The 144179-nt window shown below is 45.6% G+C and overlaps 3 protein-coding genes across 6 annotated transcripts in view; all 3 read left to right on the plus strand.

Annotated features, from left to right (window-relative positions):
* Window positions 1-1448: 1448 nt before the first annotated feature.
* On the plus strand, window positions 1449-11483 carry LOC137434990 (spermatogenesis-associated protein 2). The gene is made up of 3 exons (XM_068128295.2): window positions 1449-1578; window positions 2598-2955; window positions 8036-11483. The coding sequence occupies exons 1-3, from the start codon at window positions 1553-1555 to the stop codon at window positions 9356-9358; spliced, it is 1707 nt and encodes a 568-aa protein (XP_067984396.2). The 5' UTR covers window positions 1449-1552; the 3' UTR covers window positions 9359-11483.
* Window positions 11484-30152: 18669 nt separating this feature from the next.
* On the plus strand, window positions 30153-90355 carry TRAPPC8 (trafficking protein particle complex subunit 8). Of its 3 annotated transcripts, none has more exons than XM_068128291.2 (29): window positions 30153-30548; window positions 31396-31590; window positions 31707-31796; window positions 32778-32952; window positions 33349-33505; window positions 33725-33815; window positions 38265-38488; window positions 38720-38835; window positions 38927-39077; window positions 39572-39672; window positions 42632-42737; window positions 42839-42970; window positions 43242-43466; window positions 43889-44000; window positions 64547-64735; window positions 64816-64961; window positions 65224-65298; window positions 65381-65516; window positions 65735-65892; window positions 65997-66388; window positions 67869-68058; window positions 72030-72123; window positions 72869-72934; window positions 83551-83603; window positions 83708-83863; window positions 84419-84517; window positions 85024-85169; window positions 88265-88351; window positions 88555-90355. In XM_068128291.2, exons 1-29 carry the CDS (start codon window positions 30392-30394, stop codon window positions 88805-88807), a joined length of 4272 nt encoding a protein of 1423 aa, XP_067984392.2. In that variant the 5' UTR covers window positions 30153-30391; the 3' UTR covers window positions 88808-90355. The 3 variants fall into 3 exon arrangements, with proteins under 3 accessions (XP_067984392.2, XP_067984393.2, XP_078640984.1); XM_068128292.2 differs by having other exon boundaries at window positions 43892-44000; XM_078784858.1 differs by having other exon boundaries at window positions 30220-30548; window positions 33349-33499; window positions 33719-33815.
* Window positions 90356-122848: 32493 nt separating this feature from the next.
* Window positions 122849-144179, plus strand: part of SLC6A19 (solute carrier family 6 member 19) — an 89435-nt gene continuing 68104 nt past the window's right edge. The window contains exons 1-2 of one of the 2 annotated variants that reach the window (XM_068128289.2): window positions 122849-123178; window positions 135487-135627. In XM_068128289.2, the coding sequence (XP_067984390.1) occupies window positions 123010-123178; window positions 135487-135627 (310 nt within the window). In that variant the 5' untranslated portion in view covers window positions 122849-123009. The remainder of the gene's footprint in view (window positions 123179-135486; window positions 135628-144179) is intronic. The other variant, XM_068128290.2, reaches the window with a different exon arrangement.

Raw genomic sequence — 144179 nt, forward strand, 5'->3', positions numbered from 1 at the left:
CCAGTAGGTGTTCACATTGCCAGTAGGTGTTCACATTGGCAGTCGGTGTTCACATTGGCAGTAGGTGTTGTTCACATTGCCAGTAGGTGTTCACACTGCCAGTAGGTGTTCACATTGGCAGTCAGTGTTCACATTGCCAGTAGGTGTTCACATTGCCAGTCGGTGTTCACATTGCCAGTAGGTGTTCACATTGCCAGTAGGTGTTCACATTGCCAGTAGGTGTTCACATTGGCAGTCGGTATTGCTACGGCTTGTTGTGTTCGGTGTTCGGTAGGTGTTAACCTTGACATTGTCAGTAGATGTTGACCTTTGCACTATTGTACTTATGTCCGGTTGTATTTACCGTCGCCATTGTTTACAATTAACTTGCTGGATTAATATACTGTATATATATTTGGTCAAAGTAAAATAGAATCCCAGAAACTTAAATGATCTTTGGAAGGTCTTGGTTGAAGCATGGAACATCATTCCACAAAAGTTACGAACAAAATTATTTTAAAATGTCCCAAAAACAATTTCAATGGTTTTGAAGGACAAGGGCGGACATATTGCACTCACTCCCGTGTTGGTTTTTATATCAATGTTAATCCAATTAAACCTATCGGGGTATTCATTTATTATATGCTCTCGTAATGCACACAAGGGGACCATTTTCATTATACTACCGTACTATAATTACTGTATCGTCCCCAACTATTCCCAGCTCTTGGCTCGACTGGGGAAAGCTTTTGAGCCTCGTCTTTCACGAACCGGACGGCCAGGCATGACGTTTGACTGAAAGTGATTTGGCCAGGAATTGAGAATGAGAGATGCTTTCTTTGATAAAAGGTGCATTTAGATAATTATCTCAAATTAGGAATTTAACTTTTCTTCGTCGTAATTAAATCCGCTCTATTGAATGATTAATTAGTAAAGTTTGATAACGCATTGTAAATCAATCCTGCTCTCGATGATTTCATTCATGTTACATCGCTGCCCCAGTGCTATCGATCAAACGTTGTATTTAATATATTCAGGGATTTAAAGTTGCGTTTATTTTCGTCTGTGGTGCTTTTGTTAAACGTTACACAGTATGCGATCCTTGTCGGAGTAGTTGGGGCGGACTATTTTTTTTTTTTCCTTCAACTGCAATTTGTTAAAGTTTTCCTCCTGACTAATTTTCTCTGAATCTGCAGGTAATCTACTCATAACCTTTAAAAGTTGGTTAATTAAAAAGAAAAAAAAATTCACCTCACACTTGTTGGGAGGACAAATGACGTCATGTCGTGTCGTGTGATGGGTGAGGAGAAGGAGGGGGGAGGGGAGGGATTACATTTATTATTTTGTTCATGATGCCAGATCAAAGTCTTTCCCACTTTGGGAATCTGAAAACAATCGCAAAATATGTGGAGTCAAGCAAGAAAAAGAATGAATGACAAATATGACGTAATTGAAAAAGGAAAAAGGGGAAATACCAAATGAATGAGGAAGTTGTGTTCTGCTCCTTGACTCCCTCTGTTGGTGCGGAGGACCGACGAGACAGTCGTATTTATAAATACGAATGTCGTTATAAATGACAAACAAAAGCGCCGAATCGAAGTAAGGATCCTGGTTTAACTTGCTCGATTACCTGTTTTACCGAATTGTTGGACAAATCTTATCCTTGTACAATCCATGCCATGTTATGTGTTTATCACATGATGTACGAGGTACGCAGACTATTCATATTGGCCGGTGGGATTTATTTATTATACTGTGGTGCTCAGTAGCACGTGGTACCTGGGGGTCAGCGGGTGCACGGTGTGGTAAGGTTGTGCCCATTGACGTGGTGGAATGCTCGTACGGTGGATGGTATGTGGTCTTTTTGTGGTGTGAAGATGTAGACTGATGTGATGGCGCAAAGTACGTGGTAAGCTACCCTCCAGGCACTCCATTGCCCTCCAGGCACTCCACTGCCCTCCAGGCACTCCATTGCCCTCCAGGCACTCCACTGCCCTCCAGGCACTCCACTGCCTACATGTACTTTTAAACACCACACTTTGTGGGAATATTTTGCATTATTTTTTATGTATCTTTAATCTCAGGGAGCTGCCTTTATGGTCATGTCTACCCAAAGATGACAGAATTGTCTACGTGCTATTTCCCTCTATATGAATGATCGTTTTAAGGCCATTTTCCCCGCTGGAGCGGGGGTTGGCCTTGCGGGCCCCATGACAATCATGGTTCCCTGTTTGAGGCAATGTTTTTATGGCCGGATGCCCTTCCTGACGCCAACCCTTGGTCGCCTCTTACGATGCGCAGGGATACGGTGTACCTATTCTAAACCGGGGTACACACCGGGTTCTATATGAGCCTATGACTATGAGAGGCTCATATGAGCCTATATGAGCCTCTATATGACTATGAGCCATAAATAACTGTTCTTTCCCCTCTCCTGACTGCCATGGTGTCCCAGTCTCCTATGTAAAACAAGAGGCAGTTGGGCTCATCTCTCTCATGTTGCTTCCACGTCCCATTTGTCTGATCCATATACTGTATATGGTATTCACTTTTTCGTTTCTTGTTTGCCCCTAATATAGTTGAACCAGTGTTTGTGTTTCTTGCTGCTTTCCGGACAGACCCATGGATGGCAACCGGACACAGGATGATCAACGAAAACAGCTCTACAATGATTACATTCGCCTTCAGGAGTCACGCGTTTGGCACGGTGACCCACAGCCACCCGATAAGTCACAGAAAGTCACCGAAAGCGACCTTGACAAAGCGGCGCACGTGTTCCTCTGCAGTGATGGCTGCTCCGGTGGTGGTGGCCGGTTTCAGCCAAAGTTCGTTGCCGTCGACTTCTACAGCTTGCTGGAAAGTGTAGCTCGGAGGAATGTGGACGCGGCGCTGCTGGGTAAATGCTGGCAGTGGTTTGAGATGCTCTGCCTTAATGGTCTCCTCTACCCTTGGAGGAAGGAGTTTCGGAGCATCAAGGCAAGACTGGGGATGGGCTTGGGGACGTAGGTCATGCTCTCGTACTTGTTACCATAGCTTTATATCAATCCTCGCCAACATTCCCCATTAACCCTTGCAGGCCCACTAAGCAAAAAGTGAGGTTAAGCAATTGCTTCACTTTGTCTGTGTGTCTACACATGAGTTTATGATCGAGCAAGAACTTATTTTCAATTTAATGTTATATTTTGAACACAAATCGGAACATGAATCGGAAAACGAGCCTGTAGTTTAGCAGTACTTTGGCTCTCAAATCTTCCCGATCGCACATGCATAGAGAAGAGTGAGGAAATACTTTTACTCTGTTCGCTTGTCTGGAAGTCAAACAAAATTTCAACTCATTCCAAACAGGAAACTTATTGTTTTATCAACATCATAAAGGACACAAACAACAGGCACGAATAACTAATGTAACATGTTAGATAAGGTGGTGTATAAGACTCAGCATCAACAGCAGTAAACTTCAAATTTTATTTTCTACAACCATTAAAATCCTTATTTTATTTCAATTTAGTTGTATACTTGAACACTGGAAAACACAAATCGCCTTTTTGGCAATTCCAAAACTTCCAATTATCAGGACTTGGATATAAAATATTACGGCATTTTACATCATCTCGACCAATCAAATTTGCCGCTCGCTGGCCCCGCCCATGTCCTTTTTTTGTCATGACTGCATGGGGGTAAGGTATTCTATGAACTCTTTAGTTTCAAAAGGATTTGTCCACTGATTTTGTATTTTTGCAGAAAAGTAGAGCAAAGGGTCGGTCATGATATAGTCATAAAGGAGTTTTGAACAGAGTAGCCTATAGGGGTCGGTATGGTATGTATGGAGAAAAACACTGGATGGGATCATCTGGTCATACGTGAGCATTATGTCCTTGTTTTCAATGATTGATTAAGGTTCATGTTTCCATGAGTTTTGTGGAACTGGGATATTGAAATTTCTGCAGATGTGCCAATGGATTACTCGACATAACTTGTTGTGTCTTTGGGTGTACAGCTGCTCTGACGTGAGTTTTTTTTTTACATCCTGATAGGCGGTGACTCGTACTTTCTGTTTCTACCTTGCAGAACCTACACTTGTCCGATTGACTCAGTCCTGCCATCTTTTAAAATCCATTGGTGTCGTGTCCCTGGGCTTGGGCATTAATAATGATTCGTTATCCGTCCCAGTTGAGCTGACCGTGTGTGCGTGTGCGTGTGCGTGCGCGTGTATGCGTTTGTGCACACATTTAAATAAAACAGCTAAATTTGCCCTAACACAAATACATCTGATATATAAAGCTCAATTTGTTTTATTACTTGCAAATATCGAATATTTTTCAAGTATATTGGTTGGTCTTGTGCGTTATTCTGTCTGTCTGTTTGTTTGTCAATCGCCTAAACGTCACAATTTTAAACCGATCTTTACGAAACTTCACCAAAATAGTAGAGTTGGACATAAGGAAGAAGCCTATTGATTTTGAGGTCAAAAGTTCAACAACTTTGTCAAACTTCTAAAATCTTCAATTATCATGTGATTGACTTGAAATTTGAAGAGGATTTACATATCAGGTCACTGAATTGAATCAACATTTATTTTTGAGGTCAACATAGGCCAAAAGGTCAACATAGATCAAAAGTCAACAACTTCAGCTGGAATTTCTAAAATCCTCAATTTTTTTCCGATTGACTTGAAATTTGAAGAGGATTTGCATATCAGGTCACTGAATTCAACCACCAATAATATTTGAGGCCAACAAATGCCAAAAGGTCAACAACTAAGGTGAGGTTTCTAAAATTGTCAATTTTCATCTGATTGACTTGAAATTTGAACAATATTTGCATACCTGGTCACTTGATTCAACCACTAATTACTTTTGAGGTCAACATAGACCAAAAGGTCAACACAAGGCAAAAGTGAACAACTTATTTTACGGATTTCGCAAGTATCGTGCTTTGCTCGACATATTTCTTGTGTATTTGTTTGTATATTTATTGATGCTTCAAGAACTAAAAAGCTACTGAACCAAATCCAACTAAATTTTGCATGTTGCCCCAGGGTATTCCAAGGATTGGTTTCTAGATTGGTAGCATATCTGTGAGAGGGGGTTCACGTTGGGAAGACCCCATTTCTCTATGTAAATGTGTATCCTATCGCACCACATGGTGGTATCTGTATTACAAATCATCTTGATATGAAGAAGCAAGTTTCAACAACCTGATAATATGCTTTAAGTTAATGTTAAAATCTGATTGAAAATAATTCGAAATTTTCAAAATGCTTCATTTCACTCATTTTAAGCGGAGGTTCAAACAAAATAATCCAACACAGACGTTCATCGTGAAGAGGAAGTGATTTTTGCTTGTGCCATATATAAGCAGATAGGATGGTTGATGAAGGTGATGTTAGCTGATTTCACAGCCGATAGAAGATGACCATGGGAAATTTATAGAGTGAACGGAGCAGAATGTTTGAAGTATAACATGCCGTATTTTGATTAAATCTTTTAGCAAAACAAAGGGTACTTTTGTTAGTCAAATATAATACAAACATACAGATGCAAAAAAAAAATTTGGGAAGGGGAGCAGGAAAGTGTTTTGAGTCTAGAGTCCTTATATATAGAGAGTCTTGACAACTTGCGATTAGAAGCCATTTTGTTTCCATCAAGTGCAGCACACGAAACCTGTTTCCATAGTGTGTGAAGTCGAATATGTCCGTTTTCTAATCAAATTGTCTTTCTCTGCACCCAAGAGGGAAATTATATTACGTAATGATTTCTTCTTATTTCTTTTCTTTCATTCTTTCAACATGTCTGAATAAGCATACATTCAGACAGGGTTTATTTAACCCTCAAACACATCACAGAATCCACAGCAAAATGAAGTGTAATGAGCGAGTAAAGGTTCACACTGATGAGTGTCTGAGTCGAGATGTACAGAGCGAGTGAGTGGAAGAAACACATTGGTAGTGACAGAATGTAGAAATTTGAAAGAGGTGGAAGAAGGCAAGTGAGAGACATAAATGGAGGCACATCATTGAAGCCGGATGCGCACACCATCAAGAGAGCAGGCAATTAGAAAATATAACAAGTGTGAATGAAAAAAAAAGACAGCTTGAGAAGATTGATTGAATGATTGAGTGCTCTGCTTGAAGGCAAGTCTTTGGCTGATTGGCAAAGGTGACAGGTGGTTTGCCATTGCCTTCCCAGCAATTAGGGCAGGAATTTGTAATTCCTGATAGGAGGTGACTCCGCTGGATCTTTAACATCCACTGACTATTGATTGTAGACGGGACACCCGGCTTAACGTCCATCTGAGGGTGGGCCAATACACTGATGAATGAACCTGCTTGTGAGACACCGGCATGTCACTATCTATGTCGATCTATCCTCACCAAGAGCTGCGTGTCTGTCATGCCCCGCACAGGGTGCATATCATTGGTACTGTGGCTCTTGCACTTTATCAAACTTTCCCTGAATTCAAGATGACGATTAGATGATTTATTTAGTTCATTACTTTGTTAATGCAACATAATCTATGTCCACAAATTAAATTTAGCGGTACGGAGAGACCTGTACGGTACAGTACCTGTCATCCTTCCGAGGTTGACAAATTGAGTACCAGTTCACTGGTAATTCCCTGTGTCGCAAGAGGCGACTAACAGGGTTGGCGGCAGGAAGGGCATCCGGCCGTAAAACATTGCTTCAAAAAGGGGACCACGGTGCCCGAAAAAGGCCAACCCCTGCTCTGCAGGGAAAAATGGCCTCTAAAGGTGGTTGTTGGTACGGAGAGAAAAGGAAAAGGAAATGAAGATGGGCAAAGAAATGCAACAAGGAGATAAAATGACAAATAATGAACTGATAGGCCGGATCTGGATTCGGATCTGAACCAAAATTTAATCAGCTTGTTGTCACCTGTCCAACTCATCCACCAAGTTTTGTCATAACCCATCCACAACTTTTTGAGATAAATATTTAAAAAAAATTTGAATCCAGATTTAGATCTTTAACAAAATCTAATTATTTCGTCCTTGTCACACACCCAACTTGTTCACCAAGTTTCGTCCAAATTTGTCCACAACCTTTTGAGATATCCTCCACACAGACAGGGGTGAAAACATAACATCTGTCCAGCTTTGGTGGGCAGATGTAAAAAGACAGACAATGCATAAACATGAGGAACGAGTGAAGAAAATAAATAATTATTATGAGAAAAAGAATAACAATGAAATAGAGTTGAATGAATGAATGATCGTTTTAAGGCCATTTTCCCCGCTAGAGCGGGGGTTAGCCTTGCGGGCCCCATGACAATCATGGTTCTCTGTTTGAGGCAATGTTTTTATGGCCGGATGCCCTTCCTGACACCAACCCTTGGTCACACTCTTAGGATGTGCAGGGATACGGTGTACCTATTCTAAATCGGGGTACACACCGTGATCATTCATCCCAGCAAGCTGGTACTCAATTTGCCGACCTCAGAAGGATGACAGGCTGAGTCAACCCCCCTGGCGTTAATTCAGCGATCGATCGGGATTCGAACCCAGGATCCTAGGATCCCAAGCCGGCACCCTAACCGCTAAGCCAACACCAGGCAACAATGAAATAGAGTTGCTGCATTTAAATTGTATTTGGTCATCAAAAAAGGTCTTTCTCCCATGTTGATGTTTTTATCATATTTTGCCACCAAAACACCAGATTAGAGGCATGCTTTTCAGTCTTTAAGTTTAATTAGTTATTTCTCTTATGAACTGCAAGTGAAATATTTTACTAACCTGGTGGTAAATATAAACCTTTTTTTAAGTATAAATAACATTTGATATCAGTTTTTGATTATTTCCATGGTGCAGTCGTTATCATCATCGGATCGGCTTGTGTGTATCAAACTATGAAGAACTCCTCCTCCACCCATCATCCACTTGTCTTGTTCATTGTCTCCGTTAAAACCACAACCCTCCTGAACATTTCCATTACTGATATTTATGATTTGAGACTCAAGTTAATTTATGCTCAATTATTATTTTTTTGTCAATATCTCTTTTAAAACATGACTTTTATTTGTCCTTCCTGTCCACATGCAGACCTTTTGCGGACCCTTCGTGTACTATGTTCGCGGATGCTTGGGCAGCGATGCTGGCAGTCTCCTTTCCAAAATGGGCTACTCTTTGAGGCCTGATCGGCAGCAATATGAACGTGCTGGGCGATTGCGAGCAGAGGAGGTGCGCCATTTGGCCTTCGAGTTTTTCCTGGCACGTGCTGAGAGTGACATCGTTGTTGAGATATGGAAACGAACGGCCGACCGTGGCGTTTCCCTCCTGGATGTGCTGCGGGAGCGTCGTGGGTGTAGGCAATCCGTGCAGGCCTGCATTCTACAACTTGGCGGCCGGCGGACATCAAGCCGTGGTACAAGGACCGAGGACGTTGTGGCACAAGATGGCGACCAGAGAGACGGCAGGCCGGCTGCACGTGTGGAGAGAGCCATGTCACGAGGTGCTCTGTCTCCGATCTCGGTTGACGGCGAGGATTTTGCAAGTGAAATCAGCCGGCCAACTCCTTCACTGCTGCGTATGTCAAGCTCTCCACGAGAGCATACGGCTATCTCTGTTGGTTCTAGGACAGCGCCGTCTGACGAATGCTGCACACATGGGACCAGCGATGATGACTTGGACATATATACAGCTTCGGATATATCTGATGGGCGTTCACAGTCTTTGATGAATTACAGAAGTCGTGATATAGCACAAGTAGGTCTCAGCCTAATGGAACGTCCTGTCTTCAGAGACCGGCGGCCATCTGCCGATTCGGTCTCACACCGGGGGATTGCGTCTGAACCAGAACGACGTCCTGTTACTGCTCCTATACCATCGATGTCCATCAGCAGGATAGGAAATGAGGATGCTGACTGCATTCGGGCCTTGACAACCGCAGCATCAGGGCGTTATGAGTGGTACCCACTTTGCAACCAGTGTCACAAGCTGGAGTCCACCTGTGTGTGCACCCAATGCAGTAGTGTCATCTGTTCGTATTGCTATGGAATTGCTGGCCCTTGCTCCAAGGGAAATAGCGGACATGACTATGTGTCATATAGCCGGCCAGCACGTTCTGTAGCAGCTTCACGCACCCCCGAACCTCCGCACCTTCCAAGATCAGTGGCCGCTCCTTCTTCCACTGCTGCAAAGACCAGTGTTGGTAGCACTCGTGTGATGGGGGGAAGCGCAAAGTGCGGCTTTTGTGGGCAGTCTGGCGCACGCCTGGCTTGCCGTGACTGCCAGAAGGTGGCTTGCGAGCGTTGCAGGCGTTCTTACGGGGAGCAATGCCTTCGTCATCCTGCACCGCATGCATTCGTAATGCAAAGCAACCTCACGTACCCACTTGGAGGTGGCATATCGAAGAAGCAGTTGTGATGTCAAAAGGGTCGGCGGTCCTTTCAGACTCGATGTACACATCTCTGAAAACAATGTTGCGACTCTTGCTTGATCGGTTTTGCTTGTGCAATTGCAAGGCAGCTCAAGATGCTTCTCTTACCTCCAGTCGTGATGAGGCCACTTCGATCTCATGTGCAGAATTTATTTGCAAGAAGGTACAATCAACGGTGTCATTCTAGTCTGTTTTGGCTTGTGTAAAGTAACTGGTGTGACGAGCATATGAACGATCCACAAAATTCTGATTTGATGTGCCAAATTGAGTGATTCAAATGGTCTGTACATAATTTTGTTGTCGGAGGATTTGAGAAATCTGATGCTTTCGATGGTTGGGAAGCCATCAATTGCCTATCCACCTAGCTGTGCACCAAATCATTCCTCTCTCTCTCTCTCTCTCTCTCTCTCTCTCTCTCTCTCTCTCTCTCTCTCTCTCTCTCTCGTGTACCGTCTGCCCCTCCAGTCCATTATACACGTTTATTAGCAATGCTGTCTTTCTGGTATTCATTTTATCCAAGCATGACACGCAAGTGTTTGTCATGAAGCATGCTCATTGCAACCATTCAAGAGATTTATGCATGTGCGTTCAACTTGGCTTTTGTTTAGTTTTCTGACTATCTCGCCCCTTTTGACCTCTGTAGCAACGTGCAGATTACTATCTTTTGCCAATGCATTAATTGTGGTCTGCATCATATGTGTAAACCACCATCAAGGACCATCTACATATTATGTATGCAAAAAGGAGGGGAGGGGCGTGGTTGAGAAAAAAGGAGTTAGAGCGAGAGAGAAAGAGAAAAACTGAAAAAAGGTTGGGAGCATATATGGTGATGATGATGGAATGAGCCGTCAATTTGACAGATTTCGAGTGCACACATGATACGCGAACATACCTTGTTGCAATACGCAAGTATTGTTTATAGTTTGGGAGTTTTTGTCCACATAGTATCCATGATCTTGGATAGAATTGTATCCGGGTGTTAGGGAATATCTGAGATCACTTACTTGGTTTAGGCAGGAATTTGGAATTTGTTTAGAGTTCCGGCAGTACCTCGATTAAAATATACCGTGGGATGCACCAACTAATGCTAGCAGATGGATCTGAGGGATGACTAACTTTGTGATGAAACACTTTGTCTGCGCAGCATCAATCCAACAGTTTATAGTCTGTTCGAGACTCGAATGTCCCTCGGATAAGTGTCATCACTGCACAATCTCATCGGATTGAGAGGATATTGGAAAGAGGGAATATTATCTGACTTTTTGAAGAGTGGCTTTAAGAAAAATATGCAAACAACTTTTGCATATGTAATATGTAGACATTTCTCCGAAAAAGCTGTAACCAAGTGAAGCTGGTTTCAAATACCAAATGCTCAATCAATTTTCATTTTTTAAATCAGGGTGGATTATGAACTCAAAGTCAATGTTGGACATGTTTTGTTCGGTTCTTAAATTCCTCATTGGATCTCCCTGTTTGTGAGTGTCATTCTCTTCATACAGTGTACATAGTATAAAACCCATGTTAATCGCTGCATGATTGTTCATGCCTCACTGCAGGTCGAAGTACCATCTCCCATGTAGGACAGTTCTGCTAATTATGCACTCTGTGGCTTACCATTGTCTACCCAATTGGGTCGGGATTTGAACCTGCGTTTACCAGATTACACAATACTGAAGCCCAGCCAGTCGAGCAAATCTAGAACCCAATCCCGAATGTTGTAAGACCTTCCATTTGGGGTCCTGCTTGAGAGCGACCACATACCTGCTTTTTAAGAGGTCGTAATCATGACCCTCAATGCAAGGTTGGTTGGTGGTGAGTTTGGTTTGACAGCAAAGGACTGCATAAACTGATTTTTCTTGCAATATTTATTTGATTTTGGTAAAGCACTTCATTTTTATTGTCATTTACAAAACAAACTTGTTTATATACAGTATCTGCATCTGCTAAAGGTTGTTCGTATGTGTAACTCGGAATATGAACTTGAATCATTTCCAGCTGAATGCCAACCTTTGTTTGTTCATTCTCTGTGTGGCTGGCTACTTACTTGGGAAATCGATTTCTCACGCTGTGGTTGTACTTCATCGTTTTTGAGATTACATCATTCTCAAGGCACAGGTGATTTTTTTTTGTCTCTCTTTTTCATACCTCTGCCAATGAGGCCAGACAAACAATGCCAGTTGCCAGAGGCATTGTTTTTGGGTTGGCGATCCGTGCGTCCGTAATGGGTTTTCGTTACCGCAGTAGGTTAAGTACGGCTGAGGGGATCTTAAGTCAAACCTGGTACAAGTATGTACTGTCGGACCCCGCTATTCGTGGTTCCGCTATTCGTGGGTTCCGCGTATTTGCGAGTGATAAAATCCGACCTACTTCTCTATTCGCGGAAAAGTGTCCCGCGAATCTGCGGGTTTTTTTTTCCAATTCGCAGCCGTGTTCCGCTAATTCGCTGTTTTTCAGGGGCGCAAATTTTTTTTTCCCCAAGCCCTAAGCTTCACATACAGTATTTATAAAACCTTCGTGGATCATCGTCGACATTCACGGAATTTTGCCTCGCCATTCATGGATTTTGCCTCACCATTTGCGGATCTTTCGCGGGTTTGGTCCTCTCTTTTCACGGATTTTCGTGACTCGGGAACCTATCCCCCCTTTTTCCATTGAAACAATGCCCCACTAGTCGTGGGTTTCGCTATTCACGGATTTTCCAGGAATGTACCCCGCGAATAGTGGGGTCCGAGGGTATAATTATGCAAAGATTAACTGATTAGATTATGTGGTCAAGAAGCCAAAGATCAGAGGTCCTGTTAGGTAAAAATTGTTACCATGCTAACTCATGAACCAGTGAAAGGATTTTAACCAAACATGGTACAAGTATATATTCTGATGCAAAGATGAACAAAGAACAAAGATGAACTGATTTCGGTGTCAAAGGTCATGTCAGGTAAATATGTGATACTTGAGAACAACTGAAGTGATTTAAATCAAACTTGGTGCATGTATGTAATAATGTCGTCGGAGGCATATCGGTGAATGTCGCGATGTCGAAGAGTGCTGTTGTAGTTATTATTGAAGTTATTTTGTTAAATTGCAACACGAATACTTTCTTAAAATTTTGGCATATAGTACAAGATCTATGCTCTTGGAAGAGTCTTGTGATAGAGAGCATAAAGGAAACATACGACAATTTGATAAGGTTGTTTGCCATTGCACCCTGAGCCAAGATCTGCATTTGACGAGCAGGCCTGGTTATGCATGGAGGTTCTAGGAAAGTTTTGGAATATTTAAGGAAGCACTCAGATTGGAACTGAGACCTACTGGTTATCATGAATGATTAAGACGTGCCAGTAATCGTGAATGTTCAAGAGATGCCGGTAATCGTGAATGTTCAAGAGATGCCGGTAATCGTGAATGTTCAAGAGATGCCGGTAATCGTGAATGTTCAAGAGATGCCGGTAATCGTGAATGTTCAAGAGATGCCGATAATCGTGAATGCTCAAGGGATGCCGGTAATCGTGAATGTTCAAGAGATGCCGGTAATCGTGAATGTTCAAGAGATGCCGGTAATCGTGAATGTTCAAGAGATGCCGGTAATCGTGAATGTTCAAGAGATGCCGGTAATCGTGAATGTTCAAGCGATTCCGGTAATCGTGAATGTTCAAGAGATGCCGGTAATCGTGAATGTTCAAGAGATGCCGGTAATCGTGAATGTTCAAGAGATGCCGGTAATCGTGAATGCTCAAGAGGAATTTCACCACATACAAGGCTTTCATCCGCAGCTCAATGGAATACTGCTCTCCCCTCTGGGCTGGTGCTCCTGCCTCACACCTAGCTCGTCTTCACGCTGTTGAAACCAAAGCGTTCAGAATCATTGGAATCTCCCGTGATGAAGCTACCTCCGAGGGCCTTTCACTTACTCACCGCAGGCAGGTTGGTGGTCTTTCTGTCTTCTACTGACTCCTCTCCGGCCTTGCTCCTCCAGCTCTCTCTGGGCTCTGTCCCCCAAATATTCCTAAAGGTCGCACAAGATCTGCCTGCAACCCTCTTATGGTTAAACTGCCAAATTCAAGACTCTCTGCTCACCTTCACTCTTTCATTCCTCTTTTCTCCCTCCTCTGGAACAAACTCCCCTACTCCCTTCAATCCCACTCCTCCCTCCAGGTCTTTAAAACAGCTGTTCACCACCATCTCTTATCTTCCCCCATCCAAAAGCTTGATCTTTTCTACGCCCGCTAATTTCACCCCAAATCCTCTTTTTTGAAATACCAACTTCTTTCCTGGAAGCTCTTGGTGTCCTTGTGTTTATACTTCTCCCCCCCCCCCCCCTTCCCACGCCGCCTCCCCCCAAGCCCTCTCCCTCCCACACATTCCCGATGTCCCTCACAATTGTTGTGTTTACGTGCTTCCCCTTCTCTCCCCATCTTGTCTACCGCTCCCCTTTTTATATACTTTGTTTGTTTGTCTGTTTGATTTGTTTGCGTGATAAATGTTAGCTCTTTCACGAGCCTCGATTATGTATACAAAAAAGAAAAGAAAAAAAGATGCCGGTAATCGTGAATGTTCAAGAGATGCCGGTAATCTTGAATGTTCAAGAGGTGCCGGTAATCGTGAATGTTCAAGAGATGCCGGTAATCGTGAATGTTCAAGAGATGCTGGTAATCGTGAATGTTCAAGAGGTTCCGGTAATCGTGGATGTTCAAGACGTGCCGGTAATCTTGAATGTTCAAGAGGTGCCGGTAATCGTGAATGTTCAAGAGATGCCGGTAATCGTGAATGTTCAAGAGATGCCGGTAATCGTGGATGTTCAAGAGGTGCCGGTAATCGTGAATGTTCAAGAGGTGTCGGTAATCTTGAATGTTCAAGAGATGCCGGTAATCGTGAATGTTCAAGAGGTGCCGGTAATCGTGAATGTTCAAGAGGTGCCAGTAATCGTGAATGTTCAAGAGGTGCCGGTAATCGTGAATGTTCAAGAGGTGCCGGTAATCGTGAATGTTCAAGAGATGCCGGTAATCGTGAATGTTCAAGAGGTGCCGGTAATCTTGAATGTTCAAGAGGTGCCGGTAATCGTGAATGTTCAAGAGATGCCGGTAATCGTGAATGTTCAAGAGGTGCCGGTAATCGTGAATGCTCAAGAGGTGCCGGTAATCGTGAATGCTCAAGAGGTGCCGGTAATCGTGAATGTTCAAGAGGTGCCGGTAATCGTGAATGCTCAAGAGGTGCCGGTAATCATGAATGTTCAAGAAGTGCCGGTAATCGTGAATGCTCAAGAGGTGCCGGTAATCGTGAATGCTCAAGAGGTGCCGGTAATCGTGAATGTTCAAGAGATGCCGGTAATCGTGAATGTTCAAGAGGTGCCGGTAATCGTGAATGCTCAAGAGGTGCCGGTAATCGTGAATGCTCAAGAGGTGCCGGTAATCGTGAATGTTCAAGAGGTGCCGGTAATCGTGAATGCTCAAGAGGTGCCGGTAATCGTGAATGCTCAAGAGGTGCCGGTAATCTTGAATGTTCAAGAGGTGCCGGTAATCTTGAATGTTCAAGAGGTGCCGGTAATCGTGAATGTTCAAGAGATGCCGGTAATCTTGAATGTTCAAGAGATGCCGGTAGTCGTGAATGTTCAAGAGGTGCCGGTAATCGTGAATGTTCAAGAGGTGCCGGTAATCGTGAATGTTCAAGAGGTGCCGGTAATCTTGAATGTTCAAGAGGTGCCGGTAATCGTGAATGTTCAAGAGATGTCGGTCATCGTGAATGTTCAAGAGATGCCGGTAATCGTGAATGTTTAAGAGGTGCCGGTAATCTTGAATGTTAAAGAGATGCCGGTAATCGTTAATTTTCAAGAGATGCCGGTCATCGTGAATGTTCAAGAGATACCGGTAATCGTGAATGTTCAAGAGGTGCCGGTAATCGTGAATGCTCAAGAGGTGCCGGTAATCGTGAATGTTCAAGGGATGCCGGTAATCGTGAATGCTCAAGAGATGCCGGTAATCGTGAATGCTCAAGAGATGCCGGTAATCTTGAATGTTCAAGAGGTGCCGGTAATCGTGAATGCTCAAGAGGTGCCGGTAATCGTGAATGTTCAAGGGATGCCGGTAATCGTGAATGCTCAAGAGATGCCGGTAATCATGAATGCTCAAGAGATGCCGGTAATCGTGAATGTTCAAGAGATGCCGGTAATCGTTAATGTTCAAGAGATACCGGTAATCGTGAATGTTCAAGAGGTGCCGGTAATCGTGAATGTTCAAGAGATGCCGGTAATTGTGAATTCTCAAGAGATGCCGGTAATCGTGAATGTTCAAGAGATGTCGGTAATCGTGAATGTTCAAGAGATGCCGGTAATCGTTAATGTTCAAGAGATACCGGTAATCGTGAATGTTCAAGAGGTGCCGGTAATCTTGAATGTTCAAGAGGTGCCGGTAATCGTGAATGCTCAAGAGGTGCCGGTAATCGTGAATGTTCAAGAGATTCCGGTAATCGTGAATGCTCAAGAGATGCCGGTAATCGTGAATGCTCAAGAGATGCCGGTAATCGTGAATGCTCAAGAGGTGCCGGTAATCGTGAATGTTCAAGAGGTGCCGGTAATCGTGAATGTTCAAGAGACGCCGTTAATTGTGAATGTTCAAGAGGTAATATATTATTGGATGGATGGATGGTGATGCAAAGCTTTCATAAAGTGATGGATGGATGGATGGTGATGCAAAGCTTTCATAAAGCGATGGATGGATGGATGGATGGCGATGCAAAGCTTTCATGAAGCGATGGATGGATGGATGGATGGCGATGCAAAGATTTTAGAGAGCGATGGATGATTGGATGGTGATGCAAAGCTTTCAGAGAGTGATGGTTGGATGGAGATGCAGAGCTTTAAAAGAACGATGGATGGTTGGATGGTGATGCAAAGGTTTTTGAGAGCGATGGATGGATGGATGGCGATGCAAAGCTTTTAAAGATCGATGGATGGAGATGTGGCGATGCAAAGCTTTTATAGAGTGATGGATGGTAATGCAAAGCTTTTGGAGAGCAATGGATGGTGATGCAAATCTTTTAGAGAGCCATGGATGGATGGCGATGCAACGCTCTTAAAGAATGATGGATCGATGGCGATGCAAAGTCTTAAATAATGTTGGATGGATGGATGGGGATGCAAAGCTTTTAGAGATCGATGGATGATTGGATGGTGATGCAAAGCTTTTAGAGAGTGATGGATAGGGAGGTGGCGATGCAAAGCTTTTAGAGAGTGATGGATGGATGGATGGTGATACAAATCTTTTGGAGATTGATGGATGAAGAGGGTTGCGATGCAAAGGTTTTGGAGAGTGATGAATGGATGACGATGCAAAGCTTTTAGAGAGTGATGGATGGATAGCAATGCAAAGCTTTTTGAGATTGATGGATGGAGAGGTGGCGATGCAACACTTGTAGAGAGAGATGGATGGATGACAATGCAACGCTCTTAAAGAATGATGGATGGATGGCGATGCAAAGTCTTAAAGAATGTTGGATGGATGGATGGGGATGCAAAGCTTTTAGAGATCGATGGATGATTGGATGGTGATGCAAAGCTTTTCGAGATAGATGGATAGGGAGGTGGCGATGCAAAGCTTTTAGAGAGTGATGGATGGATGGATGGTGATACAAATCTGTTGGAGATTGATGGATGAAGAGGGTTGCGATGCAAAGCTTTTGGAGAGTGATGGATGGATGACGATGCAAAGCTTTTAGAGAGTGATGGATGGATAGCGATGCAAAGCTTTTCGAGATTGATGGATGGAGAGGTGGCGATGCAACACTTGTAGAGAGAGATGGATGGATGGATGGCAATGCAACGCTTTTAGAGAGCCATGGATGGAGAGGTGGTGAGGCAAAGCTTTTAGAGAGTGATGGATGGATGGATGGATGGTGATGCAAAGCTTTTAAAGAGTGATGGATGCATGGATGGCAATGCAAAGCTTTTAAAGAGTGATGGATGCATGGATGGCAATGCAAAGCTTTTAAAGAGTGATGGATGGATGGCAATGCAAAGTTTTTAAAGAGTGATGGATGGATGGATGGATGGCTATGCAAATCTATTAGTATTAGAGAGCGATGGATGGATGGGTGGCGATGCAAAGCTTTTAAAAAGTGATGGATGGATGGATGGCTATGCAAATCTATTCGTATTAGAGAGCGATGGATGGATAGGTGGCGTTGCAAAGGCTTTTAGAGATCGATGGATGTAGAGGTGGCGATGCAAAGCTTTTATAGAGTGATGGATGGATGGCGATGCAAAGCTTTTAAAGAGCGATGATGGATGGATGGCGATGCAAAGCTTTTAGAGAGTAATGGATGGATGGCGATGCAAAGCTTTTAGATAGTGATGGATGGATGGCAATGCAAAGTTTTTAAAGAGCGATGATGGATGGATGGCGATGCAAAGCTTGTGGAGAGTGATGGATGGATGGATGGATAGCGATGCAAAGCTTTTCGAGATCGGTGGATGGATGTATGGCGATGCAAAGTTTTTAAAGAGCGATGATGGATGGATGGTGATGCAAAGCTTTTAGAGAGTAATGGATGGATGGTGATGCAAAGTTTTTAAAGAGCAATGTATGGATGGCGATGCAAAGCTTTTCGAGAGCGATGGATGGATGGCGATGCAAAGTTTTTAAAGAGCGATGTATGGATGGCGAAGCAAAGTTTTTAAAGAGCGATGATGGATGGATGGCGATGCAAAGCTTTTAGAGAGCGATGGATGGATGGCGATGCAAAGTTTTTAAAGAGCGATGTATGGATGGCGATGCAAAGCTTTTCGAGAGCGATGGATGGATGGCGATGCAAAGTTTTTAAAGAGCGATGTATGGATGGCGATGCAAAGTTTTTAAAGAGCGATGGATGGATGGCGATGCAAAGCTTTTAGAGAGCGATGGATGGATGTCGATGCAAAGCTTTTAAAGAGCGATGTATGGATGGCGATGCAAAGCTTTTCGAGAGCGATGGATGGCGATGCAAAGCTTTTAGAGAGTGATGGATGGATGGCAACGCAATGCTTTTAAAGAGCGATTGATTGATGGATGGCAATGCAAAGCTTTTAAAGAGTGATGGATGGATGGATGGCGATGCAAAGCTTTTAAAGAGCGATGGATTGATGGTGATGCAAAGCTTTTAAAGAGTGATGGATGGATGGCTATGCAAAGCTTTTAAAGAGCGATGGATGGATGGATGGCGATGCAAAGCTTTTAAAGAGGTGTTCAAAGTTGTGCGGGCTTATGAAAACCTTGCCCAAAATCAGTTTTCATTTTTCGTCAAGACAACGTCCAGCGTGGAGAGCTCCTGAAAATCTTCAACCAACGAACGCGAAGGAACTTCCACTCCTCAACCTTATTAGTAAGGGCATTTTATGAGATATTTCACAAATCTGTTAACTAAATTGTTACCAAAAAATTTCTTCACCAATATGTTTGTAAAGGTGTGTAATAACATGTGTTAAAATGTTGAAGTTCAACTCCCGTGGGAAACCCAGAAAAAAAGCTGTTGAATTCGGGTACCGAAAAATTATTTTCGAGAATTTTTTTTTTTTTAAATCGGCCCTTAAGTAACTTATGAGGGGTCAAATAAGAGTTTTTCATGATTCTGAGTTGATTGTTAACATTTATATTTTCACTTTTACATTTACACACAAAGTAGCTTTTATTTCACATACATATATAATACTCAAGAGTTATTTCTCATTCACAATGTCAGAAGTTTCAACAGTCATTGTCTATGTCTTCTTCAGACTCAACAACATCATGACTGCAGTTTCTGCATGTAATGCCATTACAGACTCCACAGGCCGAGATGCACGTGACCCCATTCTTCTTGCAGCTGCATCGCCGGTTGCTGCAATCTCCATGACAATTACAGCTCGTGAACTGCAATAGCTCCTCAGGAGCCGTGGGGTCCAGTGTTGGAACTGGCTCATACCCATGCACACCTATTGTCCATCCATAGTCACTGGGGTTCAGAGACATGCTCTGTAGAAGGATCCAGTCCCGGGTCTGCAGGTAGGCACGGAGTGAATGTTGTGCAGCTGCACCCTCTGTTGGAGGTAGAGTCTCTGGTTTGATCACTCCTGCCGCTGCCTTCCTTGAGAACATGTTGTACCGAATTTCACCCAATGTAGTATCTCGTCCATGGTAAATGTACTTGAAGTGGAGTGAGGAGTGGCTGATCATGAGCCAGGGAGGAGGAAAGCTCAGCGAGGGGGAGAAACATGATCGCGTTCGTTCCTATCTGTTTCCTGTTCGTAAATGGAATAATCTTTACTTCAGTTCCTCTCAGGATCTTAGCTTTGTCGAGTGCTTTCAACTTCACCCGGGGGAAAGCTGCTGTTGTCTGTGGATCTGGCAAAGGTGGTGCCGGAGAGGTGACTTCGATCCAACCCATTGAGTGAAAGGGAGTGTTTCCGTGAATAGAGACAATGTTTAAATCTATATTGTCTCCAACAAACTGAGTGACTGCATTGTTTGTTTCCCCAACCTCCATAAAGACCACCTGATCATTACTTGACAATTCACTTTCACTGGCTGGCACTTTGGCTGTCATCACTGATTGATCCTCAAGCGCAGCATCAACCGCAACCTCATCATTGATCTGTTCATCGGTTTCCTCCACAATGGTGTCAAGAGTGCCAGAAGTATCTGGAACATCATCTCCACTCCTACTATTAAGGAAGCAGTATTTGTAGTTTTGTGTCTCCGTGTAAGACTCAGTGTATCCCAGCCGGTGGAACTTGTTGAGCATCCATTTTGACCCAAATCTATGATCAAGTTGTATGGCAAGCCCCATTTGGTGTGGCAATACTCCAGACCGAGGTCGACAGGCCTTAATAAAATTCTTCCCCCAAACGGCAACTTTCGTCTGTCTTGACAATCGGTCTCAAGAACATCTGAAGGCTTGCAGGAACAAGTGTCAGCTGACTATCAATGTCAGTCATACTGTGTGTGGTGGGGTATGACTTTGGACCTAAATCAATCAAGGCAATATCATTGGATATGAACTTGAGTGCCGTCTTTATGATCTGAGTCTTCTCATCTCCATGGTCAAGATTAGCATGATGCGCTCGCAGAATATTGTCGGTGCCATCTTTGAGACAGAGTACATCTGCCCTTCTTTCCTGTGTTGTGAAATACAAGGTGTCTTCGTATTTCTCTAGAAGTTTTATCTTTAGCCAATGCTTTGAATAAGAAAGGCTCTTCTCTGGTGACTGATCAAACTCCTGCAGCTTTTCATGGACTTGGTCCATGTTCATTACCCCATGCTCTAATTCTGAGTCTAACCATTCGCAGAATTCAATAAAAACTGCCTCTCGCTCCTCATCAATACTCCTCTGTCCTCTCTTCCTTTTTCCTTCCTCATCAGTCTTGGACAAACTGTCACCTCTCACAAACATAAGTTTGCATCGCAAATGGTACAGTGTTTCTTCTGCTACCAAGTCGTTGATCCCTTCCAGGCGTCCAGTGACTTCAGTGCCCCAGTCATCCTCGCGACTCCGTGCTGTCTTCAGCAAGCTTGCCTTCAGTGTATCTGCAGTCAAATTATCTGGCACTCTGTATTTCTTTCTAGCTTGTGCTGGATTATTTTTGTAGAGCTGGGCTGGTTGGTTGCAAAGAATGCATACATCCTTATACAGGAGGTCAACTGACTGTGATCTTCTAGAACTGCAGCCAGTTGATGAACTGAACTCACAAGTAGTGCGTCTTCTCTTCAACTTTGATGACTCTTTCTCTGCCTTTGATGCTTGAGCTGACTTCTTGGTGGTTGCAACAAAGTTGTTGTACAGATCATTTTTACACTTCTGGTGGTACCTCAGTTTTCCTTCCTTTTGAGCCTCCTTCATACGTTCCACAACAGTAACATTTTCGACAGTTTCTGCTTGTTTCAATAAAGTTGAGTATCCCTTTGGAGTTGCCTGTATGAGCCTTTCAGCTGGTGTATCCGAGCGTGCACAGATGAAGCAATTGAGCACAGGTGGAGTAACGTCTTTATCCATATTGCTAGACTCCATGTCCTGCAAAGTAGAAAATGAGATATATTTAGAAATTATTTTTCCACAAAGGAGTGTCTGTGGTGAAATATAAATGTTAACAATCAACTCAGAATCATGAAAAACCCTTATTTGACCCCTCATAAGTTACTTAAGGGCCGATTAAAAAAAATAAAAATTCTCGAAAATAATTTTTCGGTACCCGAATTCAACAGCTTTTTTTCTGGGTTTCCCACGGGAGTTGACCTTCAACATTTTAACACATGTTATTACACACCTTTACAAACATATTGGTGAAGAAATTTTTTGGTAACAATTTAGTTAACAGATTTTCATATGTTTCCCTTACTATTTACCATGAAATTGAGACCCTGTAGTGTGGAATGGCATCTACCCTGATGTGGTTCCCGGACCATCAATTGCTGTGTTTAAAGCTAGACTGAGTGCCGTATGAGGCCATTATTTAGCATTAGCAAATATGCGCTTTTTACGTTTTTCTCTTTTCTTTTACGTATTACCTGCACCACCGAAGGTGGACGGAGGTTACGTATTCACCCCTGTTTGTCTGTCTGTAAGCATGATATCTCAAAAGGTTTTGCACAGATTTCGACGGAATTTGGCAAACAGGTTGGGTGTGTAACCACCGTTTAGAGGCCATTTTTCCCCGCTAAGCGGGGGTTGGCCTTTTCGGGGACCGTGGTAGTTGTTGTTTTTTGGTCCCCTTTTTGAAGCAATGTTTTACGGCCGGATGCCCTTCCTGACGCCAACCCTTTTTGCCGCCTTCAACGACAAACAGGGAATTACCAGTGAACTGGTACTCAATTAGCCGACCTCGGAAGGATGACAGGCTGAGTCAACCCCCCTGGCGTTAATTCAGCGATCGACCGGGATTCGAACCCAGGATCCTAGGATCCTAAGCCGGCACCCTAGCCGCTAGCCCAACACCAGGGTGTGTAACCACCGTTTAGAGGCCATTTTTCCCCGCAAAGCGGGGGTTGGCCTTTTCGGCCTTTTCGGCTTTCGGGGACAGTGGGTGTGTGAAACGGACAAATTAATTTGATTTCGTTGAAGATCCGGATACTACAATTTGTTAGTGATTCTTCATCATTGAGAGTTAGGGCCAAAACTAAATTGCGAGTTAGTTGTGGACGAGTTATAACAAAGCTTGGTGGATGAGTTGGGTCGGTGACAAAAACAAGAAGATTAGCTTTTGGTTTTGAAGGTCCGGATGCAGATCCTGCCTATCAGTGGGATGCAAAACATAAATGGTTAAGCCTGGCAGAGGTATAGTCGTGCCCAAAAATATTGGCACCCTTGCTCTTTTTTTCAAATAATGCACCATTTCTTCCAGAAAATTGTTGAGATTAAATAATATTTTGGTATCCACAATGTATTTCTTTGGTTTGCAGTGGAACAAAACCAAAAAAGCTGAAAAAATTACCAAATCTTAGCTTATTGCACACAGAAATCCTAAAATGGCCCGGACAATATTATTGGCACCTTTTAGAAGTTGTTAGAAATAATTGGATTTCAAGCAGGTGATTCTCCTTTTCTTTGGAGTTTAACTTTGAATTTAACCTGAGCTCCTCACCACATACAAGGCTTTCATCCGCAGCTCAATGGAATACTGCTCTCCCCTCTGGGCTGGTGCTCCTGCCTCACACCTAGCTCGTCTTCACGCTGTTGAAACCAAAGCATTCAGAATCATTGGAATCTCCCGCGATGAAGCTAACTCCAAGGGCCTCTCACTCACTCACCGCAGGCAGGTTGGTGGTCTTTCCGTCTTCTACCGACTCCTCTCTGGCCTTGCCCCCCCAGCTCTCTCTGGGCTCTGTCCCACAAATATTCCTACAGGTCACACAAGATCTGCCTGCAACCCTCTTATGGTTAAACTGCCAAAATCAAGACTCTCTGCTCACCTTCACTCCTTCATTCCTCTTTTCTCCCGCCTCTGGAACAAACTCCCTCACTCCCTTCAATCCCACTCCTCCTTCCAGGTCTTTAAAACAGCTGTTCACCACCATCTCTTATCTTCCCCCATCCAAAACCTTGATCTTTTCTATCCCCGCTAATTTCACCCCAAATCCACTTTTTTGAAATACCAACTTCTGTCCTCGAAGTCCTTGTGTTTTATACTTCTCCCACCCCCCCCAACCCCCCCTTCCCACGCCTCCTCCCCCCAAGCCCTCTCCCTTCCACACATCTCCCTGCTCTCAAATGTTGTGTTTGTGTGCTTCCCCTTCTCTCCCCATCTTGTCTACCGCTCCCTCTTTTTATATATTTTGTTTGTCTGTTTGATTTGTTTGTGAAGTAAATGTCAGCTCTTTCACGAGCCTCGATTCAGTATACAAAAAAAAACAAAAAAAAAAACTTACCTGTGGTGAGTTTGCATATAAAAATCACTCAATCAACCAGTTTGAACAGAGAAAAGGAGCCATTCTGCTGTTTTGTGTCACTGTTTGTACCACAATGAGCATGGAGAAAAGAAAGTAAACCAGATAATTGTCTGAGGAGGTCAGACACAAGATTGTAGCAAAGAATGGAGAATCTCAAGGCTACAGGTCCATCTCTAGAGACCTTGATGTACGCATTGTTATGAGGAAGTGTTAGGCCCATGGCACTGTAGCCAACCTCCCTGGACGTGGCCACAAGAGAAAACTTGATCGAAGATTGCAGCGAAGGATTGTTCGAATGGTGGAGAAAGCACCTCGATCAACTCCCAAACAGATTCAGGCTGACCTTCAGCACAAGGTACGACAGTTTCAACTCGCACCATCCTTCGCCATCTCGATAAAAGGGGGTTCTATGGTAGGAGACCCAGGAAGACCCCACTGCTAAGAAAGCCCGACTGGAGTTTGCCAAAACACACCTTAACAAGCCAAAATCCTTCGGTGGACAGATGAGACCAAATTAGAGCTTTTTGGTAAAGCAAATTATCTCCATGTTTACAGAAAAGAAAATGAAGCCTTCAAAGAAAATAACACCTTCCCTACAGTCAAACATGGAGGAGGTGCAGTGATGTTTTGGGGTTGCTGCGCTGCCTCTGGTACTGGGTACCTTGAATGTGTGCATGGTATCATGAAATCAGGAGATTACCAAGGCATTTGGAGCTCAATGTTGAACCGTGTCAGAAAGCTGGGTCTCCGTCGAAGGTCATGGGTCTTGTAGCAGGACAATGACTCCAAACACACTTCAAAATGCACCCAGGAATGGTTCAAGAAGCTGGGTCTCCGTCGAAGGTCATGGGTCTTGTAGCAGGACAATGACTCCAAACACACTTCAAAATGCACCCAGGAATGGTTCAAGATGCTGGACTGTGCTGAAGTGGCCAGGAATGAGTCCAGATCTAAATCCCATTGAACATCTGTGGGGAGATCTGAAAACAGCAGTTGGGAGAAGGCACCCTTCAAATCTGGGAGATCTGGAGCAGTTTGCACAAGAAGAGTGCGCCAAGCTGCCAGTAGAGAGGTGTAGGAAGCTCATTCATGGCTATATAGGAAGCGCTTGACTGCAGTTATTTTGTCCAAATGTTGTGCTACCAAATATTTGGTCTTTGTCCATGTCAATAATTTTGTCAATGCCATTCCTTTTTATTTTCTGACTTAAAAGGACATATTAAGTTCTGAATAAAAAAACAAAGGTTCTGTAATATTAACAGTGAAATAAAAAATTGTGAAGACCAAATACTTTCGTCAATTTAAACTTACTTTTACAGGAAATTGTGAATTATTTGAAAAGAGTGCAAGGGTGCCAATATTTTTGGCCACGACTGTATGTATACCTGTACTGAGTGCTGATATAGTTATCCTGTATACACTAAGCGAAAAGCGGGGTATAGCAATTGCTTCACGTCTGTCTGTCTATCTGTCTACAGAAACAGTTTGTACTTCAGAATCCACTTAATTTCAATTGAATGTTATATTTTGACCACGAATCTTTCAATCAGAACATGGATCTGAAAGCAAAACCAATAGTGGTGAGGATAAAATGAGTGCAGGAAGTGGTGAAGGTGCAATGAGTGCAGGCAGGCTGTTGTGAGTGCAGGAAGTGATGAAGGTGCAATGAGTGCAGGCAGGCTGTAGCGAGTGCAGGAAGTGATGAAAGTGCAATGAGTGCATGCAGGCTGTAGCGAGTGCAGGAAGTGATGAAAGTGCAGTGATTGCAGGCAGGCTGTAGCGAGTGCAGGAAGTGATGAAGGTGCAATGAGTGCAGGCAGGCTGTAACGAGTGCAGGAAGTGATGAAGGTGCAATGAGTGCAGGCAGGCTGTAGCGAGTGCAGGAAGTGATGAAAGTGCAGTGATTGCAGGCAGGCTGTAGCGAGTGCAGAAAGTGATGAGGATATAGCAATGGAGATATGTATGAATGAGGTATGTGAGACAGGCGATGCAACTGTTAAATATGTGGATTCTGCAGTAAGGATCGTATAGACATAGAGTTCTGCGCAGTTTTGAAGGTGCAGGAGTTAGGGACATTGAAGGAATTTTAAATGACATCGTACCGGGTTACGGCAGAGGAAGACGTTGGTTCTGGTACACCAAAGAGCAAACGATGGAGGGAAAGTTTATTCGGAAGTTTTGAAAAATATATACAGGATGTTGGATAAGCGGCTGAAAGCAAAGGGTTGTGAGGTAATGCATTCTGGTATTCTTCCAAATTTGGATATGGATTAGAAATGATGAGCAGAGCGATAGATTGCAACCACTGGCTGGAAGCATGGTGTTGGGAGGAAGGTTTTGCATTTAAGAGGCAGTGGGAATCATTTTGGGGGCACAACGACTGCTACAAAGGGGGCAGCAAGGTTTGCAGTGGAAATTGAGGAAGGAATTGTGACTTTTTTTTTTCGGTCAATGGAGGGTGGGGAAGCTATTAAGGAAGGAACGGATGATGTAATTGTGATTGGTAAGGCCAGGCAAGTAAATATAATTTCAGGAAGGGGAAAAGTTGATCGTATACCAATGCCAGGAGTTTAAATAATAAGATGGAAGAGCTTGAGGCCAAATTAGACAGTGAGGAGTAAGCGAGACTTGGTTTAATAAGGGGAGTAACTGGAGGACAGAATTGGAAAGCTACAATGTGTATCATGTGATGAGAAGGATCAGAAGGAGAAATTGTGAGAAGTTGTAACAATCTGGGTAAAAGAGAGTATTGCATTGAGAGAAAGGGATGACATTTAGGAGGAAATTAATGTAGAGGATTCTGTGTGGGTAGAGATCAGAGATTGTAAAAACAAGAAGATACTGGAGGGAAGAGCAGCAAGGAGGAGTACATGAAGAATTCAGAAGGGCATGTGGTCAGGGAAGAGTATTGATTATGGGGGATTTTAACTTGCCAGGATAGTTTGGGTCCAGAAACAGGGTATATATGCCGGGAAAGAGAGAGAGAGGGCCTCAAGGGCAGAGCAGATGAGGATTTCCTATATCTAATCCAGGATTTATTTTTTTTAACCCAGTTTGTAGATAGACCCACTGGGAAGTTTAGTGTTAGACCTTACATCACATGAGTGAATTATCACATCACATCAGAAAAGTATTTTCATGTGTAAATGAATTCATAGAGTAATTATTTGTGAATTTTGTGATCTTTTTGAATTTAACTATGACATTTACAAGTGGTGATCGATTCGTCACTGACATTCATTTTCCGAAACACAGAACCCTTGCTTTTCATCTTAATATTAGTTTCTCTGGTCCCAAACTAAGGAATGAATTGGAATGAATACAAATATATGCTGTAGTTAAACTCTTCACATCAAAATCCACTCGAGTGTTGATACGGATATTTCCGTTGATGTGAAAGAGGGGGAAGTTGGGTGGGAGAGGGGAAAGGAGGCGGGTTTGTCATACTCCGCACGACAATCGGGGTGAGTCATGAGCCCCAGGAGTAAAACCATATTACAGTAATAACAGTAACCTATACATAAAGGGAGCTCGGTCTCGACATGCCGGAATGTGTGTGTGTGTGTGTGTGTGTGTGTGTGTGTGTGTGTGTGTGTGTGTGTGTGTGTGTGTGTGTGTGTGTGTGTGTGTGTGTGTGTGTGTGTGTGTGTGTGTGTGTGTGTGTGTGTGTGTGTGTGTGTGTGTGCATGCGTGCGTCTGCCAACAATTGTCCTATAGGGGTTTATGTTTTGTATCCCACAGATCTGGATTCCGACCTGAACCAAAATCTTATCGGCTTGTTATTGTCACCAAACCAACTCGTCCACCTAATTTTGTCACAATTTTGAGATATCCTGCTATGTCTCATTTTTGGCCCTATCTCCCAATGGTGAAGAATCACTTAAATAATTAAATAATTATCATATCCGAATCCAGATTCAGATCTTCACCAAAATCGAATCGAATCGTCCTTGTCAGACACCCAACATATCCACCAAGTTTTGTCCAGATCCGTCCACAACTTTTTGAGATATCCTGCTATATATCGTTTTTGGCCCTATCCCCCAATGGTGAAAAATCACTTTAAAAAAAATAATTGTAGCCGAATCCGGATCTTCACCAAAATCTAATCATTTCGTCCTTCACATATCTCTGCCAAATTCCGTCCAAATCCGTCCACAACTTTTTGAGATATTTTGTTCACAAACGGGCAGACAGACAGGGGTGAAAACATAACAGATCGGGGTGAAAATGTTTCATCGTCTTGTTTGTGTTTCTCCTCCCGTGGTACCACACTACTGCTACCAGCCTCACTTCCACTGTAAATGTAATGGTGTCTGCCATATTGGTTTAATGTATCTATATAATAATAGCGTAAGGACTCGACTTTGTTATCCCTTTTACGCCGCACCCAGTGACCCGATGCCCACGGCACTAATGGATTTACGATCTACGAACCGCGCTCTTTGTTTATCACGTACAGCCATACTCGAAAAATCTGAATTAGTCGACGTTGGGGCCCAAAAGCATCCGATTAACTGCCGATACGATGCCATCTTACGACGCCATCCTATTGGCGTCTGCTGGGCGAAGGCGAAGCAAGCCGTCCGCTGATTGGACAGGCGAAGGCGAAAGCAAGCCGTCCACTGAGTGGACAATCCAGAGCATGCATTTGTGCCGGTGTCGGCGATCGTTGTTCATATACGCACTCTTCATTCTCATCTTTCTTCCTAACTCTTACTCGGACAAGCAAATCCCCTATGCCATCCATAATGGTACACTCTATCCATACACCACATCCTCCCTTCCGTGGATGTTCCACGGGTTTCGGCTAGTTATTAGTATTATCTGAAGAAGAATAAATAAAACATAACTGTTTAGAAGTTGCAGAAGGCGAGAAGACGAGGCCATTTCGTAGGGTTCAAAGCTTGTTTATTCAAACAGGAATCTCCAGCACACTCTAACGCGAACGGAAGTCGTCACGCTTTTATAAAGCCAAAACCCTCTTCGGAGGGCGTGGCTCCGACAACCGCGCGTGCGTCACGTCCACACAACAAAAAGCTCCACAGGCCCGTGCACGTGTATTATGTCCAAATAAGGTAATCGCTACATGCACATAAGGTAACCGCTACATGCGCCCCCCCAGAATGCACTCCACGGGCATGTACGTAGTTCGCAGGCGCGCTCGGCAGTGCCGAGAAGGCTCGAGCAGTGCTCGGCCTCGGTACGCGCGAAAAAAACGCTGTCGTGGGGTTGAGCCGACTGAGGGGCTGGTCAAGTCCTCGGGGGAGGCTGCCGAGGTTCCTCGCGGGCCTCCCGAGGTTGCAGGTCGCGGGCAGTGCCGAGAAGGCTCGAGCAGTGCTCGGCCTCGGTGCACGCGAAAAGCGGTTGAGCCAACCGAGGGGCTGGTCAAGTCCTCGGGGGAGGCTGCCGAGGTTCCTCGTGGGCCTCCCGAGGTGGCAGAGTCGGAGAAGTAGTTGCGCGAGTTGCAGCTGTAGTTGTAGAGTGAAGTTGCGCGAAGGTGACGAGTAGCAGTGCGCGCGAAGGTAACTAAGCAGCCGTGCCGCCAACGTCAGTGCGCGCGCAAGAGATGAGCAGCAGTGCCACCCACATCCCGTAACTGCGTCCCTTCGGAGGGTCCTGGAGCAGGCTCGCCCCTCCGGTCGTAGAGGAGGAGCAGAGCGCGGTGCACGAACCACATGGCCGCTCGTCGTCGCCAAAACTCCGGCAGTTCGATCGAAACTGCCATGTTCGTTTGCAGCCCCCGAATCCGTTCGGGGGCAGCCGGGGTCACCAATTTAGAAGTTGCGGAAGGCGAGAAGACGAGGCCATTTCGTCGGGTTCAAAGCTTGTTTATTCAAACAGGAATCTCCAGCACACTCTAACGCGAACGGAAGTCGTCACGCTTTTATAAAGCCAAAACCCTCTTCGGAGGGCGTGGCTCCGACAACCGCGCGTACGTCACGTCCACACAACAAAAATCTCCACAGGCCCGTGCACGTGTATTATGTCCAAATAAGGTAATCGCTACATGCACATAAGGTAACCGCTACAACTGCCCATATTGATAAAAAGTGTTGTTAGAAGTGATCATCGTTAGGTGGTTAGTAATTTACCAAAAAGTTATTTATTTTTAACCACCTTATTCCGACATACCTAATCATTTCATTAAAAAGTTGTAAATATTGCATCACAACAATGCAGTGAACGATAATTTTAAGAGCGGTGTATAACGTGGGCGTTGTTGATAGTCATTTCCACAACAATTACGAGAACCCTTTCCTTAATATTTGAAATTTGACTTTGTTATCGGTCTTAGGCAGGATAAAAAAATCGATGAAACTGGAACAATCAGCGTAACCCTCCATGATGGTCCGTTTTGACAAACCAACACGAGCTATTAGGCGGTGTATGTGTGAGAATAAGGTCTCAAAAATAAGTTTTCTTCAGGTTTGCGTAATTTATGGCTGACGTGTGGGCGTGAGTATTCGAAAGTAGGAGACCTTGGTGAAGAGAAGTATCGGATACCCCATAACTACTACGGAAAAAAACCAAATCAACACTTGTGTCAGTTTTCCGGAAGCAGGGAATGGAAAATCTCGGCTGGTCTGGCAGGCTGGCGTGACAGTCCTGGCCCCACTCCGGGTGCCGGGACGATGGCGCGGTGCGCGCAGGGCGCGCATGAGTTCCTGGAGAGCGTGTTTGCTCCCACCGTGGCGGCGCTCTGCAGCGTGGACGCTGAGGCGGTCTGCAGTCGCGGAGGTCTCAGCTTCGTGCAGTTGTTAAAACCCTTCTGCCGTCTTCCCGTGGAAGGTGCGTCAACTGTCAGCTGTTGTGTATGAATGCACGACTATTTCCTCCTCACGGTCTCGTCCCCACCACCTCCTCATGGTCTCTCGTCCCTTGTCGAGACCCCACCACCTCCTCACGGTCTCTCGTCGATACCCCACCACCTCCTCACAGTCTCTCGTCGCCTGTCGAGACCCCCACCGCATCGTCCCGTTCGCTCCTCCCGTGCTGAGAACCCCACCACCGCCTCATGGTCTCTCGTCCCTTGTCGAGACCCCACCACCTCCTCACGGTCTCTCGTCGCCTGTCAAGACCCCACCACCTCCTCATGGTCTCTCGTCCCTTGTCGAGACCCCACCACCTCCTCACGGTCTATCGTCCCTTGTCGAGACCCCACCACCTCCTCACGGTCTCTCGTCGAGACCCCACCACCTCCTCAGTCTCTCGTCGCCTGTCGAGACCCCCACCGCATCGTCCCGTTCGCTCCTCCCGTGCTGAGAACCCCACCACCGCCTCACGTCGCCTATCGAGACCCCCACCACCTCCTCACGGTCGCTCTTCCCGTGCTGAGATCCCCACCACCTCCTCACGATCGCTCTTCCCGTGCTGAGATCCCCACCACCTCCTCACGATCGCTCTTCCCGTGCTGAGATCCCCACCACCTCCTCACGGTCGCTCTTCCCGTGCTGAGATTGCCCTCGCCCCCTATTTTAATTCTATTTTTTCAATCGATGTTTATAAAGCTTTTTTGCTCTTTAATTTGCTCATTAAGATTGTGATGCAGCTGAAGTTGCTGTATTATATGGTATGGTGCATCTTCTATAGTTCATTATCTTGATGTACATCCTCGTACCTTCTTCCTGTGTTGCAGTGCACGTTCGAGATCCGAGCAACCAGTTACAACCGGTAAAGAATCTGCGATTGTGCATCTCTGCGTTGAACACGCAGTCCTATCCTCCGGGTGTGGCTCGTAAGCTGCTCAGCGACACCGTCTCCAACAGCTTCTCGGGAGATGGAGCTATTACGGACGTGGTCTCAGTTGGAAGTTACGACCTGAACATCAACAGTGAGTCGCGTATTCGTGTTTAAAGCGCAATATCAGATGTGATGTCGTGTTCAGTGGATAAATGTTAATATGTTGCAAGTAAATAATTTTAATATGTCACTTGTACCTCTGTGCAGCCACTACACCCTGGTTTGAGGCCTACAGGGAGGCTTTCTTCCAGGTCTTCCCTGTCGGAGACCATGAGTGTCATCGGCACTACCTGGCCTGTATCCTTCACCGATTGTTCTTTGTACTTTATTGCTCGTCTCTCTTGGGCAGTTTAATTAATAATTGGTGGTGTCGTGATGAAGTCGTGACGGCAATGGATGTGGCCGATATCACGTTTGCTTCCTTGTGAACCACTGCAACACTAATGCCTGTAAAGGAGCAGAAGACTGCGTAATTGGAAGTACGTATGAACTATGAGTGTGAACACCTCGTACCTCGCTTGGGTTCTATGTTCGCTTGAATAACCTAGTTGGCGTGAACGCGCTGAACAAATTGACGAATTGCCAATCCTGGCCCAAAGCACCTTCACTCTCTTGTTAAGCCTGGCCGAGACTTGGGGCAAAAAAATTTCCTTGGCCCACCCCACAAGAAGGTAGGAATAATTTGGGCTGTTGAAGAAGAAGAAGAAGAAGAAGAAGAAGAAGACGAAGTACTAGTGTATCTGCCAGGAGGAATTTTAAACATGGTTTTAGCTTGAATACTACTATTTCTCGCTGATGGCATTTCAGGCACTCGCTTGTTGAGCTTCACCCGTTAGTTTGACTTTTTTTTTGTACAAGTTTGTTCTTCTTCCTCCTACACCTGCTCCCAACTTAGGTTCTGTTTTTACTGACATTATCTCCCAAAATTATTCCATTTTCTGTACTTCCAAAGCCCCGAGGGTAAGACGTTCACATCCGGTTTTCAAGTGTACATGTCTGCAAACTTCCGGACAACTTGCCTCTTCTTTTTGAAATCTGATCAAGCAACAGGCGTGAGCCGTGGGTTCAGATGGGAACAGTAAAAACTGTCCAATCAAGTTCCATCGGTTGTTTGGAAGGTGAAAGTGAAAGCCGTGGTGGAAGCTGGGTACCGGTATTTGTCTGGTTTTAAATATGTACGTAGAACTCTTAACTGGTTGATTAATGGCTGCTTCTTTGCCGGTCTCTTTTGGAGTCTCAAGTTTCCCAAGCTGTGGCTTCCTTGATGCCATGCCGCAGGCCTCCTTGTGGTCTCGTCAAACCACCAAGACCCGATGGAGCAATTCCATCAGCTGTCGCAGGAACAGCACCGGGTGCAGCACGGTGGAGAATGCCCTCACCCCAAGTGGTTCAGCCCCAACACTCTGAAGCACTATGTGCTGCTGCATGATATTGGCACAGGAGATTTGCAAAGGTCGGCCATGCGTGGAGAATATCCCCTGCTCACCCTCCGACGCCACAGTTACCGTTACAAAATGTGTACACGGTCCAGGAACATTAATGTTAATGGCTTTGAGTGAAACGTATTGTCAATCCTGATCTTTTTGATTGGCATTTTTGACACTCTGATTCCAGCATTTTACTTGTGTTGGAATCCCAGGTTCAAATCCCATATGATGCATAGATTTGCCCACTCTCAGCCATATCCTTGTGATGAATATAAAAGTACAATGACGTAGCCTAATGACCTTGTCCTATGTGTGATAATATTCAAGCTCTTACACGAGTTTCAGATGCTTTAAAATCAACTGAATGTTTTACGTGTGAATAAAACGTGCGCGACGAGTGATATCTATGTTGTGCTTTGTAGGGCTGAAGAGATTTATGATGGCATAAAACAACTATATGGCTCTAGTGCCTGTTCCCTTCTGCGCATCAACTCACTTCTGCCTGGCAGCCAGCGTGATGACCAGATTCCAGAACCATGGAGTCAGTACATGGCACGCTGCCCAAAGTTGCAGCTGCAGGTACAATCATTGCTTTGGGATGGGTCTGGTACTAGTGGGGAGGGGGGGGGGGGTGGGTTGCAGGAGGCGAAGGGAGAGGGTGCGGTAGGTGGTGCTCGTTTGTTTTTTGATGTGACAAAATCTGCAGCACTTAGGACTGTTGGCAGGTTTGGGGCATTGGAAGTGATTGAGGTGTCAGCTTGTATGTACCTGTGTAAACCAGTAGTATGCCACCTGCAGAGGCTGTGTGATGGCTGGAGCGTTGCAAGCAATGGACAAGACGCATGGAATGCAGAACCAGCGTCTGTGCCACCTAACGAACACGATGGTGGTAATGTTTTCAGATTCATTTTGAGAAAATCTCTTTAAAATGTAGGGGGAGAGGGGCTGGTTGAGAGAGAGAGAGGGAGCTGGTTGAGAGGGGGAGAGAGGGGTTGGTTGAGAGAAAGAGAAATAAAGAGAAGCGGGTTGAGAGAGAGGGGAGCGGGTTGAGAGAGAGGGGAGCGGGTTGAGAGGGTTGAGAGAGTGGGGAGCGGGTTGTGAGAGAGGGGAGCGGGTTGTGAGAGCGGGGAGCGGGTTGTGAGAGAGGGGAGCGGGTTGTGAGAGGGGGGAGCGGGTTGTGAGAGGGGGGAGCGGGTTGTGAGAGGGGGGAGCGGGTTGTGAGAGGGGGGAGCGGGTTGTGAGAGGGGGGAGCGGGTTGTGAGAGGGGGGAGCGGGTTGTGAGAGGGGGGAGCGGGTTGTGAGAGGGGGGAGCGGGTTGTGAGAGGGGGGAGCGGGTTGTGAGAGGGGGGAGCGGGTTGTGAGAGGGGGGAGCGGGTTGTGAGAGGGGGGAGCGGGTTGTGAGAGGGGGGAGCGGGTTGTGAGAGGGGGGAGCGGGTTGTGAGAGGGGGGAGCGGGTTGTGAGAGGGGGGAGCGGGTTGTGAGAGGGGGGAGCGGGTTGTGAGAGGGGGGAGCGGGTTGTGAGAGGGGGGAGCGGGTTGTGAGAGCGGGGAGCGGGTTGTGAGAGGGGGGAGCGGGTTGTGAGAGGGGGGAGCGGGTTGTGAGAGGGGGGAGCGGGTTGTGAGAGGGGGGAGCGGGTTGTGAGAGGGGGGAGCGGGTTGTGAGAGGGGGGAGCGGGTTGTGAGAGGGGGGAGCGGGTTGTGAGAGGGGAGAGCGAAGAGAGAGATAAGAGAGCCCCATGTATCTTACGAGAATTCACCAAATGTCTGTCCGTTCGAAGGTACCACAAAAACGGCTGAAGCGATCGCAACGATATTTTGGGTGGGTATTCCTGGGACCCCTGGGAGTAAGATAGGCTATATTGATTTTCCAGTTTTTCCAATCACGATGGAATAATATTTACCGACATGAACAGTGATGTGGCTTTTGTTGAAATTCTATGTACCAGGAGAGAGTAGATAGACTCCTGACGAACTCTTCCTATAGAAATGTGCAGCTCCGAAGTAACACAGCAGCATGTGCAAAGTGACTGAGAAACAGATGCAGCAGCTGCTTCCGTGTTGCAGATTCGGCGCACACTCTTCACACATAAACGTGCGACTGAGAAAGACGTGTAGCGGCCGCTTCCATGTTACAGATTCGGCACGCATTCTTCACACATAAACGTGTGACTGAGAAAGACGTGTAGCGGCCACTTCCGTTTTGCAGAATTCAATCTTTTTTTCAAAATGGGCGCCATGCACTGTTTTGATTTTTATGATTTGCGTATGATATGATTCAACGGATGTTCATATGATTCGTTTAAATTTAAAAAATCCTTCTGATATTTTGCCTTTTCATTTGGGCTTACCAATTGAAGCCCCGCCCATAGGGCGGGTGCCGTTGCTAGTATATATAATATGCATTCCAGCGGAGCGGTTTTATCACATTAACATAGTCTTGAATGTCAATTATTATTATTATTATTTTTTAATCGACAACTACTGTGATAAACAAACGTCAGTTACACTGCGTCAGTTTTCAGATTCATTTTGAGAAAATCTCTTTAAAATGTAGGGGGAGAGGGGCTGGTTGAGAGAGAGAGAGGGGGCTGGTTGAGAGGGGGAGAGAGGGGTTGGTTGAGAGAGAGAGAATGAGAAAGAGAAAGAGAAATAAAGAGAAGCGGGTTGAGAGAGTGGGGAGCGGGTTGAAAGAGTGGGGAGCGGGTTGAGAGAGTGGGGAGCGGGTTGAGAGAGTGGGGAGCGGGTTGAGAGAGTGGGGAGCGGGTTGAGAGAGTGGGGAGCGGGTTGAGAGAGTGGGGCCATCACAATTACACTGCTGTCGTCAGTTACACATCGAAGCTAGAAGAGTGTTTGCCAAGTGACTTAAGCACTCGAGCAAGCACTCCAATAAATTGTTAAGGAATGGCTGGCCAAGCAAGCGATGTTAAAATTTTAATATGCCTGATGTTAAAATTTAACAAGCCAGTTAATTACCTTCAAAAGGGATGTTTAGATTTATCGAAACACCCCGTTTTCATCCATGCACTCCTTAGGAGTTCCCTTAGTATGCATGCAAAGTTTGAGGTCGCGAGGTTTCATGGTTTTGGAGTTATGGAGGAGACGCACTGACAAACGGACACGCATTGCCTTTTTATTATTGTACAGTAGATGCCATAATGTTCGGAGAACGCTTGGATTCGGAAGAGGGTCAGAGAGCGGTATTCAGGATTGCAAAGCAGATAGCGAAAGAGAGGTGCGATGTGATGGGGGTGAGTTGCTTTAAGGATGAAGTGGGACAAATCGTTGTGGACCCAGATGGAATTGAAGGAAGATGGAAGAGATACATGGAAATGCTGTTGAATGCAGAGAATGAATGGGATGGCAACATCGAGAGTAACCCAGTTTTAGGACCGGCAGAGAAGATAACAGAAGGAAGTTGAGGAAGCGATAAAAGCAATGAAGAGTAGAAAAGCAGGAGGGCCGACGGGAGTTGTGGGAGATATGTTGAAGGCAGCGGTAAGTTGGGGTTTGAAGAGAATGACAGAGATCTGTAATCTGGTGGTGAAAGAAGACCGCACTGAGTACCCTCGTCCCTCTATACAAGAGGAAAAGTGATCCTCTGGACTGTGGCTCGTATCGAGCGATAAAGTTATTGGAGCATGGAATGAAGGTATTGGAAAGGGTGTTGGAAAGGAGGATAAGGAGGAAAGTGAAGATCGACGAAATGCAGTTTGGATTTATGCTCGGAAGAGGAACGACGGACGCGCTTTTTATTGTAAGGCAGTTGCAGGAGAAGTACATGGAGAAGAGGAAGAAGTTATTCGTCCTTACAGCTGTGCACGCTCTTTTGTACATTGCCATCACTACTCTGATCAACCATTCCTCCACTCCTGACTTCCTCAATGCCCATGTCAATACTTCGCGTGGAACCCTATCAAATGCTTTCTCCAGATCAACAAACTCAAAAGGATAGATGGACGGAGAGTGTGATTGGAATGGATGGGGGGCTGTTGCAGAAGGTGATGGTTGGGATGGTGGAGTTGGAGTTGTGATGACTGTTTGTGTGTAGTTTGCAGTTTGGATTGGACTTGATGTGTTTATTTTCCGTGCATGGAAAATTGTTCACAAATGCCTTGGTCTGTACATTTGGTGTAATACAGGTGTAATAATACAATGGTCTGTACAATGTAACATGGTAAGGTGTATTATATTTTAAAATACTAGGGCATGCCCGTACTATATATATATGTAAAATTATATCCCCCCCCTCTATTTACATGAAATGGTTTGGTCCATTCGCAAAGCCAAAGTGAACGGCTTGCGAGTACGGTGACAATCCCCCCCCTCTATTTACATGAAATGGTTTGGTCCAAAGCGAACGGCTTGCGAGTACGGTGACAATCCCCCCCCTCTATTTACATGAAATGGTTTGGTCCAAAGCGAACGGCTTGCGGAGTTTGGTAAAGAAATCGCCATAGCGTGCACAAACGCGCAGGAAAGCGAAAGAATCGCAAATTAGTTTTAATTAGTTTTAAAACATAGTTTAACGCCAACATAGCGGCAACATAGTTTGCCAACGTGAAATAAATGAATACGCTCTCAAATGTGCCGTCCGAGGCAGAGTCTGTTCGGCACGTTCGGCACACGTGATAGCTCGCTGCTCTCTGATTGGTTGAATCGTTTTTTGGACATAGCTCGGTAACTACTTCTCCGATTAATATGAAACCTTGAAAAGGCACATCCTCAGGTCCCCAGCAATATACCTGGCAAGTTTAAAGTATATCGGACCCGTGGTTGTCGAGAAACAGCGGTCACAGACACACAGACATACACACAGAGATTACTGGAATTATAGATAGATGTTAAGACCCCACTCCCCACCCCATTCGCTCGACCCCATACCCCACTCTTGACCTCTGCCCTTCCTATTAGTGTGTAAAGTGAATAATGAGGATATGAGGAGAGCTAAGCGTACCTTGAATGAAATAAAAGGACAGTGGTTGACAACGGATAAATGGACACGCTAGTTGCTGTATATTGATTTTAAGCCAAGATCCCAGCAATTGTTCATATGTGAACGCCAATTGGGCCAACCGTTCGTTAAATCTGGACTCCAGAATTACACGCTGTAACTGGAACTTTTGTTGTTGTAATTTCCCCGATCGATATCGATCAGCATCTCAATGATTGCTCGTGTAGCGACAACCTCGCCAACATGCCTAACAACTATTGTGGAGTTGCTGCTGTGATGGCCTTTTTTTGCGAATTCATTGTGTGTTTGTTTCCCTGCCTGTATTTGGTGGGATGCTTAACACGCTGCGACCTTCCAAACATCTACCTGCCATCGGTGACGTCATAAGAATTGAAAACAGAGTCTGATTGTGCGAAGAAAACCCATCTGCTGGAGGTTGAAGTTGCCGGTGAGGAAAACGAGGGGCGGGCCATAGGTACGGCTGCCATGGTAACACATGGTGCCTGCCTTTCCTTGGAGGATCAGGAACGGCTGCGCCAGTTTGTGCAAGACTTTACCATACATGGGTTGCTGCCTCACATTGAGCGCACAATTCGGCAGCTTAATGATCAGGTAAGACAATGGGGGCGGCAAACTTCTTAATGATGGGTGCACGTTGAACAAGTTAACATGGAGACCCTTACCCGTCAATGAAAGATCGATGTAAACACAAGCTCTCGTTAGATCTGGGCTGAGATATTTTCACCAGCTTGCAAAGTACTTTCATTGATGTGAATGAGGTCACCGGAGTGCTCACTAAGCTTTCCTTCCCACCCTCTTGAACCCCTGGGTCTTTGCCCCAAGCTGGTGTCCAGGAGAGGTTTGAGTCGCTCTCTTATGACCGTCACGCGTAAGTGGTTTGGTGGTTCCAAGACGCCGGAGAGGCTGGGATCTGAGCCCCGGGGTCCATCTGGCATCACGTGAGTTGGAGACACATTTTGGGTGTCGATGTTCCAGTGGAAGGAACGCAAGCGGCCTCATACGTTTCCTCCATCCATCCCCTATCTGCAGATACAGTTCCGAAGCTCCAGAGCTGCAGCTCCGAAAAATGGGAGACCTTTGCTTCCTGATGCACCTGTACGAGCTAGCATACACGTGTTACCACTCTGCTAAGAAGGAATTCCAGAATGATCAGGCCTCTATACATGCTGCTGGTGCCATGGTATGTTGATGATTTTTGCACAAGCTCTGCTACCCATCAAAATGACCTCCTCCCCTCTCTTCCCCCCCCCCCCCCTCTCTGGATACTCTTCTTCTTTCATTCATTTACATTGTCTATTTCCCCCACCCATTAGTTTTGCAGATTTATTTTTGGGTAACACCATCTTTCTTTGGGTATCATTTAGAGTCATCCACATTGTGGATAAGCTTCTCGAGTAGAATGTGCAGGCAGATTGCCCCTCCCTCCCTGAAAATAGCTGGATTTTTGCCAACAATCAGATTGCGATGTGGCAATTCTCCTTTTGGGACAGCACGGTTTCCAAAAGCTTAGAATGCAAATCCTTAATCCTACTATCTTCAGTCAGATTTAAACCTCTGACTTCTGAGAATGCAGTGTCTTCAGCACTTTTTCACCATCATATATCTTAAAACATTCTCCATGGGTTTTCTCTCACTTGTAACGACTGTGACCCTTCAACCCATGCTCCCTTGCAGGAAATGGCTGCTGTGTCAGCGTTCCTACAGCCAGGGAACCAGAGGCAATATCCAGCTCACTATATGGAGAATGCTGCGCTCATCTATCGGGACAGTTGTCGGTTGGTGAAACCTCATTATTGCAAAATAGCATTGTGTTGGGGGAAGGGAGGCTTGTGACAGTGCATAATATATTGGGAAAGATGGCAGGAACTCTTGTATAAATATTGGGGCATTTATGTAAAATGTCTACAAACGAGATTATCACAATGGTCCAACCATGCCAAAGAGGAGTGAGGAGGGAGGAGGAGGAGGAGGAGGAGGAGGAGGGGTGAGTGAGAAGGAGGGGGTGTAGGGAAGTAGAAGAAGACTAAGAAGAGGAGGATTAGGGAAGAAGAAGAAGAGGGGTGAGGCAGGAGGGGGGTTGAGTGGGGATCGGGATGAGGGTTGAGCGGGAATCGGGATGAGGGTTGAGCGGGGATCAGAAGGAGGGTTGAGCGGGGATCAGAAGGAGGGTTGAGCGGGGAGCAGAGAAGGGGTGAGGGGGAATCGGGGTCCATGAGTCGGGGTGATCAGGGATCAGGAGGAGGGTTGAGCGGGGATCGGGATGAGGGTTGAGCGGGGATCAGGAGGAGGGTTGAGCGTGGATCAGGAGGAGGGTTGAGCAGGGAGCAGAGCAGGAGAAGGGGTGCAGGGTAATCGGGGTCCATGAGTTGGGGTGATCGGGGATCAGGAGGAGGGTTGAGCAGCAATCAGGAGGGGGGTTGAGCGGGATCAGAGCAGGAAAAGGAAGCAGGAGTTGGTGTTGCTGGTGTTGGTGTTGCTGGTGGAGCTGGTGTTGGCTTAGCGGTTAGGGTGCCGGCTTGGGATCCTAGGATCCTGGGTTCGAATCCCGGTCGATCGCTGAATTAACGCCAGGGGGGTTGACTCAGCCTGTCATCCTTCCGAGGTGGGCAAATTGAGTACCAGCTTGCTGTGATGAATGATCCCGGTGTGTACCCCGGTTTAGAATAGGTACACCGTATCCCTGCGCATCGTAAGAGTGTGACCAAGGGTTGGCGTCGGGAATGGCATCCGGCCATAAAACATTGCCTCAAACAGGGAACCATGATTGTCATGGGGCCCGCAAGGCTAACCCCCGCTCTCGTGGGGAAAATGGCCTTAAAACGATCATTCATATATATACATGTCCCACACTTTCGAACTGGCGAAGAAATAGCACCCCATGACCACCACCTTGTCCGAGAGGGAGGACGCCACATGGAGCGACGCACCCACTGGGACGATCAGCACACCCCAATGGGCCTTCAGAAAACAATCCAAAAAGGGTATCATGCCACCTCCAAAGCATGGTCAAGTTGAGATAGCGGGGTGGGGGAGGGAGGGCAGGGTACTGACTGCAGAAAATGTTTGAATAAAGTACCCCCCAGGGAATGCCAAAGGAGACTCCTCCCTTTCTCCAACGTCCACAACCATTAATCCCGCGTTCCCGTCAGGTTGGCCGGATGGAAGTCCCCAGCCGAAGTCTCACACGAACCGCCAAGTCCTTCAGGAACACACATCAATATAATACATGAGTTTCCTCTTATTTTTTTATTATTTTATTTTTTTAAGTTTAAATATGGTAAGCCGTACTTTCGCGGGCCTCTGGGGCAAGTCTTTCACGAGTCCACATTGGTGTTGCATCAGAGCCATTGGTTGCAGATGGGAGCTTTGTCAAATGGATGAAAAGCTCTGGACAGGGAAACAGGAAATGGCAGAATAGGGGGTGAGTTGAAGAGGGTTTGAAGGTTTAAGTCCCATGGGAATAAAGCAGGGCAAGGAGCTAACCTCAGAGGGGAGGGATCTCGACAGGACAGCACGGTTCTCATGAAAGTGTCGTGGTTTCAGGCTCAGAGGTGCGTCGTGGAGAGGATGGTGGACTCTTTTTTGCCAATGGGAGGGTCTGGAATGGGTGACGTTTGGGCCACACCAACAGAACTGCACAATATTATTTCATCATTATTAATGGTCATTTTAAAAAGCCCATAAGTAGTCTACGTTCAACAAGAGGTCCAATTTGGTCTGTGTCAAGTTTGGTGGCAATTGATCTAGTAGTTTGGGTGTGATTGGTCACACACACACACACACACACACACACACACACACACACACACACACACACACACACACACACACACTAGTGCTTCTAGTATACATAATTTAAGACAAGTTAACGTAGTAGTTTTGTGATTGGGAGATGGTGGGATATGAAATTGAGCATGATTGATGGGTTGCTTTAGGCAATGTACTATTCGAGTACCGCTTTATGCCTGAGAAAGGAGGGCCACAGACACAGAAAATCATGTTTGGTTTAATTAATAGATATTGCTTCACTTAACACTTAATCGTCCTTTTTTTTGAATAAATATCACTCGATTGGCCCCCGCCACCCAAAAAACGGCGATTTGATTGCTCATGTGACTGGCTACATCATCGAGGGAATTTTTGTTGCTGCTGGTAGTTTTTATCTGTTAGTGGAGTCCCGCCCCTAAAATCGTGATGTTCATTCATGATGTCACCTGTGTGATGTAATCGAGGGAAAGGTTTCTCAGCACGCAATGATAACTGCCTGACCAAGAATCTTCTGATAGTCAAAATCATTATTAAAAACTACCAGCAGCAACAAAAATTCCCTCGATGATGTAGCCAGTCACATGAGCAATCAAATCGCCGTTTTTTGGTGGCGGGGGCCAATCGAGTGATATTTATTCAAAAAAAAGTACGATTAAGTGTTAAGTGAAACAATATCTATTAATTAAACCAAACATGATTTTCTGTGTCTGTGGCCTTGGTTGAACATTGTTCAAATGTATTTGGACGGCATTAGGCTCTCTTCTAAAGTACTGCTATGTGAACTTCGGAAGTTTCCATTTGCAGCGCAGGTGCTCTGCGTAGTGCGTTGTGCACTTTGTCTGCAGCAAACTCCGTCCTGTCGGAAAAAGTACCACTAGCACATTGAAACGTTCCCAAATGACTGGAAACTACCCTCGCCCGGCGTGACCCCTCTGAATGCCCACTCTATCATCTGTCCTGACTCAGAAACGCTCCACTGGCCGAGAGATGTACCCTGCTCAGCCTCGATGTGCTGAAGAGCCATGGCCAGTTCTCAGACGCCGCTGCGGCTCTCATCCGCTTCACTAGCGAGGTATTGGTGTATCCCTTGCGTTATGCTCTTGTTTCTACGTTGTTATCTATCTTTAGCTTTGTTAATTGTTTGAGGTTTTTAATTAAGTTTCTTGTTTTTAGGATTCTGACCTGCAAGCAGCACTTTTCTTGGAGCAAGCAGCACACTGTTTTGTGTGCATGCGTAATCCACTTGCACGCAAATTTGCGTTCCACATGATATTGGCTGGGCATCGCTACCTGAAGGCTAGCCAGGTATGTGGAGGAGTGGTATGACTGGAAGAGTTGTGGGAATGGGAATGGTTGTGGTGGAGACCTCCTGGTACCAGGTATGTGGTTGTGGTGGGGGAGGCTGAAATGTGAGGTACAGACTTTGAGGACGTGATCTGAAATCGCACTCGAGTTGAAGGTGTTTGCTGTGAACCTGGTTATGCCCGATGTGGAATCCTAATTCGGCAACTGTCTTCGCGCCACGTTACAAGCCAACTCAAGATCGGCCATCTTGTTTCCTTCCTTCTTTCACTAGAGGAAGCACTCCCTGCGTTGCTACATGCAGGCTTTGCAGGTCTACCGGGGACGTGGGTGGTGCCTCGCCGAGGACCACATCAACCTCACCATTGCCCGGCAGTCCTTCTCGCTCCACCAGTTGGATGCCTCGGTGTCTGCATTCCGACATGTCCTCTTGCATGAGAGCAGGCAGACTCCCGCGCAGCAGGCTGCGCTTCTTCGTGAATACCTCTTTATCTACAAGGTACACCAGGACATTCGGGTGCAATACGCCAGAGAACATCGTAAATGGGATTTTAATCTGGAGTCACGGTTTTATGAGGCAGGTACTCAAATAAGAGCCGCAATCAGGTAATAACCCTCTCGTGAAGTTTTTGTTTCCTTATAATTTGGTGTGAAGAACTTTGTAATTAAGATCTTTCAACTTGCTGTACATTAATATATTTTGAGAAGCTTCAAGTGACATTTTACTTTTAGCAATTTCCCAAGTTTTCTATTTTATTTATATGTTTTTTTGTTTTGTTCCATTTCAGTAAAATGTGACTGAAGATGTGTCATAAGCCGTGCATGAAGTTGTGTTGGTTTTTTGAGGTATCTGTCGTGTGGGTTTTTAGCGACGACGACACGCAAACTTCTCTTCTTTCATCATCTTGCCCTTCAATGTAGCAGCAGGTTGGAGAGATGCCACCGGAAGGGCCATTGCCTCAGCTTCCCCTCCCGTTCTTGGACTGCTCCTTAACCCGTCTGTTCCTGGGCCATGATTGGAAACCTGCCCAGGGTAAGTCGGCCATTTTGATTTTCCAGAAACTCGATTTTTGTCTCCTTGATTATGATTGTGAAGTTGTCTTGCTGGTGTTCACCATTTTGAACCTTTATTATTATTTTATTTTTTTGCTCTCCACCTTGTGGAACAGGAATCAAATAAGCTGAAATACCTTAAAACCTTGCGTGTGTCTGAGTTCCACCCATTGGTTGGGCAGTTCGCCTGACCACCCACCATTTTAATACTACGGCCGCCATGTTGGAGCTTGTTCCTCAAGGACCTTTTTGAAGCTGTCGTATTCACAATCGCCATGCCCCTCCCTCCAAGTTTTTCCTTCAGTGTAAAACGACCAAAGCAGCAATAAAAAGGATTTTGAGGTGACCGGCATCATATCCTTGACATATCCTTGTGAAGATAGGTCTCAGCGATCGAGGCAGTGGTCTGTACTTTATACACCACTCAAATAACTGGCATTCTCTCAAGTAGGGCTTTTTACCACGGATGGTGTGCAGGTCCTTCCTATTATTTCCGATTATTTTGTCGTAAACGACTCGACCAGGGACCATAAAACCCATGTCAGTATAAAGGTCTTTTTTTTATTTTTAGCATTTCCAGGAATCTGACGACATTGTGAAAGAAGCACATCTGATATTATTTACTTTTAACTTTGTATATACAGGGATACCGCCATTTACATTGATTCGAAGTTGCGTCGTCAATCAATAGGTGCCCAGGCTTTGAATTACGTCTCTTTACATCGAAGTTGCGTTGTTCAGGTCACGTGCTTTGGCTTTTTCCCCTGAGCTGCCCAGTCTCACGCCGAGACGTTGAGATTGTTAACGTTGTGAAGCTTGCAGGCATGCACACAGCCAAACATGGTTTGCCATTTCAATACATGTTGGCATTGAAGTGCGATGGAGGTTTTGTACAGTGCTACGTCGCACTTCAATGACGACACAGCAAACCGTGCTGCGGAGTGCAGGCCGGCAACCTTCATACAGTGAGTGTTTCCAGATCTTAAAGTGGAAATTTAGCACTTAAAGCTCAAAATTATTATATTTTCAGGAAAATTATCTTACATTGTCAAATATTTGCATAAAGATAACATTTTCCTCACCAATTCTATTTAATCTCCATTGCACGTCAATGCCGATGTGTCAATGGACGAACAGTGCGTGGCTGTGCCGTGCCTGTGTGTGTGCCGGCAAGGGCAAGCTTCGTGGCTGGAAGAACGTTTCTGCAATATGTGCACCTTGTCCTTGTCAGGCTGTACCTGTAGTCCCCTACGTAGTATTCTAGTACGGCATGTAAATGTAGACTGATTTGCTGGCAGTTGGATACTACGCCGCCATGGACGCTATTCATATCAAATTCTTTATTATATTGAACTCGTAAAACATGGAAATTCTTGTTCCACTGGAAATTCAATTCAATTGACGAGGCAGCTCTGGAAAATTGGTGACGGAAAAGCCGAAGCACATGACTTGAATGGCATAACTTTGATGTGAAGTGTACTGTACCTTATTCTTCTGACATCACTATGATAAGTGGATGCCTAAAGAAGAAGAAAAAGAAGACTTTATTCTGCTTTTGCACTGTTCAGACGTACTATACTTCCAAAATCTTTGCATACAGTGGTGTGATCTGTATCGATATCGTCGGTGATTTTATTCGCCATGAGTTTTAAGAGTTAGCTTGTGACCAAGAAAGTGTGTAAAACTGAAAATTTGGAGGGAAATTGGATGTTGTATGCAGAATAACGAGTGGTGATCGTGCTGTAGATGTTGTAGGTCGGCACTTAGGTTTGCCTCCAACAACCAAATGTACAATTTATAAAAATGCAGGACAAATGTGTGAAAGTGCTAAACGTGCTCCACCATTAACATCCAAGTTGTTTACAAAGCAAAGGATCTCTTGCATGGAAAAGATGGAACGTATGCTGGCCTTGTGGATGTTGAGAATGCCGTTTAATCTACTTCCCTTCTGTCTTACATCCTCCTCCAACTGATCACATTTCTCTGTCCCTATCAATCCTGTCTCTCTCTCTATCCCCCCTCTCTTTCCCTTTTTTTACCACCACAACTGCATAATAAGCTGGCCCTTTAACTTTTCTAGAACATTACTTGGTTCCTCCAAAGAACACAAGGGTAGTCCAGCATGCACACGAGATTTTTTGAATGTCCCTTATTTTCTATTGTTTGGCATTTTCTACAAGGTATATAATGTCCCTTCTTTTCTAAACTTTGCCACATGGCACATACCGTTAAAGGGGGCCTTTTCTATGCCAGGCCTGCGGATTTCACGGAAATGATCGTGACCGGTAGCGTGTCGGTAACGTGATAGCAAAAATACGGAACCGAAAGTACGTTTTCCATCGCAGAAAGGCAGTGTAAGGCAAAAAGATGTAGTATTTACCTTCACGTGTGATTTTCAGCTAACTATTTTCGAAGTTGAGTTTTATTTCCAACAAAATTAGGCTGGCAAAGCTCAAATCTCAAAGTACATGTATATGTTACCTGAAAGTAGAGGGGCCAACCGTTTTCAATGATTTCGGCAAGACGAACATGCAATTCGGTCAAGAAAATCTGTATTGAAATTTATATTTGAAGTCCTACTTTGATATTAAACGTTTGATATTACTTAAAGTTTATAGGACACGATTTTAAATACGAACTTTTTCACGTTGTTCCGATGTGTTATATGGACGTGGGACTTGCGGAACATCGCACAGTTTGCAATACAATCCATTTATTGTCCTATGACCTTCACGTTGTTACACTAAAACTTATGGAAGTTGAACTATGTTAATAAACTGTTCAGTTTGACTTGAAATAAGTGTTTTGTTTTGATTTATTTCTCTCTAATTCTGTGGTGGAGAAATTCTGAAAAGCTGTATCATAAACCTAATAATAAGGGAGAATCAACGACTATGTACAATACAACAACAACATATGCATTTTAAGGCCATTTTCCCTGCTAGAGCGGGGGTTAGCCTTGCGGTCCCCATGACGATCTTCTCCATTTTACCCTATTTCCTGCATCTCTCTTTGTTAACCCCCTTGCCCGCATTTCTTCTTCCACCATCTTTAGCCGTCTTTCTCGGTCTTCCCCGTCCTCTACTTCCTTCTACATTCATTTCCATCACTCTTCTCAACCAGTCACTTTCATCCTTCCTCAACACATGACCAAACCATCTCAACCTGTTCCTCTTCACAGCATCAATCACAGGCTCTATTCCCATCATCTTTCGCAATTCATCATTTGTCTTCCTCTCTCTCAACGACACTCTGCACATCCACCGAACCATTCGCATTTCCACCCTTTCCAGCCTTTGTTGCTGCTCTACGTTCATTACCCATGTCTCGCTCCCATAAATCATAACACTTCTCACACATGCAGCATACACCTTTCCCTTCAGCTTCAACGACACTCCCCTCCTCATCAGCACGCCACTCAGTTCCCGAAACTTCTTCCATGCACATCTCACTCTTGCAACCGTTGCCGAGTCTGATCCACCTTCTCCATTCAGCATGTCTCCGAGGTAGCAAAATGTTTTCACACCTTCCAGCTTCATGCCGTCTTCAAGATCCAACTCAACATTTCCTCCATCTGCAGCTCCCTCTGTACCCACCTTACATTTGAATGTAGCTGCCACACTGGTTAATGACACTCTCAGACCACTACATTTTTGATGAACCCACTCAGCGCACATTGTACATTGAATGGAGTTCACTCCGACACCCTTCCTGCACACAGCACATGGCCACTTCCCAGTTCTTTCTACCTCACCACATGCTTTAGCACTTGCCATCACCTTCGTCTTTCCGATATTCACCTTCAGACCTTTTGTCTCCATACATTCCTTCCTCTTGTTCATCTTTTACTTCAGTCCATCCATACTTTCCGCAATCAACACCAGATCATCTGCATACAACAACTCCCACGGTAAACCCTCCTTTACGTTCTGAGCCAGCACCTCCATCACAGCTACAAATAGTAGTGGACTTAGTACCGACCCCTGGTGCACTCCCACCTTCACCTCAAACTCACCACTGTTCCCGTCCTTCGTCCTTACAGCTGTGCGTGCTCTTTTGTACATTGCATGACTACTCTGATCAACCATTCCTCCACTCCTAACTTCCTCAATGCCCATGTCATTACTTCGCGTGGAACCCCATCGAATGCTTTCTCCAGATCAACAAACCCAAGAAACAACTTCTTCCTCTTCTCCAGGTACTTCTCCTGCAACTGCCTCACAATAAAGAGCGTGTCGGTCGTTCCTCTTCCTGGCATAAATCCAAACTGCATTTCGTCGATCTTCACCTTCTTCCTTATCCTCCTCTCCAACACCCTTTCCAATACCTTCATTCCATGCTCCAATAACTTTATCGCTCGATACGAGCCACACTCCAGAGGGTCACCTTTCCCCTTGTATAGAGGGACGAGGGTACTCACGTAGGCTGGGCCAAATCAGGGGTGATTCTCAATTTTTCATACTACAAGGTTGTAATTTACCTAAAAGTTGTGGCTGGGTAACAGAAACAAAACCATGAAATGTTTTTTCAAAAATATTGACGTCTTACGGTAAAACAGCCTGTTACCATAGCAACCGTTACAGACGACTCAAAAAATTCTTAAAATCGATGATTTCTCAGGCTGTGTGTGACCCCCAGAGTTGATTCTGGTACCAAAAGATTCAGAATTGAAAGCCAAGGATGATTGGATAGTTTAACAATGTCTGTGACACAATTTAATACAACTTTTATCCCAAAAACTCATTTTCATCTCAAATTTAAGGCATTTGTTTGAAAAAAAAAATGAAAATTTTGCTTTTTAATCATAGGATAATCATTAATCAGAGCTATAGTCAAATTAAATGTACTTTAAATTAACTTTTGTCTTTGATTAAGCTTTTTTGTCTCAAATTTAAGGTCTGACATTGAACATTGATAACAAAATAAAAAACCTAGTCCCAATTGTAATCAATGGAGGCCAATGACTTCTTAGTCACAACCTCAGTGGATGTTGCCAGTCCATGCAGCTTCTCCCTGACGCCCTTCACAACCCTGTATAGAGCCTGGAGCTGCGCCTCAGATGTGGGGGCCTTGTTAGTGTTCAAATCTGTGGCGAGTCCAAGTGTCCGCTCTGCTGCGTCATTGACAACTGGGAGTTTGGCCACAACTTCCTTGCCATGACGATAGCTGTCTGCGGTGGGCCACTGTGCAACGGGGAGCTTGACAAAACTGGAGTCAATACCCAAGAGTTCAAACATGCTCCAAGAGTCGTAACCAACAAAGTCTTTGAGGGCTTTACTCCCCAATTGCTGTGAGGCTGGCATCTCCTGTATCATGTTATGTGCAGTCCCATGGTACCTGAGCATAGCCCTTCTCATAGTCTGCTTGTCAGATGACGTTCTGTCCGAGAAGAGTGCCAAAGAGACCAATCTCTCTGAGAGGTACCACAAATGGTTTTGTAGCTTCTCTCGGGCCACAGTCACAAAGGACAGAAATTTGGCAGGCCACTTTGTTGGATTCTTTGCGATACTGGCCTCAGCCTTGAGGAGGTTCTTCATCAGGTACAGGTCGTTAGATGGTGCATCTGCAGCACTGGTACATGTCAACCACGCTTTAGTGTAGAAGACTGACATGAATGCAGCGAGACTGGTTATGTCATCCAGCTCTTCGGGTGTGTAGATATCTCCCAGCTGCCGACGGTCCTGCAAGTCCTTCACTACAAGCTTGACTGCATCCTTTTTGCTAGACTGAAGGTGGCTGGTTTCCTGCAGATGTCTGTGATACCCATGGTACTGGAGAACAACCAGTTCCCCTGTTGGTGGATAAGGGCCAGTGAATCCCTGGTTTCCTGGTAGATTGAAGATGGGGGGACACTTTTCGAAGAGCCACAACACGGTCTTGGCTTTTGTATCCATGCCTAATTGCCTATGTGATGCACTGCAATAAAAAAAACAATTATTAATATTATGTTTGAATGAGAAAAGTAAACAAAAACAGCATACTTGCCTGATGAATGGTTACAGTAACAACCGAAAGCAGGCATTAAAATTAATGATTGTAAGCTGCTTTTGTTAACTTTTTTAAATTGAAATTAAGATGGCCAAATTTAAACAACGTTATAACAGTTATAAAAACTGGACAATACAAGGTTGCAAAAGACAATTTAAAGTAAATTTAATTTGATTAATGGTTATCCTATGATTAAAAAGCAAAATTTTCAAATATTTTCCATAAATATGCTTGAAATTTCAGACAAAAATCAGTTTTTTGGATAAAAGTGGTATTGAATTGTGTCACAGACATTGTTAAGCTATCCAATCATCCTTGGCTTTCAATTCTGCATCTTTTGGTACCAGAATCAACTCTGGGGGTCAAACACAGCTTGAGAAATCGTCGATTTAGGCATTTTTTGAGTCATCTGTAACTGTTGCTATGGTAACGGGCTGTCTGACCGTAAAACGTCAATATTTTTGAATTTTTTTTTCATGATTTTGTTCCTGATACTCACTCACAACTTTTAGGTAAATTACATTGAATTAGGAAAATCACCTCCGATTTGGCCCAGCCTAGACTACTCAGTTCCCAATCCACTGGAATGCGGCCTTCTTTCACCACCAGATTACAGATCTCTGTCATTCTCTTCACACCCCAACTTCCTGCTGCCTTCAACATATCTCCCACAACTCCCGTCGGCCCTCCCGCTTTTCTACTCTTCATTGCTTTTATCGTTTCCTCAACTTCCTTCTCAGTTATCTTCTCTGCCGGTCCTAAAACTGGGTTACTCTCTATGTTGCCATCCCATTCATTCTCTGTATTCAACAGCATTTCCATATATCTTTTCCATCTTCCTTTAATTCCATCTGGGTCCACATCGATTTGTCCCACTTCATCCTTCAAGCAACTCACCCCCATCACATCACACCTCTCTTTCGCGATCTGCTTTGCAATCCTGAATACCGCTCTCTGACCCTCTTCCGAATCCAAGCTTTCTCCGAACATTTTCCTGCATGCCTCCTGTGCCTTTGCCACCTCTTTCTTCGCAGCCTTCTTGGCTGCCTTATAATTTTCATGCTCTGCTTTTTCTGCTCCCGTACCCTTCGCCTTCTGCCACCCCTTGAACTTCTTCCTCTTCTCGTCAATCCTCTTTCCAACTTCCTCATCCCACCACCATGTTTCCGATTGCCTCGGTGGTCCTTTTGTCCATCCACATACCTCACCAACGGCTCCCAACAGACTATCTTTCATTGACATCCAACCACGTTCAAGCTCAACCACATTATCCTCTACCCTACTCAGCCTCTCTTTTAATGCCTCCCTTACTGTCACCTCTTTCAACCTCCACACCTTCATTCTCGGTTGGTACTTCACCCACCGTGCTCTCCTCGCACCTTTCACCCTTATGTCGCAGACAAGCAAGTGGTGCTGTGAAACAGCCTCCTCCCCCGGGATCACCTTTGTGTCCCGGAGGTGCCCCCTATCTCGCCTACGCACCATCAGGTCGTCAACGGTTGTCGTCGACCCACCTGACGTGTATGTAACAAGCTTATTATCCTCTTTCTGGAACTGAGTATTACAAATCAACAAATCAGCTCCACCAGCAAACTCCAAAATCCTTTCACCTTCTCCATTTCTCACACCATATCCGTAACCCCCATGAACTCCCTCAAAACCGTCCAAACTCCTTCCCACATGTCCATTTTGGTCTCCTACCACAACAACTTCCTCATCTTTCACGTTTTCCATCATCTTCTCTATCGCACACCAGAACTTGTCCTTCTCTTCATCGCTCCGACCAACCTGCGGAGCATATCCCGAGATGACGTTCACCAAGAGCTTTCCAATCATCATTTTCACCGTCATCAACCTATCACTCACTCTAGTCACACTCACCACAATGTCTACAAACTCCTAAGAAAACAGGACACCAACACCATTCACGCCCTCCAGGCACTCTTTCCACACAAACTTGTATTTCTGTCCCTGCCTTCCCTTCACCATTCTCACACCACTTCCCTTCCATCTCGTCTCTTGCACACAACATATGTCCACTCTTCTTCTGATCAATACTTCCACCACTTCTCCTGATCTCCCAGTCATTGTCCCTACATTCCATGTACCAAACCTCAGAAACCGATCTCCACTTCGGGCTATACCCTGCCCATATGTAGTTGTAATTGCCATGGTTCTCTTTTTGAGGCAATGTTTTTCTGGCAGGATGCCCTTCCTGACGCCAACCCTCTTTGTCGCCTCTTATGACACGCAGGGATACGGTGTACCTATTCTAACCAGGGTACACACCGGGAAATCAACTTCTATGTACAATAGTAGTAAGTACAGTGCTATGCTAGACGCGGAGGGGTTCTCAAATTGTGCAGACCGAACAGAGGAGGGGGGGGGGGGGGGGGGGTCGATTCGTTGTTGGTTTACATAATAGTTGAAGCATTAACGGTGTCCTTTGTCGTCTTGCGTTACAACTCATGAGACAGAAAATATTGTGAAAGTCAGTTCGAAAAAAATGGAGAATCATCATATAACTTAAAATAATAATAAAACTTTATTTCATAAGGGTATACACAATCAAATTGACAGAATTTGCTCTTCTCTGATAATAAACATCAACCTCGATAATGAACATGCGTTAATTACATTGCATACATGTGGTCCGAGAGCTAGGTGGATTTTCTTTGACATGGAAACTGCAAAAGCTTTGTCATGCTGGTGTGGTACAGGTAGCTTACCTGACCCCAGAAAGCCAATTCTTAAGTGCAGCTAGCGGTGGGTGGGGTAGGGGGCGCCACTCAAAGTACCCCCCAGATTGGTTTTATTTGACATAGAGACTACAAGACCAACTCATATGCCAAGTGGTAGGGTGATCTCCACTGACTACAAATCTGCAACTTAAGAAGAAAATTTCTGGTGGGGAGGTCACTTAAGAACAACATTAATTAGTGCTAATTAGGCCTTTATTTGACATATAAGCTACAAAACCGAAATCACATACAACATGTAGAGAATGGTCCCCTCATCAATAAACAACAAGTTAAGAAAAAAAATTGTGGTGCGGAGGTCACTTAAGAACAGGGCATTTAACCCTCTCAATCTGATTGGAAAGTTAAATGGCAACTACTGTACACTGTACATCGATAACACCTGGATAATTAAGTAGGCCTAAAACTCGAGCACAAAACACTCCTGCACAAGAACCAAACACTGAATGCATCCTTCGACGAATTCCTAGTGTTTAGAATGTTAGAAAACGTATTGGAAACTGTTTGCAGTGCTTTGTCCTCCTGTAAGTGTAACATACATTGTATCTGAGATTTGAAATTAAGAGTTACTGTTCGTCATCTTCATCGGATTGCAAAATGTCCTCATCAGAAGAGCAGGGTTCAAAGTTGTCATTATCCTCGGCATCAGTTTCAGTTTCTCCTTCATCAGGAACAAGAGATCCAGGTATCTGTGGTCCATCAAACCATATGACGTCGTAGGCTTGCCCTTGAACCTCCCAGCCATTTTCTGCAGTTGGCTGTTGACATATCATCTTTTTGTTGGCATCCGCCCACATTTTGGCAACAAATGATGCACGCTTGATTTGCTGGGAGACCTCGGCTTCACACGGTGGTATCATGGTTGCATCGATGCCCCGAAGGTTCTCAAGAGGATTCTTCGCTGTGGCCTTTGGTGCATATGTCTTCTGAAACACTTTATAGCGGTGTGCATTGAGTGAAAGTGCTTGAATTGGCTTGGCTCCATACATTATTGCAGTGAAAGACATGATTACTTCCACTGAATCCAATCCCAAGTTGTCCGTTGCCATCTCTGCAAATGCGTCTTGAGCATCCTTATAACCCTCAAGAATTTTGAAGGGACGTTTCTTTCCTTTTTTGAAGGGACGTTTCTTTCCTTTTTTGAAGGGACGTTTCTTTCCTTTTTTGAAGAAGGCAGATGTGTAATCTGATCCCGTAAATGCATGGAAGCCAGCTAGTGCTTGACAGAGTGGGGTTTCCAAGACTTTGCTAATTGCAGTGATGTCTATGAATCGCCTGTCATTCCTTCCCGATGTCCCAACATCCATCCAAATATGTGCTTTGAACTGCCTGCAGTGATACAGCAGAATGACGGCGACATCTGTATCTGATGCCCTGACTGCTATGTTCTTCGCATTTTCCTTGTCAATGTGACTAACATGAGTGCAGATCAAGGTGTCAGCTTCTTCATGATTGGTTTTCAAGGTCTCTACTTCTTCCTTCATGACTTTCCCATCTTTCACGTAGAAAAGGTAGCATGCTCCAAGATACGAGAGATACACAAGTCGTCCTTGAATTATGTCTGCATATTGCTGGGCCTCCCATTCCATTGCCAGGAATTTTGGTAGCTGCTCTTTGAATGATCTTGACTTTAGACAATCCAAGATATTTCTCGGGCAGTGCTGTTCAGGTCCAGATATGGCGTATTCTTTCTTGTCTGTGTCATCCAGACCTCTTCTTGCTCTTTCACAGTCTTTTATTGATAGGACTGGATATGCGTCAAAGATGAGATGCACTCTTCCACGGGAGAGAGCGGTGACTTGTCTTAAAATGCCGGCTGCCAAGGCTCCATACGTTCCTGGAATGTGGGGTGGAAGAACATGTAGCAGGAACATACCATCAACCACATAGGCATCAACTGAGCTTGGTGTGACAGAGGGAACTTTGCTCTCTAACAGCTCCAGAAGGCCACTCTTTTCCGTCTTGACCATACAACCGTCTGTGCTGCACATGGACAGTGGAACCGGTGTCAGTGGATATGAAAAGATATGTTTCAAATCAAGTTTTCTCTGACAAGCAATGACAACCAGGCGTCCCATAAGGTCACGAGTGCACACAAGTGATGCAACACGTTTGTCTCTGTTACGCTTATTTACTGTGCCATTTTCCGTGAAGGTTCTGAGCTTCTCCCTTTTGATTGGCCGTTCAAACCGATTTGGATCTTAAATGCAGGCATCAACAAATTCGTTGTATCTGGCTTGTCCTTTCTCCCGGATGGCCAGCAAACATGTCTTGATGGAATCTGTCGCTGCCTTACCAGTGCTGATGTTGTACAGCCTATCCGATATTTCAGTGTACTTAAATGGATTGCATGAGTCTTTTATCTGGTTTACAACCTTATGCAAATCGCTTGTGTCCCTTCTGATGCGGGCTGGGCGGAGTTCAGCTGTGATGTCTTCCGTTTGAGATAGTCCGGTCATTGCTAATGCCCTTGATGTAATTGCTGCTCTGGTGGACTTGGTTAACATCCAGCGAAGACATGCACTGAAGTTGTTTGTCATGGATGATATACCAGTCCGTCTGGATGCAGAATCGGCATTTACTGTCTGTTCCAGTGTAAGATCTACTGGGCATCTACTGAATGCCTTGTCAGTCCTTTTAACCGTAAAGACACCGTTTTCCAAGATAGAACGAAGTCCTGGGTGAGTACTGTCCATGTTTACCAAGTCCAACTGAAACTTCGTGAGCCACCATGAGTAATTGACATGGTTTGTGGCGAAGAACAAGTGTATGATTGGTGTTAGTGCATGAGTGAACAGGTCCACGTCGTTTGTTCGAATTGCTCACTCCAGAAGGTGGAAGTCGTGGATAAAGTCGATGTAAATCATCCAGAATTGGGCAGTTGGTCCATGTGTCCCTGATCGGGTTTGGACAGCATACTCCTTGTATGACGTGACACATCTTGTGAACGCAGAAGATGATTCTATTTGTGTCCATGTCTCTTCATCCTGTTTTGTTTGTAACCTTGAAAGTAAATCTTCAACTTCATCATTGCCTTCAAATGTCTCAAGGAATGCTTGGAAGTGTATCAGTTCAAATGCCAAGGCCAGTATCGGGTGCAACCGTTTGCATCTGTTGAAGTGCTTGCCACTCAGAAAACCATTCAGGGATCCAGCAGCTAGGACATCTGTGTCTCGCAGCATTTCTGGGCCACCAGATGCATCGATCAGTTTCCCTAGGGCTTTAAAGAAAGCCATTTCTATGTGGAATGGACCAAGCATGATAAAGACCTTGTCGAACCTGGGCGACTCGGTAACCTGAATCTGCATGGCAGGTTTGGCAGCATTGAGGTCATAGGTTACAACACCATACTGCTGACCGCACTCTTGCGCACAATTCTGTGGTGATTAGGGTATCCTGTATAACATCAAGCGACGTTATCGGCTTGTTCAAGTTTTTCATATACAAGACATTTTGTTCTGGAGTTGTGTCTGGGCATATCAAAGCATTGAATCCTACCCACATGGGAATGTTAGCCATCTGCAAGGCATGACATATCATCCATGCAAGGTCCTTGTCTAGAGCTAGCTTCCGATTAGCAGGCCGGTTGTCAACATCGGTGGTTTCATAATCAAATGTACCCATTCGGGGTTTTTTTACGGTATGGCTCAAGGGGCTGTTCCCGAACATGCAGTTTTCTCTTTCTTGATACTTTTTCTGGCTGTGATGTTGTTGGCGCAACTTGATTAACGGGTTTGCTTGTCCCTACCACATCTTTATTTTGATACAAGATACCCATTGTATCGTGAAGAGTGTCGGCTCCTGACAATGTCTCAGACAGTTCATCAAAATTGTCGAACGCCAAACCAAACACCTGATCAAGAAGGGTTCCCTCCGGACAGGTCTGCTCCGTACTCTGAATGGCATCTCCTAAGGATGTCTCCAGTGTCTCAATGGTGTGGTAATTGACAACATGGCCAAATCTGTTCAACATTTCAATCAGCTTCCTGCTACCAGTCATAGACTTGATTGCCATTCCGAGAATTATCTGTTTGGCTGGTTTTACTTTCCCCCTTTGAGTAACGAATAAGGCATCCTGGCTTGAGGACAAGGCACGACGTTTGAGTTTTGGAGTGTACAAGTTTTGATTGGGGCCCCCGTACAAGACCTGAAAGAAATCTATCAACATATCTGGGACAGTAACTTCACCCTCATTCAGGTTTTGCAGAGTGGGAGGTTCAGGTAGAGGTGTGATTTGTGCATGTTTGATTGCTTTACGCAAGAGTAAGGCAGCCTTATGAATGACAGCTTCAGGCGATGCTGCATAATCATAGGCTGTATGGATAAGGTGCTCACCTAAACCTGTGGGATAAACAATGGCCCCTGCCTTTCTAGCCCTATCTTTACACTCTACCCTAATTATGTCACCAAATTTATTCTGTAAGTTTGTTGCCAAATTTCTGGCTGTAGAACTTGGAGTCTCACCGGCGTCTTCACAAAGCTCTTGGTACCGAGTGAAGATGGATGTAAGAAGTTCAGGCCTTTTGCCAAATATAACTGATTTCTCGATGTAAGCATATAAACCTAACAAAGAAATGCTACCTGCAATAGCAGTAGGCCTATGGAGAGACTGTGCATTGGAAAGGTAAGTACTTCTGCAACTGTGATGGTACCGAACCTCTTTACATCGAAAGTCTACACCAGAGATCAGTCCAAGAAGGCTGTTGTCCTTTTTATCAGCTGCAGCAGTTTTTATTTTTATCTCGGCTTCGAGAGTTTCACATTCACCAAGATGTTCTTCTCTATCACCCTTCTTCTTCCTAGCTTTCTTGCAAAACAGGCAAATGCGTGGGAAAATACTCGAGGTAGACGTTGACGGGGCAAAATCACATGATGAACGCAGGGTCTTCTCACTTGATGCATGTGTCTGGGTTTTTTCTGTTGTATCATCACGTGGCACGGCAGTAAAGTTTTTGTAACAGTTCACGTGATAGCCATGGCTACTGTCGGATTCATCTGGCAGCGACTGAATTATCGTATAGTACTTGGATGTGACAAAATTTCGTTTTTGTCTCCTCCTTGCTGCTACATTGATGATGGATGACCAATGGTCTTCAGTGATGGGTGCGATGTTGCCAGTGGTCTCATCTGCTTTTCCCACATGGAGGATACACTTCCTGCCAGGGTCAGGAGCTACCCCGCTAGCATGCTCCATAATCAAGCATAGGCCTCACCTGAAATAAAAAAATGACATATGTTAGTGGGTTCGAAAATCAACAAAAGTTGGGGGCATGTTATTTCTTATGGAGAAAATGAAACATGGATCTCTGAAGGTTTTTGCATGTGTCGATTATAATGCTCCTATTAATCAGATTGTGTGGAAATCAGAAACGCAAAACCTCTCTTTAAGGGCATTATAATGTAAATTAGATTAGGTATGTCGTTAATCGTTGACATGTGTGACAGGTCTAATAGTCCAAGATCTGGGTGGATTTTATTTGGCATGGAAACTACAAAAGCTTAGTCATGCTGGTGTAGTACAGCAGCTTACCTGACCCCAGAAAGCCAATTCTTAAGTGCAGCTAGCGGTGGGTGGGGTCCTTCAAATATTATTTCTCGGAATTTGGTGAATTATTTTCGAGTATGTTAGATGAGGAATCCTTGGAGTTTATAATTTACAGGAAATTGCTGGACAGGGAATTCCTCAAATATAATTTCTCGGAAATTGTTGAAGTATAGTTTGTACAGGCAATTCTAAGAAATTACTTGTAGTAATTTAGAAGAAATTTTACCTGTACTAATTTAGCAGAAATTGTTATAATAAATGTTACAGCTTTTACATTGTCTTCACAGTTTACAAGTTTCTCATGTAATTAAGTGCAGAAAACCCCTATTCTGTGACCTTTGACCTCTTCTTAAGTAACCTTACCACCACATATTCTGTTCTTAAGTTGTGGTTTATTGATGAGGGGACCATTCTCTACATTTTGTATGTGATTTCAGTTTTGTAGCTTACATGTCAAATAACAGTGTTATTAGCCATGGGGGTCAAATAGGTGCATTTTAAAATGTTTTCGCTGATTGAAATCAAAGGAAATGGTATTGGAAAATTTCTGCTTCTCATGTATCTCACTTCAGGCTCCACTGATATAGGTTTCAATGACAACGCCATGTGTGTATCATGTGGCATGTTGTAATCAAACAGTAATTAAGAGCTGGAAACCCCTATTCCGTTACCTTTGACCTCTTCTTAAGTGACCTTACCACCACATATTCTGTTCTTAAGTTGTTGTTTATTGATGAGGGGACCATTCTCTACATGTATGTAATTTCAGTTTTGTAGCTTATATGTCAAATAAAGGCCTAATTAGCACTAATTAATGTTGTTCTTAAGTGACCTCCCCACCAGAAATTTTCTTCTTAAGTTGCAGATTTGTAGTCGGTGGAGATCACCCTACCACTTGGCATATGAGTTGGTCTTGTAGTCTCTATGTCAAATAAAACCAATCTGGGGGGTACTTTGAGTGGCGCCCCCTACCCCACCCACCGCTAGCTGCACTTAAGAATTGGCTTTCTGGGGTCAGGTAAGCTACCTGTACCACACCAGCATGACAAAGCTTTTGTAGTTTCCATGTCAAATAAAATCCACCTAGCTCTCGGACCAATGTAAATGGACCTCGGACCAATCCAATGTAAATGACAGGATTTATTATTGGAGACTACATTTTAAATTTAGTATTACAAATGTTTTGCTTTACAAATTCTAAAGGAAAAAAAATCGTTTCCCATTAGGTTTCGGCACGGAACCGGAATTTTGTTTCCCATCGGTTCCCATAAACTTAAATCACGGAACCGAAAAACAGTTACCGATGAGATCTGAAATCCCCAGGCCTGCTATGCTCCTGGTATTTCTCCCAAGATATGTCATGTTTTCTGCTCCCCTACTTGCTATCACCGATTTAACAGAAACCTGCTGACAGTTGCCTGCTCAACTCACAGTTTGAGAAAATAGTCGGAAATAATAGCAAACTTGCACAACCTCCACAGTAAAAGCACTGTTTGAGAGAAAAGGTAATTACCCTGCGCTCGTGCAGTGAAAAGTGGGGTTAAGCGATCGGGTGCTTGAGTACTTGTGCTGTATGTACGTGTGTCTGTCTGCATTTTAAAAATTGATTTTCTCCGTCTGATTGACACAAAATTTTAGCATAGGAGCGCCTTCGCCTGTATAATTTTTTTATTATTCATAATTATGATGTCATAGGTCATGTGGTACGGACACCATCTTGGAAAAACCAAAAAACGTTGCGCCTCTATGTCCGAAACCTCTCCATGGAAACAATTGAAACATGGCTCATTGTCAAGTACTCCCCATGGGGAATAAGATATGCTGATGATTGTCATTGGTGCCTTTGTTATGACGTCATAATTCGACAAATATTACGCTTCACCCGATCAGTATGAATTTCTTTTCGTTGCAACTGTTGCTGATGGACACAATTTTCACCATACGAGCGCTGCCTCATGTATATATTTTTAAATTATATTTATGACGTCATAGGTCACGTGGTACAGGCGTCATCTTGGAAAAACCAAAAAACATTGCGCCTCTATATCCTTGAAACCGCTCCATGGAAAAAAATTGCAACGTGGCTCATTGTAAAGAACTCCATATGGGGAATAAGTGTCGTTAACGAAGACGTCATTGATCCCTTAATTATGACGTCATAATTTGACAGGGTCAACGCTTAATCTGATCAGTTTAAACTTTCTTGATCGTGATCTACGCAACAATTGTATTGGAGAATATAAATTTATGATGTAATCGCTCACGTGGTCCGGCAGCCATATTGAATCAAAGAAATAAACTTCAAAAACAGAAGAGTTGGCTCGCACCAAGTTGACTGCTTGGGGTAAGTGTTCTATGAATACCGTCTGGTTGTAAAGTGTGTACCGGGTATGAATGTGTATGTATGAATATGAATGAAAAATGTATGAATACCGGGGTACACAACCGGTGTGCACCCCGGTTTGGAATAGGTACACCGTATCCCTGCATGTCGTAAGAGGCGACTAAAAGGGTTGGTGTCAGGAAGGGCATCCGGCCATAAAAACATTGCCACAAAAAGAGAACCATGACAATTCCAACTACATATGGGCAGGGTACAGCCCGAAGTACCCCGTGGGGGACCACACTCCCTCTCGTTAAAACTCAAGGTGGGGAACCCGATCGAAGCAAGCGTTGAAATCACTCCATTTATGACGACAAAACGTCTGATGCCCGACGTGGAGATCGGTTTCTGAGGTTTGGGACATGGAATGTAGGGACAATGACAGGGAGATCAGGAGAAGTGGTGGAAGTATTGGTCAGAAGAAGAGTGGACATATGTTGTGTGCAGGAGACAAGATGGAAGGGAAGTGGTGTGAGAATGGTGAAGGGTAGGCAGGGACAGAAATACAAGTTTGTGTGGCAAGGGTGCCCAGAAGGTGTGAATGGTGTTGGTGTCCTGTTTTCTGAGGAGTTTGTAGACAGTGTGGTGAGTGTGACTAGAGTGAGTGATAGGTTGATGATGGTGAAAATGATGATTGGAAAGCTCTTGGTGAACGTCATCTCGGGATATGCTCCGCAGGTTGGTCGGAGCGATGAAGAGAAGGACAAGTTCTGGTGTGCGATAGAGAAGCTGATGGAAAACGTGAAAGACGAGGAAGTTGTTGTGGTAGGAGGAGACCAAAATGGGCATGTGGGAAGGAGTATAGACGGTTTTGAGGGAGTTCATGGGGTTTACTGATATGGTGTGAGAAATGGAGAAGGTGAAAGGATTTTGGAGTTTGCTGATGGAGCTGATTTGTTGACTTGTTATACTCGGTTCCAGAAAGAGGATAATAAGCTTGTTACATACACGTCAGGTGGGTCGACGACAACCCTTGACTACCTGCTGGTGTGTAGGCGAGATAGGGGGCACCTCCGGGACACAAAGGTGATCCTGGGGGAGGAGGCTGTTTCACAGCACCACTTGGTTGTCTGCGACATAAGGGTGAAAGGTGCGAGGAGAGCTCGGCGGGTGAAGTACCAACCGAGAATGAAGGTGTGGACGTTGAAAGAGGTGACAGTAAGGGAGGCATTAAAAGAGAGGCTGAGTAGGGTCGAGGATGATGTGGTTGAGCTTGAAAGTGGTTGGATGTCAATGAAAGATAGTTTGTTGGGAGCCGTTGGTGAGGTATGTGGATGGACTAAAGGACCACCGAGGCACTCGGAAACATGGTGGTGGGATGATGAAGTTGTAAAGAAGATTGACGAGAAGAGGAAGAAGTTCAAGGAGTGGCAGAAGGCGAAGGGTATGGGGGCAGAAAAGGCAGAGCATGAAAGTTATAAGGCAGCCAAGAAGTCTGCAAAGAAAGAGGTAGCAAAGGCGCAGGAGGCATGGAGGAAAATGTTCGGAGAACGCTTGGATTCGGAAGAGGGTCAGAGAGTGGTATTCAGGATTGCAAAGCAGATAGCGAAAGAGAGGTGTGATGTGATGGGGGTGAGTTGCTTGAAGGATGAAGTGGGACAAATAGTTGTGGACCCAGATGGAATTAAAGGAAGATCGAAGAGATATATGGAAATACTGTTGAATGCAGAGAATGAATGGGATGGCAACAAAGAGAGTAACCCAGTTTTAGGACCGACAGAGAAGATAACCGAGAAGGAAGTTGAGGAAGCGATAAAAGCAATGAAGAGTAGAATAGCGGGAGGCCGATGGGAGTTGTGGGAGATATGTTGAAGGCAGCAGGAAGTTGGGGTGTGAAGAGAATGGCAGAGATCTGCAATCTGGTGGTGAAAGAAGGTCGCATTCCAGCGGATTGGGAACTGAGTACCCTCTTCCCTCTATACAAGGGGAAAGGTGACCCTCTGGAGTGTGGCTCGTATCGAGCGATAAAATTATTGGAGCATGGAATGAAGGTATTGGAAAGGGTGTTGGAGAGGAGGATAAGGAAGAAAGTGAAGATTGATGAAATGCAGTTTAGATTTATGCCAGGAAGAGGAACGACAGACGCGCTTTTTATTGGAAGGCAGTTGCAGGAGAGGTACACGGAGAAGAGGAAGAAGTTGTTTTTTGGGTTTGTTGATCTGGAGAAAGCATTCGATGGGGTTCCACGTGAAGTATTGACATGGGCATTGAGGAAGTTAGGAGTGGAGGAATGATTGATCAGAGTAGTGATGGCAATGTACAAAAGAGCGTGCACAGCTGTAAGGACGAAGGACAGGAACAGTGGTGAGTTTGAGCTGAAGGTGGGAGTGCATCAGGGGTCGGTGCTCAGTCCACTACTATTTGTAGCTGTGATGGAGGTGCTGGCTCAGAACGTAAAGAAGGGTTTACCGTGGGAGTTGTTGTATGCAGATGATCTGGTGTTGATTGCAGAAAGTATGGATGGACTGAAGGAGAAGATGAACAAGTGGAAGGAATGTATGGAGACAAAAGGCCTGAAGGTGAATATCGGAAAAACGAAGGTGATGGCAAGTGGTAAAGCATGTGGTGAGGTGGAAAGAACTGGGAAGTGGCCGTGTGCTGTGTGCATGAAGGGTGTCGGAGTGAATTCCATTCAATGTACCATGTGCGCTGAGTGGGTTCATCAAGAATGTAGTGGTTTGAGAGGGTCATTAACCAGTGTGGCAGCTACATTCAAGTGTAAGGTGTGCACAGAGGGAGCTGCAGAAGGAGGAAATGCTGAGTTGGATCTTGGAGACGGTGTGAAGCTGGAAGGTGTGAAAACATTTTGTTACCTGGGAGACTTGCTGAATGGAGAAGGTGGATCAGACTCGGCAACAGTTGCTAGAGTGAGATGTGCATGGAAGAAGTTTCGGGAACTGAGTGGCGTGCTGACGAGGAGGGGAGTGTCGTTGAAGCTGAAGGGAAAGGTGTATGCTGCATGTGTGAGAAGTGTTATGAATTATGGGAGCGAGACATGGGTAATGAACGTAGAGCAGAAACGAAGGCTGGAAAGGGTGGAAATGCGAATGGTTCGGTGGATGTGTGGAGTATCTTTGAGAGAGAGAGGAAGACAAATGATGAATTGTGAATAGAGCCTGCGATGGATGCTGTGAAGAGGAGCAGGTTGAGATGGTTTGGTCATGTGTTGAGGAAGGATGAAATTGACTGGTTGAGAAGAGTGATGGAAATGAATGTAGAAGGAAGTAGAGGACGGGGAAGACCGAGAAAGACTTGGCTGAAGATGGTCGAAGAAGAAATGCGGGCAAGGGGGGTTAACAAGGGGAGATGCAGAAAATAGGGCAAATGGAGAAGATTGTCATGGGGACCACAAGGCTAAGCCCCGCTCTTGCAGGGAAAATGGCCATAAAATGCCTGTTGTGTTGTTTTGTTGTAAAGGGTTTTAAAGGGTAATTCTCTAAAGGGTTCCTAAATTGTTAGCCGTAGTATAGAAATGGGTGGAGTGAGGTGAACTGTCCAACCAATGAGTGGAACTCGCATGCACAGACACAGACACGGCTCCTTTTACGGTATAGATTTTATTTTTGAAAAACCTAAGTTGTCTTGACTATACTTACCAGGTCTTGTTCTTACCCATAGGGTTCCCCTAACATCAGAACAAAAGTCTTTGTGCTTTTAAAATTGATTGATGCAAGCTCGTTGCACTCAAGCTTTCACAAGCTGAAAGGCATCTACGTTTATGGATGACATAATCTATTTGCGTGTGATTTTTCCGTTATTCTGGTTGATTGGCTCTAAGGAACGTGCAAAATGCCGAATGCTGCCGTGCTTGCCGATATTTGTTTAATTGTATGGTTCTGCTTTGTTGGCAGGAGAAAAGCAGGCAGCCACTCATATGAGCTTGGATCAGCACCTGGATGCTGAGGCAGTTGCGGCCTGGCAAGAGCTTGAAGAACTGGCTGCCAGCAAGGCGACCACCACCAGCACGGCATATCAGCCATGCCAACTGTGCCTCAGTTATCATACGGATAACTCTAAGCCCCCCCTTGCTGTGGTGAACGGTGAGCCTGGACACTTTTCACGTTTTCTCTTTTGCACCACCTTGTGTGCTCTTGCTGTTCTCACTGTTGTCATCCTCCAGAGCCCATAAAGGTGGAAGTGGTGCTGAGGAATCCTCTCCAGGTCCCCTTGCTGCTGTCTGACCTTTGTCTACACTGGAACTTTGAGCCAAAAAGCTACGATCACGACCAGAAACTTGAAGAATCTCATCACGTCACTAATGAGAGGGTAACTTGATAATTCAAAAGTGAGATATCCTGTAAGGTGGGTGGGTGGACGCAAGATAAGCATTTTCAAGGGCAGTGGCCAAATTTTAATCTGAAGGTAAATGCAAAATAATTTTTGATAATAACTTTCAAATCTTTCTCCCAAACCCCCAACCCTGTGATTAAAAAGTCTAAATTAACCTAGTATGTTGCACAACTGTGTGTATAGAACAATGATGATTGGGTTTTGAAAGCTGGTGATACCTTGCGCTCATGTTTTCAAGGGCATTGATGGGATTTCCTCCATAGAATCAGAAGTGCTTCCAGAGTTTTTGCTTCCGGCAGGAGAAACCAAGCCTGTAAGTGTGTATTTTGATTATCTCTTCTATGAGAATTGTCCCACCTCGTTTTCCCCTTCGTACTAGCTCCTTGCTCCTTTAGGTACGGCTGCAGCTGCTTCCGCGATGCATGGGTAAGATTGACATCCTCGGCTTGCTGTACGGACTCAGTGCAGGACTTCCGGCAAGTGGCCTGTCGGGTGGAATATCAACTCGGGAATCTCAAATCCAGCCACCTGGTATGAGCTTCATGCCGGTCCAGAGAGGTCCTGAGTTGGGAGAGCAGAGTTGTTCTATTGCATGTGCTTCCCATTGAAATGGCTTTGTTGCTTCCAAGTCATCCAAGTAGTCTTTGGATCTCTCACTTTTTACCTTGCATTTCTTTTATTTGAATCTTTGTTTAATTCATTCCTCCCTTTTAACTCGTCTTGTTCTGAATCCTGGTGTTGGTGAGCAGCTAGGCCTCTGGGAAATGGTGTGTCAGTGCGAGGACGCCAGGAACTTCATTTGCAGGGCCCTCGTCTTAATAGCACCCTGGAAGAGAAAACTAGTGTGGTTTACGGGCCAGACAACCGCCTTTGTCCCATTGTCACACCGGCCATGCCTCTGTTAGAGGTAAGCATTATCTTATGTGCTTTGCATTTTGGGTTAGAATCTTAACAAAAACCTGTTGGATTGATTTGTTGGGGTTACATATCTAATCACTTACCATCCCACAGGTATTCTTTATGAAATTCCCCTCAGCCCTGCTGTGTGGAGAGGTACGCCGCACCTCCATAGAGTTTTCCAATGTTGGTCCACTGCCACTCGCATCCCTCGTTGTGGCCACACACAGCCCAGAGTTCTTCACTTTTGGGAGTGGCAATTCAGCTCCGAATTCTGATCTTGGACCGTATCATACCTGTGAGGGTGAGGGCCGTGCCTCTGTTCCCTTTTTTCCGAGCCGTGAGTCGGGGTCGGGCCTTGTCGTCGTGCCCTTACCGGGGGGACGGCTTGAGTCTGGCCAAGCTGTCTCGCTGCCTTTCTGGATACGGGGGCCAGATGCTGAGGGTGTGCACGAGATCCGCTTCTTGTTTCTTTACCGCAGTGTGGATGAACACCCAAAAATCAGGCAAGACTTGAGTTTTGCTGACTGTCAGACCAAAATGTAGAGCAGTACCAAATACTGTGTAGTTCTGATGTAAGCAATTGCAAACGCTGATGGTCATATTTTCACTTTTGGTTGCCTCGCCCTAGATATTAAAATTAGTAACCTAGTGATGGCAAATCCCAGCATTCGGTCATCTATAGAAACAGGTCTCATGCCTGGGGCACACTAAATTGTAAACGACTGCTTTGTCGTACATTGCATGGGAGGTGATAGGTGACACTGACTGACTTGGGTGTGGTTTCAGCAAGGGCGAGGGGTCTATTTACATTTCAAAGGCAGGGCTAAAGAGGAAAATATCCAGGAAGGCAAAACGATCGATAGGATCTTGGGAAGCAGAACAAATACGAGTGCTGTGTGGATTGGAACACTTCCCAGTGTAAAACTATAACGGCACTCTGTAGAGCGCATACCTCTGCCTGGCTGAAGTTTCCATTTTGTATCCGACTGATACGGCTGGATCTAGATCCGTATCTTCGAAATCTATTCATTTTGCCCTCGTCACACACTCGATCTGTCTACCAAATTTCGTCCGAATCCGTTCATAACTTTTTGAGATATCCTGCTCACAGACAGACAAACATGAGTGAAAACACAACTTCTGTCCACCTTTGGTGGCGGAGATCATAAAAAGTTGGTCGATAAAATTAACCAAAATTTTCTGCGTTTGGAACAGCAATTTCAACTGCATTTCAGAACAATGACAGTTATTTCCTTCTACCGATGTCAGTCTGGAAACGTATTACTGCACGAGTTTTGTTTTTATTTTTTGAGCGGAAATTATAGATGTGTGACTGTACCTAAAGTGAACGTACTTGCAAATGGACTGCGACTGTACCCAAATGGAGCAGACAACTTCCTGTTAAATGTAAACAAAAAATAAATGCACAAGGAAGTGTAGGAAAAGGCCATTCTGCTCCTTAAGTGTGTAGCATAGCCAGATTTTGTTTTTTATTCTCCTGCTCCATTGGTATGCATAATCTACTCACACTGGGGAATGACAGGCTGACGTCACTGCTGAGTTGTGATTGGTTGATCAGCTAACGGATGTATAATGAAAATATAATCAGGTCTGGAATTGATGCATTCTATGTTCACAGTATGCCTTCTCCAATTAATTTGAACGACTTCTAAAAGTAAGCTGTCACTGACATCTCATTCCCAATTTTGATTATTGTCGTTCTTTGTAAAGTGCTCATTAGATTTTGCATGAAATGAAAAGCGCCAGATAAGAAATAAATTATTTTTTGATCGATTGACTTCGTGCACCTGTCGGTTATTAGTGCTGTCCATCCCAGTCATTATTTTGAATAATTTCAGATATTTATGGACAGTGTGTGCAACCCAGTCAACCATCCCAAGTCCCTTGGAAATCTCTTTCAGGTTCCTCAGTACCTTATCTTTTGAACCCCACAATCCGTAACTTCTCTGCCACCCCTTGCAGCCATCGTGTAGTACGACATACGGCGGTCGTTTGTGTGGCGAGCTCCTTGGTCGCTTCGGGTAGGATCACGCGCAGCTTGCAGCCCCCTGAACCGCGTGATTCTCGGGGACGTGATGCTAATTCGGGCTGTGAAGAGGCAAAGGATCACCAACGGTTGTTGGTGCAGTTAAACGTTGAAAACCTCAGCCAGGTGAGACAAAGTAAAGTGTATCTTATTGGCTCTGAGTTTTTGAAATATTTATTTCGAACTGTTGCTTCCTGCTATCATGTGTACATAATAATATCAGGTTCACCTTTTTTCTTTTTTGCCATGGAAGTACCGGAGATGAATTCCTGAGCGCAGAGGCTTTAATTTAAATTACAAAGCACCAAATGGCGGCTCGGGACGATGTTAAGATCCTCTATACTCGCACGGGCCCTCTGGCAATTTGTTCATGCACGGATGTGTAATCTATCCCCAGGAACCAAGAAGAATTAATATATAAACAAGAAAAAGAGCAATCAGAGATTGCAAACCCTCGCCAGGATGTATTTTCAGTGGTTTTTAAGGCTTTTGTGTTAAATCAAATATGGTGGCCGAACCACGTGACCGATGACGTCTTCACTATTTTTTTTTCTAAACTAATTTATTCCTAGATTATGCTCAAGAAATTTCATCTCGATTGGATGAAGTTTTGTATTTGTCAAATTATGACGTCATAATGGAGGCACCTATAACATCATAAACATATTTTATTCCGCATGGAGAGTTCTTTACAATGAGCCATGTCTCAATTTTTTCTATTCAGCGCTTTCGGAGATATAGAGGTGCAAAGTTTTTCGGTTTTTCCAAGATGGCGGCCGAACCACGTGACCTATGACGTCATAATTATCAATATAAAAATTCTACAGGTGGATTTGCACCTATGCTGAAAATTTCTTGTCAATTGGACTAACGGTTGCAGAGAAAATAATATTTATTCTGTGCGGACAGACGAACAAACAAACGGACTCAAATGCAATACCCTCTCCTCTGGCGAGGGTAATAATAGTAAATTAAAAACGTGTATTTAGAGACCAGGGAAGGGAACAAAGGAAACAACCGAAATATCGATCCTTAAAGACGAGCGATCTCCTCAGGAAAATGTTGGACACTCGGAAGGGCCGACAAAGGGTTAGAAGATACGGGGAAGGTAAAGGAAATAAATGGAAATCCTGTCTGCATCCACTTTGTACTCAAAGTAAACTTGACAATAACGGCTTGAACGAGAACGGCACTCGATACAGCGCACACCTCCGCCAGGCTGAACAGTTTACATTTTGCGTCTTAAACAAAATGTACATCTGGACGTTAACCAAAAAAAAAAAAACCAGACAAACGGACAGCAGTGAAAACACAACTTTCGTCCACCTTCAGTGGCAGAGGTAATCTTACTATCACTAGCCAAGCCAGTCGTTCATTATCAACCATTTAGTTGGAGTGTTTGCTTGAGTGCTTTAGCCACTTGGCGAGCATGCTACAAACTGATTGATAATGGAACACACCCCAGGTGTTAAGTATCGTCCTAAGGGGGGTTGGGGAGGGATGTCTAGTCACCTAGCCAACTCGTCCACCAGGTTTTGTCCGAATCCCTCAATAACTTTGAGATCTTGTGCTATGTATTGTTTTCACCGCATCTCTTAATGGTGAAGAATCGCTTAAAAATTATAGAATCGAATCTCGATCTCACCCAAAATCTAAGCAATTCGTCATTGGCAGACACCCAACCTGTCCACTGTTTCATCCCTATCCATCAATAACTTTGAGATATCGTGCTCACGGCCTAAAAACGATCATTCATTCATTCATTCATACACAGACAAACAAACACACACATAAAAGAGAAAACATAACCTCCACTCACATTTGCCCACCTTAAGTGGCAGAGGTAAAAATAAAAAAAGTCAAATCAAATACATTTCTGTTCTCATATTCTCATAATAAAGGTTTGTTTAAGATTTTATGACGAAAGCTCAAATGGTAACAAACAAGACCAATAGTCTAACAATGGCACAGCTGGGCTTGGATCTGCTGAGTGGAGGATCTGCTTTCCCCCTGTCATGTGACCAGGTCCTCATTTCTGATTGGTGGACGTTTATGAGGGACATACATACATACATACACAGAACGGATAGACGACGCTGCTCCAAACGGCATTTCCCCACAAGCTACGGCGAAAGAAATATGGCTGTCGAACCACGAGACCAATTATATCATCACTTTTGTTTTCTCGACCAATCAAGAAATTTCATACTGATCGGATCAAGCGTACTGTTACGGATTCGTCACTTCCGTCTTTGTGGTTTTCATCCACTGGAAGCATTTTTAGTTTCATATACTATTATTGTTACAGTTTCAGTCTGAAATGGAAATAACTGTCTACAAAGGTAAAAATTAGTGTTTCAAAAGAAAAACGAAATGGATCGGGAGAAACCGGAAGAGGAGGAAGAAGAGGTTGGAGCGGATCGAGTGAGATCAGGAAAGGAAGGCCGATCTGCTTCGAGGTGTCGAGCGGACGCTGGTGGACATTGGTCACGAGCGAATATTGGTTTCCCCGGGAAAGGGATTCCTGTGACAGTGTCGTTATTGCTGTGGCAGATAAACCTGCGTGACAGGTTTTGCTTTTGGTTCCGAAAGTGAATCATTGCTGGAGAGCAGGTACGCCTCCATTACGGGCCCGTCCGCCATTTCACCTCGCACCAGCGATTCGCCTGGTTCTCGTGTGCCTCGTGGATTTCGCTTGGGAATTCGCAGTTCTCCGCTTGGGAACTGCTGCTCGTTCATGTCAGCGTCATTGTCTGGTGAACCGAAGGTGTGAATTCCCAGTCGCCTTTTGGGTGAACTTTTACCTGACCGACGTCGGCCCGACCTCACCCAGCGGCTCTTCTGCAGCGTCGACTGTCAGCCGTCCTTGGTTCAGGTCTCAGTACTACCTTTTTACTTGTGATCACCGGAGTGTGGATCGACTTTGGCCTGGTGTCGTGACAGTGACTTTGGGGGTGTTACAGTTTGCTCACGTGGAGTACCGTGAGTTATTGAGTTAAGAAACTGGTGGTACCATCATAGGAGTTATATGGTGTTTGCTGTGCAATTGAGGTTTTCTTGTACTTGCGCAAGTTGTTATTATTGTGCGATATTAATACAATACTTGGTTTTTGGTATCGATTGATTGGTGTGGTTTCACCATTGGTCATTGGCACACATAATAGCACATCTTTCTGCTGTGACTTCTTTCGGGGCTCGGAGGTACATCGTGACCGGGGTTTGGGGAGGAGCACGTAACAGTACCAATTGTCTTTTATGACCTCATAATGAAGGCATCTATGACAACTTGTTATTCCTCATGTGGAGTACTTTACAAGAGCCACCTTTCAATTTTTTTTTTACCATGGAGTGGTTTTGGAGATAAAGGTGCAAAGTTTTTCGGTTTTTCCAAGATTGCACCCTAACAATGTGACCTATGACGTCATAATTGTCATTTAAAGTTCTGCAGGAGGAGGCGCTCCTATGGTGAAAATGTTGTCAATCGGACCAAAGATTGCAGAGAAGACTAGTTTTAAAGGGACCAAACCCACAAAATGCTGGCGGAAGGGGCATACATACATACATACATACATACATACACACATACACACATACATACATATACATACATACAGACATCAACCAGACGGACAGACAAACGATAGCCCGTAGGGCAATGCCGTAAATTTTTTGCCCTGGACAGACACACTGGCATGAATAGTAAATAAAGAAACCCGTGCAAAATCAAAACGCTTTAAAGACAATGCTCTCGTTATTTTATTAATTGTCTGAAATTGCTCTGCCCTTTATAAACCAAAGTCAAAGGTCAAACTTGAACCAGCCTCGTATTTTCCCGTTTTTAACCATATGTTTGACCATTCCACCTTGGTTGTTCAGGTACCCAGTTCTCAACATCGATATCCCTGTGTATGTTTGCTATAGTCTCCTTCATGATTCCTCCCAACTTTACCACACTCATTTCACCTGCACCGTTCACTCTCACCTTTATGCCCACCCCGCACTCGCATGCAGTTTGATACGTTCCGTGCGTGCTTCTTTATCTTGGTTATTCTGGATCATTAACCCCATGTTTTTCTATCACTGCCTTTTCTCTCCAGCTGAGTTCCAGCGTGCAGCAATTCCAGCTGATTCAGGTGTCTAGTGCAAGTTCTTTGTGGCATCTCTATTGTTGCCTCACTCCATCAATGGAAGGTGCGCTGTCACTGCATCATGGCCTTTATCCTTGGAGCATATGTATCATCCCCATGCTCTTTAATGGATTTGTTTATTTTGTCATGATCTCCCACTTCCATGCCCCCTCTTGTGTGTTCTTGTTTGTGCGCTTTTTTTATTTATGGTTGTGGGGTTAATGGTTTGTGGGTGGCAATACCTCATCACAGATTGCATTTTCAAGCCTTTCCCAAATTATCCAGGGTATGAAAAGTCAAACTCGGTGTGGACTGATGCCACCTGCAGATCAGGCTATGTAGGGCAGGCAGATTACCTCCTTCCTGAAATGCTTTGTGAGCCACCTGGGTTTTAACAACAATGCATCAGTGATGCAATTCGATTATAACCAGCTCAGTTTCCAGATACTTGGAATGCAAATCCTTAATATGTCCTTCAGCTGGATTTGAACCTCCAACATGTCAGATACAAGTCCATTGTCCATACCACTAGGCCTCCATTCATACTTGTGTAACCGTTTGTCGTGCAATTGAACAAACTATTCATGATACTTTCTTTTTTTTGTGAAATCCTGCATGACTTGAGGGTACAGTAGCAGCAGCCGAACATGGTTGCTATCCAGATTCCTCCTGGTGACTCCAATGCTGTATTTGGTCTTTTATTTGATTGCATCCTTTGGTTTTCATCTTGATTTTTGGTTTGGTTTTTTTTTTTTCTTTTTTTTTTTTCATCTTGATAAGGTGTGTTTTGTTTGCTTGTTGGTCTGCAGGTCTCACGGTGGGCCCAAAAGAGAAATTGCTCCTCCACTTCAAGGCCATGGAAATGCGGAAGAATAGTGAGATCGCATGCATAAATCTATATTTTATGTTTAATGGAGCAAGTGTATCTATGGCGAGCCACTAAATAAACAGCGTTTGTCCTTGTTGTTTGTGTTCCTGTGAGAGCAGAATAAAATTAATTTCATACGTGTTGGTAGTACCCAGGGTCAGGTCATGGGCACAAAAAAAATAGACAAGATTTTTACCTGTACACGTCCCACAGTGCATGTGCATGTGTTTACTGACCCCTGCTGCACACGGGGGATTATTCGTCATGGCTCAAAATAGATTTGCCCTACCTCCACCACTTGCCCATCTCTGACCCCCACCCCCTCTCCAGGCCGCTCCCAAAAGGAGCTGGTGCTTCCGGTGTATATCTTCTGTCTATATATAATTTCAAGTTGTACTGGAACGGCACTCTGCAGAGTGCGCACACCTCCACCAAGCTGAACACCACTGATAGGCCGGATCTGGATTCAGAATCTGAACCAAAATCGAATCGGCTTGTTTTTGTCACTTAACCAACTCATCCACCTCGTTTTATCTCAACTCGGCCACAACTTTTTGATACATCATGCTATATAGCGTTGTTTTTTTTTACCCTATCTCTCAATGGGGAAGAATCGTTTGAAACATTATCTGATCCGGATCCAGATTTGAATCTCCACCAAACTTGAATCAATTTGTCCATGTCACACACACAACCTGTCCACCAAGTTTTGTCTGAATTCGTCAACCTTTTGAGATATTCTGCTGTATAACGTTTTGGTCATCTCTTAATAGTGAAGAATCATTTAAAAAAATTTATAGTATCCGGATCTTCACCAAAATCGAATCATTTCGTCCTTGTCAGACACCCAACCTCTTCACCAAATTTCGTACGAATCTGTCCATGACTTTTTGTCATGTTCATAAAAAGATATGGATAAAGACAAAAGATAAAAAGACAAAGAGATCGACAGGATAGACAGACAGTGGCAAAAGGCAAAACCTTCGGTGGCAGAGGTAACTGCACTGCCAAACTCACCAAGTCAGAGATCAATGACTCCCAAGGCATATCAGGTCAGCCACAAAGTCTGTGATACCAGACAGTGGGCCAAACCAGATCAAACTGCCCTCGCTGATAGAGGACCAGTGTTGTGGTATCTGTTGTCCTCTTTCCATCAAATCTCTCCATTAATGTCATTATTGTCTCCTGCGGCCTTGACAAAGATGCCTGGGGAGATGTTTGATGGCAACACTATCCAAAAGAGGTCGCTCTTCACTCGGATATTCTTTGCAAGGCTCGTGTCCATTACCTACCTCGACGTCATCGTGTGAGTCACGGTGGCCCATTCTGCTGAACATGGTAATGAGCTGCTTTGACCCCGTCATATGGCGAACTGCAATTCCCAGGGCTATGTGCTTGGGCATTATGGTTCTATCACGAGTCGCACAGCGTACAACATCCTGAGCCAGCATCAGACCACGTCTTTCATCTAATGAGTTGCTACACTCTGGCGATGAGAAGTCATCTTCACCTTAATTTTCTGCTTTGGCAATAACCCAGCAAAGCAGCCAGTATTGTCTGGTATCACAGGCTTTGCTTTTGTCGGGGTTGGATCCATGATACTAGGTGGCCGGACTGATGTTCCTTGGCAGACATTAATCTCTGACTTGATGAGTTTGGGGCTGTTCTCTATGTACGCCCGTGATTGTTGCAGTGTTGCACTACACTGGTAGGTGGTAGGCAGAGTTGATGACATCTTGAAGGGATATGGAGCTTCAGTACAGAAGCTCGGACTTAGTCCGATCATATGGCTTACAAAAGACAATGTCGTCTCCAAAGTGCTTCTTCCGTCGAAGTTTGAGTCACTGAGTAACGTAGCTTTCGACTGTCACTCCCTGTCCACACAGAAAATCTTTGTGTCCATCCAGCAACAATGACATGTCAAAGGCTTTTCCACCACCCAGGTCAGCAGAGACATCTTCAGTCAATTTTTTGAATGCTGTATCATAAAAGGTTTATTGCCTCCCTTCGTGGAAGCAAGCAGCCTGCAGATTAGCCTCGCTGATGTACGAGGCATGGTTTTTTTTTTGTTTTTTTTTTGTATGCTGAATACAAACGCTTTGTATACTGAATCGAGGCTCGTGAAAGAGCTAACATTTATTTCACAAACAAATCAACCAGACAAACAAAATATACAAAAAGAGGGAGCGGAAGACAAGATGGGGAGAGAACGGGAAGCACACAACCACAACATTTGAGAGCAGGGAGAAGTGTGGGAGGGAGAGGGCTTGGGGGCAGGAGGTGTGGGAAGGGGTGGGGGGGGGGGGTGGGGGGGTGGGAGAAGTATAAAACACAAGGGGACCAAAATTAGCGGGGGTAGAAAAGATCAAGGTTTTGGATGGGGCAGGATAAGAGATGGTGGTGAACAGCTGTTTTAAAGACCTGGAGGGTGGAGTGGGATTGAAGAGAGTGAGGGAGTTTGTTCCAGAGGCGGGAGAAAAGAGGAATGAAGGAGTGAAGGTGAGCAGAAAGTCTTGATTTTGGCAGTTTAACCATAAAAGGGTTGCAGGCAGATCTTGTGCGACCTGTAGGAATATTTGGGGGACAGAGCCCAGAGAGGGCTGGGGGGGCAAGGCCAGAGAGGAGTCGGTAGAAGACGGAAAGACCACCAACCTGCCTGCGGGGAGTGAGTGAAAGGCCCTTGGAGTTAGCTTCATCGCGGGAGATTCCAATGATTCTGAACGCTTTGGTTTCAACAGCGTGAAGACGGGCTAGGTGTGAGGCAGGAGCACCAGACCAGAGGGGAGAGCAGTATTCCATAGAGCTGCGGATGAAAGCCTTGTATGTGGTGAGGAGCTCAGGTGTGCCAAGGAAGGACTTCGCACGACGGAGGATGCCCAGTCGGCGACTGGCTTTGGAGGCCAGATTTGAAATGTGGTTTTCCCAGGAAAGATCATGGCAAATAGTGAGACCCAAAAGCTTGAGTGACAGAACTTCTTGGAGAGGATTATTCAGAAAGTGGATGGGAGGGTTTTCCAGTCGGTCATTTCAGAGAGACATCGTAAGAGTGAGATTTATCAGGATTGAAAGACATGTTGCATTTGTTTGCCCAGTCTGTGATTTTGTCCAGGTCTGCAGAGAGTGAGGAGGCTGCAGACTGCCGATTTGAGGGATGAGGAATGGAGCGACAGAGAGTAGAGTCGTCAGCAAAGAGATAGAGAGGATTGTCAAGAGAGTCAGAGAGATCATTGATGAAGACCAGAAAAAGCACAGGGCCCAGAACACTACCTTGGGGAACTCCAGCCTGAACAGGAAGAGGAGATGAGAGAAACCCATTCAGGGCCACACGTTGACTACGACCAGAGAGGAAGTCCGCCAGCCATGCGTGGAGATTTCCATGGATACCAAAGGAGGAGAGTTTGGTGAGCAGAGCAGGGTGCCAGACCGTATCGAAGGCACGTGAAATGTCAAGGGAGACGGCTCTAATTTCCTGTTTGGCATTGAGGACCTCCATCCATTGTTGAGAAAGCAGAAGCAGCATGTCCAGAGTAGAGTGACCAGGTCTGAAACCAAATTGATGATCAGAGATCAAGCCATTGGAGAAGAGGAAAGATTTCATATCTGAAGCAATGATGGATTCCATGACTTTGCTGATAATTGGGAGAAGGCTGATTGGTCTGTAGTTACTGGGATCTGTTTTTGCACCTTTTTTGTGCAAAGCGGTGATGTTGGCTGATTTCCAAGCAGATGGCAGATGACCTTGAGCAAAAGAGAGGGTGAAGAGAACAGAAAGAGGGAGTGAAAGAGCGGAAGCACATGATTTTAGGACCCGTGGGCTGATGCCGTCAGGACCAGTTGCAGAATCAGAGTCCAGGGTTGACAGAAACTTTTCCACCTTGTCAGGAGGAAAGGACACAGAGTCCAGGAGCAGCTGGGTACGACTGGGTACGGTGGGTACAGAGAGGGATGGGTTTGGGACACAAGATTTAGAGGCAAACATAGAGTTGAGGCATTCAGCTTTTTCACGTGCGGAGTCAGCCGTTAAGCCGTTTGAGGTGAGGGAGGGGATGGAGGGGGAACAAACACCAGAAACAGATTTGACCAGACGCCACCAGGATTTGGAAGAGGGAGACAGATAAGAGAGTTCGGTCTTGAGAACGGTGAGATATTGTTTCCTGGCTCTCCTGAGGGTGGACACACACTTGTTTCGGGCTTTGTGAAAGGAAATGAGATTTCCCTCTGTTGGATTTGCTTTCCAGGAGACTAAAGCAAGTTGTTTCAGGGCAGCCTTTCACTCACTCACCGCAGGCAGGTAGGTGGTCTTTCTGTCTTCTACCGACTCCTCTCCGGCCTTGCTCCCCCAGCTCTCTCTGTGCTCTGTCCCCCAAATATTCCTACAGGTCGCACAAGATCTGCCAGCAACCCTCTGATGGTTAAACTGCCGAAATCTCGGCTCTCTGCTCACCTTCACTCTTTCATTCCTCTTTTCTCCCACCTGTGGAACAAACTCCCACACTCCCTTCAATCCCTCTCCTCCCTCCAGGCCTTTAAAACAGCTGTTCACCACCATCTCTTATCTTCCCCCATCCATAACCTTGATCTTTTCTACCCCCACTAATTCACCCCAGATCCACCTTGTTTGAAATTCCAACTTCTTTCCTGGAAATCCTGGCAGTGTCCATATGTTTATACCTCTCCCCCCCCCCCCCCCCCTTCACATGCCTCCCCCCCAAAGCCCTCTCCCTCCCACAGATCTCTCGATGTCTCCATGTCTCTCGGTCCCTGCTCTCAAATGTTGTGTTTGTGTCCTTCCCCCTCTCTCCCCATCTTGTCTACCGCTCCCGATGTTATTTGTTTTATGGGTCTGTTTGTCTTTCTGTGTGATTAATGTTCGCTCTTTCACGAGCCTCGATCTTGTATACAAACAAAAAAAAAAAAAAAAAAAAAAAAAAAGCCTCACCACAGCCTCACCACAAGATTCCGTGTACCATGGATGGGAGGAAGGGTATGACAACTGATGACGAGATGGGATAAATCTGTGCATGAGAGAGAGCAATTTACTTTGAAAGAATTCCCAGGATGAGTTGATGTCAGAGGCGGAAGAGATGGGAGACCAGTCCAGATGATTGATGGCTGCTTGAAGACCGTGCCAGTTGGCCTGAGTGAAATGCCAGACTCGTCGACGCTGAGGAGGCTCTCTGAGAATGGTCAGAGAGATGTCCACTTTGACAAGCACATGATCAGATGAGCCGATTGGAGCAGAAGAAGAGCAGCAGACATTTTCAGGGAAGTTTGTCATAACCAAATCCAGAAGAGAAGATGCTCCGTTGACTGAGATCCGGGTCGGGAAATTGACAGATTGTGTCAGTCCCAGTGAGTCGCAGAAGTCCTTTGCTGAAGAGCCATGGCTGGTGAGAGAGGTACCCACACCCAGCCAACTGGCATGGTGACAATTGAAATCACCACATTTGAGGAAGAGAGAGTTGGGATGGGTAGATAGAAGTTGGTCCATATTATCAGACAGCGAGATGTAGATGGAGTCATCGCTGTTTGGTGGACGGTACAACACACATATGAACAAAAGGTGGGAGCAAAGGGGAAGCCGTAGCCAAAGGTATTCCTGGGGGTGAGGTGGAGAGAGGGCAGTGGAGGGCGAGTGAGGAAGAGAGTTTTTTATAAAGATAGCAACCCCACCTCCAGGACGAGGCTCAGGTCTATCATACCGGAGGAGGGAGTAACCTGGGAGAGATACCAAGGCATCAGAGACATCATGAAGGAGGAAAGGTTCTGTTAAGCAGATCACATCTGGTTTGTCAGAAGCAACCTGTATGGAGAGATCAGTCAAGTTTGAGCGAAGGCCCCGGATGTTTGAGGTCCATACCGTTAATGAAGAGGAAGGGGGAGCATCGGGTCCAGAACAGGGGGGGGGAGGGGTAGGGTAAGATGTGGAAGAGGAGGAGAGGTAGGGAGAGCTGTTGAAGGTGTGTCAGAGATTTCAGAATAGCTTGGAGAAAGGGAAGAATGGGGCGGACAAAAGGTTTGATGGAGATTGGGTGTTATTCACACAGTGAGGTGTTATTTGAGGAGGGGGAAGAGCGAGGCAGAAGGTTGGGGGAGATGAAGGTGAAAGTTGGAAGGGGGAAGAAGCAGGGAGGATGCTTTGAGGAGGAGGGGTGAGAGGGGAGTCTAGGAGGGGAGGAGCGAGGGAGAGTCTCGGAGGGGAGGGGTGTGGGGGGAGTTTCGGAGGGAGGGGAGGAAAGGGGCAAGGGGGGAGATTTGAAAGGGATGGGTGATGGGGAGGATTTGGAGGGGAGGGGTGAGATTGGATTTTGAAAAGTGTACGATTCATGGGAAACGAACATTTTTTGCAAAATGAGTTTGAGACCTTCGAGTCAAAAATACGTTTGAGGACACTGAAGGAGGGGTGGAGTTCTGGATAGTTTAGGGAATGTAGAAAGGAGGAACTGTAAGAGATGGTATTATATATATTTTTTGGAATGAATAGATTTGGTGAGCAAGACGAAAGCATCCTTTTGTAGGAAAAGAAGAAAAGGGTGTTATAATATATGAGAGAAAATAGTTGTTCAGGGGAGAGATTATACATTTCTAACCACGTGATCGCAAACGAAAAACGAACGAACAAAAAAGAACAACAAATAAACGAATAAGACCTGGGAAGGGAATTTTTTTTTTTTTTTTTTTTTTTTTGAGTAGAGATATTAAACAAGGAGGTATTAGTCTAGTAGGAAGACTAGGTCCCCCTGCACCCCCCGGAGATATACTTCTAATCAGTGTTTCTAGATTGGAAAAAATGTGTAGAAAATGACTAGCTATGGCCCCAAGCTGAAAAAATGTCCCACATACCATTTTTATGCAAATTACTGCTGCAAATTTTATGCAAAATTATGCAAATTTTATGCAAATTTTTGATGAGGAGTAGAGTTGAGGGGTCTTTGAGGGCTTCATCGAGGTGCTCTCGGTTGCAAGACTGGGTCATTCTGAGAAGCACAGCAGGGTCAGAGATCATGATGTTCTCCTCCTCAGTGAATCTCTCCATCAACAGCCTCTCCATTGCCTCACACACTGTTTTGAGGCAAAAGAGGGACTTTGCGTAGGCCTTTCCACTGAGAACACCTTTGAGAGATCCACTTGTTACTAGTTGTGCCTCAAAGAGAATCTCTGCATATCCAGAACCACGCATCTTGTGTCCAGTGAGCATCCCGATGTAGTTCATGGATGTGTGGAAGGGTCCAATCGTTACTACATGACTAGCAAATTCATTTGGCCAGCGCCAGATGATGGGAAGGGCTTTCATGCAGACACCCAGATCAAATGTATTCAGGACCCATCTCTGACCCACCTCAGCAGTTGCTGCCTCGGAACGCTTCAGTAGCTCACGAACAACTGCGTTGTCTGTGATCGGTCTGTGCCTGGTGCCTGCATGGCATGGCAATGGCCTGCAGCCTGTGCCTGGGCTAGGGGGTTTCACCTCTGCAACTGGTTCTCCCCCACCCAGCAAATCAACAGTCGACTACTGCACGCCTATCCACCAACCGATCACAGACAACGCAGTTGTTCGTGAGCTACTGAAGCGTTCCGAGGCAGCAACTGCTGAGGTGGGTCAGAGATGGGTCCTGAATACATTTGATCTGGGTGTCTGCATGAAAGCCCTTCCCATCATCTGGCGCTGGCCAAATGAATTTGCTAGTCATGTAGTAACGATTGGACCCTTCCACACATCCATGAACTACATCGGGATGCTCACTGGACACAAGATGCGTGGTTCTGGATATGCAGAGATTCTCTTTGAGGCACAACTAGTAACAAGTGGATCTCTCAAAGGTGTTCTCAGTGGAAAGGCCTACGCAAAGTCCCTCTTTTGCCTCAAAACAGTGTGTGAGGCAATGGAGAGGCTGTTGATGGAGAGATTCACTGAGGAGGAGAACATCATGATCTCTGACCCTGCTGTGCTTCTCAGAATGACCCAGTCTTGCAACCGAGAGCACCTCGATGAAGCCCTCAAAGACCCCTCAACTCTACTCCTCATCAAAAATTTGCATAAAATTTGCATAATTTTGCATAAAATTTGCAGCAGTAATTTGCATAAAAATGGTATGTGGGACATTTTTTCAGCTTGGGGCCATAGCTAGTCATTTTCTACACATTTTTTCCAATCTAGAAACACTGATTAGAAGTATATCTCCGGGGGGTGCAGGGGGACCTAGTCTTCCTACTAGACTATATGGGGTGAACGACTGGGACGAAACAGAGAACGAAAATAAATGCAGCGCATTCGACGAATCGCTGAGAGAAAAACAAAACCACAAGGTCGGAGACGGTACGGTGTCCAAGCCTACGAGTACTAGTACTAGGCCTCAGAATACTCGATACGCATAAACCGACGATTGTGTATACATGTACGAAAAATTAGCACCGAAAATTTGCCAAAAGATATGCTATAGGTACATACACCGAAAGATAGATACAGTCTCGACAAAAACACAATTGAGAAAGATCACTTAGCTTCGAAAGCGTGAGCGCATGGAACAGCTTCGAAAAGACGTGACCTCGCCGTGATCTCGCGAGATCTCTCTGATCGTTTATACACGATCGAAGATCTACTGTAGTCTATATACCCCACAAGGGTTAATGATAGTACCCTTCCTGTCGCTCTGCAATCAGAGATTGCAGACCCTCACCAGGATGTTTTCCGTGGGTTTTTTTTAAGGCGTTTGTGTTAAAACAATTATGGCGGCCGAACCAGAGATCTCCGATGACCGATGGCGTCATTTTTTTTCTCCACCTATTTATCCCAAGATGACGCTTGATCGGATGAATGATGAAGTTTTGTACTTGTCGAATTATGACGTCATAATGGAGGCACCTATGACATCATCATTACCATGTTATTCCCCATGAATAGTTCTTTGAAATGAGCCATCTCAATTTTTTTCTATGCAGCGCTTTTGGAGATAGAGGTGCAAAGTTTTTCGGTTTTTCCAAGATGGCGCCCGTACCACGTGGTGTACGACATCATAATTATCAAAAAAAATTATGCAGGAGGAGGTGCACCTATGGTGAAAATTTATTGTCAATCGGACCAGTGGTTACAGAGAAAATCATATTTATTCTGTGTGGACAAACAAACAGACAGACTCAAATGCAATACCCTCTCCTCTGGTGAGGGTAATAACACTTGTGATAATGGCATAATATTCATGATATTCCGAAACAATATCCCCACTCCCCAAGGGGTTTTGCAATATTGCCCTCCTTGACACCCTCGCCAAACTAAATTTTATGATTTGGAATTTAGAATGGTGAGGCACGGTCTGATCGTTTCAATGACCTGATGTAGCATAAGTAATAGTGATAACAAGCATTACGCCTAGGTCCCCCGTCGGTGAAGTGATGAGTTGACAAAGTGGAAGACGCAGAAAACATGCTATGATATGATATTTCGCTCACAAGGTTCAGACGTACATGGAGGCGGCCATCTTGGATTTTGACGTGGGGACCCAATTTTCAATGGCGTTCTTCCTTATGCCTAGATACACCCACACACCAGATTAGAAGTTGGTACTTCGCTTATTTTTCAAGATATTCCGCTCACAAGGTTCAGACATACATGGCGGTGGCCATCTTGGATTTTGACGTGGCGACCCAATTTTCAATAGCCTTCTTCCTTGTGCCTAGATACACCCACACACCAGATTAGAAGTTGGTACTTTGCTTATTTTTCAAGATATTTCACTCACAAAGTTCAGACATATATATGGTAGCGGCCATCTTGGATTTTGACGTGGCGACCCAATTTACAATAGCGTTCTTCCTTATGCCGAGATACACCCACACACCAAATTAGAAGTTGGTACTTCGCTTATCTTTCACGATATTCATCTCACAAGGCTCAGACATACATGGCGGCGGCCATCTTGGATTTTGACGTGGCGACCCAATTTTAAACAGCGTCCTTCCTTGTGCCTAGATACACCCACACGCCAGATTAGAAGTTGGTACTTCGCTTATTTTTCGCGATATTTTGCTCACAAGGTTCAGACATATATATGGTGGCGGCCATCTTGTATTTTGACGTGGCGACCCAATTTTCAATAGCGTACTTCCTTATGCCTAGATACACCCACACACCAGATTAGAAGTTGGAACTTCGCTTATTTTTCAAGATATTCATCTCACAAGGTTCAGACATACATGGCATCAGACATACATGGCGGCGGCCATCTTGGATTTTGACGTGGGTTGCACCCACACACCAAATTTGAATGCGGTCCTTCGCTCCCGCACGCACGCCCGCACGCATGCACGTACGGACGGACGGACGGACACACGGACGGAGGGGAAAGCCATAGTCCCCCTTTCGCTACGCTGTGCGACGGGGGACAATAATTGGCAATGATATTAAGGATAATAACATGACCCCCTGCCATGCCCATAGTGGGCAGGTGTACTAGTTTGACTAAAACGGCCATCCGAGTGCAGCACTAGCAAGGGCTGATATAGTTTAAGGAAGCGTTTCACCGGATCTCCCGTCTACATTTGTGGTGTTGTCAGGAATCTTATTATTCGATATTGCAAACACAGCTTGCCATCTGATCTCTTCCCTTCCCCACTGGAACATCCCAGGCCAAGAAGCTGACGAGATGATCTTTTCCAACATATCTTTCTCGAATGAACAGGTAAGTTCTGTATTGCTTACCTGAAATTCTTCCTTCGTGTCATTTTTTCTGGATTGTTTTGTCATTTCTTATTTTCGTTTTTCCTTCAACACCTGCGAGCCCAGCAGGTGCCTAGCTGGAGCAGTCCCTGCCGGGATTTTTTCATCAGCGCTATACAGCGCAACCTCCGTGGCAGGGGACGGTCGCGGGATGTACTCTATCACCTGGACAGGTTTCGGAAAAGGTGTCAAGTCCAATTTGGGCTCATCATCTTGTGGAAGGTGAGGGAATGTCAGGTTCAACGCATCCTCTTCTTCACAGGTTTATGCTCCCCCAAACGTATCTTACTTCACCACCATGTGAGAATCCATCTGTGGTTCACATAAACCTCAACAGCGTCGCTTTCTTTCAGGTTATCGAAGTTCAGTACCCTTTTGTTGGAACAAAAACAATGGCATATTCCTTTTTTCCCCTGTCCCACCTCTGCTCCCCCGTCCCCATCCCCACCTGCCCACGTCCCAGCACAGTTGAAAGTACATGTTTTGATGCGAATGTAACGAGGACATGAAACCGTATTATATCCTCTGCCTCGTACGCCGATGTATTTCCACTCGAAGCATTTTACCAAAATTCAATTTCCATGATCGAATATAGGAATCTCATGGTGGATTGAAGAGCTGTCTCTGCTGTCTCTTCTGTCCATGATTTCCATGCCAGGCCATTTCCCTGCAAGTTCTGATCGATGTTTTTGTGACAACAGGGGTCTCCTTGTGAAATGCGCAGTACCCTTTTGAGAGTCGATGTGCATCCACGCATGTGCTCGTGCTTTTCTGCAGGCCGTGGTGCTAGAAGGTGCTAAGGAGATGGAGCTGATGGGCCAACACCACATCTGCCTCCAGCATCTGGACCAAGAATCGTTCTCTGGAACCCTTCAGGTGCAATTGTACTTTCCCGTGTGACAGTGTCCCAACCACAGCATGTGAAATTAAATACCAAGACTATATAATGAGAAGTGATTTTAAGGAATGATACGGCAAGGCTACACCACGACCACCAATGGGAGAACAGGGTGGGAGGGACACTTGTGCGTGAAAGCAATTTGAGAGAACCAATTACATATATGTGGGCAGCAGGAAAGAGGAAGGTGACTAATCTCCCAACTCGGGGGCGCGGGTGGGTGAAGGGGGGAGGGGGGATAACTAACCACACAGTTGGGCACGAACAAAGAGCTTCAGTTTCCCATCCGTAGATATACTTCAGATTTGCATTACATTGGATGTTGTAATTTTTTACAAACTTTTCATGCGCACACACTTGATCTGATTCAGTGGTTGCTCACGTGACTTTGATTGCATTACATCACTCTGACAAACGGCTAGCTGCAGTAAAGAGGTGGTTTGAGAATGCAGCTCCACCTTCCTTTTTCTCACTCTCATCTTAGACTCCGTGTGGTTCCACACCTTTCTTGGAGACGGTAACTTTGGAGAAGTCGTCGCTCAACGTGGCCTATGCGAGCCCAAACTTTTCCCTGTTGCGCTGCAGCTTCAGATTTTCATCGACCATCCGGCACAGCTTCAAGGATAAACGGTGAGCCAAAGTCTTGGAGGTCTACACTGGCCCATTCACCACTCAAATGATATTTGCTTTATAAACTGGAGGAAAACAAAATTTATAATGCAGTTCTAAATAAAGTGTGCACTTTGGGTATATGTGACACCTGGTAGCCTGTATACCTTGGTGGAATGCTTGTATGGTTTGTGATGGTCCACTTGCTGTGAGGTTGAATGTACTGGTACACCCATTACCCACGGGGGCAGCAGGAAGGGTCATTCTTCTTTGGGGTATATAGATTACAGTAGATCTAGGGTGGCCCTTAAAAACGTTGGGGCGTGTTAATTTGCCAAGTTTCTTAGAGTGCTAGTCAAGTTGTTTAATAATTCAAGCAAGCACTCCATTTAAAACTGTTGATAAGTAACAGCTGGCCTGGCTGGCCGTCTCTCCCTACCGCTAGCTAGCTGCTTGGTAACTGAACACACCTCGGAGTTCCTCCCTTTCAGTTTTGTGTTAAACAGCAGGAGCGACTGTTTCAAAAGGCCACCATGAAAAATGCCATGTTAGCGTTGGGTAGGGTCATGTTATCAACCCTTGTGGGGTATATAGATTACAGGAGATCTTCGCTCAGTTCCGTAAGTAAAATTTGCCTCATGGATGTCGTGATTCCTCTAATTATTACTCCCGCTAGGGAGTAATGCATTCGATTGTGTGTGTGTGTGTGTGTGTGTGTGTGTGTGTGTGTGTGTGTGTGTGTGTGTGTGTGTGTGTGTGTGTGTGTGTGTGTGTGTGTGTTCGTGTGTTCGTGAACAAGATATCTGGAAAAGTTCTGAACGGATTTGGATGAAAGTTGGTAGGATGATTAGTTTTTGGTGAAGCTCAGGATATTATTCTGGATGCAGGTATTTTTTGAAGGATTTTTTTACCATTGGAAGATAGGGCTCAGCAGCGGCCACCCACGGCGGGAGTATGCGCTCTACTGAGTGGTGTTCTAGTTTTAGTTTAGTGTTAAACAGCATTAGCTACTGTTAAAAAGGTAATCATATGTGTTTGCAGTTTATAATATTTTTACTTCTGGTAGGCATCGGTGCTCCCACGAAAACGGCTCTATATGCTATTTACAGTCGTGGCCAAAAATATTGGCACCCTTGCACTTTTTTTCAAAGCATGTCCACCATATTCTTCCAGAAAATTGTTGAGATTAAAATATATTTTGGTATCCACAATGTATTTCTTTGGTTTGCAGTGGAACCAAACAAAAAAAGCTGAAAAAATTACCTAATCTTAGCTTATTGCACACACAAATCCTAAAATGGCCCGGACAATATTATTGGCACCTTTTAGAAGTTGTTCGAAGTAATTAGATTTCAAGCAGGTGATTCTCCTTTACTTTGGAATTGAACTCACCTGTCGTGAGTTGCAGGTGCCTGCAATATAAAAATCACTCATTCAACCAGTTTGAATAGAGAAAAGGAGTCATTCTGCTGTTTTCTGTCACTGTGTGTACCACAATGAGCATGGAGAAAAGAAAGTAAACCAGATAATTGTCTGAGGAGGTCAGACAATATTGTAGCGAAGCATTGACAATCTCAAGGCTACAAGTCCATCTCCAGAGACCTTGATGTTCCTGTGTCCACCGTACGCAATGTTATGAGGAAGTTTAGAGCCCATGGCACTGCAGCCAACATCCCTGGACGTGGCCGCAAGAGAAAACTTGATCGAAGATTGCAGTGAAGGATTGTTCGAATGGTGGAGCAAGCTGACATTCAGACCCAAGTTACGACAGTTTCAACTCGCACCATCCGTTGCCGACTCGATGAAGGGGATTCTATGGGAGGAGACCCAGGAGGGGAGGACCTCACTGCTGAGAGAGAGAGAGACAAAAGAAAGCCTGACTGGAGTTTTCCAAAACACACCTGAACAAGCCAAAATCCTTCTGGGAGAATGTGCTGTGGACAGATGAGACCAAATTAGAGCTTTTTGTTGAAGCACATCATCTCTATGTTTACAGAAAACAAAATGAAGCCTTCAAAGAAAAGAACACCTTCCCTACAGTCAAACAGGGAGGAGGTGCAGTGATGTTTTGGTGTTGCTGTGCTGCCTAGGGTACTGGGTACCTTGAATGTGTGCATGGCATCATGAAATCAGGAGATTACCAAGGCATTTGGAGCACAATTTTGACCCAGTGTCAGAAAGCTGGGTCTCCGTCGAAGGTCATGGGTCTTCCAGCAGGACAATGACCCCAAACACACTTCAAAATGCACCCAGGAATGGTTCAAGACAAAATGCTAGACTGTTCTGAAGTGGCCAGCAATAAATAAGTCCAGATCTAAATCCCATTGAACACCTGTGGGGAGATCTGAAAACAGCAGTTGGGAGAAGGCACCCTTCAAATCTGGGGGAACTGAAGCAGTTTGCACAAGAAGAGTGGGCCAAACTGCCAGTAGAGAGGTGTAGGAAGCTCATTCATGGCTATAGGAAGCGTTTGACTGCAGTTATTTTGTCCAAATGCTGTGCTACCAAATATTAAGTCTGGGGTGTCAATAATTTTGTCAATGCCATTTCTTTTTATTTTCCGATTTAAAAGGATATATTAAGTACTGAATCAAAAACAAAAATTCTGTAATATTAACAGTGAAATAAAAAATTGTGGAGACCAAATACATTTGTCAATTTCAACTTCTTTTTCGAGAAAATTGTGAGTTATTTGAAAAAAGTGCAAGGGTGCCAATATTTTTGGCCACGACTGTATAAACGTTAACACGGCGTTTGTTCAAGGAGGAAAACCCCCTTGGGGAGAGGGAGATATTATTAATTTTGGTTTGTAATCACATTAATGTTATGGTTTTATTAGAAGTGGCCTTGGAAAAACGCCATGATAAAGCTATCTTAACACGGATATACACCTGAACACGCAACCCCAATCGCGGGGAAAACCCCCTTGGGATGGGAGGCAAATTAATTTGCTACAACCTTCATTGTGTGACCCTTAGTCCTTCTGTGAAGTTTGGTTGAGATTGGATAAGCAACGACCGAATGGTGTATTGCGGTCAAAAATCATCAGACAGAGACAGACAACCAAATTGCGTATTTTATTGGTATGATGGTATGCTATGTGGCGTGGTGTGCAGGCTGTGCACCCTACCGGTGGTGCTGGTGCTTTACAATTGCTGCACGGATCCATTGCATGTCATTGTCAACTCAAGCACGACACCAGGGTAAATTCCTCCTTTACCCTATCTTTGGTCACACTCCTGATGAAATGGAAAACATAATGCATCTTGAATCGGTTGGGTTTTAAGACCAGAACACTCGGATTGGGGGAGCGATCCATTGACCCATTGTATTGACTGGGGATGTCATCTCTCTTTCCTCCTCGTACCAAACAATTGTTTCTTTCCCTTATTCCTTCTGTTTGCAGCCCGCATTTAACGCAGGCCGCTTTCACCTGGGTTGGCTGTGTTCACCATCGTCTCTCCCTACCGCCTCTTTCTTCGCACCACTTACCACTTCAGGCCTGTTTCCCCCGACCAGGCGTGTTCGACCTTGCCACGGTGCACATCTCTGCCACGACCGCAGACGCGGTCGAGGTGGGCACCGGGCCACACATGGACTTCATCAATCAGCAGCTGCCGGCACCGGCTTACGTCGTAGTTGAGAACGCAGAGTGCTGAATCTCCTAGTGTCTGTCCATCTGTTTGACACCACTAACACTTGCCTTTCTATGTTTACCTCCAATCTCGTCACCTCTGCTCCTCTACTTACAAAATCGTCTCCGTCTCGCTTCTTTCATATTCTAGGTTTCTTCATTTATTTTTTCCCTTCAAAAGTCTTCACTTCTTCACTTGAAAGCCTTTTACTCTTCCATCCTGAAATTATCACCTCATCATATCTGTACATTTCACACCATCTGCCTTTCTTTGGCTTAACATATCTCCTGTCTACTTGTAGATAATCTATTTACCTTTTTCAACAAATGTTTAAAAACCCCCGCTGCTGCCGGGGCACCTGTCATGGTCCAGCTATTCCTGTGGTGTCCGTTCAATGATTATTTCTTTTTTTAATTGTTGTTGGGAAACAATGATGCATATTTGCTTCATCGTTGTTCATCCATGTTCAGGTTTCTATGTTGTCTGGTTGTCTCATTTCTGTTCACGGTGATATCATGAGGGATTATCCAGAGACTGACGGAAGGTGGAGATGTGCAGAGGTGGCTGGTGGAGAAACGAGTCACTCGTGTTGACCCTCCTCTCGAGTGGCGTTACGGAAGCTACAGCAAATGATTGCCGAGACTGCCTCCAACACAAAGGACCCGTAATCTGACAGGAGCGACGGAGACCTGGCTCGACAAAAGCAAGTGAAACGACCTTTGTGTGGCCGGTTTTCACAAGCCACGGTGAAATGAAGATCATGCCACTCTTTCCGGTCTAAAATTTACCGCAAGAGGTTGGGTCGTTTAGCGTGTGGGTAAATTGGGCTGCGGTGTTGGAGCTTTTTTTTTTTTTTTGAAATTGTGATTTGAAGGGTGGACGACCAAAGTTTCCGAGGGTGAAACTGCTTTCTCAAAGCTCTTTGCCTCGGAAGAACACATTTCTGTGGACGGCGGCACCGTGAAACGTTGTACGAGCAGCATTTTTGCCGATATAGTGGTATTGATCGATTGAGGCGATTGAATCGGAGCAGTGGTCCCACGGTCGGTTTCATTCCATTCACGGTGCCACTCTTAGCACAGTGGCATGGCGAGCACACCGATTGTCGTTCTCGTGCTGGAGTCACCCAGAGACGTTGAGATGGTCATGAAGTGTAAATATGGTTTGTCGTGATGGAAAGGTTGGCATTGCACAGGGTTTTTACCTTAGTCTGGTGTAAGGAGAGGCTTGAGATTGCTTGTGGTGTCAATCTGAGGGTTATTTGGGTGGTGGTTGGGTGGAGGGTTGCTGGAGTTGATTTTTTTTTCAGCTTCCTGTTGATATTTCTTGGTGACACGAGAATAAGACTCCGTCTCCAGCCCTTTCTGCCTCTGCCGCATGCCCTTGCTGGCATTCCGCCTCCATTTGAAGATGGGCAAAGTGTGCGGTCGGAGTGTGTATGCACAAAGTGCTGCTGTTTGTTTCTGGAGATGTTTATGCTCTGATTTGACCACGGCCTTTTTTGCACGAATTGCGCTGTATGTATACTTTTATGAGTGAAACGACAGGAAATAAACTCGATTTCGATCCATAGTCACCGTTCCAACGTTGCATTTATGCGTTCGGTGGTTTTGAACGCCCTGTTTAGTTTGCAACCATCATTACGATTGCGTGACCGACTTGTGGTGGGTGACACGTTGTGGCCGACTTGTGATGATGATGTTACGCCCAGGAAAACCATTGAGGCAAAGATGGCAGAAGTTGTTTTTATATCAGAATGGAAGTGGACAATAGGTAGTTACTCTGAGGATGGAAGTACCCAAACCTATTTATATGGAAGTTGACTCCAGTGGTAGTTTTTCCAAGGTTAATAATTAGAGGTTCCTTACAAGGAACTTGCATGCAGGAGGAGGCCATTCGGCCCACCAACCTGTGTTATTGTTGCCAACCGAAGGTTTGTCCATGCTCTAGTCTTTTAAAATGCTGAGCATGAAGCAAAGAAGCAGCAAAGTGGCCTTTCAAATCTCAGGTGGGGTTCAAACCACCGACCTGCCTGCCTCAGTGCCTCACGGTGCTTTATCCATTACACCACCTCTGGTTAAGGAAACCATCTGTTGGCTTGTGCTTAAAACAGGAAATTATCAAAATGATAAGGAGCTATAAATATAGTTTTTAATCAAACATTTCCAAAAAGATTGGGGTGAAACAAACAACTAATAAAACTAACATTGGTTTACTTGTGTTAAAGGACACCTAAGACGAGATGAGCTTGCTTGACCGAATTTATCTTGTCTTGGGAACCAACTTAATTTGCCATAAAATCTCCGACAAATCCAGAGTCAGGATATAAAGAACTGCAATTCGCAGGGGTTTCATTAACTTGATTTCCCATTTATTATGCAGTTTCAATTTTAAATGGCAATTGGCAAGGACTCCCAACCCAGATTGGCAAAGGGGGACTGCCAACCCAGATTGGCAAGGAGGACTCCCAACCCAGATTGGCAAGGAGGACTCCCAACCCAGATTGGCAAGGAGGACTCCCAACCCAGATTGGCAAGGAGGACTCCCAACCCAGATTGGCAAGGGTGACTCCCAACCCAGATTGGCAAGGAGGACTCCCAACCCAGATTGGCAAGGACTCCCAACCCAGATTGGCAAGGGGGACACCCAACCCAGATTGGCAAGGAGGACTCCCAACCCAGATTGGCTCAGATTGGCAAGGGGACTCCCAACCCAGATTGGCAAGGGGGACTCCCAACCCAGATTGGCAAGGAGGACTCCCAACCCAGATTGGCAAGGAGGACTCTCAGCCCAGATTGGCAAGGAGGACTCTCAGCCCAGATTGGCAAGGAGGACTCCCAACTGAGATTGGCAAGGGGGACTCCCAGCCCAGATTGGTAAGGAGGACTCTCAACCCAGATTGGCAAGGAGGACTCCCAACCCAGATGGGCAAGGAGGACTCCTAGCCCAGATTGGCAAGGAGGACTCCTAGCCCAGATTGGCAAGGAGGACTCCCAGCCCAGATTGGCAAGGAGGACTCCCAACCCAGATTGGCTCAGATTGGCAGGGGGAATCCCAACCCAGATTGGCAAGGGGTACTCCCAACCAAAATTTTGATTGGATGATAGCCTGGTTTTGGCCGGTTAAGTTAGCTGGCCCAACGTCTTAGGGTCTTGAGCTTGAGCCCCTGTCGTGCCAATGAAATACAACTAGGTTGGTTGAGTCAAACTTGTCGTTGTTCCGAGGTCGGTCGAAAGGGAAAGGGGGATGTTCAAGATCTGGGGATGTACACTGTACACTGGTACAGGGACATTATTCTCCTTACTCATGTCACGAAGATGCTGGAGAGGGTTCTGGATAAGAGGATAAGGGAGAGTAGTGTGGAGAAGGAGATGGGAGAAGAGCAGCAGGGGCTTAGAAAGGGTAGGGTGATGGCAGATGGGATGTTCGCTCTGATACAGCTGGTGGAGAAGAGGTTGGTGGTGCAAGGTAAAATGGCATTGGGATTTGTGGATCTGGAGAAGGCCTACGATACTGTCCCAAGAGAGATGGTGATGGTGTTACATATTTATGGGAATGTATGTGAATTACTATTCAGGTCTTTGCTTATCAATGTGTAGTCGATTAAGGGTTGTTGTGGTTGGAGGGTCAGGAGCCCTTCTGGAAAAAAGAGACCGGAAACGGAAGGAGAAAGACACGAGGTCGAGAGAAGCGACGAGGATTCTTCTTCCTCGCCCCGCTCCGACGAGAGGTGGGATCGATATTGAGCTGTGTGAAAAAGCGGCGTTCCCGAGCCCTTCTGGCGAGAGGAGTTACCGGGACGGATACCTGCCCGGTGGACACGTCAAGCTGCCGTGTGGCCGTGCACCGACCCAGCGTCTGGCACCGTTCGCGGCACCGTCTACAAAGACGCGTACGGGTCGCACGTTGGGGCCTAACACGCGTTGCAAGCGGCGTGTGGCTTTTGCCTGCTGTACAGTACCCGCTTCGCGTGGCCAAGAGGGGGCTGCAACCTTGGTTCCCGGTACGATACATGCCCGGTGGGAAAACGTCCACCCGGGGTTCGTTCAACCGCCCGAGTGCGGCGAAGCCGACCATCATCTTGGTCAGGAGGGGCCCAGAGACATTGTGAGGGACAGAGACCAAAGGGGGTCGTGAGTACAAAAGGGGACACACGTATGTAAGATGGCCATCTTAGTCATCTAGGGGATTGATTGTTGAGTGTGAATTGTGGATGGTGGATTGCTCGGGGAATATATCCTGGATTGTATCATTGAAATTGTATGGTATCATTACCATTGAAATATATCATTGAAAATCAGTTTTCTCTTGGGTGGAATTCCTAGGGATTGCGTTGCGAAAGCGCATATATAATACCACTGTCTGGCGAAGTTCCTCTCACGGTCCGGGGGTCACCGAGACCAGGTAGTCACCGAGGGGACCACGTAACAGAATTGGGGGCTCGTCCAAATTACGATTTGCGGATTCGCAATTGGGTCTACGTCCGGGATCTAAAATTGTATAAAATAATAAAATAATATTTTTATTAATTAAAATTTATTAATTAAGTATTAATTGGTAAATTTTTGGGGAAATTGGGGGTAACGTATTGGGTGAAGGTTAACAGGTGTTAACGATAGGCACCATGGCGTTTGTGGCACAGAACTTTGCGGTAACCCCGAGTGAGGCACAGTTCCGAGCGTTACTAAAGTCGGACCTCTTGAAATTGGCCAAACATTTTAACTTGGAGGTCCGAACTAATTTGAGGAAGGCAGAGTTGCAGGCCACGGTGATACAATCTATGGTGGGATTAGGAACATGGGACGAGTTAGCCTGGGAGTGGCTACCCGAAGAACCAGAAGACGTTGAGCTCCGGAAACTGGAGTTGCAATTACGGAGCCAGGACCGGATCAAAGAAGAAGAAAGGAAAGCAGAAGAGAGGAGAGAAGAGAAACAAGCACAGGAAAGAAGAGGGGAACGAGAACTCCAGGAAAGGTTAAAAGAAGAAGAAAGGAAAGCAGAAGAGAGGAGAGAAGAGAAACAAGCAGAGGAAAGGAGAGTGGAACGAGAACTCCAGGAAAGGTTAGCAGAAGAAGAAAGGAAAGAGCAGAAGAAGAAAGGAAAGCAGAAGAGAGGAGAGAAGAGAAACAAGCAGAGGAGAGGAGAGCTGCAAGGGAACTCGAAGTAGAGGAGAGAAAAGCAGAAAGGGAATTAAAGGAACGTGACGTGGAGCTTCGGCAGGAAATTAAATTCAAGGAGCTGGAGTTAATGAGAGAACGGGGAGAGGCACCACCCTTGCTGACGGGTCGACACCTAACCAGAAAACCTGGGATGTGGGCAGACATGTGAGGCTGGTTCCACCGTTCAGTGAAAAGGAAGTCGCGAAATTTTTTCCACACTTTGAGAAAGTGGCTCGACAATTAAACTGGCCGGAGGAGGCCTGGACCATACTAGTGCAAAGTGTGCTGGTGGGAAAAGCTCAAGAGATTTATTCGGCGCTACCAATGGACCAATGTGCAGATTATGAGGTACTGAAGAAGCACATCCTCAAAGCCTATGAGTTGGTTCCGGAAGCTTACAGGCAAAAATTCAGGAATGCCAGGAAGAGGGAGAGTGAGACCCATGTGGAGTTTGCCAGAGTGAAAGAAAACATGTTTGATCGGTGGTGTGAGTCAAAAGGAGTCGGGAAAGACTTCGAAACATTGCGTGACTTGATCCTGGTGGAGGAATTTCAGCAGTGTGTCCACGAGGACATCAAAGTGTACCTGCAGGAAAAGAAAGTACCAAAGTTGTGGGACGCAGCCACCATGGCAGATGATTATGCCTTAACCCACCGAATAGGGGTCCACAAACCTAACTCCTCGCCTAGACTTCAGCAGGGGAGTTATGGAACACCCGGTGCGGAGGACGACCTTACATGGCGGCGGCCTCGAGATGATTATGGGGACAACTATGATACCCCAACTGTTAGAAATCAGAGGGCTACGGGTCCAAGACAAACTTATTTTCCGGGGGACCTGAGGCAGACCACGAGTTTTTCCTCCGGGCCTACTTGCGCTTTTTGCAAGAAACCTGAACATATGATGTCCCAATGTTATGCCCTGAAAAAGGAAAATCAGGAGCGGAGTTCGACTAGTACGACTCCAAATGCAATGGCCATTGTGAGAAATCGCCCTCAAAAGGGTTACCAACCATTTATTTCAGAGGGGTTTGTGTCACTGGATGGAGCCTCGACTAACCGGAGACCGGTTAGGATATTGAGGGACACAGGAGCACATCAATCTTTAATGCTTGAAGGCATTTTGCCATGGTGCGAGGAGACGGCAACGGGGGATAGTGTTCGTTTACAGGGGATCGGGGGCGGTGTTAGTGCTCCACTTCATGTCATCCATTTGGAGTCCGATTTGGTGTCAGGACCGGTCACCGTCGGTTTACAAGCCACACTTCCTGTAGAGGGTGTATCTGTGGTTATCGGGAATGATTTGGCCGGGGGTCAAGTTTATGGTAACCTGAGGGTTGGTAAAGAGCCCAGCAGGGAAAATAACACCACACCAGCTCGGGAGGGCGACAAAAGTACCAAGTTATTTGTAGGGGGGCTGAACTTCAAAACAGAGGAAGAAGTTCTGACCTCTGTCTTCAACAGATATGGGCCGCTGGTGGAAGTGCGGTTGATAAGAGACAGGGAAACGCAACAGTCAAGAGGGTTCGGCTTTGTCACGTTTGCAAGCACAAAAGACGCCAGAGAGGCAGAGAAGAATTGGAATGGCAAGGATTTGGAGGGTCGGACCATAACAGTAGGGAAGGCATTTCGTAGGCGTCGAGAGGTCTACAGGAGAGTACAACTGGGCGGTAGTTTTGGTGGGGGCCGCAATCAATATTATTATGGAGGCTCCCTGAGTTACGGCAGCTCCCGAAGGAAGGATTGTCAAAGTAGTGGCCGAGAAGGAGACCGCTATTCATGGGACTACAGTGACAAGCGGTCCCACCATAATTATTAGGGAAGTTCTGAAAAGCTGAAGCACTGCATGCGGCGGAGCCGCCGAGCCAAGATTCCTACACGGATTAACCGTGAACGCCACGTTCCTAAAGGCGTCCATGTAGAGAACTTTCCTGCACGGACTAACCGTGAACTCCACGTTCCTAAAGGCATCCATGTAGTGAATACTCGGCTTGGCCTCCCGGAAAAAGTGCTATCGAGTTGCTTAACTTTGGATCTTTGATCAACACCTTAACCTTCATTCACAAGAAACTGACAGTCAAAGTCAGAGGGTCATGAGATGGAGTTTGGCTTGGCAGGAGTCCAACGGGAAATTGAACATGTAAAGGGCAGGGACAATGTCGTTGCTGGTGCTTTGTCCAGAGTGAATTACCTTTGAAAATCTCTGGGGGTTTTGGGAAATTTTGTTGCTTTATTTTTGAGTTGTGATAATTGTTGCCCAGGGGAACTGATGATTTGGGGGTTGAGTTATCTGGTTTGTTTATCCAAGTTGGCCGGCAAAGAAAGTTTTCGCTGGGTTCAAACTTTCTTTCTTGAAGGGGGGGGAGTGTTACATATTTATGGGAATGTATGTGAATTACTATTCAGGTCTTTGCTTATCAATGTGTAGTCGATTAAGGGTTGTTGTGGTTGGAGGGTCAGGAGCCCTTCTGGAAAAAAGAGACCGGAAACGGAAGGAGAAAGACACGAGGTCGAGAGAAGCGACGAGGATTCTTCTTCCTCGCCCCGCTCCGACGAGAGGTGGGATCGATATTGAGCCGTGTGAAAAAGCGGCGTTCCCGAGCCCTTCTGGCGAGAGGAGTTACCGGGACGGATACCTGCCCGGTGGACACGTCAAGCTGCCGTGTGGCCGTGCACCGACCCAGCGTCTGGCACCGTTCGCGGCACCGTCTACAAAGACGCGTACGGGTCGCACGTTGGGGCCTAACACGCGTTGCAAGCGGCGTGTGGCTTTTGCCTGCTGTACAGTACCCGCTTCGCGTGGCCAAGAGGGGGCTGCAACCTTGGTTCCCGGTACGATACATGCCCGGTGGGAAAACGTCCACCCGGGGTTCGTTCAACCGCCCGAGTGCGGCGAAGCCGACCATCATCTTGGTCAGGAGGGGCCCAGAGACATTGTGAGGGACAGAGACCAAAGGGGGTCGTGAGTACAAAAGGGGACACACGTATGTAAGATGGCCATCTTAATCATCTAGGGGATTGATTGTTGAGTGTGAATTGTGGATGGTGGATTGCTCGGGGAATATATCCTGGATTGTATCATTGAAATTGTATGGTATCATTACCATTGAAATATATCATTGAAAATCAGTTTTCTCTTGGGTGGAATTCCTAGGGATTGCGTTGCGAAAGCGCATATATAATACCACTGTCTGGCGAAGTTCCTCTCACGGTCCGGGGGTCACCGAGACCAGGTAGTCACCGAGGGGACCACGTAACAATGGCGACACTGATGGATGGAAGTCCTGGTAGGAGAAGTTAGGTTGGTGGGAGAGGATGTGTAAGGGAACGAAGGGAAGAGTTTTGATTGGTCCTGGGATGGCGGAAGAGTTCCATGTGAACATCCATTTGAGGCAGGGAAGCGCTCTCAGCTCACTCCTGTTTATCATGTTGATGGAACTGGTTAACATGAAAGATATTCTGGGGAGGATATTGTATGTGGACGATCGGGTTGTTGTGGTGGAGAATGGGTAGGAGATGCAGGAAGTACTGGGGGGAGTGTAAGGAAGCATTTGAGAAACATGGGCTGAAAATGAGCATGGAGAAGATGGAGATTATGTGGGTCGGGCAGCAGAGAAAGGAAATTAATATCAGGTTAGAGGGGAAGGAGATAGGTATGAGTATCTGGGAGAGAGGGAGAACAGTGACCGGGGATGGTAAGTCATAGGCTGAGGTGCGGAGGAGGATTGAGGAGAGTGGAGGGATTAATGGTAGAAGGAGATTGAAAGGAAAGATTCTGATGTCTTCTGTAACGCCGGCCTACCTTTACCGTCTCAAGATGGTGGCAATGACGGACAACAGAAGCTGCAGGTTTGCGAGAACAACTGGGTCAGGAGGATTGCGGGAGTGACGAGGGTGGATAGAAGAAGAATGGATGAACTGAGGGAAGAGATGGTGAAATGTCGGCTGAGATGGCCTGGACATTTGGTGCGGATGGTAGAAGAGAGAATGGCAAAGAGAAGCGGATAGGTTGAGGGAACAAGGTAGGAGGAAAAGAGGTGTAGACCATGTGTTACGTGCTCCTCCCCGACCCCCTGGTCACGGTGTACCTCCGAGCCCCGAGAGGAGTCACGGCAGAAAAATGTGTTATTCTGTATGTCAAAGATCAAGGGAGAAGCCACCCCAATTGTTACTCACAAACAAATATTGTATTAAGATCACACAAGAATAACAGTACAACAATAATAGTATTCAAAAGTACAATCAATATGTCCTATGATGGGACCATCAGTTTTGTAATATTTAACTCGCTGTGCTCCAAGTGAGTGAAACACGAACATTCCCCAATGTCTCTTATTCCCGGCTTCGAGACGAAATTGATTCGCTCCAGCGATCGCCAGAACGAGGTCCAATCGAGACCAGAATCCCGTGCGGATGGCAAATACAGTCACACAGCCGAAGCTGCACAAAGGCGCCCTCAAGGCGCCTGGGAAATCCAAAGGCGCCCTACAGGCGACTGAGAGATCACACCCTCGGGTATGGACGAATTAACCTTCAAAAGGCCATGTCACACACACACCCCAGATCGACGTCTGAATGCGGTGGAGATGGTCGAAAAGAGACGAAACCGCGAGCGAAGCACAAGTCCTGCGCGAGTCAAAATGGCCGACGACCTGGTCTCGTGGCGCATGGCACGGCGATGATTCTCTCCTGAATCGATCGCAAAACCCAACACGCAGGTTGACCGGTCACAGCGATGACAACTCTGTCGTAGGAATCCCTTTCCCGGAAACCCGAAAGTTCGCTAGTGACTCTGGCTCGTCAACGTTCGCTTCAGAACCCGGAGCAACTCGGCTTTCTTCTCCGACTCATTTGCTCCGCCCTTTTTCTCCCTCTTCTTCCTCTTCGTTGTCCGGTTCCCGATCCTGTTTCCTGTTTCTTTTAACATTAACTTTTTTTACCTTTTGAAAACAGTTCATGAACAATAAACCTTTTGAACACAATAATAGTACATGGAATCAGAAATATTTACAGTGGATGCAAACCACCACAACGGAAGTGACGAATCCGTAACACCATGGTTGAGATGGGAGGATTGTGTGAAGAGGTATATCATTAAGGGGGTGGGGGGGCAGGGGGTGGTTGGAGAGTGGAGAGAGTTGGCTGAGGACAGAGGGGAGTGGAGAGGTATCGTGGACAAGGCAGGAGCTTGGTGGCTTTGGACCTCACTCCTTATCTAGGCAGTCCCCAGGTTACGAACGCCCGACTTACGAACGCCCGTACTTACGTACCGACCTCCATAAAGCCTATTATTTAAAAAAGTGTTTGTTTTGTTTTTGTTTTTTGTTTTTTTTGGATACAGAATCGAGGCTCGTGAAAGAGCTAACATTTATCACACAGAAAAAAAAATCAGACACAAAGTATATAATAAGGGGAGCGGTAGACAAGAGATATGAGAAAAGCTCTGTTCAAGCCACCCTTGATGTTTACTTTAAGAAAATTGACCAGCACCAGGTCCATCCTCTCCAACACCAGGCCCATCATCTCGGAGAGATATATCGAGGTATGATCGTTTCAAGGTTTGCAAGACATCAATTTGAACGAGAGTAAGTGTTAACCTTTAATCATTATCTTTTCTTTTCTATCTAAACAGTTTAAGAAATGTTTTTCATGTTTTTTATACCTATAGATGTTTTAAGTAAAATATATACTACATACTAAGACAAACATTTGACTAATTGATGCTAGATGTGAACCGTACGCAACTGTTCCGACTTGCATACAAATTCGACTTGCAGACGGACTTAAAAACGGAACTCTTTCGTAACCCGGGGACTGCCTGTAAAGGGAAGAGGAGACCAACAACAACGATTGTAATTAAATTTGTAACCTTATCAATTCATTTATCTTGTATTTATGTTTCAGTAATAATAATAATAATGCATTTATTTTATATAGCGCTTTTCAGGAAGCCCAAAGACGCTTTGACAGAGTGCAAAACATAATGCATAGCAAAACATAAAAACAATTGCAAAAAAAGAAGAATCAATAGGGAAATATTCAAAGCACAAAGGAGGGAGAAGGAGAGGAGATAGTCAGGGGTTAGATGCTGTGGGTTAAATGTTGAATGCAGTGTTGAACAGGTGGGTCTTGAGTGATGTTTTGAATGCGGTGAGTGAGGAGAAGTCTCTGATGGTGTGAGGTAGCGAGTTCCAGAGGGTGGGAGCAGCGATGGAGAAGGCCCTGTCCCCCCAGGATCTAAATTTGGTCCGGATGGGGGGGGTCAGGAGGTTGGTACCAGCAGAGCGGAGGTTGCGGGTGGGAGTGTGTCTGGAGAGGAGGTCTGCCAGGTAGGATGGGGCCAGGTTATGGAGGGCTTTGTAGGTCAAGAGGAGGATTTTGTACTGGATTCTATGGGAGATGGGGAGCCAGTGAAGCTTGTAAAGGACGGGGGTGATGTGGTCACGGGTCCGGGAATCGGTGAGTAGACGGGCAGCGGAGTTCTGAATGTATTGGAGTTTATTGGTGATTGTTGAGGGTGAACCATAAAGGAGGCTATTGCAGTAGTCCAGACGGGAAGTGATGAAGGCGTGGATGAGGGTTTCTGCAGCCACGGAGGAGAGGGATGGACGGAGACGGGCGATGTTTTTCAGGTGAAAGAAGGCTGTCTTTGTGATCTGTTTAAACTCTTGAAATATATGTAAGATGGTCAGAATGAAAGATTTTTTTTTTTGTGATAAATGTTAGCTCTTTCACGAGCCTCGATTCTGTATACAAAAAAAAAATTGTTCAATAAGTGTTTGTGAGATAAAGTGAAAGTAAAACGGCGTCAAGGAGGGAATCGTAAAGAGTCAAATGGTCATAAAATAACTGAGTGAGGTTCATATGTACACGACCTAAACTCACCTTTGTATTCTATCACAGGTGAACAAATGTTTTGGCACTCATTTGAGTCTGCCAGATGATAAATGATTCACTCAATTTAACTACTCATTGTTTTGAAGAACGACAGACAGTTGCAGCTCCAACATTGGACCTTGGATCCAGCACCGAACGTACATCATATTTCGAATCGTGATAACGTTTTATAATCCTGCGCTCCATTGTAGAAGTATTATTGTCGCGTGCATGGGCCCCGGAAGTGGATCACCCAAAAAATTGTGAGGAAAAAATGTTTTTTTTTGTCCCTCACCCCATTCCCATCCCCCACCCCCATTGAGCCTTGGGTTCAAGCCCCGCCAGCCCGTTAAATTAACACCAGGTGGGTTGACTCAAACTGTCATCCTCCTGAGGTCAGCAAAATGCATACCGGCTTACTTGGATGAATGAGCCATTCCGGTGTCCTGCGTCGGAGTGGCGACACATCCAGGATTGTGCCCAATAGAAACTGCTTCAGGAGGCATATATGTCTGAAGATGCAGGAATGAGTGGTCTTCTCCTTAACCCCCTCATCCCCAACCACTTCCCAAAAAAGAGAGAGAAGAAAGAACAAGACCGATAGTCTAACTAGATGGTATTCATATAATACTTACCACATGCAGTCAACTTGGTGCCAGCCACCTTTTCTGTTTTTTAAGGGGTTTTCCTTTGATTCAATATGGCTGCCAGACCATGTGACTGATGGACATAAATGTACATAGTCCAATATAATTGTTACATAGATCATTCGGTTCTCAACTAATTGCACCTCAAGGCCCACATTAGAAATAATGATAACGTATTAAATTCATTAAATAATGAATACTTAACTTAATAACAGGGTGCTCTGAACTTAGTTATATGTAGCTGTATGCTGCAATGGATTAAATAAAATATAATAATAATAATAATAACTAAAACTGCGAGCAGTGATGATAGGCTTCCAGGCAAAATGGCTGCCATACCACATGACTGATGACGTCATCATTTTCAATAAATTTTCCTCATGGGTAGTCGATCATATCTGCAAATTTTGGTTTGGATCAGTTAGGCAGTTCTGGAGTTATAGATTTTCATTTTTTTTTGCCCTTGATTCCAAGATGGCCACCATACCATATGACTGATGATGTCATCATTCAGAAATATTTTTCCTCATGGGGAGTTGATCATACACATGAAATTTCGTATTTATCCGTTCAGCAGTTCTGAAGAAAAATCTGTTTAAAGGTTTTCCTTAAATCCAAGATGGCTGCCATATCACGTGACTGATGACATCATCGTTTACAAATATTTTTCCCACATCAGGAGTTGATCATATGTATGACATTTTACATTGATTTGTTAAGAGGTACTCTGGAAAAGATTATGTATTTTTTTTTACTTTAATTCAAGATGGCGGCCACACCACATGAATGATGATGTCGTAGTTTGCCAATATTTTCCCCATCAGAATGTAAACATGTTTCAAGTTTCATATCAATTGGATAAGTGGTTTCAGAGAAGTGGATTTTTAAATCCAATATGGCTGCCAAACGATGTGGCTGATGACGTTTTTTTTCGCAAACTTTTATCCCCATCGCTAGGCTGTCGTATTTGTAAAATTTCGCAAACTTTTATCCCCATGGCTAGGCTGTCGTATTTGTAAAATTTCGCAAACTTTTATCCCCTTGGATAGGCTGCCGTATTTGTAAAATTTCGCAAACTTTTATCCCCTTGGCTCGGCTGTCGTATTTGTAAAATTTCGCAAACTTTTAGCCCCATGGCTCGGCTGTCGTATTTGTAAAATTTCGCAAACTTTTATCCCCAGGGCTAGGCTGTCGTATTTGTAAAATTTCGTAAACTTTTATCCCCATGGCTAGGCTCTCGTATTTGTAAAATTTCGCAAACTTTTATCCCCATGGCTAGGTTGTCGTATTTGTAAAATTTCGCAAACTTTTATCCCCATGGCTAGGCTGTCGTATTTGTAAAATTTCGCAAACTTTTATCCCCATGGCTAGGCTGTCATATTTGTAAAATTTCGCAAACTTTTATCGCCATGGCTAGGCTGTCGTCTTTGTAAAATTTCGCAAACTTTTATCCCCATGGCTAGGCTGTCGTATTTGTAAAATTTCGCAAACTTTTATCCCCATGGCTAGGCTCTCGTATTTGTAAAATTTCGCAAACTTTTATCCCCATGGCTAGGCTGTCGTATTTGTAAAATTTCGCAAACTTTTATCCCCATGGCTAGGCTGTCGTATTTGTAAAATTTCGCAAACTTTTATCCCCATGGCTAGGCTGTCGTATTTGTAAAATTTCGCAAACTTTTATCCCCAGGGCTAGGCTGTCGTATTTGTAAAATTTCGCAAACTTTTATCCCCATGGCTAGGCTGTCGTCTTTGTAAAATTTCGCAAACTTTTATCCCCATGGCTAGGCTGTTGTATTTGTAAAATTTCGCAAACTTTTATCCCCATGGCTAGGCTGTCGTATTTGTAAAATTTCGCAAACTTTCATCCCCATGGCTAGGCTGTCGTATTTGTAAAATTTCGCAAACTTTTATCCCCATGGCTAGGCTGTCGTATTTGTAAAATTTCGCAAACTTTTATCCCCATGGCTAGGCTGTCGTCTTTGTAAAATTTCGCAAACTTTAATCCCCATGGCTAGGCTGTCGTATTTGTAAAATTTCGCAAACTTTTATCCCCATGGCTCGGCTGTCGTATTTGTAAAATTTCGCAAACTTTAATCCCCATGGCTAGGCTGTCGTATTTGTAAAATTTCGCAAACTTTTATCCCCATGGCTAGGCTGTCGTATTTGTAAAATTTCGCAAACTTTTATCCCCATGGCTCGGCTGTCGTATTTGTAAAATTTCGCAAACTTTTATCCTAATTTGTGGGAACCTCACTGGAAGCCTAATAACTTTATTTGGTTCCTTATTTAAGACAGTTAAGCCTTAATGGAGGCCTTCGTCCTGCAAACAGGCGGATGATGATGTCTCATGGAAGAGAAGTATAAACATGGCTTGAGGGACGAGAACAAGGCCCACCTTCGGCGTACTTTTAGATTAGATGAACGAGGTGTCAACGGCGCTGGAATTGGGGGAGGGGCAGGCTTGGCATAAATAAATCCAAATTCTCAAAAAACTAATAGACTGGACAAGTTTTTGTAAAATTCATACGGAAAAAGAGCGAGAGGCATTTTTTGTTAGCTGTTTGTAACAGGAAGATTCTTGGTAATTTGGACAAACGAATTACCTCCATCCACCAAATGTCATGTGTAGTCCATCATACGTATGTTTTCACCCCTGTCTGTTTGTGAACAAGATATCTCAAAAAGTTGTGGACGGATTCGGACGAAATTTAGCAGAGATGTAGCGAATGTGACGAGGACGAAATGATTATATTTTGGTGAAGATCCGGATTCGGATTCGGCTACTAGAATTTTAAAGTGATTCTTCACCATTGGGAGATAGGGCCCAAAACGATACATTGCAGGATATCTCAAAAAGTTATGATTGGATTTGGACGAAACTTGGTGGACAGGTTGTGTGTGACAAGGAAGAATCGTTTCGATTTTGGTGAAGATCTGAATATGGATTCGGATATGAGAATTATTTAATTTTTAGGTGATTCTTCACCATTGAGTGATATGGCCAACGAGGTGGAGGTATTGTCGCATTCCTGGCGATTAAAATCTTTCCAAGGAACGGATAGCCGAACAAGCTGTTACTCCAAGGCATTCATCAAATGTGGCGGAGTTAAACCACGCGGGGAGCGGAAGGAAAGGAGGATGATGAGGAGGATGCTGAAGAGTGCTTACCTGCAAGGATCCCACTGGCAGTCCTCAAACCTGCAATAAATAAACTCAAACAGCTTTAAAACAGTCAGTCCTCAAACCTGACCAACTCAAACAAGGACAGCTTTAAAATGTACAAAAAATAACAAAGTGGTTTATTAAAAGAAAATACCGATAAGAAAAGCACGACGGTACAACTAAATTCCTATGGGATCCTCTACATCAGACTTAAACACAGACAAAGGGGAATGTAAAAAGAACTGGAAAATAATGGTGTAATTTAATTGTGCGGACTTAACTCGGATCGGTGTCTCGTCAGTAATGTCAGGCCCCGAGCGCGTAGGCCCGACACCGCTTCTGCCTTGGCGGGAAGAAGGCCTCGATGCACCCTAGTTCACTAGGCCTCTCGCGTGAGGCGAACGAGCAGGTGTGCAGCCTGCTCCCCAGCCATGCCCGTCCTCACAAATTGGGCACGGAAACCGCGGCTCTTCATTCTTGGCGCTCTGCCTCTTTATGACCACCAGCAAGGTCCGGGAACACGGCCGCTGCGATGAAGCCCAATGGAGAGAGAAATGTCAGCGCACAGCCGTCTCCCACCAATGTCCGGAACCAAGCGGGCCAAAAGTCCGTCAGCTCGTTCTTTTCTTGGCCAACCTCTCACGTCATCGGTGCTACTCCTCCAATCCCCGCAGGCCAATACCACAGGCTCGGCTCTCCACCACGCAACATGCAGTCCGCCTTCGTGTAGCAGTCCGCCTGTTAATCAACACCCTGACCAATGGTGTCTCCACGAGGTGTGTCTTTCCACCTGCCTGACCCTGTGGTATTGTAGCTGGTTGCCGTGCCAACGGCAGTGCTCAGAGCTGGCTTCCGGTTGTTTTTTTGTTGTTATTTAAAGCAGTTGATGGGCAATTCCTGTTCTGTGTCTAATGCGGTGCCAGAAGGGACAATGGATGTAAATTAGAGGTTTCACAAACAAGGTAGTAGTTAACATAATCCCTACAACTAGTTAACACAAGGGCCATCCTCTTGTGGCCACAATTGTTCACTCTTACGTGACAAACGGCTAAACAAAATCCCTACTTATTTACATGGTGGTGGTTCTTCTTCTTCACGACATTTGGAGCATGCTAATTTATACATTCTACCTGTACTACAGTAATCACTACCCCACACACATAACAGTATGCTCACTACTGAGTGCCGTTCTAGTTACAAATTTGTTTGTCACCAAACTTTTGTTTGCATTGTGAACCGCCTAATAAGCTACATTCAGAAAAATGTAGTTTTGGTAAACTCCTTCTTTGGTAAACTTGAACTCTTATCCACTTACAAGGCCTTACAATCCGCAGCTTCATGGAGTACTGCTCTCCCATCTGGGGTCCAACCTGGAAATCAAGGCCTTCAAGATCATTGGAATCTCCCATAATGAAGCTGAGTCTATGGGCCTATCGCATTCCCATTTCCGACAGTTCGGTGGTCACTGTCTTCTACCGCCTCCTTTCTGGTTTTGCAATCTCCGTGTCAGGTGCTTTTGCTGTCAGCTCTTCTGATAGAAACCTTGCCAGGTCAGCCATGTTCTCAGGTGGTAAAGCTAGGAAATTTGGCCAGCTTCATTCCCCTCAATGACACGCCAAATTGGTCGAGTGAACTTCGTGCGTCGCTTTCAAGTACCAGTCGTTGTGGATTGTTTTGTTTTTTTGCATACAAGATCGAGGCTCGTGTAAGAGCTAACATTAATCACAAAAAATAAACAATCGGACACACAAAACATACAATAAAGGGAGCGGGAGACAAAATGTGGAGAGAGAGGGGAGCACACAAGTACAACAGCAGAGAAAAGGACATCGGGAGATCTGTGGGAGGGAGGGGGCTTGGGGGGAGGATGCATGGGAAGGGGGTGGGTGGTGGGAGAGGTATAAAACACATGGACACTGCCAGAACTTCCAGGATAGAAACAAGTCGGGATTTAAAAAAAAAGTGGATCTGGGGTGAATTAACTGGGGTAGAGAAGATCAAGGTTTTGGATGGGGGAAGACAAGAGATGGTGGTGAACGGCTGTTTTAAAGACCTGGAGGGAGGAGTGGGATTGAAGAGAGTGAGGGAGTTTGTTCCAGAGGCGAGAGAAAAGAGGAATGAAAGAGTGAAGGTGAGAGCAGAGAGTCTTGATTTTGGCAATTTCACAAGAAGAGGTTTCCTGGCAGATCTTGTGAACGAATATTTGAGGGACAGAGCACAGATAGAGCTGGGGGAGCAAGGCCGGAGAGGAGTCTGAAGAAGACAGAAAGACCACTAACCTGCCTGCGGTGAGCCCTCGGAGTTAGCTTCATTGCGGGATCTTCCAATGATTCTGAAATGATTATTCTTCCCGATATCTATCAAAAAACAGCATCTATTCGCCTGTACGATAGACTAGAAAGTAACACTGATGTTGTGACGATGTCTGCAAGATCACCAAATGTAATTGCTCCAGGGGACTTGCAGACGGCAACGACTGATCCATCTATTACTGGGCAGATGGCACACCTCTGAGTTCATTGGATTGAGGGCAATCAATGTCTGCATTAAGTGTCTGCCAGCACAGATTTAGTGCCAGTTCTCAATGACTCGTTAATCTCTGCTTGTGATATCGACATCTTCATCAGCTCATGCTTCAACACATGCTGTTGGGCAACCCTGCAACCAGCTTCATATGGGCAATGATCACGAATTGAATGACACTTCTATCAACTTTCATGACTGTGCTTTTATCCTTATCCTTCCTGTCGCTCACCACTTCGTTCAAACTTTCAAAAGTGGGAGCATTCTTCCTTGGTATTGTATCATGGAATGGAACTGCTGGTGATTACCTCTGCCACCGAAGGTTGACGATGGGTATGTTTTCGCCCGTTTGTCTGTTTGTGGGTAGGATATCTCCAGGACGTGCTGCAAGCCTTGTTCACAAAAGTCGACGTGGCACCAGGTATATGAACTTGTTTGTACCAGGGTTCAGGGATACAATCGAGCATGCTCTACCTAGCACAGGACATATGCCGCTCCAGGTGGGCTAAATCAGGCGGACATCAAATGCAGATTGCATTGCCCATTATCTATCTACATGCTGTGCTTTCCCACAAGGGCTGATAAAAGACACCAACGTGATGTTTCACTTTCAACCAATCTGGGTTCAATGTTACAACCATTATAATAGACACGATGAACCTTTTAAAAATATTCCGTTTAAAGACTCATTTTCTGCACCACTGAATATATGTATATACGTATATATATATATATATATATATATATATATATATATATATATATATATATATATATATATATATATTGTTGTGGATATGAGAATGTTGTTTTTTTATTGTTGTGTAATGAATTGTTGTAAAATGTCACCCTCCTTCCAGCAATTGTTGTTGTATAAAGGTCAAAGGGCGTTCCCGTAGTTTATTCCATAAAACATACACGAAGGACACCATATATCCCTGTTCAGTAGTTATATCCTTATTATGTGTATTAGTGTAAGGCTGTGTCTTCCATTAATTGAAATACTCCATTGCACCAAGTGAAATAAGAGTAGATCCCCTTTCATTCCCATTCCCCTTCCAACAATTGCCAACTGTTCCCTCCGCGACTCCATTCGCCACGAGGTCGGCTCGGAGAAGAAGGGGGAGGAGCTGCCGACTCCTGGGCGTGCCCGCCCATCGTCATCAAGGGCGGAGCCAGAGGGCTGTGCCGACCAATCAGGGCCGAGGCGAGCTCACCGATGGGCGTGTCCTGGACACCAGTGGCTTGATCGCCTGAGGCGCTATAAAGAGCGTGCGCGAAAGCCTTGAAGTGGTTGGACTAAGGGTTGGACTAAGAGAGAGGGCAAAGCGAAGCAAAGAGAGCAAGAGAGAGAGAGGGAGAAATAAGCAAAAAGTGGGAGTCAGGACGAAGCAAAGAGGGCAAGAGAGAGAACCCGTCACGCCAGACCCCCCACCAGCAGCGTTGGCTCCACCAGGCAGCTCCGACCCATTACCCCACGCACACCACAGGATCAGTGGCATCGGCGGCCGTCGAGGTCCAGCCCGACGTCCCGTGCGGGATCAAGCTCCAGCCAGCTCCGTGCCTTCCTCCCCCTCCAGCCACCCACCTCCTGTCATTCCTGCCTGCAAATTCCCCATTCGTGTGAGTCCGTCTTTTGTTTGTTCTGTCCTGGGTAATAAGTTAAGCCTGTTTAGTTAAGCTAGAATTTTCACTGTCTCTCCTTGATTCCTTCTGTCTTTATTTTATTATCTTTCCTTCTTCCTTGGTTTCTTTTGGTCCTGTAAATAGAAATAAATTATATTCGTATTCCCTACTTCTGTCTTCTTTCTTCTTTACATCCTTCATTTTAGTCTTTTCCCCATTGAATATCTGTGGCGCGATTCGGCCAACGTTCAGGAATCTGGTTAGTCGGGGTAACTGTTCGGGCGCGGCGGCCATCCGCTCGGCAAATCCAGTAACATCTTATCCGCGTCCGTAACAATTGGTAGTCAGGAGTTGGGATTCGAACCTGGGACTAAATTTATTTAGCCCAAATTTTGGACACAATTGTGCAATTGGCCGTAACAATTGGTGTCTGGGAGTGAGATACGAGGGCCGAACCAAATTTTAAAAACATCTAGAAAAAATTTGGTCAAAATTTGGAGCGGCCGAAATTTGTTTTGTTTTAGAAAAACCCGAACTTTGAAATCGTGCCATGGTTAGTCAAGGCGAAGGGATGCCGGTGGGGGAAATAGAAGAGGGGTTAGGGGTAACCCAGGACCGGAGGGAAGAAATGGTGGAGGAGAGCAATGGTGAGGTGGTTGAGGAGGTGTCAGGTGCACAAAATGGCGCCCTCGCGCACGTGGTTGGGGCAGCCGCGCCCGCAGCGCCGGTGAATTTGGACCTCTTTATGATACAAATAAGGGCGCTCATGGTCCAGACGAGTGGAGACTTGAGGAATGACTTGGGAAACCAAATTGTAGGATTGGAAAACAGAATGAGGGATGAAGCAAGGGGTACTAGTGAGCAATTAAGAGACGGGTTAAACAATATGGGAAATATATTTGAGGGGTTAGACAACGGGATAAAAGAGGTGAAAAATGGGTTAACGGGGGTGGAAAATAGAATGGCTGCCCAGGACAATCAGATAGAGGGGGTGAAAAATGGGTTAGAGGGGTTAGAAAACAAGATGGAAAACAAATTGCGGGAAATAGAGGAGCAATCGGCCCGGGAAATTAAACAAATGGGAGAGCAGATAGAGGAGGTGAAAATCGGGGTAGAAACCAAATTGGATGCCCAAAGGGATGAATTAGGACAGATGAGGGCAGCATCCACAAAAGAGATGGAGGAGATGAAGGAGGAATACGACGAGGTGTAAGCGAGGAGGTCTCGGGGGTACGCGAGGAGGTAAGGCGAGGTGAGAAGCGTATGGAGAAAGAGGTGAGGAATAATACGGCTAGGTTACAGGGGGGCATAGAGGGTCTGACGAGGGGAGTAGAACAGCTGACTGGGACAAAAGGAACTCGTGGACCAAGTGGAAAAGAACACTGCAATAATCGGGGGGTTAAAAGCGACACAAAAAGACATCAAGAACGAATTAATAGCGACAAAGAAGGAATGTCAGATGGTACATGAGGGACTGACAACGAGGTTGGATGAGGTGACAGAAGCAATGGAGACAAAGGACCGGGAGGTGTGTATTTTGTGTATTTTTTGTGTATTTTGTTTGTCTGGTCGATTTGTTTGTGAAGTTAATGTTAGCTCTTTCACGAGCCTCGATTCAGTATACAAAAAAAAAAAAAAAAAAAAAAAAAAGAAAGGTGAGGACGCACATAGAAACGGTTAAGGTGGCGTTAGAGGACGAAATCGAGGAGACGCACCGGGAAATAAAAGAGGTGAAGCAAAAGTTAGAGGAAGTGGAAGAGGGGGTGAGTGAAATTAAGAAGAGACGAAGGGAAACTAAGAGGGAGATAAAGGAGGAAGTAATGGAATATGTACAAGGTCGGTGCTCAAATCATGATGATGTGCTCACTAACCAAATAAAGAGTTTGCAGGTGGTGAAGGAGGTGTGACGACGAGGTGCCAAGGTGAGTGGCGATATATGCGGAAATGGATATGATGTGAGGGGAGTTTCAGTCGGCTTGGGGGTTGTTGTGGACCCGGGTGTTCGTGAGAGGCCGTTGGTGAAGTGTGCGACAGGTACGGTGTGCGAAGGAGGAGGTGTGCGAGAATGTCCGACTCTGGGGTGTGTGAGGAAAAAGTGCGCGCCAAGGAGTGAGTGTGCTGTCAAGAGTGAGTTGGTCGAGCGCATGTGCGAGGGGGCACATGGAAGCGCGGGATGGGGAGTGTTACAGAGGATGTAACGAGAGAGTGCACACCTGTGGTGAGTGTTACAGAGGATGTAACGAGAGAGTGCACACCTGTGGTGAGTGTTACGGAGGGTGTAACGGGAGAGAGTGCGCAAGAGGATGCACGAGAAAGGTGTGTAACGGACGGGTGCATGAGGAAAGAGTGCGCTGTCAAAAGTAAGGGTGAGTGCACGACCGAGTGTGGAGGTGAGAGTAGTGAGAGTGACATGGAGCGTTAGTTGGTTGTGGCAGGTGAGAGAGGATGTACACCTGGAATGGAAGGATGCACACCTGGAATGGTAGAGCGCGTATGGGAATGCACGCTGGAGTTGGTAGTGAGGCACGTGGTTGGGTGTGCAAGTGAGAGCACACCTGTGGTTGTCACAGAGGAGGGGGCACGAAGAGGTGTGTTGGTGAGGTGTGCGAACGACGAGTGTGTGCGCAAAGGTGTGCGGTGGTCAGGTGTGTGACGAAGTCTGTGAGCGAAAGAACGAGTGCAATAACGAAGTACGCGGGGTGTACGGGCGGCGTTGGAGCACCGAGCTCGGTGAGGGTGAAAGGGGTCGCGTATGCGTGTGAGCATGCAGGTGAAGCATCGACGGTAACCGGGTTAGCGGTTAGGACGACGTTTAGCCGAAGCGAGCCCTCGGTGCGTGCCGGGCTTCGCGTGCCGTGAGGACCAGCGGGGATCCGAACCACGGCGGTTTCGAAAGAACCGCCGTACGCGATCCACGCTGGGCCTCGCTCGGAACGGTCGCGTCCGAGCTCCGCCAGGCGGAGCGGGCGGTCCGGTTGGAAGGGCCGACACAGCGACCCCTTGTGGTTGCCGCGCTCCGGCCGGCCGAGATTGGGGCATCGGACGGTCCCGTGCCCCGATGGTGCGTGGAATCTCGGGCCGAGTAGACCGCCTTCCCTGCACCGAATGCCGGACGGACCCATCCGCTGGCAACGAACCACCCGCATCCATTGCTCAGCTTTACGAAGCAGAGCTTTGGAAACGAATTGGCGCACCGAGAGGATCTAGTGAGTAGACGGGTGATGATGATAGTGGTTTGGACCCGAAATTGCAAAGCAAAATTTGATTGGTAATGGCAAAGGATTGGCAGTAATGTTTATCAGATGATGGGTAGTGATTGGCAATTTTCAATTGGTTGCAATTGGATGAGCCAAATTGGTAGTGAAAGATACCCGATGTGATGGGATGGCAACTCTGCCATCTCTCACAGCGGGGGCAAAGGAGCACTAGGTTTATGGGGTTTATGGCAGTGAAAACTACCCCAGGAGGGTTAGGATATCGTGTGTAGGGACCGAGAGATGACCTTAGGTAACGTTAAGATTAGGTAGTGACAATGATACCGGTAGTGGGGACGCAGGTAGATTAGTGTGGATGATAATGACATGGTATGTGCTTAGTTTAAAAGGAAGACGGGGAGCACTAAGTTAGCAGGGCAACAGGTAGTTCAGATGATGCCGTGTGTGTGGTTAAAAGGTGTGATTGCACAGTTGTGCAACTGGACAGGTGTATGGAGCAGTGTATGAGTGAGAGAAGGTGATGTGTATTGTGTTGACCAAATGGTCCAGGGAGGAAGGAGGGCGCAGGTGGCACCAGGTGTGATTGCACAGGTGTGCAACAACAGGTGAATGGAGAATGGTAGTATGGAATAAATGGTCTGGAGTATATGGAGTATTGGAATGGATGGTCGTGGAGTGAGTATGGGGGAAACTGTGGAGTGGAGTGGATGGTGCGAAGGTGTGAATTGAGGGAAGAATGGACCCCATCACGAATACCCGGGGAGGGTAGTGTAAGAGTTAGGTAGAGGGTACAGGTAAATTGTGGTTGGATATTGGCATCTGTGGTGCATGTGGAAGAATGGAGTCTGGATGGGTGCATTAGTGTTGTGGAAATGGCTGGGCGTGTAGCCTGTTAGTGTGTGTAGTTGTATGGGCACTCCACCATTGTGAGGATGTCGGCCAGGTGAGGCCGCAGGTGGGCTCTGGGAGCCAGTAGAGTTGTTGTGGATGGGGCCCGAGGATCCGGAGGACGGACCCGGGTAGCCCAGTGCCAGAGGGCACCGAGCGGTGACAGAGTCAGGAGGGGCCTTCCCCAGTTAGATAGGTTAGGGTGAGGAGCTAGGTAAGCTCGGGTGGCAACTACAGTGGTGGAGGTGTGCAGGTGGGTAGACCTGCTGGGAGAGCTACACGCCCCAGCCCAGAAATTGTGCAAGGGCACCGGGAGATGAATCGGGGGAGTGAGACCCCAAATTGAGAAGCACCACAGTTTGGTCAATGGGAATTGGTTTTTAGAACCCATTGTGTAAGTTGGCCAATGGATTGGCAGGGAAAGACCCCGGGTAGTGTAAAGTGTGTTAATGTCATTTAGAGGATAGTTAGGATGGAGATCTCCTCGCACCATCTGCATCCACTCACCTGGGATGACGTACCTCCACACCATGCCAGGTTGTTTTTTTATTATTTTTATTGATGCAAATGTTTTGGATTGTGAGAGGCATCATGACGTGGGTGTGACATTGTGCTGATGTTCCATCTCTTCCTCCTTATGAGGATTGATGATGAATTGGGTGATGGCAAATTTTGGTTAGAGGGATTGTGGAGACGAATTTGGAGTAGGGGAAATATGGGGAGACGTGACAGTAGTAACGAATTTGTAAATGTGTAGATTTTGTACATATGGGGTAAGGGCAAGGGTAGTGTAGGTGACAGGGGGGGGTGACGTACGGTAGGGACGAGCTTTTCTCCGCTCCGTCTCCATACGCACCTCGCCTTGCATTGCCTTTTATTGATGTGTACCCTTGTGACCTTACCCCTCGCTCATCTGTCTTTTCCCCCTTTTGTCTCCCACATGAGGACCTGTGCGCCACTGGGCGCCGAGGGGAGCGTGCGTGAGTCCGCCATTGGGCGCCCGAACCTCTCGCAACCACAGCTGTCTGCATCGATGCACCACCTTATGGACCACATGTCTGTGGCCGAGCACCACTTATGGACCCCATGGGTTGGGCATGGCCCCTCTGCTGGAACCGGCCATGAAGGCCCGAGATCTTGCTGGCAGACCTTGGCCACAAGGCACCTATGCCCCACAGGTGAACCACACTAGTCGGCCCTGTGGGCCCTAAATAAATGACAATGGACACGTTGGGTGCATTTTATTTTAATTCAAATAGGCCGCCAGCAAAGAAGATGACAACCACAGGAAAATAACAATAGCCAGCAGAGGGAGCCAAAGAGGAAGACCAGCACCAGGGTTTGTCGTTTTTATTTTTATTCATGAACAGTGATGACTGTGCACCGATTGGTGCTTGAGGGTGCTTTGGTGTATTTTTGGGTGCTTTCATGGTGCATCGATGCAGAGCAGACTGTCTCCCCCCCAAAAAAGAACAATCACAGGTCCTGGGTTACGTTTTGTAAATAAAGTAGAGTCATTGTAAATAATGCGCCCCCACCGTAAATGTATAGTTTGAAGACCATTCCGCAATTCGGTTAGCTGTGGGCGTGAGTCTGTTAGGCAGGGTGCAATGGAGCAGCGGGACATATTTATTGGTGTTTTAAAACTGTCACACTCAGGGTCAGGTTAAATGTAGAGGGAACTACACCTACGTGCCACACTAAAGGTAAAAGTTCATAGGCCGGGGTCGTGCCTAAGGGGAGGAGGGTGCAGTGTTGTGGATATGAGAATGTTGTTTTTTTATTGTTGTGTAATGAATTGTTGTAAAATGTCACCCTCCTTCCAGCAATTGTTGTTGTATAAAGGTCAAAGGGCGTTCCCGTAGTTAATTCCATAAAACATACACAAAGGACACCATCTATCCCTGTTCAGTAGTTATATCCTTATTATGTGTATTAGTGTAAGGCTGTGTCTTCCATTAATTGAAATACTCCATTGCACCAAGTGAAATAAGGGTAGATCCCCTTTCATTCCCATTCCCCTTCCAACAATTGCCAACTGTTCCCTCCGCGACTCCATTCGCCACGAGGTCGGCTCGGAGAAGAAGGGGGAGGAGCTGCCGACTCCTCGTGCCCGCCCATCGTCATCAAGGGCGGAGCCAGAGGGCCATGCCGACCAATCAGGGCCAAGGCGAGCTCACCGATGGGCGTGTCCTGGACACCAGCGGCTTGATCGCCTGAGGCGCTATAAAGAGCGCGCGCGAAAGCCTTGAAGTGGTTGGACTAAGGGTTGGACTAAGGGTTGGACTAAGAGAGAGGGCAAAGCGAAGCAAAGAGAGCAAGAGAGAGAGAGGGAGAAAGAAGCAAAAAGAGGGAGTCAGGACGAAGCAAAGAGGGCAAGAGAGAGAACCCGTCATGCCAGACCCCCCACCAGCAGCGTTTGCTCCACCAGGCAGCTCCGACCCGTTACCCCGCGCACACCACAGGATCGGTGGCATCGGCGGCCGTCGAGGTCCAGCCCGACGTCCCGTGCGGGATCAAGCTCCAGCCAGCTCCGTGCCTTCCTCCCCCTCCAGCCACCCACCTCCTGTCATTCCTGCCTGCAAATTCCCCATTCGTGTGAGTCCGTCTTTTGTTTGTTCTGTCCTGGGTAATAAGTTAAGCCTGTTTAGTTAAGCTAGAATTTTCACTGTGTCTCCTTGATTCCTTCTGTCTTTATTTTATTATCTTTCCTTCTTCCTTGGTTTCTTTTGGTCCTGTAAATAGAAATAAATTATATTCGTATTCCCTACTTCTGTCTTCTTTCTTCTTTACATCCTTCGTTTTAGTCTTTTCCCCATTGAATATCTGTGGCGCGATTCGGCCAACGTTCAGGAATCGGGTTAGTCGGGGTAACTATTCGTGCGCGGCGGCCATCCGCTCGGCAAACAACATCCTCGCCGCGGTCCCGTAACAATATATATATATATATATATATATATATATATATATATATATATATATATATATATATATATATATATATATATTAGTTCAACTAAGGAAGCACACTAACCCTATGACATGACGCTGACATCATGTGCCTCATGCACATAAATTAAGGCCTTATGCACATGATGTCATCTTACTATAATTTACCAAATGTCTGTCCGTCCGTTCGAAGGTACCGCAAAAACGGCTGAACCGATCGCAATGATATTTTGGGTGGGTAATTCTGGGATCTCCTGGAGTAAAATAGGGTATATTATTTTTCCAATTTCAGCTTTGGCCTCCAGCATTTTCAGGTTTGGACTCCCACATAACGTTATTTTCCCGGGTACCGCACAAACGGCTGCACGGATCGCTGCGCTGCACAGCTGCACTGATAGGACTCGGTGACTTCGGACAAAGACCTTTTATAAGGACATGGGTTGAATCCCTGCTTGAGAGAATGCCAACCCCCTCCCCACCATCACGGTCGTCTCTCCAACTCACAATCCCATGAGATATGCGGAAAGGCCGACCCAAAACCAATTATCTTCTTTTTGATTCGTATATAAACATCATTAAAAGTAAATAATGACCTCGGCCAAAGTTCAAAACGATGTGGGTTTAATCTCTACATGAGAGAATTCCACATAGCTATTTGGGCGGTGTATAAGCCAACAGATCACTGTCTCCATCGATCCTGCCAAGGCTGTAACACCTATCGGCTCAAAATCCTTTAACTGTTGATTTGGTAGTTTTTATAATGAAGGAAACACGTATCGGGAGTACATACGACATAGCGATTGTGAATGTGACAGCTCTGAGGCGTCTTTTGCTTCGCATCAAAGTATTCATTACATTCATTCATTCATTACTAATCATTACGCTCATTCTTACGTTCATTAAACATTAAATGTTCATTAAACGATTACGAAAATACAAACGAAAAACATTACGAAATTACGATCACACCGTCACATCAAACACGACCGTGAACACAAACATCGTCACAACATCGTCACAAACGTTACGTTACGTAATTCAAACCGTGAACACATCGAACATTGGAGAGCCCAAATGTGCCCAAATTTGAAACACGATGGAATAATATTTACCGATATGAACAGTTATGTGGCTTTTATAGAAATTCTACAAATACTGTGTAGATTTTGATGATTTGCGTGTGATATGATTTAATGGATGTTTATATGAATCATTTAAAATAAAAAAGCCTTCAATTTCTGATATTTTGCCTTTTCATTTGGGCCTCCCAATTGAAGCCCCGCCCGTAGGGCGGGTACCGTTGCTAGTGAGGTATAATTTATGCACATGATGTGAGCATCATGTCATAGGGTTAGTGTGCTTCCTCAGTTAAATTTAATGTTCCTGACTGCAAACCTCCTAATTGTTGATGAGCAAGGCAGAGACAATGTGTTCGCGTGGCAGGCGACACTTGTTGCTAACAGGTTGTGCAGCAATTGCTGGGGTGAGACTCAATCTGTGCCTTACTTCGCAGTCAAGTTAGGGGGTTCAATCACACACACACACGCACACACACACACACACACACACACACACGTCGATGGGGTAGTGACACCATTAGACCAGGTAGATTTGTATAGGTAGCACGCTCCGATTGTCGTGTGGAGACCTTGATGTAATAAGTACTTGTGTAGCCCAGATGTCGGACAAAGTTGTATATTTGTCCCTATCATGAGGAGGCGGGGCATGTTAACTAGCTCAGGGATGATGTTAATTCCCTGTATGTCTTACCCTTTGTGATTTTTCCTTTATCTCTTTTGGCACCGCACCAAAGACAGTAGTGCAGGAAATGCCCATTAACTACACTAAATAACAATAAAAACCAACCGGAAGCCAGTTCTGAGCACTGCCAATGGACACCACCAGCTACATGACCATGAAGGTCGAGCAGGCCGGGAGCCACGTTGACGAGAGGGACAGTGGTTGGGCAGGAGTTGACCAACGGGAAGGCCATGGTAAGAAGGGACTGGCAAGGATTGGCAAGGATCGCTGATTGGCAAGGTACGACCGATGACATCAGAAGTGGACTGCGTGTGGATTGGTGGAGAGCTGAACATGCAGCGGTGGCCTGCGGGCATTGGAGGAGAAGCACCGATGATGTCACGACCCGACGAATAAAAGAAGACTCGGACCGACATTTTCGCTCTTGCCTTTTGCCCTTTACGCCTTCATCTTGCCCTCGACGACCTCTTGCCCTTCCTCTCGCCTATCACATCTTCCTCTGTCCCTCGACGTTCCTGCCTCTCGCTCACCCCTGGTCCTCGACATTCTTGCTGACTCCATCCTTTGGCGTGCGAGGAGAACAGAGGCCGACGTGGCTGGGGAGGCAAGCTGCGCACCTGCCGTCCAAGATGGACCATGCAACGATGCCTGGATTTATGCGTGCGCACCAAAAGACGTGCGGGTTTTCCGCCAATGGCCCGGAGACGATTCCTGAGGAGAAATACCGCAGCCGATTGAGTTAAGTCCTCCAAATTAAATTCACACATAATTTATTTTAAAGTTCTTTTTATATTCCCCCTTTGTCCGTGTTTTAAGTCTGGTGTAGAGGATCCCATAGGAATTTAGTTTTACCGTCGCGTTTTTCCTGTCACAGGTATTTATTGTAATAAATCGTTTTGTTATTTTCCCTGTACATTTTAGACCTGTTTTTCGTTTGAGTTATTTTCTTTGCAGACTTTGGGACTGCCGGCGGATCGACAGGTAAGACTCTTCATCCCTCCCCCTTCTCTTTCTTCCTCCCGTGTATATATAAAATCCGCTGTTTGAACATCGCCTTGGAGTAAAGCTCACTATTGGCTATTCGTGACTCTCCCAGTGTTAACTGAGATCAGTCACATGACAATATATATATAGCGTGAAAGCTATGTACAGTATAAGCGTGAAAGCGTGAAACTATATTATAAGCGTGAAAGTTTGTCTTTGTTTGTTTGTTTGTTTGTTTGTTTGTTCTGAAACAGCGTCGCCATTTCTCAACGGATCTTCCGCAAATTTGGCACGGGGGTCCCTATGCACCACAGAATCACTGATGAACAAAAAAAACCCGACCACCCCCACCCCCACCCCCACCCCATGGGGACCAAATTTGACGTTTCTGCACTGCCTCCAAATCAAAGCTATTTCATCCTAGGATACTCTCTCATGGGATGTTTCAGTAGGCAATTGTTCACAGCCATTTGCAATAATGTTTACAAATACTGGTATTGTCAGTACAAAAGGTAAGATATAGTTATATTGATTTTGGTGTATGTTTTTCAGTCAATACGCATATTGTTTTTCACTCAGTGGTGTCATATACTACTCAACACTGACGTATGTTTTTCAGTCCATACGGATATTGTTCTTCACTCAGTCGTGTCACATACAACTCAACACGAACGTTTCAATACATTTGTGTTTTTCTCCTTTCTTACAGACAATCACTTCTCAGTAACTTCGTAAATGGGACCGAAGAGGCAACGTTCTGCAAGTGCAGATGCACATGCAATACAAGTACAACAAAAGAGACAAAGAGAGTCCTCAGCAGAGAGAGAAGCTCGACTTGCAGCCCAGCGAGCCAGACAGGCACAACTAAGATCAGCTCAAACTCCTGCTCAAACACAAGCGCGAATTGCTGCACACCAGACCAGGCAGACAGCACTCAGGGCTGCAGAAACTCCGGCCCAGACAACTTCTAGAAAAGCGGCCGATTTAGCCAGACATACCCCCAGTGTTATGCATCTTGAGATTCATTTGGAAAATGGGGAAAGAGTTTACTTCACAGAAGAAACCGTGCTGCAGCGAGCCCAGCAGCCACCTCAGACCAAACTAACTGCATTCTTTGATTTGTGCAAACAGGATTCCTTTGCTAGAAGGCTTCTCTACTGTGAAGTGCCCAGATATTACACCTGGCAAGAAGGGAAAAAGGCATTTCAGCCAAGAAAGCAAGGTGCAACAATCCATGGACACCCTCACATCAGATCCAGTCAAGTGTTATGTCGTGTCTACACTGTTCATCCCAGCAACTCTGAGTGCTTTTATCTCAGACTCCTCCTGCACAACATTCATGGTCCAACCTCATTCCAGGATCTCAAGACAGTTGCTCGATATGTCTGTGCAACATACCATGAAGCTTGCCTGAGAAGAGGTCTCTTGGAAGATGATGCACCCTGGAACAGTACCTTGGAAGAGGCTGCAGTCTCGCATTCTCCAAGCAAGATGAGGAGCCTCTTTGCTATCATTATATGTGCCTGTTCACCATCCAATCCTGAGCAACTTTGGCATAATCACCAGGACAGCATGACAGAAGACATACTGTATCAAGCACAACAAGTCAAAAAACCCAAACCTGCAGTTTACCTCTGCCATGTACAACCAAGCACTGGTACTCATTGAAAATACTGTACAGTCCATGGCTGGCAAGGATCTGCAACAGTGTGGACTGCCTGCTCCTGTACGAACTGAACCTGCAACTCTCAGTCGAGAGATGCTTCAGGCAACCACCTATGACATTCAACAGCTGCAACAGTATGTCCACCAAAATGAACCACTCTTGGTTCCAGATCAAAAAGAAGCTTATACAAGGATCAAACAATTGTTGACATCTGACTCGGGTGGAATTGTTTTCCTTGATGCCCCTGGTGGAACAGGCAAAACGTTTTTGATCAACTTAATTTTGACACAAGTTTGTGCACTACAGCAGATTGCTATGGCAGTGGCCTCATCTGGAATTGCTGCAACTTTGCTCACAGGTGGCAGGACTGCTCATTCTGCCTTTAAGCTGCCACTCAACCTGGCCCACAATGAGAGTCCTGTGTGCAATATTGGCAAAGGATCTGGACAGGCACAGGTTCTAAAGCAGGCCAAGCTGATAGTATGGGATGAGTGTACAATGTCTCACAGACTTGCATTTGAGGCTCTCGATCGCACCTTACAGGATCTCAGAGGTAACGCTAAAATCATGGGTGGAGTCACACTCTTGCTCTCTGGAGATTTCAGGCAAACTCTACCAGGCATTCCAAAGGGTACACCTGCTGATGAGTTGAGAGCATGCCTCAAAGAATCCTATATTTGGAGACGAGTGGAAAAACTCCATCTTTCTACCAACATGAGAGTTGCACTTAATAGAGATGTGTCAGCAGGCCAGTTTCCAAAGGTTTTTCTTCAACTGGGCAATGGTCGGCTACCAGTAGACACTGAGACTGGAGATGTCACAATACCCCCAAATTGTGGAACAATCATCAACACATCTGAAGAAATGATATTAAAGGTTTATCCTAGCCTCTCACAGAATTATAAAAACCATGAGTGGCTTTGTGCCATCCTTGCTCCCAAAAATGACATTGTGCAGGATATTAATGCCACCATCATTCAACAGCTACCAGACCAATCCACATGGTACAAGTCAGTTGACACTGTAGTTCATCTTGACGATGCTGTCAACTGTCCAACAGAGTTTCTAAACTCTCTTCAGCTCACTGGCGTTCCAGCTCACAATCTGCAACTGAAAGTGGGAGCCCCCATTATGTGCTACGAAATTTGGATGCACCAAAACTCTGTAACGGTACAAGACTCGCTGTCAAAACTCTTATGCCCCATGTGATCGAAGCCACCATTATGACTGGTTGTGCCAATTGAGAGGATGTTTTTATTCCACGGATTCCCATCATCCCAACAGATATGCCATTTCAGTTCAAGCGCCTTCAGTTTCCAGTGAGACTATCATTTGCTATGACCATCAACAAGTCTCAGGGACAGTCTCTCAAGGTTGCTGGAGTTGAACTGACAGGTCCATGTTTCTCTCATGGTCATCTCTACGTTGCATGCTCACGTGTTGGGGCAAGCACACATCTTTTCATCAGAGCACCAAACGGCAGAACAAGAAATGTTGTCTACCCCAGAGCTCTTGCTGACTAAAACACATGTCTGTTAATATTTTACCTAGGCAGCGCTGGTGGCCCAGTGGATCATGTGCTTGCTTGCCACGCAGACGATCCGCATTCCAATCCCAGCAGCGGCAAAAATTTGTGAAGCCACCAAATGTGGCCCGTTCTGAGATATAGTCCCTAAATGGATTGAACTTGGACAAAAATAACCAACTTACTCACTCTTTTTTTTTTTACTTAAATGACTTAACTTATAGCAAGTTCTTATGTTATGTACATATAATTACATACAACATGAACTACATAACAACTTGCTATAAGTCAAGTCATTTACTTTCTACATATTTGGATCCCGGGCAACGCCGGGTACCTTTGCTAGTATATATATATATATATATATATATATATATATATATATATATATATATATATATACATATATATACAGTATATATATATATATATATATATATATATACATATATATACAGTATATATATATATATATATATATATGAGGATGAGGAGCCTCTCATGCTATATATATATACACACATGTATATAACATGATGAAGCAGCAATCGGATAGTTTATAGTCGAGTCGGAAATGTACTCCAGATTAGACAGCTGAAGGGTAAGTGCACTCACAGCCTTTGTACCATCCTGTGGGACACAAAAAGAAAGCACACACACACCTTTATTCTTCAGATTTTTGGATCTTTTTTTATTTTTAAATTCCTGAGGACTCTATTCTCAGTGAAAGTCCAGCAAACATTTGAAAGTAACAAATGAGCGATGTAATTGATCTGATTTACTATATAGCATCAAAACAAGTGAGTGTAACATCAAACATCAAAAGTAAACATCAAAACAAGTTAAAAAAATTATTTAAAATGTGGGAATAGTTATGTCATTATCCTTTTCCAAAAGTCCTATAATTAATAAATACAGAGAGGAAGAAGAATGAACAAACACTCTAAACTCAACTTCTACCGTTGATATTTCTCAGTGCTATTTACACCTGAAGACTTTGACACAAAATCACAGATAAATGATAAGACAAACTGACCACACCCAAAATATAAGATTTACTATAAATGATCTTCGCTTGGCCCACCACACAAGGATGAACTATGTAAGATGCTTATCTCTTCCACACCTTACAGCCTTCACTCCTCCTCCTGTTCTCATTTGCCATTTTACACCTGGATAGCAGTTTGCCTGGCTCTTGGTTCCCTCTCCTTCCTTCCTCATTGTGACCAAACCACAAACTTCAGCCATGTCGTTCCATATTCCATCCTATGAGGACCTGGACTTGGCAGAGAAGGAGTTCAGCGGAAGGCCCAAATGGGACAACAAGATGCAGTATATGCTCACCTGTGTGGGCTTCTCAGTGGGACTGGGAAACGTGTGGCGCTTCCCATACCTGTGCCAGAGTCATGGTGGAGGTACGTACTGTGTACCGAGGATAACGGGTCCCACATATGGGGGCTCAGGAAATGAGCAACGAGGCTGGGATTGTGAGTTGGACTATTTGTGGATCAACAAGTGTGGGTGTCAATGTGATTGATATTGAGGGTCAAGGGGCTGTAGGCTATACTTGACTTGTCTTTTTAAAATAAGATATAATATGGAGAGGAAGCCATTAGATTAGGCCCATCAAACCTGCGCTATGGTTGGCAACCTATGGTTTGTCCGTACTCTATCCTTTAAAAATGCCAAGAAGAATATAACGTTGTCCGTTTTTGTGCCGTTGACGGTGGCATGATGTTCTCAGGTTGTCCATTGTCCGTGATAGGTTTTCGTTACCGCGATAACTTGAGAACAGCTGATGGGATCTTAGTCAAACTTGGTGCAGGTATGTATAATAAGGTAAATATGAACTGATTAGATTTTGGGGTCACGAGGTCAAAGACCAAACGTCAGAGGTCATGTTAGGTAATGCCGCTCTATCTCACTCTCTCTCTATTTTTTTTTTTTTTGTATACAAGATCGAGGCCGTGAAAGAGCTAACATTAATCACACAAAAAAATCAAACTGACACATACAACATATAATAAGGGTAGCGGTAGACAAGATGGGGAGAGGAGGGGAAGCACAAACACAACATTTGAGAGCAGGGACATCGGGAGATCTGTGGGAGGGAGAGGGCTTGGGGGGAAGAGGCGTGGGAAGGGAGGGGGGGGGGGGGAGGAGGGGGGAGTGGTATAAAACACGTGGACACTGCTTGGACTTCCAGGAAAGAAGTTGGTATTTCAGAAAAGTGGATCTGGGGTGAATTAACGGGGGCAGAAAAGATCAAGGTTTTGGATGGGGGAAGACAAGAGATAGTGGTGAACAGCTGTTTTAAAGACCTGGAGGGAGTAGTGGGATTGGAGGGGAGTGAGGGAGTTTGTTCCAGAGGTGGGAGAAAAGAGGAATGAAAGAGTGAAGGTGAGCAGAGAGGCTAGATATTGGCAGTGTAACCATAAGAGGGTTGCAGGCAGATCTTGTGTGACCTGTAGGAATATTTCGGGGACAGAGCACAGAGAGAGCTCGGGGAGTAAGGATGGAGAGGTGTCGGTAGAAGACAGAAAGACCACCAACCTGCCTGCGGTGAGTGAGTGAAAGGCCCTCGGAGTTAGCTTCATCGTGGGAGATGCCAATGATTCTGAGAGCTTTGGTTTCAACAGCGTGAAGCCGAGCTAGGTGAGAGGCAGGAGCACCAGCTCAGAGGGGAGAGCAGTATTCCATTGAGCTGCGGATGAAAGCCTTGTATGTGGTGAGGAGCTCAGCTGTGCCAAGGAAGGACAAGGAAGGACCAAGGAGGGAAGGACAACCCAAAAGCTTGAGTGACAGAACTTCTTTGAGAGGATTGTTCAGAAAGTCGATGGGAGGGTTGTTCAGTCGGTCTTTTCGGAGAGACATAGTAAGAGTGTGAGATTTGTCAGGATTGAAAGACATGTTCCACTTGTCCCACTTGTTCCACTTTGACCAGTCTGTGATTTTGACCAGGTCTGCAGATATTGAGGAGGCTGCAGACTGCCGATCTGAGGGATGAGGAATGGAGCGGCAGAGAGTGGAGGAGTCAGCAAAGAGATAGAGAGGATTTTCCAGAGAGTCAGAGAGATCATTGATGAAGACCAGAAAAAGCACAGGGCCCAGAATACTACCTTGGGGAACTCCAGCCAGAACAGGAAGAGGAGATGACAGATATCCATTCAGGGCCACACGTTGACTACAACCAGAGAGGAAGTCCGCAAGCCATGCGTGGAGATTTCCATGGATACCATAGGAGGAGAGTTTGGTGAGCAGAGCGGGGTGCCAGACCATATCGAAGGCACATGATATGTCGAGGGAGACAGCTCTGATTTCCTGTTTGACATTGAGGACCTCCATCCATTGTTGAGACAGCAGAAGCAGCATGTCCAGAGTGGAATGACCTGGTCTGAATCCAAATTGATGATCAGAGATCAAGCCATTGGAGAAGAGGAAGGATTTGATATCCGAAGCAATGATGGATTCAATGACTTTGCTGATAATTGGGAGCAGGCTGATTGGTCTGTAGTTGCAAGGATCTGTTTTTGCACCTTTTTTGTGTAAAGCAGTGATGTTGGCTGATTTCCAAGCTGATGGCAGATTACCTTGAGCAAAAGAGAGGGTGAGGAGAACAGAGAGAGGGTGAGATAGAGCGGCAGAGCAGGATTTTAGGACCCGTGGGCTGATGCCGTCTGGTCCAGTTGCAGGATCAGAGTCGAGGTTTGACAAAAACCTCTCCACCTTGTCAGGAGAGAAGGACACAGAGTCCAGGAGCATCTGAGTTCGACTGGGTAAGGTGGGTACAGAGAGAGATGGGTTTGGGACACGAGATTCTGAGGCAAACACAGAGTTGAGGCATTCGGCTTTGTCACGTGCAGTGTCAACTGTGTTGCTATTTGAGGTAAGGGAGGGGATGGACGGGGAACAAACCCCAGAAACGGATTTGACCAGACGCCACCAGGATTTGGAGGAAGGAGACAGGTTTGAGAGATCAGTGTTGAGAGTAGAGAGATAGTGCTTCCTGGCTCTCCTGAGGGTAGACACACCCTTGTTCCGAGCTTGGTGGAAGGAACTGAGATTGCCTTCAGTTGGATTAGCCTTCCAAGAGGCAAAGGCAAGTTGTTTCAGGGCAACTGTCTCACCACAAGATTCAGTGTACCATCGAGGGGAGGAAGGGTATGACACCTGAAGACGAGATGGGATAAATCTGTGCATGAGAGAGAGCAGTTTACTTTGGAAGAATTCCCAGAATGAGTTGATGTCAGAGGCAGTAGAGATGGGAGACCAGTCCAGATGATTGATGGCTGCTTGAAGACCATGCCCCTCGGCCTGAGGGAAATGTGTTAAGGATTCGTCACTTCCGGTGTTGTGGTTTTCATCCACTTGAAATATTTCTGATTCTATGTACTCAGAACGACCTTGTTCAAGAGGGTTACAAACCTTTTATTTCAGAGGGGTTTGTGTCACTGGATGGAGACTTGACTAACCAGAGACCGGTTAGGGTATTGAGGGACACAGGAGCACATCAATCTTTGATGCTTGAAGGCATTTCGCCATTGTCAGAGAAGACGGCAACTGGTGTTAGTGTTCGTTTACAGGGGGTTGGTGGCTATGTTAAAGCTCCACTTCATGTCATCCATTTGCAGTCTGATTTGGTGTCAGGACCGGTCACCGTAGGTTTGCAAGCCACTCTTCCTGTAGAGGGAGTATCTTTTGTTTTCGGGAATGATTTGGCCGGTGGTCAAGTTTCTGGTAACCCGATGTTTGTTGAAAAAGCCTAGTATGGAAAATAACGCCGCGCAGTTAGAGCAGGATATTCCGGGTATCTTTCCATCCTGTACCGCGACTCGTGTTATGAGTAGGAAGCGCCCTGACGAGAAGAGGAAGTACCCTGAAACTAAGTGTCAGCACACACAAGTCAGGGATGGAGGCAGTGTTGGCAAGCTCTTTGTAGGTGGACTAAACTTCAACACAAAGGAAGATGTTCTGGACTCTGTCTTCGGCAGATATGGACCGCTCTTGGAAGTGCTGCTGATAAAAGACAGGGAGACGCAAAAGTCAAGAGGGTTTGGCTTTGTCACGTTTGAAAACACAAAGGACGCCAAAAATGCAGAAAAGGATTTGGATGGCAAGGATTTGGAGGGTCGGACCATAACAGTAGAGAAGGCAGTCCATAGGCGTCGAGGGGGCTACACAGGAGGAAAACGTGGAGGTAGTTTCAGGGGTGGCTGTGGCTCCCAGGATGGGAGTCGTAGTTTTGGTGGTGGCCGCAGTCGATATTACTATGGAGGCTCCCAGAGTTACGGCAGCTCCCGAAGGGATGATTATCAGGGTAGTGGCCGAGAAGGGGACCGCTATTCACGTGACTGCAGCGACAAGCGGTCCAACCATGATTATTATGAAAGTTAGGAAGAGTTGAAGCACTGAATGCTGTGGAGCAGCCGAGCCAAGATTCCTACACGGATTAACCGTGAACGGTGACGGTGAACGGTGAACCGTGAACGGTGAACACGTTTTGTTCCCAAAGGCGTCCATGTAGTGAACTTTCCTACACGGATTAACCGTGAACTCCACGTTCCTAAAGGCGTCCATGTAGTGAATACTTCCAGGCCTCACCACCCAACAACCATGGAACCTGGCTCTCAGCTCGGCCTCCCGGGAAAAGTGCTATAGATTTGTTTGCCTTTGGATTTTTGATCACAACCCCTTAACCTTCATTCAAAAGAAACTAAAAATAAAAATCAGAGGTTGATGAGATGGAGTTTGGCTTTGCAGGGGGTTCAACTTGGAAATTGAGCATGTAAAGGGCAGGGACAATGTTGTTGCTGATGCTTTTCCAGAGTGAATTAACTTTGGAAATCTCTGTAAGTTGTTTGAAGTTTTGTTACTTTATTTTTGGGAAATATTGATTATTGTTGATCACGGGAATTGATGATTTGGAGTGTGAGTCTACTTTTGTTTGTTTAAAGAATTTTGCCTGCAAAGAAAGTTTTCACTATGTTCGAACTTTCTTTCTTGAGGGGGGGGAAGTGTTACAGATTCGTCACTTCCGGTGTTGTGGTTTTCATCCACTTGAAATATTTCTGATTCTATGTACTATTATTGTCTTCAAAAGGTTTATTGTTCATGAACTGTTTGCAAAGGATAAAAGCGTTAATGTTCAAAAGAGACAGGAAGCCGGATCGGGAGCCGGAAGACGAGGCGGAGGAGAGAAAGAGGGCGGAGCGAGTTGAGTCGGACAAGAAAGCGGAGTTGCTCCGGGTTCTGAAGCGAACGTTGGCGAGCCAGAGTCACTCGCGAACTTTCGGGTTTCCGGGAGAGGAATTCCTATGATGGAGTTGTCATCGCTGTGACCGGTCAACCTGCATGTCAGGTTTTGCGATCGATTCAGGAGAGAATTATCGCCGCGCCGTGCGCCACGAGACCGGGTCGTCGGCCATTTTGACTCGCGCAGGATTTGTGCTTCGCTCACGGTTTCGTTTCTTTTCGACAATTCTGACCGCATTCAGACGTCGATCTGGGGCGTGTGTGTGACGCAGATTTTTGAAGGCTAATTCGTCCATACCCGAGGGTGTGATCTCTCGGTCGCCTGTAGGGCGCCGTTGGATTTCCCAGTTGCCTTGAGGGCGCCTTTGTGCAGCTTCGGCTGTGTGACTGCCCTGGCCATCCGCACGGGATTCTGGTCGTTTGGACATCGTTCTAGCGATTGCTGGAGCGAATCAACTTCGTCTTGGAGCCGGGAATAAGAGACATTGGGGAAGGTTCTTGTTACACTCACTTGGAGCACAGTGAGTTATATATTGCAAAACTGATGGTACCATCATAGGACATATTGATTGTACTTTTGAATACTATTGTTGTTGTACCGTTATTCTTGTGTGATCTCAATACAATATTTGTTTGTGAGTAACAATTGGGTTGGCTTCTCCATTGATCTTTGACACACAGAATAACACATTTTTCTGCCGTGACTCCTCTCGGGGCTCGGAGGTACACCGTGACCAGGGGGTCGGGGAGGAGCACGCAACAAATGCCAGACTCGTCGACGCTGAGGAGGCTCTCTGAGAATAGCCAGAGAGATATCCACTTTAACAAGCACATGATCAGAAGAACCAATTGGAGCAGAAGAAGAGCAGCAGACATTTGCAGGGAAGTTAGTCATAACCAAGTCTAGAAGAGAAGATACTCCATTGACTGAGAGCCAGGTCGGGAAATTGACAGATTGTGTCAATCCCATGGCTGGTGAGAGAGGAACCCACACCCAGCCAGCTGGCATGATGACAGTTGAAGTCGCCACATATGCGGAAGAGAGAGTTGGGATGAGTGGATAGAAGTTGGTCCATGTTGTCAGACAGGGAGATGTAAATGGAGTCATCACTGTTTGGGGGACGGTACAGAACACATATGAACAAAAGGTGGGAGCGGAGAGGAATCCATAGCCAGAGGTACTCCTGGGGGTGGGGTGGAGAGAGGGCAGTGCAAGGGGAGTGAGGAAGAGAGTTTTTGATAAAGATAGCAACTCCACCACCACGACGAGGCTCAGGTCTATCATACCGGACGAGGGAGTAACCAGGAAGAGATATTAAGGAATCAGAGACATCTTGAAGGAGGAAAGTTTCTGTGAAGCAGATCAGGTCGGGATTGTCAGAAGCAATCTGAATGGAGAGATCAATCAGGTTTGAGTGAAGGCCCCGGATGTTTGAGGTCCATACCGTTAATGAAGATGGAGGGGGAGCATCGGGTGCAGGGGAGGGGAGGGGTAGGGTCAGATGAAGGATGAGAGGGGGAGGTAGGGAGAGCTAATGATAGTGTGTCAGAGATTTAAGAAGAGTTAGGAGAAAGGGAAGGATGAGGACAACAAAAGGTTTGATGGTGATGGGATGAGGCACAGTGAGGGGTTGTTTGAGGGGAGGCAGAGGAAAGTACAAGGTTGGAGGAGGTGGAGGTATGAGATGGAAGTGAGATGCAGTGGAGAGGAGGCAGCTTTGAGGAGGAGGAGGAGGAGGAGGGGGGAGAATTGGGGAAAGATGGTAGGCGGAGAGATTTGAAAGGGAGGGCTTGGGGGGGAGGAGTTTGGAATGGGAGGGGTTAGGGGGGAGTTTTGAAGGAGAGGGGTGAGGATGGAGATTTGAAGGGGAGGAGCAAAGTGGGAGATTTGGAGGGGAGGGGTGAGGGGGGAGTTTAGGAGGGGAAGAGAAAGGGGGGAGATGTGGAGGGGAGGGTGAGAGGGGAGAATTGAAAGGGAGGGGGGAGGAGGGGGGTTTAGGAGGGGAGGTGTGAGGGGGGAGTTCAGAAAGTGGATGATTAATGAAAAACGAACATTTATAACAAACTGGGTTTATTGTGATTTTCAAGTCAGAGATCCATTTAAAAACGATAGAGGAGGGGTGAAATGAAGGTGAGTTTAGAGAATGTAGAAAGGAATGACTGTAAGAGATTGAATATTTTTTTGAAGTGGAATGAATTGAAGAGGAAATTGAAAGAAGCCATTTAAATAGGAAGAAAAACAGCGTGTTGTGATATACCACTGAATAAAACACTGCATGGGGAAAGTTTAAACATATTTAAATAATATATAAACAAAACCATGAAAAACAATCTTATATTCACAAAATATCGACGGGGAGAGGGAGCCTAGAGGGACAACCACATGTCACGTGAACAGGGCAAAAGGTGGAAGACAAGGACATAAAGGGGGCAGGGCGAGACAGTGCACGTGGAGGGAAGCACGTGGAGAAATGCACGTGGACAGAAGCACGTGGACAGAAGCACGTGGACAGAAGCACATGGACAGAAGCACACGAACAGAAGCACATGGACAGAAGCACACGAACAGAAGCACACGTGGACAGAAGCACGTGGACAGACGCACGTGGACAGAAGCACGTGGACAGAAGCACGTGGACAGAAGCACGTGGACAGAAGCACGTGGACAGAAGCACGTGGACAGAAGCACGTGGACAGAAGCACGTGGACAGAAGCACGTGGACAGAAGCACGTGGACAGAAGCATGTGGACAGAACAGAAGCACACGACAGAAGCACACGACAGAAGCACACGTGGAGAAAAGGAAATAAATGGGTTTTTCTTTTTTGGCGGGGGATTTAAAACGTTAGATAAAGAGTAGATGTTCGGGGAAGTTCAGGGGAGAAGAGAAAAATATAAGAAACAAGCAATACAGCGAAGGAAATAACTTAAATTAACAAAACATCGACGGGGGAAGCCTCAGGTTACAAGGCCATGCACGCGGAGCGAGCAGAAAACGATTAATTAATTGCAAGTTACACGAATTTCAAACCAAAACTAACTAGAACACACAATAACACATACACAATAAAATAACGAGTGGAAATTTGACAAACACACAAATGTAAAAATACTTAAACTTTTGATGCCGTGGAGAGATCAAAAGTCGCCACCTCGCTCGAGAAACCGGAAGTTATTTAAACCAGAAGAGAGACCAGAAACCAGAAGAGAAACCAGAAGTTAGAAGTTATTCATGTTAGGTAATGCCGCTCTATCGCACCCTCTCTCTGTTCTCTTCACCCTCCCATTTGCTCAAGGTCATCTGCCATCAGCCTGGAAATCAGCCAACATTACCGCTTTACACAAAAAAATGTGCAAAAACAGATCCTTGCAACTACAGACCAATCAGCCTTCTCCCAATTATCAGCAAAGTCATGGAATCCATCATTGCTTTGGATATCAAATCCTTCCTCTTCTCCAATGGCTTGATCTCCAATCATCAATTTGGTTTCAGACCAGGCCATTCTACTCTGGACATGTTGCTTCTGCTGTCTCAACAATGGATGGAGGTCCTCAATGCCAAACAGGAAATTAGAGCTGTCTCCCTTGACATATCTCATGCCTTTGATACAGTCTGGCACCCAGCTCTGCTCACCAAACTCTCCTCCTATGGTATCCATGGAAACCTCCACACATGGCTTGCAGACTTCCTCTCTGGTCGTAGTCAACGTGCGGCCCTGAATGGAATTCTGTCTTCTCCCCTTCCTGTTCAGGCTGGAGTTCTTCAAGGCAGTGTTCTGGGTCCTATACTTTTTCTGGTCTCCATTAATGATCTCTCTGACTCTCTGGAAAATCCTCTCTCTATATTTGCTGATGACTCCACTCTCTGCCACTCCATATCCCAACCCTCAGATCGGCAGGCAGCAACTTCACTCTCTGCAGACCTGGACAATATCACAAACTGGTCAAACAAGTGGAACATATCTTTCAATCCTGACAAATCTCACACTCTCACTTTGTCTCTCCGCAAAGACCGACTGGACATCCCTCCCATCTACTTTCTCAACAATCCTCTTGAAGAAGTTCTGTCACTCAAGCTTTTGGATCTCACTATCTCCCATGATCTTTCCTGGGAAAACCACATTTCAAATCTGACCTCCAAAGCCAGTCGCCATCTGGGCATTCTCCGTCGTGCGAAGTCCTTCCTTGGCACACCTGAGCTCCTCACCACATACAAGGCTTTCATCCACTGCTCAATGGAATACTGCTCTCCCCTCTGGGCTGGTGCTCCTGCCTCACACCGAGCTCGGCTTCACGCTGTGGAAACCAAAGCTTTCAGAATCAATGGCATCCTCCATCATGAAGCTGATTTTGAGAGTCTTTCTCTCTCTCACCGCAGGCAGGTTGGTGGGCTTTCTGTCTTCTACGGACTTAGCTCCCCCAGCTCTTTCTGTGCTCTGCCCCCCAAATATTCCTGCAGGTCGCACAAGATCTGCGAGCAACCCTCTTCTGGTGAAACTGCCAAAATCAAGACTCTCTATTCACCTCCACTCTTTCATTCCTCTTTTCTCCCGCCTCTGGAACAAACTCCCCCACTCTCTTCAATCCCACTCCTCCCTCCAGGTCTTAAAATCAGCTATTCACCACCATCTTTTATCTTCCCCCATCCAAAACCTTGATCTTTTCTATCCCCGTCGTTTCACCACCATCTTTTATCTTCCCCCATCCAAAACCTTGATCTTTTCTACCCCCGTTAAAACACCCCAAATCCACCTCTTTCAATCTCCAACTTCTTTCCTGAAATTCCTCGTAGTGTTCATTTGCCTTATACCGTGTACCCTTCCTCCACCCCCTCGCCCCCTCCCCCTCCCCCTCCCCCTCCCTCCCACTACGGCCTTCTCCCTTCCACAGATTTACCGACTGTTGTTGTGCTTGCATGCTTCCCTCTCTTGTCTCCCGGTCCCTTTATTATATGTTTTATGGGTCCGTGCATGTTTTCGTGTGTAATGTATTCGCTCTTCCACGTGCCTCGAATCTGTATTAAAAAAAAAAAAAAAAAATCCTGTTACCGCGATAACTTGTGAACCAGTGATGGGATTCTGACCAAATTTGGTACAGTTATGTAGAATGATGTAAAGATGAACTGATTACAATTTGGGGGCAAAGGTCAAAGTTTGTAATAGGTCTATAACTTGATAACAGCTGAAGTGATCTAATTCAAACTTGGTACAGATATGTATAATGATGTAAAGATTAACTGATTAGATTTTTGGATCCCGAGGTCAAAGGCCAAATGTCAGAGGTCATATCAGGTAAAAATGTGATAACGTGTGAACAGCTGAAAGGATTTAACTTAAAACTTGGTACAGGTATGTGTGATGATGTAAACATGAACTGATTAAATTTTGGGGTGAAGAGGTCAAAGGTCATGTCAGGTAAAAATGTGATAACTTGAGAATAGCTGAATGGATTTAAATCAAACTTGGTGCAGGTAATAATGTGGGTGGAGGCATATCGGTCGACGTCGAAGTGTTTCGGTCTAGTTAGCTTTCAAAATATCTGCTTTGTGGTACTTCATTTGCTTTGATGCCTCCTCTTAACCTTTTGATCATTGATAATGTCGTGATATTCAAAACCGCGATAGTTAAAACCAATGCATTTCCTATGGGAATAAGGGTGTTTGGTCCTGGGCTTTGAGAAAATATAGACGAAGGTGAGGATAGCTGAAATAAACACATCACCATTGAAATGATCATAAATCTAATATATAAAGCTCATTGTAACCACTCAATGACTCACTGATATTAATGTTCGGTCCCTTCCGGGTGTCGTATAAAGCTCAAATTTGGCGTGCCACCGGACATCGAAGCCAACACAACGGGAAAAATAACAGAACCGTTGTAAAGCATCCGCAAATTTAAATTCACGTTAAAAAAACCCATAAACGCATCCATAAAAATGAATAAAAAACCCCAATTGATATCTCGCACTTGAAAATTGTAATTTCTAAACTGTAAACTGAGAAATAAAAATTTCAACCAAAATTAATGTAAAAAAATGTAAATGCTTCCGTAAAAAAAACTCCTCAATCGGTATCCAGTATTTGAAAAAACTTAATTTCTATGATTGTAAACTGAGAAATAAAAATCTCAATCAAAATTTACATAAAACTAGACAATGTGACTGTCGCCAATATGCCTACGCATGTCACGGGTAGATGCCCTTGTTCACTGTCCTAAAAAAAACAATTTTGATTTAAATCCCTTCAGCTGTTCTCAAGCATCACATTTTCAGCAGCCATGACAGGATTCACCTGAACAAATCACATTCATACGCTAACCTACAGGGGGCACTGCATCAGCAGCACTGTTGCGCCCCAGCAAAATGATGCCCTTGCATTAAAAAAAAAAAAATGGGTTTCTATGATGTGTTATCATAAAATGTGTGTGAATTGTTAAAAGGTAACTTTAACTGGAATTGTAAACACGAGAGCAATTACACGAGCTTCGATTCTGTATACAAAAAAAAACAAAAAAATTTTTTTTTTTTTTTTTAATCCACTGTCTGTTATTTTGAGTTTTAACTTGTGTAAAGTAAATGAATGATCACAACTGCAAGAGTGATATCACTCAACTAATCCTCGTTATTGGAACAAAGTGACAATGTTTTGACCGTCGCAACTGCAGTGCATCTTTCCTTTCGGAAAGGCATTTGTACCTCTGGGACCATGCTGAGGTTGGGGTCCCAGACTGGGAAACGATTTTGCCTTTTACGAATAGAAATGCCGACAATTTACAAAATGTTTTGAGGAGACTTTACACAAAGATTCTAAAAATTGAACTTATGCTGTTACAAAAAGGGTCAAATCTGTTAAAGAGCCAAGTTCATGTGTCAAAGGTCAAATCTGTTAAAGAGCCAAGTCAATGTGTCAAAGGTCAAATTTGTTAAAGAGCCAAGTTTATGTATCAAAGGGCAAATCTGTTAAAGAGCCAAGTTCATGTGTCAAAGGTCAAATCTGTTAAAGAGCCAAGTCCATGTGTCAAAGGTCAAATCTGTTAAAGAGCCAAGTTCATGTGTCAAAGATCAAATCTGATAAAGAGCCATGTTGTGCATGTGTCAAAGGTCAAATCTGTTGAAGAGCCAAGTTCTTGTGTCAAAGGACAAATTTGTTAGAGCAAAGTCCATGTGTCAAAGGTCAAATCTGTTCAAGAGCCATGTCCATATACAGTGCCTTCAGAAAGTATTCACACCCCTTGACTTTTTTCACATTTTGTTGGGTTTCAGCCTGAATTTAAAATGGATGAAATTGAGGTTTTTTTTGTCACTGATCTACACATAATACCCCATTAATGTCAACGTGAAATTTGTTTTTGATATTATTCCAAATTAATTTGTCAAACTTTAGCCTTGCAACCCCGTCGATAGGTCTTTCATAATTCCAGCAACCATTGACCCATTGAACTGGCGTTTTCATTTCTCCCATCCTTAACAGGTGCCTTCATGATTCCATTTTTGATCCTTCTTGTGCTGGAGGGAGTACCGCTACTCTTCCTGGAGTTTTCTTTTGGACAGCGGATGAGGAAGGGCGGCGTCGCCATCTGGAGCTCTGTTAATGTTATGCTGGGTGGTATTGGTTCGTGGACATCATACTACATATTGTTTGTGCCGTTGGTTGTTATCTTCATTTGTGGGTTTCACAAGGTGTAACAGAGCCCTCGCAGGTCTCAAAGTATCCACATTTGTGTGTGTGCATGTATTTATATATACATATGGGTGTGTGCACGTGTGCATGGAAATTGTTGTTGTTCCTGCTATCTCCATTGGCATACTTGGGTGTGTTTCAAGAGATAAAATGGAGACTGTCCAGACTCATATCTATGTGTGTGTGTGTGTGTCTCCTCCATAACCCCAAAATCATGAAACCTAGTGGCCCTAAACTTTGCATGCGCACAAAGGGAATGCGAAGGGAATGCATAAATGAAAAGTAGGTATTTGGTTAAATTTAAACACCCCTTTGTAGCTTCGCTCATTATACTCATACACATTAAGGTGGTGCACATCATAAAAAAGCCTTACCAAGATGGTGGGGTGCCATCTTGGTCAGCCCGCTGTCACCTCGCAGGGGGTCTTAAGCTGCCATCTTGTTTCGGCCTGCTCAAAAATGCCTCAACTTAGAACAGGCCGAAACGGTTTATGTACGATAAAGCACTCAAAATGTATTTCTTCACTTTCCTCGCTCATATCATTGAATGCCCAATCTTAATACCTACGGATCGCTGTATACATCGCTTTTGTAGGTGCTATAGTTTTCAACGATTACATTTCCCATTCACGATTACATTCCCATTGTGCAACATACGACGACGCAATAACGGAGCTACGCGCTATCTACATCAAGCCTCGGAGCGTCATCTACACTTGATACCAGCTTGCCACGAGGAGACAGGATGCATCGGAATCCCTCAATCATTTTGTTCAAGAACTACGTTGCCTGGGCAAGGAATGCGCTCACGCGGTCCGAACGCACGAGCAGGTGTGTGACGATCTCTTACGAGACGCGTTCGTTTCTGGTATTTATTCCCCATCAATATGGCAGCGTTTGCTGGAGTCACTGACCCTGACTCTTAAGGGGGCTCATGATCTGGCTCTCATACTCCAACAAGCCCAAACGCAATCGCAAGCGTACGGACGCCCTTACGTCATGGCTGGTCTCACTGGGGAGAGACACATGGAGAACGATGCTACTGTGGAGCGCCCTGTTGCTGAAACTCCGTTGGGATCGACGGAAGCCTTCTAAAAAGTTCTAAAAAGAAGTTCTAAAAAATTGGTCTTTTCGAAGCTGTTCCATGCGCTCACGCTTTCGAAGCTAAGTAATCTTTCACAATTGTGTTTTTGTCGAGACTGTGTCTATCTTTCGGTGTGTGTACCTATAGCGTATCTTTAGGAAAATTTTCGGTGCTAATTTTTCGTACATGTATACACAATCGTCGGTTAATGCGTATCGAGTATTCTGAGGCCTAGTACTCGTAGGCTTAGGCTACCGTACCGTCTCCGACCTTGTGGTTTTGTTTTTCTCTCCGGTTCGTCGAATGCGCTGCATTTATTTTCGTTCTCTGTTTCGTCCCAGTCGTTCACCCCATACCTCCTTGTTTAATATCTCTACTCAAAAAAAAAACCCATTTTTTTTTCCTTCTCAGGTCTTATTCGTTTATTTGTTGTTCTTATTTGTTCGTTCGTTCTTCGTTCACGTTGTTCGCGATCACGCAATCACGTGGTTAGAAATGTATAATCTCTCCCCTGAACAACTACTTTCTCTCATATATTATAACACCTTTTTCTTCTTCTCCTACAAAAGGATGCTTTCGTCTTGCTCACCAAATCTATTCATTCCAAAAAAATAAAATAATACCATCTCTTACAGTTCCTCTTTTCTACATTCCCTAAACTCTCCAGAACTCCACCCATCCTTCAGCGTCTTCAAACGTATTTTTGACTCGAAGGTCTCAAACTCAGTTTGCAAAAAATGTTCATTTCCCATGAATCGTACACTTTTCAAAATCCAATCTCACCCTTCCCCTCCAAATCTTCCCCATCCCTCCTCCCCTCCAAAACTTCCCCATCACCCCTCCCCTCCAAATCCTCCCCATCACCCATCCCTTTCAAATCTCCCCCCTTGCCCCTTCCCTCCCCTCCCTCCTAAACTCCCCCCACATCCCTCCCCTCCGAGACTCTCCCTCGCTCCTCTCCTCCTGGACTCCCCTCTCACCCCTCCTCCTCAAAGCATCCTCCCTGCTTCTTCCCCCTTCCGACTCTCACCTTCATCTCCCCCAACCTTCTGCCTCGCTCTGCCCCCTCCTCAAATAACACCTCACTGTGCCTCACCCATTCTCCTTCAAACCTTTTGTCCGCCCCATTCTTCCCTTTCTCCAAGCTATTCTGAAATCTCTGAAATCTCTGACACACCTTCAACAGCTCTCCCTACCTCTTCCTCCTCTTGCACATCTTACCCTACCCCTCCCCCCCCTGTTCTGTACCCGATGCTCCCCCTTCCTCTTCATTAACGGTATGGACCTGAAACATCTGGGGCCTTCGCTCAAACTTGACTGATCTCTCCATACAGGTTGTTTCTGACAAACCAGATGTGATCTGCTTAACAGAAACTTTCCTCCTTCATGATGTCTCTGATGCCTTGGTATCTCTCCCAGGTTACTCCCTCCTCCGGTATGATAGACCTGAGCCTCGTCCTGGAGGTGGGGTTGCTATCTTTATAAAAAACTCTCTGCCTCACTCGCCCTCCACTGCCCTCTCTCCACCTCACCCCCAGGAATACCTTTGGCTATGGCTTCCCCTTCGCTCCCACCTTTTGTTCATATGTGTGTTGTACCGTCCACCAAACAGTGATGACTCCATCTACATCTCGCTGTCTGATAATATGGACCAACTTCTATCTACCCATCCCAACTCTCTCTTCCTCATATGTGGTGATTTCAATTGTCACCATGCCAGTTGGCTGGGTGTGGGTACCTCTCTCACCAGCCATGGCTCTTCAGCAAAGGACTTCTGCGACTCACTGGGACTGACACAATCTGTCATTTCCCGACCCGGATCTCAGTCAATGGAGCATCTTCTCTTCTGTACTTGGTTATGACTAACTTACCTGAAAATGTCTGCTGCTCTTCTTCTGCTCCAATCGGCTCATCTGATCATGTGCTGTCAAAGTGGACATCTCTCTGACCATTCTCAGAGAGCCTCCTCAGCGTTGACGAGTCTGGCATTTCACTCAGGCCAACTGGCACGGTCTTCAAGCAGCCATCAATCATCTGGACTGGTCTCCCATCTCTACTGCCTCTGACATCAACTCATCCTGGGAATTCTTTCAAAGTAAATTGCTCTCTCTCATGCACAGATTTATCCCATCTCGTCTTCAGTTGTCATACCCTTCCTCCCGTCCATGGTACACGGAATCTTGTGGTGAGGCTGTTGCCCTGAAACAACTTGCTTTCGTCTCCTGGAAAGCAAATCCAATGGAAGGAAATCTCATTTCCTTTCACAAAGCCCGAAACAAGTGTGTGTCCACCCTCAGGAGAGCCAGGAAACAATATCTCACCGTTCTCAAGACCGAACTCTCTTATCTGTCTCCCTCTTCCAAATCCTGGTGGCGTCTGGTCAAATCTGTTTCTGGTGTTTGTTCCCCCTCCATCCCCTCCCTCACCTCAAACGGCTTAACGGCTGACTCCGCACGTGAAAACGCTGAATGCCTCAACTCTGTGTTTGCCTCTAAATCTTGTGTCCCAAACCCATCCCGCTCTGTACCCACCGTACCCAGTCGTACCCAGATGCTCCTGGACTCTGTGTCCTTTCCTACTGACAAGGTGGAAAAGTTTCTGTCAACCCTCGACTCTGATTCTGCAACTGGTCCTGACGGCATCAGCCCACTGGTCCTAAAATCATGTTCTTCCGCTCTTTCACTCCCTCTTTCTGTTCTCTTCACCCTCTCTTTTGCTCAAGGTCATCTGCCATCTGCTTGGAAATCAGCCAACATCACCGCTTTGCACAAAAAAGGTGCAAAAACAGATCCTAGCAACTACAGACCAATCAGCCTTCTCCCAATTATCAGCAAAGTCATGGAATCCATCATTGCTTCAGATATGAAATCTTTCCTCTTCTCCAATGGCTTGATCTCTGATCATCAATTTGGTTTCAGACCAGGTCACTCTACTCTGAACATGCTGCTTCTGCTTTCTCAACAATGGATGGAGGTCCTCAACGTCAAACAGGAAATTAGAGCTGTCTCCCTTGACATTTCACGTGCCTTCGATACGGTCTGGCACCCTGCTCTGCTCACCAAACTCTCCTCCTTTGGTATCCATGGAAATCTCCACGCATGGCTGGCGGACTTCCTTTCTGGTCGTAGTCAACGTGTGGCCCTGAATGGGTTTCTCTCATCTCCTCTTCCTGTTCAGGCTGGAGTTCCCCAAGGTAGTGTTCTGGGCCCTGTGCTTTTTCTGGTCTTCATCAATGATCTCTCTGACTCACTTGAAAAGCCTCTCTATCTCTTTGCTGGCGACTCTACTCTCTGTCGCTCCATTCCTCGTCCCTCAGATCGGCAGTCTGCAGCCTCCTCACTCTCTGCAGACCTGGACAAAATCACAGACTGGGCAAACAAATGGAACATGTCTTTCAATCCTGATAAATCTCACACTCTTACGATGTCTCTCCGAAAAGACCGACTGGACAACCCTCCCATCCACTTTCTGAATAATCCTCTCCAAGAAGTTCTGTCACTCAAGCTTTTGGGTCTCACTATTTGCCATGATCTTTCCTGGGAAAACCACATTTCAAATCTGGCCTCGAAAGCCAGTCGCCGACTGGGCATCCTCCATCGTGCGAAGTCCTTCCTTGGCACACCTGAGCTCCTCACCACATACAAGGCTTTCATCCGCAGCTCTATGGAATACTGCTCTCCCCTCTGGTCTGGTGCTCCTGCCTCACACCTAGCTCGTCTTCACGCTGTTGAAACCAAAGCGTTCAGAATCATTGGAATCTCCTGCGATGAAGCTAACTCCAAGGGCCTTTCACTCACTCACCGCAGGCAGGTTGGTGGTCTTTCCGTCTTCTACCGACTCCTCTCTGGCCTTGCCCCCCCAGCTCTCTCTGGGCTCTGTCCCCCAAATATTCCTACAGGTCGCACAAGATCTGCCTGCAACCCTCTTACGGTTAAACTGCCAAAATCAAGACTTTCTGCTCACCTTCACTCCTTCATTCCTCTTTTCTCCCGCCTCTGGAACAAACTCCCTCACTCTCTTCAATCCCACTCCACCCTCCAGGTCTTTAAAACAGCTGTTCACCACCATCTCTTATCCTCCCCCATCCAAAACCTTGATCTTTTCTACACCCGCTAATTTCGGTCCCCTTGTGTTTTATACCTCTCCCCCCCCCCCCCACCCCCTTCCCATGCCTCCTCCCCCCAAGCCCTCTCCCTCCCACACTTCTCCCTGCTCTCAAATGTTGTGGTTGTGTGCTTCCCCTTCTCTCCCCATCTTGTCTTCCGCTCCCTCTTTTTGTATATTTTGTTTGTCTGGTTGATTTTTTTGTGAAATAAATGTTAGTTCTTTCACGAGCCTCAATTCAGTATACAAAAAAACAAAAGCCCTCGGAGCCGAAGGTACGAGTCTGGCTGCGACTGCCCCGGCCGGGGATAACACTAAGGGCTTCTTCTGTGGGAATCGGAATCATCCCAGATCTGCGTGCCCGGCACGAGAAGTGACGTGTCATACGTGCGCACGGAAAGGCCACTTTGGCAAAGTTTGCCGCGCTTCACGAGGGCGACGTCCACGGCCGACGCTGGCCGGAATCTCCTCAACGCGCGAAGGTCGACCTGCACCCCTAGAGGTCCCGACACCGCCCGGACCGCACGACTTGTCCAGCGCCATCGTCCCAGTACTGATTGAAGGACAGGCAGCGAACGCCCTTGTCGACACAGGATCGACTGAAAGCTATGTTGATATGAGCCTTGTCCGACGGCACGGATGGCCGATCCTGGGGACATCGCCCCAGATCTTCATGGCCTCGCAAGCACTCTGGATGCACACTAAAGGGGAATGTCGCGTTAAGCTAGTGATTAATGGCACGATGTACCCGGATATCCGTCTAATGGTCTTACCTACCTTATGTGCGGAGGTTTTATTGGGACACGATTTCCTCCATCGACATGGTCGGTTGGAAATGAAGTTTGATGGGGATGCTACTCTTTCTGTCTGTGCTTTGGCGGGGATGTCTATTGAACCGTTGACGTTATTCCCGAGCCTAACTCCAGATTGCGCGCCAGTTGCAATTAAATTGAGGCGCTACTCCCGGGCTGATGCGCAATTCATCGCTGACGAGACAAGTCGACTCCTGAAAGAAGGAATAATCGAACCGAGCCGGTCGCTTTGGCGTGCTCAAGTCTTGGTTGTTCAGACCGAAAATCATCGCAAGCATATGGTTATCGATTACTCTCAAACCATAAATAGATTTACGGAATTGGACGCTTACCCACTTCCGGGATTGGATGCTTTGGTTTGACAGGTAGCCCAGTATGCCGTGTAGAGCACCCTCGATTTGCGCAGCGCTTATCATCAAATTCCTATCTGTGAGACCGACCGGATTTACACGGGCTTTGAATCGGGGCAGTGGCTGTACCAATTCACGTGTTTGCCCTTCGGCATCACTAATGGAGTTCATGCTTTAAAAGGGCGATCGATGACATAATCACCAAAGAATGATTGACAGACGTTTTTGTTTACCTTGATAATTTAATGGTTTGTGGCCGTAATCAAGCTCATCATGACGCTAATTTGTGGTGCCTTCTACAGGTCGCACGCCAGTATCGTTTGACACTCAACGAGGACAAATACCGTTATTCTGCTCGAACGATTGATCTCTTGGGGTACACGGTGACCCAAGGGAAGATAACTCTGGACAAAGAACGCCTGCGGCCCCTCCTAGACATGGCGGCGCCACATGATCGGGCTTCTTTGAAGAGAGCCCTCGGATTGTGTGCACATTATTCTCGCTGGGTCCAAAATTTATCCGAGAAGCTTCATCCCCTTGTTGATTGCACAACATTCCCTATGTCTAACACTGCCAAGGTCGCTTTCCAAAGGCTGAAGACGGACATCGCAGGCGCCACGGTGACCTCAGTTGATGATAATATCCCTTTTGTTTTGGAAAGCGACGCGTCCGATCACATGATCGCGGCGACTCTCTTGCATGGGGGGGGAAGCCTGTGGCCTTCTTCTCAAGGACTCTCTCCGTGGCGGAGAGGCGTCATTCGTCTGTCGAGAAGGAAGCCTATGCCATTGTTGAATCGATTCGCCGATGGCGGCCATATTTGCTCGGCAGGGCATTTGAAGTTATTACTGATCAGCAGAGCATCGCTTTCATGTATGATATGCGCCATGCGTATCATGCATGAAACCTGGGTGATGCACGGGGCATTACACTCGATTCGTACCCTACTATGTACTGCCACAAATGAAATTCCTCACGATCATTCATTCCGCTACACGCGTCGCACTGGTGGCGTCCAATCTTTGCCTGGTTGGCTTGCCACGCCAGGCCCTGCATTTCTCAAGCGCGTGGTGCGCCCAAGTAAATACGATCCGCTCGTTGACAAAATTCAGATTCTCCAAAATAATCCTGACGACGCTCGCATTCAGCTTCCAGACGGACGTGAGTCCACGTTGTCAGTGCACCATCTCGTGCCTTGCGGAGACCCTGTTGAGCCTGAGCCCAGCATGGGGAATCCAGCGACAGGGACTTCTCTGGCCAGCACGCCTCCGCGCTTGCCCTATCCGATCGGTGTAGTCGTGCCTCCTCCGTCGCCGTGCTGGATGGTTTTCCCGTTGGGGATGATTTAGGTAAAGCTGCGGAGGGCCCCGATGTGTATAGAACCTGCGCGGGGAGAGAAAGTCGTCGCCCCAATCGCTTCGGCAGGCCGTGATATGATTCTCTGATCTTCGCATTTTATGCACTCAATTGTCATTATATTCGCATCATATGTAACCATTATAGTCATGCGCCTATCGCTACCTGGCTTTCTAGCAAGGTTCTAACCTCGGGGAGGAATGTCGTAAAATTGTATCCAGGTTGTAACCCAGGTGTTATTACATCTTCTGTCCACTATACGGCCATTATAAGATCTTGACCGCCAAGAGCGGAGGGCAGTCCTGTGACATTTATTCTGTGTGATTCATGTGCATGTCTAGAATGGTAAGGAGAATTACATTACATGTTGCTTGCTTGTTTGCTTGGATGTCATATCAACTCCTGCTCGTATGATCATAGTGTACTGATACCATGATCGTTGATTTCTTCTCAGATGCTGTTAGAGATCGATTCTGATTAAACTCAGCTTGGAGACACTGTCGTAAACTTGGATTTTTACGACAGTGATTTCTCTCATGCGTGCACAGACGTTGATTTTATGCACTTTGGGCCACCCTTCGATCACGCTGCTGGTCACATGATTGGTTGTGCCACCACCTGTGGTGGTGCCTCCACAAAAGCATCAATTCTCTATCCAGGGCCCACTACAGCTCACTATTCCATCGCGGTCTTCCGTGAAGCAGTCAGCGGGGGTTTTCTTCAAGCCGTGCCCATAGGACTTTTAGTGCTCGTTTTCACTTACCTCAACTCCTCCAC

Source organism: Myxine glutinosa, chromosome 9, assembly GCF_964187855.1.
Source record: "Myxine glutinosa chromosome 9, kmMyxGlut1.1, whole genome shotgun sequence".
Classification (NCBI taxonomy): Eukaryota; Metazoa; Chordata; class Myxini; order Myxiniformes; family Myxinidae; genus Myxine; species Myxine glutinosa.

Excerpts from the sequence above, each read along its gene's own strand:
- LOC137434990 (XM_068128295.2), top strand. The coding sequence starts at position 1,553 with ATGACAAACAAAAGCGCCGAATCGAA. Across the intron at positions 1,579-2,597 it reads AACAAAAGCGCCGAATCGAA|ACCCATGGATGGCAACCGGA; the intron begins GTAAGGATCCTG and ends CTTTCCGGACAG. Across the intron at positions 2,956-8,035 it reads AGGAGTTTCGGAGCATCAAG|ACCTTTTGCGGACCCTTCGT; the intron begins GCAAGACTGGGG and ends GTCCACATGCAG.
- TRAPPC8 (XM_068128291.2), top strand. The coding sequence starts at position 30,392 with ATGGCGCGGTGCGCGCAGGGCGCGCATGAGTTCCTGGAGAGCGTGTTT. Across the intron at positions 65,517-65,734 it reads ATCTCAAATCCAGCCACCTG|CTAGGCCTCTGGGAAATGGT; the intron begins GTATGAGCTTCA and ends GTTGGTGAGCAG. Across the intron at positions 68,059-72,029 it reads ACGTTGAAAACCTCAGCCAG|CTGAGTTCCAGCGTGCAGCA; the intron begins GTGAGACAAAGT and ends TTTTCTCTCCAG.